The following is a 126,916-nucleotide window of genomic DNA, read 5'->3' as shown; positions in this document are numbered from 1 at the left end:
TGGGAGATACAATATCTATCGACCGGCCTTACTCATTGCCTGTCAATAGATATCCATGAAAATGATCAAATGATTTTCGTTGAATGTCCTAATAAGCCCAATTGAAAGGTTAAGAGTATCTTCTTCTAATTACGGTTCTAGCTCGTTAAGAGTTTTTCTTATCTTATTAAAATGATTTAATTATCTTAATATAACCTAATATTCCAACGGTTAAGTTTATTGAAATCAATATTACATATAATCAATAATTTGGCTTACAATTCAAATGTGTTTTTAAATAAGATAGAAAGCTTAACAAAATGAACATGTATAGAAACCTAGTTACAATTGTTTTCTCGGTTTTTCTCTAACCAAAGGCACCGTTATACTAGTTTTTTCTAACTTGTTCTTTTTCTCTCCTATGACGTAGCTAACTCATTATTAATGAACTACTTGTCTTTGTGTAAATAATACATCTATATGTTAATTGAGTTATGTCGCTTTAGAATATGAACGGCCTAGTAAGGGTTTTTTTTTTTTTTTCCCGGTGACAAAGGGATTTAGTAAGAAGCTGTTAATAAATTTGCATTTATTATAATGGTATGTTTTCAAAAGTTGATTCACCTTTCTTTTTCAATATAGTTTGACTTTATTACATTGAAAGACTTGGGAAGAATAGTTGAAGTGCTTCTGTTGCGTAAAGCATATATAATCAGCATTAAAATGGTAATTATTTCAAGTGCATTATGATTTTAAATGTGAACAATCAGCTATGGAAAAAAAATTTATGTAACATGTGACCAAAATAATTGTTAGGGTAATTGTTTGAAATATTAAATATTAATCCCTTTAAAAATTATTAAATTTGAATTGGAAGACCATCAATTTTTTTTTTTTTAGTTTAGAGAAACATTTAGAATTTAGAATATAATGAACTAAACACATTTATTCATCGATTAAAATTGTATTTTTTCTATAAAAAATGAACAAGGATGAAGTTTGGGCTCGATGTAATGTAGGCTAGCAAGATGGGACATGGATTGGACAAATAGCGACCAAACTTTGGGCCGAACTAATGAGAAAGAGGCCCAATTACTCAAGGTGGGCCTAATATGGGCTACATTTTTGCAAATAACTAAATGAGAATAGTGGTTTTGAAGAATAGATCACTACCTTTAGTTTGTTGTATAAATAGGCAAAGTACATAATAGAGAGAATCTTTTGAATAGTTTTGATTGTGATTTATAAAATTAAACGAAATAAACCAAAAATCTAAAATTTGAATTTAACCAAATCATCCAAATATGCTAATGCAAATACCATACAATATGAAAAGATTATAAACCATGTCTAGGCAAAAGAAAATAAGTCGAGATACAACTTTCTATACATAATGTAATATGTTATATTTCTAAAAAAGAATGTGGTCGACTATATATTAAAATAGGGTAATTGTGCCATAAATAACACTTAAATACTAATTAATTATATACTAACATTTTTAAAAATTGTAAATATGAAATCTATGGGTCGTGTATATATATATATAGCTAATGAACAATATTTCTAAGAAAAACCTTCAATATGTAATAAGAATATAATATATATCAACCAATCTTGTTTATTTAGATATTTGTTAATTAAACTAAAAATTGTGAAGCTAATTTGTGATAGAAACATTCTTTTAAAAGTGTTATATATTCTTTGTAAGTTTTTTCAAAAACATTTAAATGATATATGCTTTAAAAAGTGCTTTTCACTTTTTCAAAAGCTAGTTCTCGTCATTCACCTACCCTCAAGTCTCACACATAAAATAGATCAAACAAATTAACATTATGCATGACTCTATTAGAACTATAGAAATATTTGTGTAAGTATATATAAATGGTGATTCATCTTCTCTTCCATGTCACATTTTGAATCTCTCATGTAACTGATTGAGTACAAGAAATTTGGCTGATTATGAGTTCAAAGATATTGTCTTCGAAATCTAAATTATATTTATATTTGTTATATTTGTACTTATTGTATAAACTCTTTGAGCCTAAAAACACAATATATATATACACAATATATATATGCTTTGTAATCTAAATATTTCGTGGGTAAAATATTATTAGTAAATTGTAATTTATTCTTTTTTTACGTGGAATTTCAACTTATCTTTAAATGAAATGAAGAACCAAAAGGAGGAATTTATTTTCAAAAACACAATTTGTTTAAACAACCCCAATATATTCTCTTTTTTTGATAGAATATAATGGTTATCCAAGAAGAAGAAGAATAAGATAGCATGAAAAGAAGTTATTGAAAGTAGAGGAACACAGCATGTAAATTGCTTCTACAAATGGAATAAGTAGCTTGTAAGTTACCTACATACACACACACACACACATGCATTTCCCTTTAATCTTTTCTCTTTCCTTTTGTCCTTAAGGGAATTCCAATTTTACAACTAAGCAAAATTAAAACACTTAAGTGCAAATTAGTATGGCTAGGCCTTCACATGTTGAATCTTTATATTTATCCCTTTTCTTCTCTTTCCTCTTTTCTCTTTTCAACTTTTTCTTTGGGAAAAAGAGAGAAGAAGAGGAAGTTTCTTTGTAAAGTGCTTTCAGATTCAAACTTGAAAGCAACTTTTTTTTCTTCTTTGTTTAATTTTGTTAAATATATAGCATTTGAAAAGAAGAGAAATAAGTTAAAAAAGGAAGCAAAGTACATTTTATGTACTATTAAGCATACGTGCAAGCATTGATGATCAATTGTTGCAAGTTGTTGTCTTCCCTAGCCCATCATTTTTTTATAAGTTCTTTTCATTCATATGTGTATATTAGATGTATTTTTATTAGAGAACAATCTCTCCACACCATATAAACAATGTGTTTAAATGTTTCATGTGAAACAAATAATCTCATAATTAAAGTATCTGAATCGTGGTTTAACATATCTGACACACGATTCAACGTAATTATTACTATGTTAGACTTTTTTTCCAAAGAAAGAATGAGCAACTCCAAACTAAATTAACCATCAATTTAAAATGCTCAGCCCTTCTCATTCAAAACTAAAATGACAGTTGATAAATAAAAGACCAGATCTTATAATCATCTGATCGTTATCATAACATTTTAGTCTCTACGGGGTCTTGTAAAATTTAATCCTCTGATCGTTATCATAACAATTTAATGATGAAGTTCTTCGGTTGTCTTTATATTTTTTTCTTCTAAATCATTTCCTCTTCTATGATTTGTTTGTCTCTTTGCTATTGTATTCTATTGATTATTGTACTTCCATAATTTTGATATTGTTTTTTTTTTCTATTGTACGTACGTCAATATTTATATTGTACTTCTTCGTACCTAGTCGTATGAAACTGACATGCATCATTAATTTGACATTTTATAACTTTTTCTGGATTAATTAGTGAATTACATTTAGTATCTTTATGTTAAATTTACCTATATCTAAGATTTTGTTTTAAAGAAAAAACATATCTTCAACATATTAATATGTTAGTTTTTTAGAAATTAATGTATCGTTATATTCATCGTATTTGTATTGACGTTTGTGCTTGTTAGGTGTGAAATGCATGATATAAATTGTATTCTAAAGTTAAAAGACCATTTTTAGTTCACATATATGGGTTTGTTGTATTTTAGTAATATATACTTATACGATAACCTAAGTTTTTAAATCATATACTCTTCATGATCATTTTAAACTTAGCATTCGCTTATTGGGATGATTTTAAAATAAATGGTCTTTATTATTGCCTTCTCCAATCTCCATCATAGATTTTGTAAATATAAATTTGATTAAATAACCACTTTTATTCCCTTAAACTTAGTTTGTACTATTAACAAATAAATAAATGAAAATGGTAGGTAGAGCTAATAAGTTGGAGGATTTTCATTCAAAAATTAAACGAAGCAACTCATTAACTCAAATAAAAAATGACAATGCAAATGAAATACTATACTATATTATGTTATTGAAAAGAAGCAATTCCTTTTCTTATATAACAAAGTTAGCTCATTAACCTAAAAGGGTAAAGGTAAAAGAAAAAGAAAAACTTCACGAATAAGATTCCTTGTACAAACTTTTTTTTTTTTTTAAAAAAGTTTATTACTAAATTGAATACTAGATAAATATAATTTTTGTCAATTAATTTGTCATAATTTGCGTGTCTTAATTAATTAACTTGATGAATGCAAGATAAATTTATAACGCGACGAAAGAAAGAAAAAAAGATCACTTAATTATTGTTATTAATTTCTCTTGTTCTAGAAATCCTCTTTCGAGGTTTGTTTTTAAATTTATATCATAATTTAAAACTATATTAATTCCTCCAAGGACATCTCAATTAACAAATTTATATGTGAAAACAACTTCAAAAAAGGACAACATCAACCAAATCAAACGTTTATAATAAAATTATCACTAAATATATATAATGTAACGCTCTATTAAAATATATGTATGAGAAGTAGTTCAAAAGCGACTCGTTTTAATTTTTAATTACAAATTAACAATTGACATAGAATCAAAATTATAATAATTAACATAAATAAAGTAAAATAGACGTTTGAAAACAACGGCAATTCGTCTTATGGTAATGAGAGATGAGATAATGAGCTTTGTAATATATTACATATTTTGTACTCATATTTTCTTGGGAATGTTTGCATATTCTAAAAAGTGAAGAAATAATGTGTAATTTATATGTTATTAAGAAATATTATGCGACTAAAAGTGTTTTTAAACAGAATTTTGAATGATTTTTTCATCTAATTTTTAATAGGGAATACTACTGTTATGTTATGTGATTTCCCAAGTAATCAAATACATGTTAAACATTAGAGTTTTTATTCCCTCTCAGATATTTTTACAATCTAAAAAGAGAAAAAGGAAAAAGAAAACTTTAAAATAAAATAGAAGAAGAAACCTAGAATTTTCCAAATTTGATTGATTAACATACATGCATTGAGTACATATATTTTTCTATTTCTAGAAAAAAAAAAGAGAAAGAAATTGAAATGCATGTATACAAAATACATACATGAATGATATTATTATTATTAATAATAATAATTGAATTGTTGGTTGAAAATAATTTTGTAATTAATTAATTAATTAACTTGTTATCCGACAATAAAGATAAGATTAAGTCGGTCACGTCTTTGATTTAATACAATATTTTGCAAAGTTCAAAGAATTGAGTTGCTAAGCTCTATATTTTATGATTTAAATCATTTGGTGCATAGTTTTTTATACAGAAAATGTAATTAAACACCCAACCCACTCACCACTTTTTCCCATCCTTATTAAATTTTCTTGGCTCCTTCCAAAGTTTGACAATAAATAAATTATATATTAAAACACCATCATGTGTAAATGATTGATATATATATAATTAGGATAATGAATAAGCACTCTATAGTTTTTGTTTTAATCATTAAAGTTTCCAACTTTCTCTTCCTTTTTTCTTTTATGGTTTATATATGTATATGGCCTTCCATTCATTTTTGCTAGTGGATTGAAATTTGAAAACATATTGATATTTTAAATTAACAACAAAAACACCTCTTCATTTAAGTACAAAATAATCGAGGGTCAATATTTTGAAATTAAATTAAATTTGGTTTTACCTTTTTGTTTCATGATTCTTTTCCCCCCCTCCCCTCCAAATAAATAGAGGGAGATGTTAGTTGTTTGGATTGTTGTGTAAAAAGGCAATTTACCTTTTTTGATAGTGAAATTTTTTGTAACATTAATCCTTCTAATTCCTTCCATTGTGTGCTCTTAAAATAATTGTATTTGACTTTTTGGGAGAAAATAAATACAATAAAATAATGTTGGAATAAATCTGTATAAAACATTATCAAAAACTAAAGTGGTGTTTGATCTCATAAGATAGGTTGAAAAGTATATTAAAATTTTTAAACTACTAAATTTAATTAATAAATATGATGTTTTAAGTTAGATTTGAAGCTAAATGGATTAACAAAGGATTCACATAATCAACTAATTGGAAGAACAGCCAAAGGCCAAAAGGATGTGTTATAAAAAAAAGAAAAACGATTCAAAGGGAAGGGGGAAAAATGGCAAAGCTGAAATTGGGTTCATGAGAAAGGCAAAAGGAAACATTTAAAAAACTAAAGAGACTTTTTATAAATAGAGAGGGGAAAAAAGGGAAGAAAATAAAATAGAAAGTTATAAATAATAAAAAGGAGTAATAATTTTTATTAAAATAAAAAAAAGGGGGGGAAAAAGAGGAAAAAACACAATAATTGGTAAATTTGACGTTTGTGTGTGTTTGGGGCTTCAAAGGCTCTTCAACACCCACACGCAAACTCCTTTGACCTCTCCATTCTTTTTTATTTTTTTAAATTTAATTTCTCAAATATCAAATAGTTATTAAAAATATAAAAATCTCAGCCGCAATTTGGCTTACGAAAGAAAGCTTTATTTATATTTAGGTTTTTTTTTATATGCTATTGAACAAGTGGTGGGGTGAGAGGGAAAGGGAGGAATTTTCTTTTTTTTTTTTTTCTTTTTGGTGTGAGTGAGAATCTGTCTTTTTTAATTATATAAAAAAATGTTAGTTTTTTAGAAAAAGGAAAAAGAAAAAGAAAGGGTTTCCCTTCTCCCTACGGAATCAAGACAGGGTAGTTTCTTCAATTGTCAATGTTTGAGGCTCCCGTTTAACTAAATCTCAACCGTCCCACGTTACTCCCCTTTTCTTTTTTTCCATAACTGCCCCTCTTTCTTACTATAGTTCTGAGAGAACCATATCCTAATGTTGTAGTTAAATGGTAAATTTAGTCATTTCATAGTTTAGGTTTTGTCTATTTGTTTTTTAAATTTTCAAGTTGTTCCATTTTACAGAGTGTTTATGTTTATTACATTTATGAACTTTTAATATGGGAGGTATTAGATATTTTTAAAGTTAAAAGGCTTGTAAGATGTATGGTTGAAAAATACTTCACATACTTACTAGACATTTTTTTTAAAGTTTTTGGTGGTGTGAAGATCTTGCTCGTGGTTTTTCTACTATCCTTCTACCCTCTATTGTTGGAGTAGACTTTGGTAGACTTACAAAGGTACTCGTGTAGGTCTGGTGTCAAGTTGAGTACAATTGAATACCTAATCTAGTTTTATGAATATATTGTTTAACAAAAACATGGAGAGAATTGTTTACCATTTAAGGTTTTGTTGTTGGTGTAGGGTTATTTATAATGTTCTTCTTTTGACTCTCATTTTGTATATGTGCAATATCTACAGTATCAGAATAGGTGTGGTCATCGAGTTGCAGTGTGTTAGCGTTGAGTTCGGCTTAGTTATTTCCTTCTAGGTGAAACTTCATAAGCTCGGCTGGTTAACTTGGAATTTCCTAAGGTTTAGTTTATTATAATTTTAAGATTTTATAAAATAAATTTTAATTTGAATTATATGTGTGTGCATGCATACACGTGTGCAGACATATGTGTTTGTGCATGTGCGTGTGTGTCTGTGTGTGAGTTGTGTGTCTGTGCGTGTACGTTTGGGGTTTGAGGCTTGTGTTCGTGTATATGCTCATGTGCATGTGTGCTTATGTAATCATTGACAATTTACTTAAAAGTAAAGTCATAAGTTTTGGGATTGAACCAAATTGTCATAATTTAAGGGTATTTATGTCATTTAAAAGAGTAATTTAGTTTGAGAACTTGCATGTTAACCCTTAAAATACGAGGGTTGTTGGCGTATTTTACCGTGTATTTTAAGGCACAGTTTGAATTGAAAATAATAGATAGGATAAATTTAGTATGTTAATTATAGAATTTAAAAATTCAAAAGTGTTACTGTAATAATTTTTATAATAATTAAAATTCCGTGTGAATTTAGTCTTCGTGATTTTTTTAATAATTCAACTTTGCTAAGCATTTGTATTGTTATTGAAAAACTACATAAGTTTTCAACGTGACAAGTTAATGTGCTTAATTATCGTGACAATGAGGAGTGGGATCCGTGTATTATAAAAGAATTTATTTTAAATATTTAAAAATGGTAAAATATTGCATATTGAATTTTATTTTACATGTAATTTCTCAATAATAAAAAATCTATCATATTTTTTTTATGAAATAAATTTAAATTTAAATTATACGCGTGTGCGAACATGCATGTACTTGTGCGTTTTAGGGTTTGAGACTTGTCGCGTGTGTGCTCATGTGCATGTGTACTGCTTACATAATAATTAACAATTTACTTAAAAATAATGTCATAAGTCTTGGGATTGAACCAAATTGCCATAATTTAAGTGTATTTGTGTCATTTAAAGGAGTAATTTAGTTTGAGAGCTTGCATGTTAACCCTTGAAATACGAGGGTTGTTGGCGTATTTTAAGGCATGGTTTGAATTGAAAATGATAGTTCAGATAAATTTAAGCCATGATAATTATAAAATTTTAAATTTAAAAAATGTAACGGTAATAAATTTTCTAATACTTAAAATTTCGTGTGAATTTAGTCTTTATGAATTTTTTTTTTTTATAATAGTTCAACTTTGCTAAGTATTGATATTGTTATTGTCATAATAAGAAATGAGATAGAAAAGAGCTTATTTTAAATTTACAAAAATGATAAATATTGTAGGTTAATTTTGGTAAAGAACCAAGATAGAACAGTATAATTTTAAATTTGGTTTTTAGGTTTCTCCAGTTGTTCAGAAATAAAAATATAACTTATATATATATCAGTGTGTAAATATATAATGTAGATATGTATGTCTATGTATATATACGTGTACGTACATATGTGTACGTATAACAATTAATAGTGTACATCTTACTACTATCTTTATCATTTCGAAGATGATTAATAAATTTAATAACGGTTACTTCTACCAACTATAAAAGTTAAATTTTGTCTTCAATATTTGTTGAACAAACAAAAAAAAAATAACTCATCATCCCATTAATAATGTCACGAACAAAGTACATACTATAAAAGGGAAAATACATAAAGCTCGTTATTTATAACAAACTCCAATATACTTATAACGAACTCCCTTATATAAGATTGGTTAGAAGCAAAAAAGGTATAAATAACTCCAATATACTTATAACGAACTCCCTTATATAAGATCGGTTAGAAGCAAAAAATGTATAAATCTAGTTTGTTTTTCCAATTGATCGGGAGGATAAAAGGATAAAATTGTAATCTAGAATTTAAATTCTTTAAAATTATTATTTAATTATAAATTATAAATTTTATTTTTTACTTTCTTGTTCAATTTGTTAAGCTGTTGCATAAAATTCATAAAAGTTAAAAAGAAAATTTTTCTAAAACATATGACATTTGATATATAAAATAAAATTTTAAAAACATACACTACTACAAAAACAGGCTCTTTTGACGTTTTTAAACTGTCAAGAAACTACATATTGTACCAATATAACCATGTGGTCAAAATCATTTTAAATCTCCACAAAAAAAAATGATAGATAATCAATAACAGAATGTTGTGCTTAAACTCCACCTCTTTTTCTCCATTTTCACTTCTAAATTCACTCGTCAACTTTCACGTGGAAGATGTACCTTAATTCTAATGTGCATAGACAATAGTCTAATGAAATATTGTCACTAACCTCTTTCAATCTATCATAAAATGCACTAAAAACATGGTTTATGAAGTTGTTTGCCCTCCAAGTGCCGCAATCTCATATTTCCTGGCGTTATCCTTATCTTCATCATAAATCTCAACCTGCACACAAAAGTAGTGATTTACAAATAAAATAAAAAGTTGAAACTATTCAAAGTAAAACTTAAATGAACTTGAAAGAGTTCATCAGTTTTACTCCATTTCGTAAAGTAAATAAATAGTAAAGAGTTTCAATCTTTTTTATATATATATTTGAAAATTGCATATTCAAAAATACAAAAACATAAGGAATATAAAAGGAAAATTTGAGAAGAAACTCACGTTTTGGCATCGAGTTCTGTAACTTCATTCATGCAGTTCCTTCTATCACACCTCCTTGCATTACAAACACACCGTTGCTGAACACATCTTCATTCATACGTAAATTTCCTTATTTCTTTTGTTTTTTCTTTATAATTCATCAAAAACTAGCTTCATCATCTATCTGGATCGGACATGTATTCCAACAACAAAAAATGTGAGTTGTAGTTGTAGGAAATAATCCTTTGTCCATAAGTCCCATATATATTCAGAATAAAATGGTTCATTGAGATCCATTGCAGAAGTGCTTAAACAACATTCCAATGGGCTATAGAAAATTAAATCACAGTAATCAACATTTAAAGGGCACAATGAAGAGAAAGTGCCCCTTACTAGTTTCATCACCAAAATTATAAGAACTCCATGATTTCTTTTCCCATAATTGCAACATCAACATATAAACAGAAATATAAAGAGAATTAGAGGGAAGTAAGAAACAATGACCAGTTAATAATCAGAAATATAAACAAAAAATACTTAACCAATTCTCTCGCTAAAGAAAACACTTACCTAAAGCTCGTTGAGCTTCTAATAAGATATTTTCAATGGAAAACCTACCGGAAGATTGCAACCTAACAAACTAAATAAAAAACCACATAATACTCATTCTCATTCATTTCAACCACTGGTTATCATTAGATTGGTGGCTAAAGGAAAGAATCCTAAACCTTAGGCAACTATGAGGGGAAACATGCATAAACTTTATATGACCAATACAAAACAGATTATATCTTCATCCTAGTTTCTCCCTCACTGTAGCAATAAGAAACCAAATAGGAAAATGTAGTAAAAATCAAGAATCTGAATGACTACAAATACTATTTATCGCAGATCGATAAACTTCAAGATTATCCTTTAAGTCGCGTGCGAAATGTCTCAACCATTGAAGCAATGTTTCTGTATATATATAACACAAAACTCAACAATAGTTTCTTCTCTGCATATTTTTCTTCGGAGGAAATTAAAAATGAAAGACACATCATTTTGTTCTAAATATCAAAAAATAATCTCTAAAATAATAAAAGAAACACGATTAAATTCAATCATCAAAAGGGTAGTCACACGTGAGGGGAAAGTAAGTGCATTGTATAACTAAACAAACACCACATGTTTTTCTACACACTTAATGGTTATAATGCACGAGAGGAGATGATAAGACATAATAGAATTGCAAATCTAAGGTGGTCAAGTCTCTAACACTTCGAACTATAACTTTCTTTCAACACAATCAAACAAAAAATCAATACAAAAAATATGCATAAATCACAACTTGATATTCAACTATTATTGTCTTTGAGTTCTAGAAAAATAAATTGCTTCTTACCTATTTTTGCAACTATAGTTAATATGAAAGTGTAACACAAAAAAATTAAACAATGTGGAAAAAATCTATAAATATTTTACTTATTGTATTTTTGTATTTGTTTCATGTGATTTTTACTTGAAAATATCTTGAATTTACACAATGGTGACAGAATGTTCTTACCATTAGTTATTAATTTATATATAATTTGAACTAATATATGACATATTTATTTTATAAATTTGACTTTCTTTTTAAATTAATATAAAGTATATTATTTTACATTTTATTTCTCAATAAATAAATCTATTATAACTTTGTTTTCTTAATAAAATAAATTTTAATTTAAATCTAAATTTGAATTATACGTGTGTGGGACATGCATGTACTTAGTGCGTTTACGGTTTGAGGTTGTGCATGTGTGCTTATGTAATAACTGACTATTTACTTAAAAATAATGTCATAAGTTTTTGGATTCAACCAAATTGTCATAATTTAAGGGTATTTGTGTCATTTAAAGGAGTAAATTAGTTTGAGAGCTTGCATGTTAACCCTTAAAATACGAGGGTTGTTGGCGTATTTTAAGGCATGGTTTGAATTCAAAATGATAGCTAGGATAAATTTAAGCGATGATAATTATAAAATTTCAAATTTCAAAAGTGTAAATGTAATAAATTTTCTAATAATTAAAATTCCGTGTCAATTTAGTCTTTATAAAAAATATATATACATTTTAGTAGTTCAACTTTGCTAAGTATTGATAATGTTATTGAAGAATTAAAGTTAAGGCGATTAATCATCATAGCAATGAGAAGTGAGATTCGTGTGTTAGAAATGCGCTTATTTTAAATTTAAAAAAAATGATAAAATTATTGCAAGTTAATTTTGGTAAAGAACAAGAATAGAACGGTAAAAATAAAAACATATATATATAAATATATAACTGTGTAAATATATGAAAAACATACATGTAATTGTATATAAAAACATATATAAATAAATGTGTAAATATATAATGTAGATATGTATGTCTATATATATATATACACGTGTATGTACATATGTGTACGTATAACAATTAATAATGTACGTCTTACAACTATCGTTTTCATTTCGAAGATGATTAATAAATTTAATAACGGTTACTTCCACCAACTATAAAATTTAAATTTTGTCCTTAATATTCGTTGAACAAACAAAAAAAAAACTCATCATCTCATTAATAACGCCACGAACAAAGTACATACTATAAAAAGAAAAATACATCAAGCTCGTTATAAATAACGAACTTCAATAATATCCTTATAACGAACAACGAACTTCCTTAATTATAAGATTGGTCAGAAACGAAAAAGGTATAAAACTCATTAGTTTGTCCAATTGATCGGGAAGATAAAAAGGACAAAATTATAATCCTATAATTTAAATTTTTTAAATTATTATTTAATTAGAAAATTTCAAATTTACTCTTACTTTCTTGTTCAATTTGTTAAGCTATAGCATAAAATTCGTAAAAATTGAAAGAAAAAAGAATAGGTTATATATATATATATATATATAAATGTATAATTGAGATTCGAAATGGAAGAAGATAATAGGGAAATAGAAAATAGGAAAATGATTGAAATAGAAATTAGAGAGATAAAGAACAAAAGAAAATTGAAAAAGTAGGATAGGGAACAGAAGAGAAAAATCAGTAAAATTGGGAGACAGATCAGATATTACAAAATCTCATGAGATGTATGGGACCCACTTTCCATTGTTTTCTTTTAAAAAAAAAAACTCTAAATTGCCGTTTCTGTCCCTCATCTGACGTGGCTGCCCCTCGTTTTCGGACACATCTGGGCCCCTCTTCCTCCTTTATTCCCTCAAGTACCCCTCACGCTACTTCTCCTTCTACCTCAATTACCTTTCTACCCCTTCCCTCTAAATATATCTTATTCCTTTTCTCAATCAATTTATTCAATTTATTTACTTTTAAAAAAAAATACTCATTACTTAAACAAACTTCCAAATTTAAAGACCAAAGGTGATATTTTAATTTTTTTTTACAGTATGAATGGATATATTTGAGTAATAAACGTTTTTAATAATTGATGCATATTGAATGTAATTTAAGTTACATTCATTTTAGTGAGGCTGTATTTGTTTTTTTTTATAAATAAACTAACTTTAATTTTCTCTAAAAAGGCAATTTAGTTGTCACTTTTTGTTTTTGTTTTTATTTGTTATATGGAAAAAATAAATTCTCTCTCTTTCTTTTTTTTTATTTAAATTTGTTTAAATAACTTGCCATGCATAAACCTCCAAATCCATGCGGCCAAAATTCCATTTCAATGCCTTGCATGCAAATTTCTTACAAGAATTTATTTCTAATATCCTTTCTTATCTTATTTGAGAAGACGGTTTGAAATTCATAATTTGTTCGTACAAGAAAATAAATTATTTCTTATTCAATACATGCAATGATATTTCGATTATCCCTTCAAATATTAATGATAAATAATGTCACAAACGTCAAACATTTGAAATTTCAAATAGTTGTTAAAAATTTCTCAACATAAAAATATGTTTTTATATTCAACAATTTCGAAATAAAAAGTATCTAAAATATCCAACATCATGTGGTTTTGTAATATAAATGGAAGAAATTGATGTTGATCCATGAAAAAATTAAATTCCACACATCCAACTTTTCCAATTGTTATTTTCTAATGGAATCTTCAACATATTGTCAATCTTTAACCATCATACTTTTTAAATAATAAAAAGAAAACAATAACAACAATAATATTCTAATTCTTTTTTTTTCTCTCCAAAAGGAAAAATAATTAAATGTATAAGTAATTTGAGATTTGATCTTTTGTGCATATGGGATTTTATAAATTGACATTCACCTCCACTTGAAAAAGAATATAAACAAATAAATCATGTAATATTATTATGACTAATATGCAATAAATTAATTCTAATAATATATTAAAATTTTGTTTTAGTCTAAGTAATTACAATATAACCACTATTTATATTTAAAACAAACTTAGTAAAAGATTTTGTAATATTCAAAACTAAAACTATAAAATAATGGTGGGTTTCATGAGTTTGCTAATCATAAACTAATTTTATCGTTTTTAATTGTTAATTTAATATTGTTTACCAACACTATTTCCTCATTAATTAAATTATTGGCTTTGTATAAAGTTATTTTGTTTGATTTTTTTCACTAATATTCACAATGGTATCTTACATTCTTTCACTTTTTTATTTTAAAAGATGTTTTAAAAAGAAAAATACATGAATTGGCCAAATATAAAAATTAGAAAAGAAAACAAATAAAATGTTACGTAAAAGAGTAGTATTTTTTTACATAAATTTTAAAAAAATATTCAACTAGAAATGAAAGTGACTTAAACCAAATAAAATCTATATAAACATAGTCCGACAATTATAAAGCATCGTTTTATTCTTTTAAGATCGAATGTTTGAATCTATCCTTTCTTTTTTATCCCATAAACTCAAAAAAGAATCTATTAGATTGAAGTTTTATTTGGTTAATTAGTTAAAGAAAACTTTTAGCTAACTTTCTTTTACTTGTTAATTAATCAATATTAATAAACTAATATAAAACATGTTGGAGATGAAAAGAGTTTAGTTTAGAATAGTTTAGTATAGGCAAATGAAAGAGTTTTAAAAGTTCACTCTTTTTCTCCAATGGGATTTTATTTTCATGTGTGGGTTTGTCAAATAATATTCTCTCTATAGTGTGAAGGATAAGATTAAATGAGGAATACAAACAATACCATCCAAAAAGGAATTTAAAGTAGATTTTGCATATCTTTGATATATGTTTCCATAGGACCGACTTAGCCATCTTCGAAAAAGGAATTAGGGCATAATTATTTTTCAAGTTGTGTTATAACTATTGGATTAGTCTTTTATAAATTTTCATGTTACAATTTAAGTTATGCTTATAAGAATCTTTTATTTAAACAAAAATTAATTGAACAATTGATACTTAAAAATACATATATTTGATTTCAACCAACTAAAGAATTTAAAGTTTGAATACTTCATATTCGTATTTGTTCATGCACTATATTCAAAACAAATAGTCTTGTGATTTACAAAAATATACCATTGTCTATATTTTGAATTTATATATTTAAATATGTACCAAACATTTTTTTTTAAAAAAAATATGAAATACAAAATACAAAATTATGTTTTCAAAAATCACTAATCAAATACACTAACAAAACATGTTTTGTTAACCAAAACAATATTAAAGATTATTTTTAGGTGTATCCACTTTTCTTTTTCTTTATAAATAATTTTACCAATATTTATTTATAGCTAACCTACATTATATGCTACCTTATATCCACATAATCAATCTTTTATAATTACATGCGTTTACCTTTTCTACCTTCCAAAAAGAAAAGTTAACGATCGTCGTGTAGTATAATTACATGCGTTTACCTTTTCTATCTTCGTTGTCTTTTTATGATGGTCGTTTAGATCTTTATACCCCACTTTGTTATCTTAAAAAGAAAAGTTAACGATCGTCGTGTAGTATTTTAAATTTCAATTAGACACGTAACGTTGATGATCCAACATTTATGGTATCTTTCTTACTAATAGAACACGTGAGTTTTCAACAAACTTGTACTCACTCTCATCACTTTCAAAGAAAATTTTGAATGTTTCTATAACGGTAAACAAAGTACGTGAAACATTTTATACATAAAGTAAAGAAAATAAATATATAAATAACCATTGAAAGTTACAATTTGTTTATTTAAAATTTCAAAATCTTCACCAAATTTTCAAATGTGGTTAGAAATTCAAAGTGTTTTTCAAATGGGTTACAGAAAAGAATAGCTTAGAATAATTTTTTTAATATAAATAATTTAGTTAACAAATAAAATGTGTATAAATTAAAATTTATCTGTCTACTATTTGACAAATTCCATTTTTTTTTTATAATCTTTACTGTAATTTGTACTTTAATTTTTGTTTCAATTTATGTAGTCTACAAGGCAATGAACTAATTTTTTCTAATTTACTAAATTTGTTTTTAGTTTACTACATAAAATATAATTAGTTAAATTTAACCAAACTATATAAAGAATAAATTGTTCGACTTAATAATTTATAAGACCAATAAAATTCAAATACATAAATTATTTTAAACTAATCTTCTAAATTATTAGGAGTGAATAATAAATTTAAATCATTTACTAAATTAAATCCATATGGTTAGAATATATATATTAGAAAAGGATTTAATTGGAAGGAATTTGTAAATTGGAGGGTTTTTCGGTACGGAAAACCAAAGGGCAGATTGTTCCCCACATCACAACAAAATAAATCAAATATTTTTCATTCACTATAAGGGTATTTTTGTACTTTGATTTTCCCCCTCTAAGCCTGACATAATATAACATATCATTCTCCACTCCCCTTCATAATCTCACAATGACCATTATACCCCCTCCTCTCTCTCTTTTTATCTCTATTTAAATTATTCAAATAAATTTAGATTTTCCGTTTTTATTTTTTTGTCAAATAATTTAATAATTTGGTTAAAATCTTTTGTTTTTGCATATTGGATTGTTTTACCATTTAAAGTTTTTTAAATTGTTGTTCGAAATATTTATAGTTATTCAAACAATGTAAAATATTATTTCATTAATTAGAATGTTTTTAAACTTTTTGTTTGATATACTAAAATAAAATTATAAATTTTACCCACATCTCACATATTATAACTTATAAAATAATCGAATGAATTGAATGATTGATTCAACTAAATAAAAATGATTGGCATTAGAACTTTTCAATTACTAATATTAAGGTGGAATTAATTTTAGTATAGTGATCACTTTTGGTTGGAAAAGCACTAATAATGTTGCTCTTTGATTATCCTTCACCAATTGAATTATATGTAAATTTCATCATTTATTGTTACTATAATACGGTCAAATCAAACCACTCGATCACACATATTTATGTAATATAAACTTAATTAAATGTTTTCTTATACGACATATGTTTTAGAAATTAAAAACTATCGTAGATGATAGAGTTAAAAACCAATAAATACGATAATAAGAAAATAGTCATAGAATTTGAATAGATAATTTAACATTTGACAAATCTAATTATCTTAGCTTATATATGTTATAAATTATATTCATTGAACTATTTATTACTTTTTATATATATAATTGAAACTCAACTTGGGCAATATTTTAGATGGCTTGTGATTTTTGTTCTCCATGGTCAATTTCACTTCATTTTCTCCATTGATAACTTAATATTTTATTTGACCCATAACTTTAGATTATGAATTTTAAATTATTTCTTTCCAAAAATCTAAAATGCAAAACAATGATAGCATTTCAATCAAAGTGAATTTTAAATGCAAGAGATCATCATATCTTATAGAAGATAATGTAAGTTTTGTATTGAATAAAATAATATAAACTTAGTGAGATTTGATCTATGCATGTAACTTTGTTTATTTATCTTATTGATACAAAAAAATCATATGGTTTTATAAATATTAAAATAACCATTGAATATATAAATAAGAAGTTTAAAACAAAATATTCTTATTCAATTAAGCAAAAATGTAGTAAATATTTATATTATTTTTAAATCCAAATTATAAAGTGACCAAATCTTGCACAAGCCTAAAAATAAAAAAATAAAATTATTGTATGTTTTGACAATTGTATTGATTACATCAATTAAATAAAATTAAAAAATTATTTACAATAATTTTGATTCAAATAAAATAAGCATATAAGTAACAAAATGAATCCTATTGTTGTGTTGGGTACAATTTGGTTTTTTGTTTTTGGTTTTTAAAAACTTCCAAACGTAAAATCAAATTATAAGAAAATAAGCTTTAGTTTTTATAAACGAAAAAACAAAAAAGATAAACGATTATCAAACACCTATGATTTAATTTTCAACCCGAGCATCATATATATATATGATGGAAGTGGATGATTAGTATCGCAACTATGTTGTTACCTACAATTTTTTTTTTTAATTCAACCAAATTCAGAGTCAAAGTCTTCCCTTTGAAGACAATTCATCTCTAAAGTCCAAATACATTAGTCATCAAATCAAATGTGCAAAGAAAAACCTTAGTTCTTAATATAAATTATAAATTTGTTTTAATTTGAGTTCCTTTTTAGTTCAACTATCCCCTAACCTTCAAAATCATATATTCTTTTAATTACTTCGTGTTGTTTATTCTTTTACGAATTTTTTATTTTTGAAATGAACATACTTCAATAAACGTAATTTATTCTTTTAGAAACTCTCCTATGAAGCTTCAATCTCAATGTATTTCTTTAAACAAATATTCTCCTTTTCTTTCTCTTCTTTTTAACTTTTTCATGTGGTGAAACTATCAATGAACCAAATCTAATTATGATCAAATAATTGTAGACATAATTTACGTTCATATATATTGAGAGAAACACCTTATTCAAATAAGTAATTTTTTTTTCTTAAAAAATGTTACTAAAAAAGCAAGGCATTAGGCAAACACAATTCAGCTTATAGGATCACAACTTCGACTAAGTTATGTTAGAGAAGCTAAAGAAGTATACTTTAATATATATCTCCATAAACTTAAATTAATAAAATACAGAATATGACAATTCCACACCATAACTTAATACATAATAACATCATCAATTATTATTTCATAAGCCACTATATATTTCATCCCTATCTTTCAATCCACCTAATAAAATGTTATCAAGTATTTTAAAAAACTAGAAAAACATAATTAAAATTTCATAAATAAATAAAAAGATCAAGTTTGTATTTGGTTTGTGGATTTTAAAATGTTACCATTTTATTCTTTTCCTTGACTAACACTCTTAACTTTTGGTTTATCTATGGTATTTACTTTTCACTACTTAATGTTAAGGTTCGTAAACCAATTTATATACATTTATACGAAATTTACACTAATAGAAAAAATGAATAACTTATATAAAATTTATTATTATCAATTAATTAATTTCGATAAAGATTAAATTTGAGATGCATTGAAATCAAAGTTTTAACAGATAAGTTATAGTTTTTTAAAAAATTAACTCAATTTTTGTAGCTATAAAAAGTGAATTTAAAACTTTCACTTCCTAATTAATTAAGTAAGAAGAAAATCTCAAAGTTAAAAAAAAAAAAAAAAAAAAAAAGGACATGAGTCATTGTCGAAAACTCCAAACGTAAAAATGTAAATAAATATTAAACTTAGAGATAAAATAAAAATAAATAAATTCAGTACTAAAAAGAACAAAAAGAAATATATATATAAGAAATTGAAATTGAGATGTAAAAAAATAAACCAAAAAGTGAACATTATTTCAATTTAAAGAGTTAATAATTTTTAATTAAAATTTGTATTTGGTGCTTTTAAAGGAAAAAAAGAAAAAAGAAAAAAGAAAAATGGTAGATTGAGTCTTGTTTACGCCAAACATGTCGTCCAATTCTATTCCTTCTCCCTTTCCTTTCCATCTCTTCTCTTAGCGCAGCAGCAGCAGCGGCAGCACCCATTACTATAAAGAACCTTCACTTTCCTTCTCTTACTCCCACGCTTTCATCTTCTTCTTCTTCTTCTTCTTTCTTCTTCCTCTTCCCTTTTTCTACTTTTCTTTTTTTTTCCATTTTATGCCTCTTCTTTCTCTTCCCCTTTTCCCATGATTCCCTTTCTCCAACTATAAGAATTCCCCCTCTTTCACTCCCACCAATTGCACCAATTCACCCTTTTTTTCTTTCTGGGTTTTCTCTTTTCCTTCTTCGGTTCACCATGGACAAGCTTAATTTTGTCAAAAATGGCGTCCTTCGATTGCCCCCTGGCTTCCGTTTCCACCCCACCGATGAAGAGCTTGTTGTTCAATACTTGAAGCGGAAGGTTTTTTCCTGTCCTTTGCCTGCTTCAATCATCCCAGAAGTTGAAGTTTGCAAAGCTGATCCATGGGATTTGCCTGGTTAGTTTTAAATTTTCCCCAATTTTTCAAGAACTTTCGTTTCTACGTCTGTTTTGGGGGGTTTTTTTTATTTATTTGTAAGAAATTGGAAGTTGGTAGTGAGGGATTTTGTCGTAATGAATGGGAAACTGGTTTTGTGTTTTGTAGGGAATATGGAGCAAGAGAGGTACTTCTTTAGTACAAGAGAAGCTAAATACCCTAATGGGAACAGATCAAACAGAGCAACAACTTCGGGCTATTGGAAAGCTACTGGAATCGACAAACAAATTGTGACTTCCAAAGGAAATCAAGTAGTTGGGTTGAAGAAAACTCTTGTTTTCTATAGAGGAAAACCCCCACATGGCTCTCGAACTGATTGGATTATGCACGAATATCGTCTTGCTTCCCCACCAACTGTTTGTCTTAATGCCTCACAGGAAAAATCCTCGTTTCAGGTGACTTGAACTTCTGGGTTTGGCTTTACTCTACATACTTTAGATTTTGGACATTGTTTGCCATTGATTCTGATTTCATTTTAAACTTTCAAAAAGAATGATGGGTTATGATTTATATCCTAAGAAACTCAACAGCCTAACACTTTAGCAGCTTCTATTTGGTTAATGAACTATTTGAAATAATTAAAGTGTTGATGAATTGTGCAGAGTTGTGTGGGTCCAATGGAGAATTGGGTTCTATGTCGTATATTTTTGAAGAAAAGAAATGGACATCAAAACGAAGAGGAGAGAAACACAAGCAACAGCAACATCAGCTACAGAAAGACAAGGATGGGGAAGCCAGTGTTTTATGATTTCATGAGAAAAGAAAGGGCTGAAACAGATTTGAATTTGGTTCCTTCTTCTTCATCTTCAGGTTCAAGTGGGATCACTGAGATTTCAAATAATGAATTGGATGATCATGAAGAAAGTAGCAGCTGCAACAGCTTCCCTTACTTCAGACGAAAACCTTAAGAAGAGCTTAATCTTTTTTCTTTTTTTTTTGGAAGGGGGTCTTCTTCAATCATCATCTTCCTTTGGTTTAGGAGTAAAATTTCTCTGATTTCCCAATGTCAGAATAACCATGAAAGAAAGAAAAAAGAAGAATGTTAGTTGTTGGTTGGTCATTATGTAGTTTTTAAGGTTTCTGGTCTATGTTTATGCAGACATATATCAGTATCATAAGCCCAAAAAGAGATCAATGAAACTGAATCGGCGTTTTAACTTCTTCTTAGTTACCCACACTAAGACTCAACAACAATTGAATTATTTATCCTTATTTATTCAGATTGAAAATATCAAACTTATTAACCTATATTGGGATTAACATGAAGCAAATGAAAGATCATTATCAAGCTTTCAAAGTCATATGGTAATTGATCGTCTTAACTTCCCTATCAAAATAATGCTGTCTCTTGTTTGTAATAAAACTTTTTAACTCTTCATTCTTGTGCAAGCCATGCAGTTATGAATTATTTTTCACCATCTTTTGTGTGTGTAAAAAGAGAAATTAAAGGGAGGAGAATGGAAAGGGTTAGGGGAAAAGGGAGGAGAAAAAGATGGAAGAGGTATAAATAGGACATTAATAAATTTGTTGTATAATTTATTCTTGTGTGTGTGAGTAAGAAAAACAATTAAAAGATAAATAATAAGAACAAGAACAAGAATGTGATCCTCGGAGGATCCGATTAGGAGGAAGAAGTTCTCTTCTTTTTTTTCTTTTTTTCTTTTTTTTTTCAAGGAAAGGCAAAAGAAAAAGAAGAGGAATTGACTCTCAAAATCAAAATAAATAAATAAATAAATATAATCACAATAGAACCCAATTCCAAATTTCTTCTTTTCTTTCTTTAGGGAGGGGAGAGGGAGGAGGGTTGGAATGAGAAAGAGTCTCCAACAATTCTAAGCTGAGTATATATGCTGATTTTAAAAATCTTCAAATTCACTCAAATCCATTTAAAAGCAAAATTGTTTTGAATTCGAATCCTTTTATAATCTCTTAATTATAAAAGAAAGTCAACTTTCATTGTTCCAAATGTCAGAGCAATGTCCCCCATGCCTTCTTCTTTGTTGTGAAGAAGAAACCACAGAAACAAAACGCCATATTTCTCAAAATAACACTTCAGAATTAACTTCAATTCTTTTCTCCAATTGATATAAAAAAAAAGTAATTAAGTGGAGTGAATGGAATTGAATTGAATTAAGAAAGCGCAGTAATGTGATGATTTTATAAATCATAAGATTAAAAGGTTCGAGTGAGAACCCAAGACAGGTGTCAGGCATGCAAGGCCTCGCCGGCCTGCGGTTGACTCACCCACCGTCGTGGTGCGTTTTATTAATTATTAAAAAAAAAAAAAAAGTGACAGAGTGTAATAAAGAAGAGGTGAGTAGACGTGGTACGCAAAGATTGTGATATCATAGGCAGGGGAGGTTAAAATGCGTGGCCCACACACCAATGAATGCCCGCCAAATGGACACAAAAAAACCCAAAGGGCGGCATATTTTAACACTTTTTAAATAAAAAAAAGCTTCCTTCACACACGGGGTTAATTCAGCTTCTCAATATATATATATATATATTCCAATTCTTTGCAGATTGGAAACAAATTTGTTAATAAAATTCCAGGATTAGGTAAAATGGGAAAAGGAAAAAATTGACCAAACCATAAAAAAGGGATGGTTAATGCTTGTCAATTTTTGTGTTGGGTTAATTTTGGTCAATTTCGGTTTTAAATTTTTAATCTACATTTAGCAAATTTTTTAATTTGCTTGATTAGCTTTATTTGGAATCATCCCTAACAATATCTAATTTTTGGGGTTTTTTCATTCTTTTGGCTCATTGTTTGTAATTTTATTTTATTTTTTCTTTGAACTAGTAAGTCAATTCAACCGTACCGGAAGTCTATCCTTTTCAATCTTTTGCTTAAACTCTTGGAAATTATTCACCTCATGGGTTGAATTTGAACTGTTTAAAAATTAAAATTATGAGTTTATTTATCTTGTAAGCTACATTTATTCATATTTTTCCAAATCAATCGAAACTCAATTCACACAACAAATGAAAACAATTTTTTTAAAAGAAAAAGAAGGGGGTAAAGCATGATTCATAGAAATCATTCTACATAAGAAAGGGGATTTTTAAAGAAAGTTATAGTCAATAAAAAGAGGCAGTATTTTAAAAATAAATGATAAAAATGGTGGCCTTGGAATTTCTTGTGATGGAAGGTTAGAATCAGCAAAGGCTGTTGAAGTTCTTCACGTCACCTTTATATGAACAAATTTCATTGTCAAAAGATGAGAGAAATTTTTTTAAAAAAAAAAAAGTTGAGGAATTGGATTGGATTGTGGATTGCTGACTTAGGGTTTCTCATTTGTCAATCACGTGGGCAGCACGTCATGGTAGACCACAAAAACTTACAGCTAAAACTTTTTTATTAAAAAAAAAAAAAGAAGAAAGAAAGAAAAGAAAAGGAAAGGGAAAAAAGAAAAAAAAAAATTCTTATGTAGGCCAACCTGATAAGGTCAATAACATTTAAAGAAAAATCCTACCAATCCTAGAAACATATCAAAAGGCAATAAGGAGGGGGTCTCAATCAAGCAAGGGCAATAGAGAAATTTTGAATAGAAATTACCTATCAGTGAAGGAATTGTCATCAATTATGTAAGTTGACCACTTCTTCACCCAACCACTCTTATAAGCTGTTTGTTTTGGACAAACATTAAATAAGAGAGGTTGCTTTGAATCCCTGCAACAGAGACATTTATCCATCTCCCAATCTTTTTTTTCTTTCTTTTTTTTTTTTTCTTTTTTTGCTCTCCCTGAATCTCTGCAAAATTAAAGATAAAAATCAACTTATGCAAAAGAAATCCACCCCAGAAAATTCTTCAGGTGGGGTCCAGTAAAGCAAAGTTAGGAACAATCAGGATTCCTTTCATGTCAATGTTTGATAATCAACCTACTCTATATACTTCTCCAGTTCAATGGTTAGTAAATGCCTGACATTTTGAGACAGCAATTTCAAACCTTTAATAGGAAAGACTTTCAAGAAATGCAATATTCAAATTTGGTGAAAAACTGGGTAGCAAGGTTAGTGGTACCTGTAATTGGGTACAGTTCATGCCCAGCAGTTATGAAACTGAAAACAATTCCTGCAAAAGAAATGAAACTCAAAAAGACTTGACAGTTTAGACGGTTCAGCTTAATACACAAGTGGATGAAGAAAGAATCTCCATGATGATGGAAGGAAACCCTATACCCACATACCCTATCTATCATTTTAGGAGTGGAGTAATAATCTTATCGTATGATACAAGTTAAGCTTTTAAGAATCAAACTGTATGAACAAGTTTGTCCTTCAATTTTTTGGCTGCATTTTCCTCAGCATTATATTCAGTTCTGGAACCAAACAGACTAACCATCAAGGAAAAAAGGTCCCGAAAGAACTTTTGAGTTATAGAGATATCTAAAGAAATTACTGCTGATGAAATTAGATTTGTATGCAACGTCCATATACCAGTCAACTGAATACATTACAACTCACAGTTTTTCAACTGGATTAAATCATTAGAGACTTATTGTTTTCTGACCTATTTACATCAATAAGAACTTGGATAGCACCATTATATATCGTATTCATATTTTCTATGAATCCAACATAAAGGAGTATGCATTCCAATAAAACTTGACATAGTTCCATCTTCTATCAACCTACCTAGAAGGCTCATTCTACTCGATTACCCAAAGCTCATATCATGTCTTTGAGGGTTGTAACCAGATAGAAATACACTACCCAAGCACTAGAGAGAACGAACATTTTCTGGAAGGCTTGTCCTTCTTTTCCAGTTCAGATATTTTCAATAAAAATATTGATAGTGAATTTGCTAAGAAAGCTAAATATCAAATACTTTACTGAAAGACGAGTCATTCATGAGGCAGCCAGGATCGGGAAAAAGAAAAACTAATCACATTAATTCAAATAACAAAAACAAATAGAAATTATGTGAAACTCCAGGCAGCAATTCCACACTAGTGTATGTGTGTCATCACTTACATACGAAGATGAAAACTTTTGAGATCACTCATGTCTACTAAAAGCTCACTCTTCCTTTCTAAAAAGCCCAGATAAGGGGAAAATTTGGCACTGCAATGCTGAAGTTGCTAAACTCTTTTGGATCCTACGGAGTTCTACTCATTTTTTTCAACTTGACTAATATTATCTCCTGAAGATTTCGGCGGAGGTGGCTCAGAGCATGCCTTCAAAACAGCTTCATTCTGGAAAGAAGTAATAATATGAATTTAGAACACACATCAATAGTTTAAAAGTGGTTCTTGCACTAGTAATGTAACATGATATTAAAAAAGCAATATGTAAATCATGCAACTCAAACAGCTAAACAGTAAATATCTATGCTGGCCCTCGAAAATTTAATTTCACTGAATAAACATTCCACTTTAAAAAAAAGGGTTACGAAAACAACTTGAAAACTTTGAAATCCATGCATCAAAAGCAGGACAGCAATTCTTTAATTTCTTTTCTTTCCTTTTCTTTTATAAGAGACAGTTCCAATGATTAAATGCAATTTACACGCACAGAGAGGGGAGACTGGAGAGAGATCATTCTAGGGAAGCTACCCCAAGTTGCAACTACAAAGATAATTTTTTTTCAAAAAAAAAAATAGTTAAAGATTTAAAGATTTTTCTTGCTCAGAGAATTCTGTCATTCCGTTTTAAAGGGAAAAACCTCCACAGATAAGAGAAAGGTTGTTTGGGGATCCTTTAGAAGAGTGGCCCACTTTGAAGTGATGAACACAGGAATTTGAAGCATAGGGACCATTGAAGAAAACATGTCATTAAGATATGTCTCTAACGATGTTGGTGAGAGAGATCCACTCTGCATCTGCAACATCCAGATTTCTTCTAAGATTGATGGTCCATCTCTAACCATGCTAATAATCCAATTGTTGTTATTAGAGAAAGGATAATGTCTCGGGAGGTCAGAAAATTTATAAGGACAGGCACTCCCAAAATCTAATTTTCTTGTTGTTGCCAACATGAGAGAAGCGTTATGGAAGAAAACATCTTGCAACTAACAACAAGAGCCTCGGTACTTCCAAAAGAAGAAATGAGTTTCTAGCTCTTTTTTCTTTTGAGAGAAACGACTATAATTTCGTAGACAGGGTGAAAGTATGTACAGAAGGTAAATTCTCCCACTCCTAAGAATTACTTTAACATTTCTAATGGTAGGGGAGAAAGGAGAGCATAATTTTGGAACTAAGGGTACTTATTACAGCAAGTCATAGTCATCAAGACAAATAAAAATAAGTAAATAAATTAAGATCATCTTTCTTTGTCTTGGAAACACATGTATTTTGCTCACCCCAAATGGTCCAAAAGGAAGCCCTAATAATCTAGTTGTTCCAAAGAAATTTTTCACATTTAAATAGAAACGGCTTTTATTGAGGAAAAAGATGAAAGAATACAAGGGCATAATTACCAAAAGAAAAAATAAATTCTTTGAAAACGCAGCCTTGAGAAACATAGAACCTCATCAAGAACCAAGCATCACGAAGGTCCCTCCCCACACCTCTGAGAATTGTTGTTCCAAACCCCAGCAGGCAGCAGACAATAAGAAGAGGCTTTTCTTGAAGAAAGATGGATGGAGGAAGAACTCCGCAATTATCAGGTAACATCTCTCTAACAAGTTAACTCAAGATCAAACCACTAAAATAAGTAATTTCACACAAATCTCACAAACTGACAACTCTAAAGAAAGTGATCCAAGTCTTTTTCTACCTTCTAAGAAAGAATACAACAAGGAAGGGCCCATTGAAGTAGGCATCTTTCTTAGAAGCCTATCAAAGTGTTCACACAACCAAGTAAGACTTTTCGGGTAAAGAACTCAACTTTTTAAGGAATATAATCCTCTAGAGCACATCAAAGACTGACTCACTAGCAGAAAAAGGGTTCCAACAACAGTCAGAAGGAACAAGAAAAACCCTCAATAGAATCAGGATTCCAAACACGAACATCTGTACTCCAAGTTCTCCCAAAGTCTAAATTGAACTCACCAAGCAAAGACAAACTAGTGGAGTGGCTACCTCCGTCATTTCCCTATCAGACAACAAACAACGTTAAGCAAGGGAGAAAGATATTAAGATCCCTAGCCAAACAAAGAAATCATAAACCAAACGATTTTTAAAGGAAGAAATGGTATAAGTGAGGAAACGCAAAGCAAAGGGGTCTATCCCCCACCCACTGGTTCTTAAAAATACAACTGCTTACCTTCACCCACAACACAACGAAGAAGAAGCGAGGAGGAAAAGAACTCGAAAGAAATATCTTTCTAAAGATTCCAATTTCTACCTATATAGCCCCTCTGAACAACCCTTCAAAGAGATGGAGGTCATACTTAACAGTGTTTTCAAAGCGCAAGGCGCACCCTAAGGCCCAAAAGGAGTCTCTTGATTGAAGCAAGGTGCAATTAACAAAATAATAACAATAATAAATAAATAATATATAAGGTTAGAAAGAAATAAACTCAAATAATCTTGAGGAAAAGAATGTTTAAAAGAAGATACAGAAATAAAAATGATATTGTTTCTACTGTGACTCTTTTTCTTCTACAATTCTCCTTCCTTTCTTCAATTTTTCTTTAATTCTACCTTTAAAAACTTTGATACTTCCTTTTAATCCTATTGGATAAGAATGTTTTCTTTTCTAAAAAAAGTTGAGTAATTGAACAAGGTGAGTGCCTGGTCACTCTGAACTATATTCAAGGCAACTGAAAGGCACAAAAGGCAAGTGCCTTACTAAAGGTGCTTGCCTTGGGTACTTGCAAGCCGTCAAGACCTCGCCTCGCCTCAAGCAAGCACCCGGCTACACCTTAAACATTAATACTTACTAACAATAATCCTATGCCATAGAAAATCAAGCACAATGGAAATGTGTCAAAGCTATTTAGCCAACATAGGTGTGTTGCATAACCTTAAATGTTGCTTTCCCAAGTTAGATCAAAGTCAAAAAACAAATTTAATGGCTTCATCCTCTTTGATCTCCTTGTACCCTCAAGCCTTATTTTCAAGTGGTCTCTTTCTTTTACTTTTCTTTTTTTTTCTCTCTTTTCTTATAACCATGAGTATCTGAGTCATTGGTTCCTTTTATGAATGCAGAGTTTGAATGGTTAAGTAGCACTAGTTCATGGCTCATTGTCACTCTATGCAGCTTCAGAAGTACGATTTAGATTTTTGAAGAACATTTGTTCAATGGTCCACGCCCCTAAATCCCTCTTAACATAAAAGTTATTTTACATATTCCTTGACCTTGGTTGATTTGCTTTCTATGTGTATACCCAATTTTGATTTTGTCCATGAAGATTTATTCAAGGTTCATCTAACTTGAAATGTTCTACAACTTGAGTGAAAGCAATCGTCAATATGAATTGGAAAGCTAATGTTTCATATTAAAAAAAACCTTTTTTTAAGATAAGATGTGTCGCCAAAACATAAACATGCACATAAAAGGAAGACTCCAGTGAAAGATAACTCTTTCTCCAACTCGCTCTAGCCAAGGAGGTGACAAAATGGTCCGCATAGCATGAATAAAAAAAAACAATAGTTACAAGAATCCTTAACTAAAAAAACTCCATCTGGAAGTTAGAAGGTCATGGAGAATCAATATTCTTCGAAGATAGGTAAAGAAGATTAATTCCTTTTTCAAAAGGTAGTTGGATTTTAAGCCATCCAGCTGAAGTTTATTTTCCAAAACTTTTCGATTCTCAAAGACAGGTGATTTGAAAATCGTGAGGCCTGATATTCATCGTTTATAAGAGCCTCTCTCACATTTGGAGACAAAAATCCATATATCTTTTGCATAACCTCATTGACCTTTCTTTCTACAAACCAGCATCCTAATACTAGAATCCTCTCGACAATATTCTTATACAATCTATCTGGAAAGACATAGTTACTAAGAAGTAAATTAATTCTATGGAACCTATCATTGGAAGGGTTACAATCCCAAACAGATTGCAGACGAAGGAACCCCAGATGTTCTTTGACTCCAAGTTGGTATATTCTTTGTAAAAAAATCCTTAGAAGATCAGAACCATCTCACATTCACCATTCTCCCATTGCATGTTAGGGTATCCTCCACAGGTGTTTTAAAGTTTCTCAGCCACTAATGTGTTGTACTCCACAAAAATCCCAATTAAACAATGGGAAATAACGAAATGAGGACCCTCGGTCTCACTTAGTACGTAATATTAACATGGTTTCCAATATTTTCTACACAGCTTACAGAAAACGTCATTCCAATGCATATATCAAAACAAGCTAAAGAGTCTCCTAATCTACTTAATTTGCTTCCACACTGACGATGGGATAATCAAGTACTCGCTATTTCCAAACGAACCTCCAGAGACTCTTCTAACACAAATTAATGGCGTGCATAAACAGAAAAATGATAGTGAGACTGAAATTGGGATGAAGAAAAAAAAACCTGCCAAACGCGATGAAGCCTTTTTTTGGCGTTGGCTTTACGAGTTGTGGTGAGCTTGATTCTCTTCCAGACTAAACCTCCCGAATCATGCTTCTTCACAATCTCCAATACCCGTGTCCCCCAAAATGCACCCGCCATCTCCTTCCCCGCCCGAGCTTCTCTGTGTAAGTTTCCCCTCAAAAGCTTCGGTTCTATGCCGATCTCTCTCAAAACGAAACAATAATATGATAAATAGGTTAAATTACACTTTGGGTTTGTAACTCAACTAAACCCCCCACCTACGTGCTTTTATTGAAGCTAAATGATAGCAAATGACACCTTCTATAAACTAAAACTATAGCCATCAAATAGTTTGTAAAAATAGACTAAAATTTTTTAAATGGTCAACAATAACACATTTTTCAAATTTAAAACTATCCTCTTCTATAGCAACTTTTGTAACTATCCATTATTATCACTAATAATTGCTATTAACGATAGTTACTAGTTTTAAAATATCGTAAATAAACACTAATACCGATAAAAGGTTATTACTATTTGGATAAATAAACATTTTTCTGAATTGAATTATTTGGATACAATGCATTTCCTTTTATAAATAAAAATGTACCATAAAAACTGTATAGCAACTAAACTAAAATTGAAACGATTAAACTGTTTAATAACAGTAAATAATCTAACTATTTTAAAATATTTGTTAGTGGACAGCCTTAATAATTACGGATATAAGTTATTAGTCTAATAGCAGATAGTTGTTACCACTACTAAAAGTTCAAAAGATGGTTGATGTGATTTTTTAGCTTTTAACTCAATTTTGTGTTATATATGTAATTATTTTATTATTATACTATATATTTTATTATTTTTAACTTAAATATTATTTATGCAAAGTGGTTGTTTATTAAAAGTAATTTTCAAGATATTTAACCCTATTTGTATTATTTAAAAAAAAAACTACTTATATTATTTGTATATTACTTTCACAATAGACATTGATAGATATTTATTTGGGTCTATCACGTATAAAAAATAAAATGTTGTTATGTTTGATATATTTTAAATAAATTTATCATTTAAAACAACTTAAAAAAACAATTTTTTTGGAATTTTTTTATTACCAATAAGTGAAGAATTCATCGGTCAACTTCAACATCTTTTGAATAAATCATGTCAATTATGGTTGAGTTAATTTCACTTTGGTAAATTTTTTTCTCCACAAATCGAGAGTTTGTAATGTTCTTAATGTTTGTTGATTAATAAAACTATTGCTTATAAAAAAATCTTACAAAAATAGGTTCATGGCTTTGACCACGTTTGATAGCATAAAGTATAAATTTAATCTCTACGAGTTTAATCTCTAAACTACAAAAGTAGAAATCATACAAAAATGGTGTTTGGACAATCAACAATGGCTACGACAGCGACTTGAGGAGGATATTTTTCCTACTAGATTTTTGTGTGTGTAAGTAGAGCATTGATGGCCACTCATAAGACACTTTGTTATGTCTTCCCGGAGTATACAAAATTCCACAGATGAATCTACAATATCGTTGTTTCTAAAAGTTGTCGATAAATGTCAACAAATAGTTAAATGTCTTTTATGTGTTTGTTTAATGTTATACTAACTTTGGATAGATGGATTTTTTTTTTTAATGTATTTGTTTCAAAATTACCACAATATTTGTCTTCCTTTGTACTCCAAACTTTGTTATGAGTATCGTAGATATTTGACATTTGTTTGGATATACTTGTAAAGATCCAAGGTTTAAATCGCTACCCATCCAATTATTAATTTATAGTTTGATATGTTTGGACTAATATTTAATATAATTTTGACAACCACAAAAAAACATTTAAACTATATTTTAAATCAATTTTATATAAAGAAAAAAGAAGTTTAAAACAAAAACAATTTGTTTTAAAATTTGGAGTCAATCAAAACCAGCTCTATACCAAATTATAATATAGTATAAATTGATATCTGAAGTGGGACTATTTGCAACAGAAACAAGTGGTAGATTATTTGCAAAATTAGTTAAAATATTTGTGTGATTTCAAATAGTTTTTCGTCCACTAGACAAATAGTTTTATAAACAAACAAACTACCCTAGTTTTTAACATATAGTTTGATAAGGCAAATAATTTTATAACGTGGTCCCTTTTCTCCCACAGAATATTATCATTATAATTATTACTATTATTAAATAAGGAGGAAGAGAATCATAAATTTGGCTCTACGCCACTCCCTAAGGTCGCTTCCGTTTAAACTTTAAATGACACACTTTCCCCCAAGTATCCCTTTCTTTAATTTTATTCTCTTCTACTCACATTCAATTTTAAATTAAACTTACGTACATAATAAATACTCATAGTACAAAATTCCAAGGTGGAACACACGGTCATTTTTCATCTCGTCTTACCATGAAGCGTGTGATCAACATCTCACGTCTTCCCCAACAAATTTAGTATAGGGTTGAGCTTAACGCTCCAACTTTATTAAATCTATATAATATATATAAAGAAAATGATTTAATATTTAATATTCGTAGATTGTTTGAGAAATAGTAATTAAAAATACAACAATATTTAAAAGAAATATATAAATATAGAAAACTACTCGTATGATATGTCACTTAGACTTCTATCATTGATAAATAAATTTTGTTATATATTTTTTAAATGTTGCTATATACTTAAAAATTTTGAATACAATTGATATATTTGCAACTATTCTCTTTCCTAAATTATAATTCGAAGTTTTTTAATAAATTTTATGGATTCACCATTGAACGTGTCTACTATCTCGTGAGCGTTAGCCATCATAGAAGACTCCAAGTATCAATTTTCTTCTTTTTAAAAAAGTTTATTCCTAACTTATACGACTTTGGGTTAAAATACCATTTTAAACTATTATGACCATTTCTTTTTTAAAGAAAAAACTTTTCCTTTTACTTTTTCTCCCTTCTTTCACACATTTTTGGATTAACTTAAATCTTATAATTTTCTCCATAATTTTAATCCATTATATATATTTTTAGATTTTTTTTATATTAATATTTTTTAAGTATAACTCAACTAGCTTATACTTTTAGGTGTGAATAAGAGATTTCGAGTTCAAATCTCTCCCTCCTAACACATCTAGAATGTGTTTGGTCTAATTTTTAAACTGATTGTTTTTTTAGAATAATTCATTTTGAAAAGTTTGAAGTATTTGATAACCATGTGTTAATATTTTTGAAACGTGTTTAAAACAATTTTTATAAAATTAAAAAGTCAATTGTTTTAAATAGCATTCTTTTCAGTTAATATAAACAATTGCTCTTAAAAGCATCACTAGCTAATATCTTTGAAAATAAACCATTTTATAAACAATTGCTTTTAAGATTAATACCATGTACCAATGATGTTTTTAAGTAAATTGTATGTATGGGATTTTGGAACATGAACGTTTTCATTTCTATCGCACTTACCGACATCAAATGAGTTTTGTTCAGTTTGATAGGTATTATATCTATGTGTTGCGTGTTGAAAAAAGCGTGTTTTGAATATAACAATTTAGGGGTTGATATTATTTGAACCTTCTTCGTCATAAATAATACATTTCTATACTCATCTATTTTTTTTTTCAAAATCTATAATATTTATATAACCTCACCAATTAAATAGCTTAAACTGATGGGCTAGTGGTCAATCAATTAACATCCCACCATAAAGAAAAAACAAATTTGTTTACCTTTCAACCATTGATCAATTAAAGAATTAATATCTATCCCATAAGATCTTCAAAACTATACTATTTTTATAAATAATTACAAATTTTAGAAATGTAGTTCTAATTCAACAATTAACTATAAAAATTTCAAAGTTCTACCAAATTTATTACAATCAAGTAAATATATTTAAAAGATTATTAATTTATGAAGGGTTTAAATAGTATTCAATCACTGCTAGAACAAAGGGATTAGTCAAATAATTTAAGAATATATTTCAAATGAAAACGCATTAAATAAAATCTTAATCAACCAATTATTATTAACCAATTATAGTGGAATAATTAATTAGGGTATTTCATTAAAAAAGTTGGACCCACTATAAAATTAAAGTCTAAATAATACAATCATTTTTAATTAAAAAATGAATTGAAAAAACAATGATGTCAACAAAAATAAAAGAAAGTAAAGAAAGATATAAAGGAACCTTCACTTTTATAAAAATGTCATATATTCGTGAGCATATAAAAATTGAGAACTACTCAACTATGCCTTTAAATGTCTAATCTTAGTTTTTATATTTTAAATTTAATAATTAATACTAATTTTTAAAAAATTATGATAAAAAAAACTATTTAAAAAAAATTCAAATTAGCTATATAGAATTTAATGATTGGACTATAATTACACAATAATTAATTTGTTAATGAACGTAAATAAAAATTAACTTTAAGAGACTAACTTTAACTAAGAACATATAAAGAGTTTTTTTAAGAAAAAAAATCAACAAATTATTTACGTTTAACAAAATCATTAAAAGATATTTTTGAGGATTTTCCTTATAAATTTATATCTAACATTTTATTCTAACCATCACGCCCTCAATCCAACGGCTCCACGGTCGGCCGTGAACAAACATCTCCGCCGTTCATTTGAACCTTAGGTTTCTCTTAAGTGGACACGGACACAATCACACAATCACACAGGTTGTTGTAAAATAATTGCATCTTAAGCCGTTTGATTTTGATCTCAATGGGTTAGGTGTATTGAGTAATTAAAAGACTTTGGTAAGCCCATATTGTGCGTGGCGTTGCCTCACAGTAAGCAATTCATTGCGGAATTTTAACAATTAGGATAGGGAGGGGGAAAAATAAAACAAAAATAAATGAATATCCAAAAGTAGAAATTGCGAAAAAGAAATATAATTAATTTTAGTTTGGTAAGGTGGTGGTGCCTTGGCTTGGCTTGCCGTCTTCAAACCCCCTCTATTTCCCCAAATCTACCGTCTCATTGGATCCAACTCTTTGCAGCGATCTAACTCCATAAACGCCGGTCAGGTAAGCTTCTTATTCTTCCCCTTCTTTTTTCCTTCATCAATCTGATTCTCTTCTACCTGCCGTTTGTTCTTGAAGCTTCACTACCTTTTCATTTGACTTTTCAATTCAGGTTTTGAACTTCTTCTGCTACTTTTGTTGTTTTTGTGAATGCATCTGGTCTATTAATTATTGTTCTTCTTTTTAATATTGAGGTTGATTTTGTGTTTCTATATTTTCTTTTTCCATTTCTTGCTGAAGTTGGAAGTAAAGCTGGTTGGTGATGTTTGATATGGAATTATGATTTGGATTGTTTGATGAGATATGTAAGTTTTTGGTTTTGTTTTGTTAGAGCAATCTTTTGTTCGAGAAAAAAATGTGGGGAATCGTTCGGCAAAAAGTTGGCGCTGGAGCCTCCTCTATTCCGGTAAGGTTCTATGCCCTTGAATGAAATTTCTTTTTGCATCGGATAAACGACTTTTCTTCAATGATATTATTATTATTATTATTTTTAATTTTAATGATTTATGGGCAGGCTTTGCAAAGTCTTCGTCCAGCCGCCTCGGCATCGAGATACTATTCATCTGCCGCAAAAGAGGTATTACACTGTCTGTGTCCTTTGATAGTTTTTTCTATTCTTATTCAATCTCAGCTAGTGTTCTACGATATTGTATGCTGAAACTGTCTAGAGTCAATAATTTGGTCTCTTCTCATCAATAATGGCTAAGGTTTCTGTTGAAAATAACGTTCTGGACTGTATCTTCCCTACTGTCACATAGAAGTGAGTTCTTTTGTAACCCATCTACTTTAGATCTTTGTGAATAATGTAACTGTTTTCCATTAACTCTCTTTCTCTTTCTGTTCTTTTGGCTTATACGGTTGTGTTATGGTTGAGAAATGTTAGTCCATCTTGCCGCTTGATGTTGTTTGAAAACAAAAGGGTAACCATTTTTAACCAAATTTATTCCAAATATGCACAGATGACCGTGAGAGATGCTCTAAACTCTGCACTTGATGAAGAAATGTCTGCTGATCCTAAAGTTTTTTTAATGGGAGAGGAGGTGAGGGAGAATGAACACAAACCCATTTGTATTATATTATATGACTTTTCTACGCTTATGGTTAATTTCAAACATTCTGATGCAGGTTGGAGAATATCAGGGTGCTTATAAGGTTAGATAGGTTGAAGAGATGATCTCTAATTCACGTGATATTTGAATATCTTATCCATTTGATTGTACATTTCAACAATTTTTGGCTTTTCTATTCCCTTCAAGTAGATAACCAAAGGGCTTTTGGAGAAATATGGTCCTGAGAGGGTTCTTGATACCCCAATCACAGAGGTTGTTTCTTAACCCAGAAACTTTGTTTTTCCTTCAATTTATTGAGCTGCTTGAATTTTCACTGCTATTTTAGGGTGAAATATATTAAGGAAAAATTATTATATTCTCTCTGACCTTAATGTTATCTAAATTTATGCAGGCCGGGTTCACTGGTATTGGCGTTGGCGCTGCTTACCATGGTCTGAAGCCTGTTGTGGAGTTTATGACATTTAATTTCTCCATGCAGGTTATAACTATGAGCTGCATACAATTCCTTTTCGTATTGGGTCTTTCCTGCTTGTACTCATCTGCTTAACAAACACTTTCATGAATATGTCCTGCTGTTGTCTGGTTTGTTTCATTAGCTGATCGGAGTTATTTTTTATTTCAAATCATCCAGGAGTATTGGCGCTCACTGTTGACTTTATTTGATATTTTAACTTTAAAATTGGATTTGTTACAAAAACTTTTTTTGTTTTCAATGGTTTGTAATTGAACATCCACCAATATGCTGAGGATTGGCAAGAGAAAAACTTGCGGTGACATTGAACTGCTGTTGCTCTTTTATTCTTCTGTGGGGTTATGTTACTCAATACACCTTGGTCATTGACTAAAGAAAGTAGTGAAGGAACCCTGCAGGGATTGAGTATCTTACATAGCAATTTTAGTGCAATATAGTTACGATAATGGCTGCTCTTTTTAGTGTATGGATTCTATGCACTGGTTTGGTTTATAATTTTCTTTTCATCTGGAGTTTTTTTTTTTTTTTTTCCACTAGAGTTGCTTGAAAATCTACCGTAATTAAGAATTTGGGTTGTCTTAATTAATTCATCTTGTTGCTCTCTTCTACATAATGTATGTCTTTGTCTGTAACTATTTTTTAGCTTTCTTAGGCTCAATAGTCATGAAATTACCGTACATCATTAATATAAACGTACAAATTTTATTTAGTTTCCATTGTATTGATTCCTTCTACTGTTTTGTAGTTCGACTCTCCTTTTCAATCATTGGTTGTCTCACTCTCAGTTCTGTTTCTTTGCTGTAGGCCATTGATCATATCATTAATTCTGCGGCAAAAACAAATTATATGTCAGCTGGCCAAATTTCTGTGCCAATTGTCTTTAGAGGGCCTAATGGTGCAGCTGCTGGAGTTGGTGCCCAGCACTCCCAGGTTGATTTTTCTTTCTTCCTCTTTCTCTTTCATGTGCGCACACATATAATATTTGATGGGTTATAGTCATATTATGTTCGTCTCTTGTTGGGAACCTTTTACCGCTAAAACATTTTGAGTCAACTTTGGGTCTTTCTTTCTGAAGAGTTCCATAGTTATTTGGATTGGCGCTCTTTCTTATTTTGTTAGGCTAGTTTTATGTGTGCATGTGAACTTGTCCACACACATATATATAAATTATGTTTGTCTCTTGTTGGGAACCTTTTTGGGCTGCCATTTTCTAGGTTTGACTTTTATTTGTCTATTTTTCTGCTGGCCTTTTGGTTGGCCTTTTTGTATTTTTTCATTTTTCTCTATAGAAGTCTGATTTATCAATGGGAAAAAAAATGATACTTAGCTTCAGATGGTGCAATTGGTTAATCCTTGAAACATGCTTGGAATTTTTCTGTGCAGTGCTATGCAGCATGGTATGGGTCCTGCCCTGGCTTGAAAGTTTTGGCCCCATATTCATCTGAAGATGCACGTGGGCTTTTAAAAGCTGCTATAAGGGATCCAGATCCTGTGGTGTTTCTTGAAAATGAGTTATTGTAAGTGGTTAATGAAAATGTCTATATGCTTTTCCTCTACTTTCCACTTTGGGACACATCTAATTTTGAGCATTATTTCAATGGAAAGTTTTGCTTGTAAAAAAAAAAATGTCTATGTTTTTTCTCATGAAAATAATAGTTAACAATGTGCACTGCCTCCTCAGATATGGTGAATCATTCCCTGTTTCCGCAGAGGTCCTTGATTCTAGTTTCACCGCTCCTATTGGAAAAGCTAAGGTGACTCTGTTGTTGCTTTTTAAATATTTTAGAAGATGGTTTCCTTTCTGTTTTGGTATTCATTTTCTCTGTTTAACTTTATATCTTTCAATTTTGGTAGATCGAAAGAGAAGGGAAGGATGTGACTATTACTGCTTTCTCGAAGATGGTGGGCTATGCACTTAAGGTCAGTATCCTTTAGTTATTTGGTTCATGGGGGTTGGTTGTTTATTTTTAATTAGTAACTTGCCGTGTCAAGGATTAGGTTAACCTGTGAGGGGCAAGAGAAGTTCTTTAGTTGGTGAATATGATTTGAAGTACTTCTTTCTTGAACATGTATCTCTAGAATGGCTGAAAATCAGTTCTTTTAAATGTGACATTTTCATGTTTTTCTTTTTATGCTTTATGCACTTTTGTCGGCACTATATGTAAATGGTGATGATTTACATTAATGGCGTTCAACCAATAAAGGTGGATCTGAAGATCATACCTTAAGATGCTAAATTGTTTGTCGTGTAACTTTTAGGTTGGATTATAGGCTGTATAATAGATTTCTCTTGGTATGTACTATACCATATTTTGATAGACATGTTTAACGGCATTTATAGTTTCTTAGAGGTTGCAATTTCCGTTCATGACTAATTTGATTGCTTGGATTATCAGGCAGCTGAAGTACTTTCCAAAGAAGGAATTAGTGCTGAGGTAATTTTTGCCAGAAGCTAGTGTTCTTTTCATAGATGTTGTAGATAGATTACGGTTTGTTGATCAAAAGTGTAATGACTTATATTGTCGGTATAGGTTATTAACCTGCGATCTATTCGACCACTAGACAGAGCCACAATTAATGCTTCAGTTAGGAAGACCAGTAGATTAGTAACAGTTGAAGAAGGCTTTCCTCAGCATGGGGTTGGAGCTGAGATCTGGTTTGTCATTTTCCCCTTCCCATGATTATTCATCTTGATTGATTTTGAGGATGCGGTATTAACTTAAGCATTATTTATTTATTTTTATGATGGCAGCACATCTGTTGTAGAGGAAAGTTTTGGCTATCTTGACGCGCCAGTGGAGAGGATCGCTGGGGCTGACATTCCTATGCCTTATGCAGCAAATCTTGAAAGGATGGCTGTCCCTCAGGTTCATTTCCACACCTTTTATCCATCCTGAAAAGTTTACTTTCAATAGAAAAAGGAAGAAGCAATAAATTGTACAGATCGAGTATCCTTTATCCATAGAGATGGAAAAAACTGCAACCTTTAGTCTCTCATCAAAATAACACCGAAGCCTTCTCTGATCAATATCTTTTTACCTGTTTTTGGAAAGCTTTTAGTTTCTGGCAAAGAGGCAATGCCAGAAGTTTTGTTAAATATTTATATATTTATACAGCTTAAATATTTATATACAAAATTTCAATTCTACAAATTATGGGCTGGCTTAAGAGTTAAAGCTTTTTTAAAATCTTAGGCTCTATTTGACAACCATTTAATTTTTTGTTTTTGAAAATTATGCTTGTTTCCTATCAAATTTCATACTAATGATTTTCATGTTTTCTAAGTAAAAGAGTTGAATTCAATCAAACAAACACCTAGAGGTGGAAGAAGGATTTACACAAACACCTAGAGGTGGAAGAAGGATTTACACAAACACCTAGAGGTGGAAGAAGGATTTACACAAACACCTAGAGGTGGAAGAAGGATTTACAATCTTACTTTTCAAGAACCAAAAATTATAACTCAAATGTTTACCAAAGGAGGAGACCTTGGTTTTCCTGGAATCTAAGACAAATTAAAGACAGGCAATTGCGGCATCCTTCTTCTTTGCTCCAGTCCTTATTGATGGTTTTTCTTTCTAATTGTATAGGTTGAGGACATCGTTCGAGCAGCAAAAAGAGCATGTTATAGAGCCGTACCATTGGCCGCAACTGGTTAATTTGCCCTTCCAATCCGGAAAAATTTTCCCATCTTAGGGTAAGATTTAATGACTTATCTGTCATTTTCTGTTCCTGTTCCCTCAATCAAGGAGAAATTTCACTCTTCCCTTGTACAATAAAACCTATTGATGTTTAAAAACTTCCCCCCGCTTTCTTTTAGCCAAAGACAATTACAACCATTATTCTTTTAACGGGCAAGTCCAATCGAAGTACAAGATAAGATACTTTTTTGTGACAAAGAAATATCTTTTTCTTGCCAAAATCTTCTCACGGATGTAGGATTTAAGTTTGGTGGTCCGTAGAATGATTTTGAGTTTTAGTGAATATATATTTTGTTGATACTTGTAAAGTAATAATTGGCTTAGCAGATGCAGGACACTGTACTGGGGATGGAACCAAGTTGTTAAAAATTAACTTGGGAGAATATTTTTTCAAAGAAGGGAATTTCAATTTTGTCAACTCTATATTTCATAGTCAGATTTTGCTTCTTCTTCTGCTTTGCCCACCAAACCCTTTGTTGTTTGTCTTGTAAGTTTGAATCTTCCCTTGGTCTTGGTTTTTCATAATGTCAACACCCAATGGACCTACTGGCTATGAATTATATATCTATATATGTTTTAATACATTTATTTACCATTTTAATAATATGCACATGGTTTCTATGCTGGTTGGTATGAATTGTATGTTTATGAATCTCTATAAAATACTCTACATTGGACTTTTAGTTTTGAACAATAATAAACAGCTGAGGTTTCGTCGTGCTTAGATTAAATTGATTTACGATTGGGTTGGACTTTAAATGATCAACGATAGTGAGAATTGGTTGTTTTTAATTTATAGGTTGAAATTTTGAAATATGATTTTGGTTTGGATTTGATTTTTAAATGACCAAATTGGGCTTTGTATTTTTGCATATCTTTCAAAAGAGTTCCTATTCATTTATCATAACTTCTGGTGACAAATGTGCATAATTGTTATTGTTATTCCTTTCTTAGGGAAAAAAGTAACTTCGAAGTAGTGATAATGATAAGTACTAATTTAAAATATATTGAAGGTACAAACATTGAATTTTGGTTTGGAAGTGGGATCCAAGTGTTCATGGACTTGTAACCTAACGGGTAATTTATATATATATATATATTTTTATTGTTTTCATGGTTCTTGTTTCTTTGCTGATTAACAGAATATTGAACGATGCTATTGGTCTTTTTAGTGTGAAATAAAGATGTCTTAGAATATGTCTAAGTGAAAGGTTGTACTTTACATTTTCTTTTTAAAAAGACGTAAAGAAACTATGCATTGTTCTCATTCTTAAATAATGCATTTGATACCTGATTTTCAATGATTTAATGAATGCATACTGAAGGAATCAATGATTTGATTAGATCATTTACTATATAAACTTTAAAAAAAAATCAAAATTAAGTCGTGAAATTAAATGTTTTCCAGTTTCATTGTTGATTTTAGTTCCATTTGCTGCATGCTTTATATTATACAAGTACACGTAAAACATAAAAACAAATGCATCTATTCATTTCAACATGAATGTGTACCAAAAAATTTCAGTATGGAAATACTAATGACAATAACTTTGAGCTGACAAACATATATTTTAATACAAAAAAAACAAGTTCGGATATTTGAAAGAAAGAGTAAAATGGTGATTATTCAAATATACTTTTCCTGAAATCTGAAGATACAAGTTGCATAAATTGAAAACTCCGAATCAGTTCTTCAAATTTGGTCCAATAAGAAACAAAGTCAAAGTTGTTGAACAAAGAAAAATCTGGGTGTTGTGTTCCCAAATTATATTTCTGTTTGGTGGATGCTATTTAGTTTAATTTGTATAATAAATTAATAATCCTCCTTAATTAGTTGTTAAAGACCAATTGAATCTTTCACACTGCCCACTTTGCCTTGCCTGTCTCCATATTCTTAATTCACTTTACAAAAATTCCAAAATTGTTAACCATCAAACGTAGTTCAATTTAATATTTGGACTGCATTTTTCTTCAAATCCATAATGCTTTATTTAGTTGACTATTTGGTTTATATAATTGACATTATGATTTCATGGCAACTATTTAAATTTACAATGCTTTTAAGTACATGAATGAGAAGGATCTAATCTTAAACTTCAATTTCAATGTATAAGTTTTGTACAAAAAAAAACAAAAAGTATCATTCATTTATTCAATATCATTTGAAATTACTCTAAAATCCAACTCTTGTATTTTTTTAGGGTAGAATTGTAAATTAATGACAACGACGATTTGCTCTCGTCTCACCGTGAATATACCTATTCTATCTCTATCAAGCGACCTAAGATTTTTTTTCTTTTGAATTTTAAAAGTCAACACTCTTATGAAAAAGAATTATCAATGTTTTAAGATATACTTTATAGTAATGGAACATATGCTAAGTTTAAATTTATATTAAATAAAAATTATGCTTTTAGTGAATATATAAGTTTAAGAATCAAAATAATATTTTTTATAAATAATCTAACAAACAAATAAATAAAAAATGGAAGATTCTTTGAGAAAATAAAATGGGGAAAAATATCTCAAGCAATTTAGGTTGACCTTCATTGTTTTTTTTTTCAACCTCTTGACTCTTCAAATTTTGAACATTTGCAAAAATAATCCTTATTTATTTAAATTTTATTTGCCCTAATAAGTTGAATTTTTATTTTTTTTTATTTTATTTTTGCACAATTTTCTTCCCTCTCCATTAAATAAACTAAAACAAATATTTTTCTCTGATTTCTTTTTGATAATTTCTTGGTAAATTCTATGGTTGAAAACTGCTTTTTTACTTTTATTTTTTGTATAAATTATTATTATTATTTTGCAAAAAAAAAAAAAAGCTTTCAATTTTCAATAACTTAGGAAATGAGTTTCCCTCCTAATTTATTATTCTTTCCAAATAATTATACACATAAACAACTTTTCTTTGAAAATTTAATTTCATTTATAAAAGTTGGCTCTGTAATTAAAATAAAACAAAAGATAAATAGAGAAAGTTAAAAAATATATATCAAAATATGTTCTTTTTAATTTTTAAAATATTATTTCTATGCCAAAATTCATATCTCTTACTTTTTTTAGATCACACTCTTCACTTTAAGCAAACTTATTGTCGTTGTCACGTGAAAGTTATATTCAATTTCATGTTCGGGTTTTGAGATCGATGTAAAGTATACAAATTAAAACAAATGATATAAAATCAAGTGAAAAATAGCTCTTTGAATCAAAATATATGAATGAGAATATAAACCTCTAAATGAGTTTGACCAATTAGGCATGTTTAAAACAAAGAAAAACATACATGGCCACAATTAATGATTATGAATATCTCTACCCACTTAAAAATGTAGTTGGACCAAGGACTTTAGTGTAAACTAGCAGATTAAAAAGAGAATATATATACATAATTAAACAATTTATAATATTTTAATAACAATAATTATATAAAAAAAGAACCCCAAATGATATATATTTCTCTCAAAATTCTCAAATTGCTTTAAATGCATGTGGATTAGATCTCACGTGCAGTACCTTAAAAGAAAATTAAACTCATTATGTGAAGAAAAAAAGGAAAAGGAACAAAGAATTCGAAAAGCTAAAATTGAAGTAAAAGTTTTTTTTGTCTTAAGAAAAGAAATCCCAGAGGACTTAAATTTTGTACGTTTTTGGTCCTTAAGAGTACCATTGACAAAATGTTGGTTTAGTATTGTATCAAATATTATTATATACTTTGGGTTTCATGATCTTAATACATTGCAAATAAATTTAATAAACATAGCATAGCATACCAACAATTGATTTCGTCATTCTTTCAAAGTCAAAAGCTTCATATATTTTTATAATTTACATTTTTTGTATGGTTTGTTTGTGTATAGAAAATGGATTTTGGGTAGAGAAGAAAGAAAGGGGAGTAAATATGATTTAAATTTTGTAATGAATTACAATGTCAGGGAAATTCGGCTAGGCTTCACTTCTTTAACTATATATTATAATTCAATTATTACTCCACCATACATTTATTGTTATATTATTATGCTTTTTAGTCCCAACAACATTTAATTTATGAATGCTGCTTGAAATTCTTGCTCCACCATATTTAATGTCTATTTTATCTATTTTCAATAATAAATAATAAATATTGTGTCTATTTAGTTTTTTTTTTCTTTTTTAAAAGAAATTACAATCACATATCTATATTTTAATTGCATTCACTTTGGTATTGAAAAGGACATTGGTCGACAAAATACTAATTAATATTTATTCCTATTCCCCTTTTGTACATCTAATTTAAAGTCCTGTATTTTCAAAACAATCTTTAAAAGTTAATTTTAATTAAATTTGATAAAGCAATAATAAATTTATGGCAAGAAAATACACCCATTACTATATATTTCCAAAACTTAAAGGGAAACAATGATTAATAGAGTTTTAAAAAAAGATTGAAAGTAAGTGATAGAAATTTGAACATCTAACCTCGTAGGAAGAATACATATATACCATATAATCTCCATAAAAACCAATCAATTATTTATAAATTAGAATTAGGCATATTCAGATAACAAATATGTTTTTTTTTTTTTTTAATGAAAATTATCATTCTCATTCCTTCATATATATATATATAGTAAACATATAAAGCGAAACCAATTGTAGTTGATATATGATATGCTTTCTTAAAAAGTAGAAAGTTAGACTCCATTGCGATAGTTATACTAAAAAAAGAAAACAGTGAAATGATCTAAACACGTAATTTGAACTCCTTAACTTTTAGTATGCTAGAAAAACAAGAAAAGTTTAAACTATAAACGAGTAATGATAGTACAACAAGGTAAATAAGGTGGAGGAAAAAAAAAAAAAGATGGGAAGTTAAATCAGGTTAAAATGAGTAGAAAGTTTGTATTTATTTATTGTAGGAGATAAAGTTGAAAGAGAATTTAGGAGAAGAAGCAATGTAATAAAAAAGAAAGAAATGATCCATAAGGAGAAAGAAAAGGAAATGAGTGTTTGTTTTGATAGATAGATTAATATAATAAGAATAATGAAAAGGTATATAGAAAGGGAAAAAATGAGAGGAGGAATTGACCATTGATTGTGGAATGCAAAAAGGAAAAGAAAAATTATAATAATTAAAAAATGATTCGAAGATAATAAAAATAAGCATAGGAATTAAGAATGTAAAATTGAATTAAATAGAAAAGGAAATGATTCAAATCCGGTAATCAATGAGAATTGAGTCAAACTGAAATGATCAATTCCACTAATTTTGCGCACTACTACGTGTCTTTCACACACTAAATTTCAATTTAATAATTTTCTTTTAATTTTTTCTTTTTTGGTTTTTGTAATAAATAAATAAATTAATTAAATTGAAGTCAAGAGGGAGAAGAAAAGAGCTGTGGGATTTTTAATTTTTATTTTTTAATAAATAATAACAATAATAATAATAATAATGAGAAAATAAATATTTATTGATATTTGGGTCTTCCATTTGTGCCTGACGCAAGCTGAGAATGGAAGAGTTTGAACGAAGAAAAAAGTGGCATTGAGATTGAGGGCTTTTCTTCATCATCTTCCATCTCTTCTTCTTCTTCTTCTTCTTCTTCTTCTTCTTCCTCTTCCTCGTACTCTCTGAAACTTTTTAATTGCTTTTTTCCCCTTTTGGACTTTATCAATTTCTTCGATTTCTTTCCCTTCTTTCATTTTCTGAAGGGACGGAGAGCATCAAAATGAAGACTTCCTTCAGGAAGTTTAGGGGTTTTGGACTGCACAAGCACGAACCTAAGGACCGTGTAGATCTTCGTCCTTTGGCTCAATTGGATGAGCTTGCTCAGGCTTCTCGGGTATTCTTTTTTTTCTTTTTTATATATATATAACCTTTTGCTCTTTCTGCTTTATCTTCTATGAGAATTACGGAATTGGCAAGGAATTGTGAAATCTAGACCTGGCTTGTTTCAGTTTTCTTCAAATTTTAATACCCAGTTTTTGTTTTTTGTTTTTTATTTATTTAATCTTCTCAGTCTCCTGTAGTTTTAGCTCTGAAACTCATTCTTTACTATTGAGATTTTGTTTCTGGTAATTCGTTTAGATTTCTTAGATGCACGAGGATGTCTTGAAATTGGAATTTTAGGGTTTTGGAAGTGGTGGGAAGGGATTGGATTTTCATTTCCTTCCCCTTTTTATTCTCTTCCTCTTCCTCTCCTTTTTCGTGGAGTGTTTTAGGATTATTTCCGAGTGTTGATGTTGTCAAATTCTTACTGGTTACTGTGGTATTGTGCTTTCAGCGTATGGAAGAAATGAGAGACTGTTATGATAGCTTACTTTCTGCAGCTGCCGCTACAGAAAACAGTGCTTACGGTAAGTTTTTTGGATCAACCAATGTTCTAACTTATCCAGTTTCAGTTAGCCCTCTTCTATCTCTCTTATCAGCTGCTTAAATCAAGAGGCTATTATGATGATGGCTTACTTCATTTGCATCTTCTCTGCAAATAAAAATCAATAAGATTTCAATGTTATGCTCGCAACTATCTTATTTGATTGTAGATTTAAGGAAAAAGTTGATATTGGTATACATGCAATTGCAAATGAATGTATGATCTAAATGGGATGCTCTAACACACAATGCTCAATGACGCAAACTCTATGGCTCTTTTAGTCAATGTTGTTGCATTGTTAACTGTTATTTGGGGAGGCCAATTTTCAATGCTCACGTAAAGTGGCCCTGCGGATTTTATTTTTTGTTCCAACATTTTCCCCTGTGGATTTCCTTAACAGTATCTTAATGCTTCTTGCTTTTGTACTCACCAGCTTTGGATGTATCTGACTATCTGTATATGAACGCAAGAGCTAAAGTTTTGCTATCACTAGGAGATTCTGCTATAATTAAATTTATTTCTTTGAATGCATAATGCTCCATGGATCTTGTATTTTCATGATACGTAAGTTTGAATTTGAGCCTTTCTAAATCTATGGGGATGTCAGGTCTTAAGATCTCTAACACCGTTGGTATATTTGGTTCTGCAACATCATCATCTAACTGCTGTTCTTATCCCTTACTTTTAGAATTCTCAGTCTCGTTACAAGAAATGGGTGCATGCCTTCTTCAGAAAACCGCACTGAATGAAGATGAAGATAGTGGTATGTTAAACTTAAATTTTCTCTCAATGCCATTAATTACAGTAGGTGTGTAGGATGAGTCATGTATCTTCTCACTGCATACAGGTAAGGTTCTGATAATGCTAGGAAAGGTGCAATTTGAACTCCAAAAACTTGTGGATCGATATGTGAGCTTGCTTCTCTCCTTCTCTCTCTATTTGACATTCTATCTTCCTATGTATCTAATGTCAAAGCTCTTGGGTTTTGAGTGCTAAATTCAGTACTGCTTCAATTTTTCAGCGGTCTCATATTTCACAAACAATAACACGCCCATCTGAATCTCTTCTGAATCAACTTCGAACAGTTGAGGTATGCCCTTGATGGATCTTTGATCTAATTGATTTGGCCACTGTTCTTTGAGATATTATTTAGTAATTAGTGTATTCTCACTGCCACACTACTATGGTTCTAGGCATCAGCTCGTTATATATTACTATTGTACATCCTCCATCACTGTTCCGGATATTGTTTGGCTATCTATGGGAATCTAGTCTCAGCAATGAAGTTTGTGTTGAAGATTAAGCACATCTTTCATAACTACTTGGGAATGGTGGTCTGTAGTTTGCTGCCGTTCCCATCTCCTACCCTTTGGTTGTTTGTGGGAGAATGATATCTATTGAATAGTGGAATAATCTGACGTTCTGAACAGAAGTCTTGAAGGCCAAGAAACATTTTTTTTCTTGCTCTTCTTTTCCTGTTTTAGATTGTAAACAGACAGTTCTTCACCTAAGCCTGAGATATATGCTTTGGAAATTAGAAAGCCTAACTTTTTAAAGAAGTAATGAAAGCCTTGTTTACTGTAGCTAATTCTCTCAAATTGACACATGATCAAGAGTCCGGTGCATGCAAGTGATGACAGTTTTTGTTCTTGTTTTTAGTTGCTATTGTTTTGCTATCTTCTTGTTGGGTTCCTTATTTCCCATAATGTTCCACATTTCCAACTTTTCACCTCTGTCTGCGTGTGTGTAGATCTTGATATGTTTGTTGGATTGTGTAAATCCTCGATTATTGGATTAATTGTGTATATTATACTTTTACTGCAATCTAGATTTCACTCTGGAGTTTGAACTGTTTCTTATGTCATTTATCTTCTTTTAGTTTGTAAATAAATTACATTTAATAGCTGTGAAGCTAACATTATTGTGTGTTTATATTGTAAAATTGTCTCGATTTTTACTATCTTTTGAGTATAATATTGAAATGAATAACCTAACGTACTGGCCTTCACTTGGATGCAGGAGATGAAAAGGCAGTGTGATGAGAAAAGGTTTGTTGCAAATTAACTGTTCTTACTTATTAAACCCACATGCATATAGAAACCCGGTTAGTCAGTGGGTTAGTTTTCTTTCTGATGTCGCCCTTATCTGTCTCTGTATATTTTACAGAGAAGTATTTGAGTACATGAGACAAAGGCACAAGGAGAAGGGGAGGTCAAAAACTTTCAAAGGAGAGAGCTTTACATTGCAACAATTGCAAACAGCTCGAGAGGAATATGATGATGAGGCAACATTGTTTGTTTTCCGGCTAGAATCTTTGAGGCAAGGACAGTCACGCAGTCTTCTCACCCAGGCTGCACGTCATCATGCTGCTCAGGTTCAGTTGTCCATTTCATGGGAATTCCTCTTTTTCCTTGGACCTTCCTCTGAATTTTATTTTTGATGATTTACACCATCTCCTGCTTGGAAACAGTTGTGTTTTTTCAAGAAGGCACTTCAATCTCTTGAGGCAGTGGAACCACATGTTAAATCACTGACAGAAGAACAGCACATAGATTACCGGTTCAGTGGACTGGAAGATGACAACATGGATGATGGAAATCGTGATAGTGTCGATGATGACGATGATGCCTATTATGAGGTTGATGATGGAGAATTAAGTTTCGATTATGCTCAAAATGATCATGATCAAGCTATTTCAACATTACAGAATTCTGAGGTGCTAATTAATTCAAATCACTTACCTGATAATCTCTGAAATCTTTTCAAATGTCTGCATTTCATGGGGATATTTGGAACATGGTTCAGGGGAACAACTCATTGTATATGGTCTTTATAGATTTACTTACCCTAGCAATATCTTGCTTAGTTGGCAACCCTTTTTTAGGGAGTCTTTTTTGTGCGCTTGGTTTCTTTTGTATGCCCTTTGCATTCCTTCTTTCTCAATGAAAGTAGTTGTTTCTATTATAAAAAAATCTGTTGAACTCAATTCTTCTGCAATCACCATAGTTTGGCCTCCTGTTTAAAAGGAGAAGCGATAAACTTTAATTTGTATCTTTGAGGTCATGGGTCTAAATCATTGTAGTCACCTATATGAGATATGAAATGTCCGTATGGACTTGACCTTATTTATTCTAAGGTGCATCATACGTTTAGTTGTTGAATTTAAGCACTCAAACTTATGCTAATTTTGTAATGTGTATGGACAATGCAGTTGGACCAGCCAGATCTTGCATTTCATCATGTGGAAGCTTTGAAGGTAATCTTGGCTAGTGTACAAGTACATGCACTGCGTGCTGTCACATTTTCTTCCTTCATGGAGTGTTGAACTTTGGCAATAGATGTGCTTCCTACCTCTTTTACGTTTAACATCATTGATACATGAAAAGTAAGAGGAAAATTCTTCCATCTTCAGACATTTATGTTTCTATGTGGCTCCTTGCAGGAAAATCTGGACAGAAACCGTAGGAATTCTTTTTCCTTTGGTGGTAGAACAGTAAGCCAGTCTGCTCCACTTTTTCCTGATAAAAAGTTTGATGCTGCTGAAAGAGTAAGACAGATGCGTCCTTCATCAACTCGGAAGTTCCATACATATGTTCTACCCACCCCAGCTGATACAAAGGGTTCAAATTCTAGGGTTCCTGGAAATCCTCTGCCTAACACCATACAGACAATACGTCAGCAAAATTTAATGCGGCACTCGTCACCATTGGAACCAAGGAATTATGATAAGTTAGTTGGAGATGAAAACGCGTCGGGACATGGGGCTACAAAGGCACAATCTGTACTCAAGGAGAGTAACACAAATGCATCATCCACTCAATTACCTCCTCCTTTGTCTGATGGTTTGCCACGACACAGTTTAGCTGCTTCTGATGCTAAAAAGATTAAGAGACTAGCCTTTTCGGGTCCTTTAATAGGCAAGCCATCAACTAACAAGCCCGCTCCAGTCGAGAACGCTCAGTTGTTTTCAGGACCTCTCTTACGGAATCCAATACCACAACCTTTGTCATCATCACCTAAAGTGTCCCCAGTTGCTTCCCCTACTTTTATTTCCTCACCTAAAATAAATGAGCTTCATGAGCTTCCTAGGCCTCCTATTAGTTCAACATTTAAGTCGTCAAGACCTGCAGGTTTAATTGGTCACTCAGCTCCCTTGGTATCCAAAAGTCAAGGACAATCTGCTGCAACTAAGACTGTTGTAAGGAGTACGGCATCTCCATTGCCAATGCCTCCTCCCCAAACCATCACACGCAGTTTCTCCATTCCGTACAGGAGGGCTATGGAGACAGAGACCTTATTTCCCGAGCCAAAACCTTTGGAAACTGTTCGATCTGCTGAAATGGTATTAGACACATCTTCACCTCCCTTGTCACCGCTCACCTTATCTAACAACCAGAGTCAAACATCAACAGGTTCAGAGAATGGTCCTGTGGTTAAAGGTAATAAATCCATTTGCTGTTAATTATCCTCCTTGTCTGAAAGTTAACTTTCCTCATTTCTTAAGATATCTCGTGAGTTAGGTGTTACACGAATTGTGAATATTCAGGTAAACCTCAACATCTGGGGTATTAGATTGAAGCATGGGGTGGCTGACCGTGTAGTTAGATGAATATGAGGAGTGACATTAGTTTTGGTTTAGATTTGTTAGGAGTTTATGACCATCCCAACCATGGATGCATGGGGCATGCATCTGGATATCTGATTCTCAAAAGATGTTACGTGCTCTATTACTAGATTCAATGACTTCTATGTCTTTAATGCTAGATTGTGACAATGATAAATGGTATTGCGATAAATGTTTACAAGTAGATAATATCCATGTTGCTTTACACTTATAAATGATAGTATTTGTTTTTGAGTTTTTTTTTACTCTGCCTATCCATACATAGATTCCAATGATGAGATATTCAGTAATTGTGATTAATTTGCACCTAGCTAAAAGTATAGCATGATACAACAGTAAAAGTCAATGCACTATGTCTTTCTATGACATCGTCATTGTCCAACCTCGGTAATTTAGAGAGAATTTAGAATTGGATATTGTTTTCCCTCTTTACCAACTATTTAAGATGAAAATCAATTGAGATGGATACTGACATAGTGTGAGGGCCCATTGGAGATCATTGTAGAGTAAGAAAAGCGACCAGAACACATTTAATAATCAATTGCGGGTTGGTGAGGTTGAGAAGATTTTTCATTTTTGAGGTGGTCATGGGCAATGCATATGAGGAACTCATTTAAATCATGACTGTTGAGACCCATTCTGAGTTGAGTTAGAACTAAGAATTAGGTTGAGTTGTGGGTAAAAGCTGAAACAAATCAACCAACAAGATTGCTTCTTAATCATGTGGTACACAAACTCGGAATACTAGAGAAGAAAGCAAGATAGTTAGATTTTCCTTCTGTTTCTGAGTATGTCTGTCCTATGTTCCAACATTGATGTATTTATTTGCTTGCAACAGGTGCAGATTGAGGATACGTTATGTGGATATATTATAGCTGTTGATAGCAGAAAAAACGGTCAGGGCCAAAAGGTAGTTGTTTCCAACCTTCATCGAGTACAGGTCTTATGTTGTAAATAATTCCCCGTCAATTCTGTTCTCGTTTCATGGTGACCGTTTTGGCACGTAATTAATTAAATAATTGCCATTGCGTTCATCATCCAACGAGTTTTGTATCTCCTCAAGCAATTAATGGAAAAAAAGAAAGAAAAAAGAAAAAGAACCACCCCAGCAAAGAAGCAAACCCCTCCAGAGAATAACAAAAATGATTTTCCCTTCCAATTTTGTACCCTTTAGTTTATATTTGCTAGGTTGAGCAATCAATGCTCCTACAAAATGTTGAATGTATTATGACTTTCTTCTTTTATTCATGGATCAAGTAACCTTTCTTTCTTCAATTGATATGGGAAGATTGTGTGTACAAATCACTCTTACATGCTACTTTTGTTTACAGTTAATCTGTATTACTAGCATTTTAGTTGTATATGAGTTTATGGATTTGAGGTGTCTGTATTAGTTTAGATTTGAAATGTGACATTAAATTTACAAGTAAGCTTCTTTTTTATTCCCTTATCATATACTACTCTTTAACACTATACACTGCTTGGTTACTTAAATTTAGGGTCTGACTTAGTCCTTATAAAAGGGTTTAAAACGGTATTTCTCTTTCCAAACAAACAAACCTACTTCACAAGTTGTCCACCCTTGCAAATTACAAATTTGGAAAGTTGTTACCCTTTTTATCATACAACCTAAATAACAAGGTAATTTTAGACTATAAAAAAGGTTGATTTACAAGCAAACATCTTCCCCAATGAATCAAGTTGTACATTCATTTGGTAGATAATAGACTATGATAAGTGGTTAATAGGGTTCTGCTCTGTATCTGATAGAGCTCAAATATTTTGGGTATGGTTAAGTTGGTTTGTTCTTATCTAACAGAGAATGGTTTCATTATACTTCTTTTTCTTTCTTTAGCTAGAATTTGTGCAATGTTTTGAATATTTTTCAACATCTGTCTGGATTATTTAAAAGCAAGCTAACCAAAACGACCTCCCAATAGTTTACATTACAATATATATTAAGAAATACTATTTTTACAAAATACATAAAACTCTTTCTCCCTTTAACTAAGGTACATTAAGTTCAAAACATCAGCAGGTTCCTCCATTTTCATATCTCACAAATCCCATTAGTTCTGGCCCTTCCAATCTTGGGTTGTTCTTGAAACTGCATAAATCGAAAAATCAACCAAACATCTATAACGAAAATAGATCATCGCAAAAACAAATCAGTCTTGATCGTTCACCTTTCTTCTGAGAACTTGGAGAAGGAGCCTGATGTCGGAATCGTCCCACACAGATCGTTATCCGATACATCACTGTGAAGATGGAGTTGTTAGATCATCACTAGCTATTATGAAGATAGGAATGAAAGACAAACAATGTGGAAAAATTTAATGTACTCACATGATTTTTAGGTTGCCAAGTTTGGTGAGTTGCCTCGGTATTCTTCCACTGAGCTTGTTCCCATTCAGTCTCCTGTGCTTTCACATGATCCAACCGTTAGATTTTAAACAAACGGTCCACAAATAACAAAATAAAATATAGGTTTCTAGATTTTCAACTACATGTCTAATCAATCAAAATTTTATCAATTAATATGCCACCAAATGTTCTAACCTACCCAAATTCAACACGCCACATTATTCTATAAAAAAACTGTGCAAGAATGATCTATAATTAACTACAACCTTACTTCTACCCGCAATCACAAACTATTACAATTTATAGACTGTAATATAAAAACTTAATGTGCCTAACACTCGGTTAGTAGATACCGTAAAAGTGATTGAATATATTTAGAACAGTTGAGAGAATAGAAAGAGAAGACTGACAGGAAGTTGAGATTGTGGAGGTTTTTGAGAGAAGAAGGAATAGAGGCAGTGAGGTTGTTGTGGTAGAGATCTAAACTGATGAGGCTTTTCAACCGTCCGATCTCCTTTGGAATTGGACCCACTAATTCATTCATGTACAATTCCCTACAACAACCAATCCAACATTAAAGTTTGCAATAAATTAAGTTTACAAAAAAGAAAAAAGAAAACCCACCAAAAGTCCCAAATTTCACATTCATTCATTCATTCATTGTTATTATGATCCCTTTAAAATAGTTGTTTCATTGACTTGGGAATTGAAGTTGCTGACTCTTTCTTAAATCAAACCAAATCAATTCTTGAAACAGCATCACTAAATTAAATTTAACAGTTCCAACATAGTTAAGTAGACAAGACATAATCACTCACAAATATTGAAGGTGTTCGAGATTCCCCAACTCAGGAACTAAGTTACCTGATAGCTTCGCATTTCCAAGATCACTACACGAAAAGAAAAGACATATATTACAAGAGTTGGAACGAACACACAAGACTGAATATAATACATAGTCTTGAGAAGGAAGAAGGTATTTACAGGCGAGTGACATGGTTAGCAGAGTCACAAGTGACATGGAACCAAGTACAAGGATCAACAAGAGTTGGATCCCAACTTTGTAAGACATTGTTTGGATCCTTCACTGATCTCCTCAAGGCATAAAGAGCATCCCCTGTGTTAATCCAAATGTTAAAAAAAGAAAAGAAAAGAAAAGTGTGGATGGTAAGAATAAAGATGAAATTTTGAAGTACCTTCAGAGTTGGATGTTACGGGGACTAACAAATTTGAGAGGAGAAAAAGAGAAAGAGGAAGAAGAAGAAGAAGAGGAGGAGGAGGAGGGGGAGGGAAGGTTTGCATTGTGAAGGAGAATGAAGAAAAAGATTGAATCTTTTGAAAATGTAAATATATTTGAGAGAGAGAGAGAGAGAGAGAGAGAGAGAGAGAAACGAGGGAATGGAGCAATAAAGGGGAATGGGAAAATGGTAGGATGGGTTTTGAAGAATTTATAGAGCCCATAAAAGGGGAGGAGAGGAGGATAGTGGTGTTATATTGTTGTATTGTGCTGTGTGTACCAATCTTTACTTCTTGTTTTTGTTGCATATTTTGTATTTGGTACCACAAAAAAAGTGCACATCTTTATTTTAAAATTCCATAAACTCTCTCTCTCTCTCATTCTAAGGAAAACAAAACACTTCTTTAAACAATTGAACTATAAAAAAAAAAAAAAAAAAAAGAAACCCAGATCACAAAGTGACTTAGCAACACTTTTATGTATGGTTGGTTTAGTAGAGATTAAAATGCAAAGGGAAAAGTATGGATAAATTCCAAAAGAAAGGAAGTAGAAGAGAAATTAATGTTAATGGAAAAGTGTGTTCCAATTCCAAAATGCAAATGGACAAATTATGGAATTAAAATTGAAATGAATTATGGGTGTATGATGGGAAACATGAATTTGGTAAAGAGGCATATAAATATATGTGTTTGTAAATTGTGGTCCTTTCATTAGAATGTGACAATACCTATCTCTATGCCCTACTTTTTCCTACCACCTATTCTCTTTTCTTTTCTTTTCTTTTCTTTTCATTCATTTTTCTCATTAAAACCAAAGACAATTTCAACAAATTTCTCTAATAAAAATAGCAATAAGATTCTCTTTGAGTGTGTGGGAATCACTTTCATGAATTTATTCTTAATCACTCGTTACAATTTCAAAACCATTTTCTTAAATCTAAATTAAGGTTAAATATTATTTTGGTATCTATACTCTTCTTAACTACTGTTATTGAGGGTTATTAGATGTAAGATTTATTTAAAATAGAGAAATATTCCAACTATATATATATAGATATAACATTTTTATTATAAAAATTGAAGAACAATTCAAATATTTTAGCAAAAAGTTAAAAATTATAAATATATTATTATTTTTTCCTGGAATACAATTCAAAACAAGTCATAAAATTTGAATTACCTTGAAGTAAATATATATATAATCTTCTATGTAATGAATTCTATCTACGTTAATATCACGTCTTAACAAAATCTCAAAGAGAATAACTTTTCTTTTTGAAACATCATTTAAGATTATTTTAAAAAGAAAAGAACAAATAAAAAACACTTTTGGTTTTGGAAGAAGAAGGAGAAGCAGAAGGAGAAGCAGAAGGAGAAGAAGAAGAAGAAGAAGAAGAAAAAGAAGAAGAAGAAGAAGAAGAAGGGGTGAGTTACGTTGAGTGGTACGAAGAATCCCACACTTCAAAAATCTTTTGAAATCTAATGGCCCAAAAATAGGGTTCATCAGACTGACAACCACTGACTATTTCTTTATTCATTTTCTTATACTTTCCCCCTTCAATTAATCATTATTAAAAAAAGCACAAAACTTTAGGGAATAACATTTAAATGTATATTAATTAAGAAGTGAAAAAGTTTGACTGATTAAAAAGAATATGATTTTTCTTCTTCTTCTTTTGCTTTGGTTCACCAAAAAGCACGAGTGGGCATAATCCTATACTTTTATATAACCAATGGAATTTTCGAATAATAATGTTTCTCTTTGATATTCGTGGCCTCTCACAACCCTTTTTTTTTATTATTATTATTTTACTTTCATTTCCCAAATATACAATTAAATTACATACAATTTAATTAGAAGAGAAACAACTTATTGTTCTCTTCGTCAATTAAGTGTTAAGACTTTACTGTGTTTGTTGATGTACAATATCATTCTATCATAATTAATAAATTTGCAAAAGTTCAAAAGAGGAAAAAATATATATATTTAACTATTGGTGACGTGTTTGTCACCTACACTTTTTAGAAGATATGGATATATATAAGGTTGAGTTTGATAATTATGCCTACTTAGTTTGGTCTATCTAGCTAGCTCGGTTGGGACCGGAAGCTAGCTAGTCTAACTCGCAACCGTAGATTGAATATTAAGTTACTTCAAAGGAATTAGACATTCACCATTCTCATATTGTATTGATTTTATACGGTTTGTTGAGTTTTAGGGTTTGACCTAACTTTTGTCTAGACAACAAGCTATAACATTATACTTTTAATGTAATTTGATATTTCTAACTAGTCACCATCTACTTTTTATAAGAAAATTTTTGAGATGTAAAAAGAAAAAGTTAGTATTAAAGTTTTGTAGGGTTACATTTGGAGGTATATGTTTGATTAGAAAAAAGGTTGGCCTTTTTAGGTATATCTAAATTAAGCATACCCTAAATTTTGTTTGACATTTGATTAAAAAGGGAAAGGCAATAGATATGGAATTACTTTGAAAGAAATATATATATAGTATATGTATATATTTGTAGTTAAGTCAACTGAAACCACCAAAATAATAATGATAATACTTTCACTTTCACATTCATTTTTTTAGAGCAAGAAATCTACATTTATTGTTCTTCCACTGCAAAAGGAAAACAAAACCTTTTCCCCCTTTACACATATAGCCAAAATTTATACCATATGATTGTATCAATTAAAATATGAGTTGGTATACCCATGAATTAATTGGTTTCGATCCAACTATTAACGTATTATTACATATTTATATAATAAATTTGGATCAAATAGGCATGATATAATATGATATGATATATGTGTATGTAGATAGTAATATAGAGGTTTTGAATGTGTTAAAATTTAGAACTTAAATATAGTTTGAGAGTTTGGAGATTAATATTAGAAACACCAAATGATGCAAATGGGGAGGGAGAGATGGGCTTTTAGAAAGAGGCCCACTAAGAGGTGTGAAGAAAGGGAAGTGTGCATGTGGGAGACTCTTCTTTTGATGCCTAATGCTTTCATCTCTCTCACCAACAAATTAAAAAAAGGGTCCCTCCACATATCTCTTATATATTAGTTTTGACTTTCCATATCTTCATCAAACATTAGAAACCCAAATCAAAAGTTGATAAAAGAATTTTGTTTTTTGCTTTGAAAATAAACAAACTCTTCATAAGATACCAAAATAAGAAGGTGGGGATAATAAACCAATCTAAATATATTATTATCAAAGAGTGCTATGTTGACAAGGATTTCCAATGTTGTGAAATAATATATATAAATATAACCTCTCATTTTCATATCAACATTATATCATCTAAGTTGTACTTTAATGAGATTTTGTTATAAGATTTCTTTTTCTATGAAGAGGTCAAGTTGTGATGAGTTGGATAAATTAGCATGAGTCTAATCATGTAGAATAGGTAAGTTTTTGTTTGTATTTACAACCACCCATATATTTTGATGTTCTCATCTTATTTGATTGGTTATTAGAGTTGTTATCACTAGATTTTGAAATTTTGCTATAACCATCAATATTTTTCACTTTCATCCATTATTTATTTAAAATTTTAATTTCTACCCAAATAAAATAAAAATAATGAATAATAATGATTGGAATGATCAAAGTCGTAGCATTTGAAATAAGAGCTTTAGATGGGTATGATATTAATGATGATAAACATATGTCCTTAAAAGAAGTGACTTGACTAAGCCTCACCCAAAGAGAAAAAAGAAGAAGAAAGAAAAGAGTACTTTAATTCTAACTTTTGTTTTCCCTCCATTTTCTATTCAATTTCTTTGTAAAAAGTTGCAACAAAAACAAATATTGGTTGACAAAAAGTTGTCCATTTTCTTCCCCCTTCTTGTTCTTCTAATGTTTGTTTATAACATAAAAAAAACAAGTTTCTTTTTAGTTTCTAGATTCTAATACATCAAAGATACATATGTTAAGAACGACTAAATTGTTCTATGCAACTTAGATAGAAAATCTTTGTTTCAAACGTGGATGTGGATGTGGATGGAGAATGCACTCATTATTTTCAAACTCAATCATGTGCTCGATCTTGACCCTTTTATCAATAAAGGTAAATCAAAGATTAAAGCTTCTAAAAGTTACTCTTTCTTTCTTTTTCTTTTCAATAAAATAAAACCAAAACCAAAAACAAATTTATAAAATTATAAAATTATCAACCTTAGCTTATAATTTTCTTTACAAAAATAACAAGCATAGAGATATCAAAATTAATATTACAAATTTATATTAGTTGAGTTATGGTTATGTTTGTTTTGGTAAATACATATACGCGCACATGGGAGTGGGTGAGAAGCATAAGAATAATATTTAGCATAAGGTTAAAAAGTAAAAGGGATGGTGAAAAAATGGAGCAGGTAGTTGATGTTGAATGTTGATGATAAAAGGTAAAACAGCTAATTCCTCTTTTCTTATTCCCATTTACTTATTCTTCTGATCTATTGCTTTTAAAAGCTTCTTCTAAAAGTGTAGACATCATTTCTAATAAATATATATCTAATAATTTTGACCCTCTTTTCCACTTACTAAATCAATCATCAACCAAATTTCTTCTCAAATTGCAAACAAAAAAGTTTACCTCCCTTCTACTGTCTAATAACATACACAACTACTACTCAGAAAAAACAATTAGCAGACCTTCTTCTACTACTTTATAAAAGTGTTCAACCAGAAACAGGACTTAATAATACTTATTATTTATCGTACAAAATCCATGAGAAGAGTTTTTGGGGTTCAGATAGAAATAATCCCACATTTTACCTCAAGGTTTTGACATTTCTTCATCTTCCTTCAACTTTAAATTTGAGCTAGTGGGTCTTGTATTATTGTAGTCACTGCCAATTCTGCAGTTCATAAGCAACATCAGTTTTTCAGTTCACTTTTTTTACTGAGTAAGAAAATTTTTGTGTTCATATTAAGTTATAAGATCTTAATTTATATAGTTACCTGATGAATTAGTGGGACGAGTTGTCCCAAAAAACGAGTTTAGTGAAACGTTCCTGCATAGACAATACTTTCGTTTAAACAAAGTTTTCATAACGGTTCTCATTATTAATTTTCGTTGATTTTTTGTTTTTGATGTTTTAGGTTGATAGGTGATTTCAAATGGTGTATGTTAAGAAATCAACCAAATATAAAATAGACCAGAGAGAATCACCACCATTGAAATTTTCATTGTTCACTCGCAATTATATTCGTTTATAGAAGATTTTTCTCCAAGTCTAAAAGCAGCAAAAAGTAAACAACTAATTAGGGATACAACAGGACTCTTGTGGAGCCATTTGCAAATAGGTTGAACCACAAGCAAGAAGAGTGCTAAAGTAGGAATATAATTAAATTTATTATAACTCGTCGTTGCGGGGTGGTTTAACATATTTGATTTATTTTAGTTCCATTGAAGAAAGTAAATGAGAATTAAGGAAACTCACAGAAGCTGAAGATCGGCAAACTCAACCAGTTGTAAAACAGTGAAAGGGATGTTACCACTAAGATTGTTATCATCTAATCTCCTGTGAAACTTATAATTAATTAGTTGAGTTGATCAACGTTAGAGAAGAAAAGAGTTTAGTTTAATTAAATTTCAAACTTAATTAAGAAAATACAAAGACTTACAATATCTTCAAAGATGTCAAAGCCCCAAACGATGTTGGAATCATCCCACTAAAACTATTGCCTTGTGCTTCACTAATATTAAAATTGAAGGCATATAAGTAACACAAAAATCCTTTGATTTTTCGACCTAAATAAATTATTTAAAAGTTCTTACAAGAATAACAAAGAGCTCAGATTTCCCAACGAAGATGGTAAAGGTCCAGAGAAGTAGTTGTTGTATAGAAACAAACTTTTCAAATTTGTTAATTTCCCCAACTCCTTTGGAATTGAACCACTCAAATTATTGTCATATACAATTCTGCAAGTTCCAAATCTTAGCATATTAATCTCACCTACAAACGTTAGTTATGTCATATTGAATTATTGAAAAAATTGACAAGATATTTCAAATGAAAATCTTACAAATATTGAAGATTTTTTAAGTTGGCAAGTTCAGGAACAAGCAGTCCAGAGAGATTAGCATTGCCAAGATCCCTTCAAACAGAAAATAAGAACTACGATCATTAAGTATAATTTATACAATACTCCTATTCGTTTAAACTTTTGAGAGACAAAAATCATCTTACACTCTAACGACAAAGTTATTACTGTCACACGTGATGTGGAACCAAGTGCATGGGTTTACAAGAGTGGGGTCCCAACTTTGAAGAACACTGTTTGGATCCACCAATTGAGCTTTCCATGCAGCAAGAGCATCCCCTGTAAGATCAATCAAGTTAAAAACTTTTTCATTTTTTTCTTCTTCTCATATACTAAGAAATTTCTGTTGTTGTGTGGTTTTGCTGCGTTACCTTCTGAGTTAGAGAGGGTTGAAGCAATCAATGAAGTAAACGAGAGGAAGAAGACTAAATATTTGAAAGTGATCATTGGGGTTTGGAATTCAAGGTTTGTGTCTTTTTTTTCTTTTTTTAGGTGATTGTTGGGTTTCTTTTTATATGGATTTTGTTAAGTTATGGTAGGTTTAATTGAACAAGACATGGAAGAGATAGCAAGTTGGAAGCTATTATCCAAGAAATGTCTAACCTTTGAGTGAGTCAAAGTGATTATTATTCTAAAGGCAAAAGGTTATAATTTAATGAAAATTTAGTGGTTACTGATAAATATTTGTAAGAGTTTACTTTCCATAGATTAATCATCTAAATTATACTTAGAAACATACATTCTCAAAATACAAAAAAAGAAATCACAAATGATTATCTTTTACTAGTTTTAAAAGCATTTATAAAATATAATAATAATAAAAAAAAAAGTATAAGTTGAGTAATATTTATAGGCATAATTTCCAAATAAAGAAAAAGAATGTGATTATATGCTACTCGTCAACAATCAAACCTTTGTTCTTCCAATATTCAAATAATTTATATAGATGGTCAAATTCCAACTTGATTTAATTGGGTATTATTTTCTTGAGGCCTACAAATCTAAAAGTTGACTGCTTCAAGCCTTTAATAAATACTTTTCTGAAAGATTAAACAATAAATTACAAATTAATTTATCACGAGATATCTAGAAGACCATTTTTGTATTTGTTAGGTGTACTGTTCTTCGTTGAATTTTATGGCAAATTTAAATTAAAAAATGTTTATGCTTTGATTTCACTGAAAATAAAATTATTTAAATTCCGGTCTGTTGCAGCTAATTTATTTCACCTACTTTCTAATTAATTTGCCATTAACGCAAAATATTAATTTTGTGTTATGGTGTAAACGTTAATTTAAATGATTGATGTAAACCTTTTTAATAAATTAATCTAATTGATTAACAATATAAAAACTTATAAACAAGAGTCATTGTGTCAACCATCTTATAATTTAAGAAAGGAAAATACATTATTCGTTCTAATTCTTTTGTTTTCTCTATTACAATTGTTTACATTTGCATAATACAATTTTGGACATAATTTAGTTCAAATTATTAGTCATTAAAATATAAACTGATTACATACAACAATAATTTTTTCATATAAGAAAAGACTTTATAAACTTTTGTCATAATTTATGAAGGGGGGACGTGTAAACTTCAAAGAGAAAAAGAAATTAACAAAAAAGAAAAAAAGTACATACTATAGTTATACAAATAGAACAAAACAGAAATTAGATGAACCAAAAAATGTTATTTTAACTAAAAAGAAGTTGAAAAAGTTATTTTAACAAATTTGATTTCTAACTTATAATTTATAATGTAGATGTGTGTTGGTGATATTTTTGGATGTGTATTTGTAGGTTGAAAAAGAGGACAAAAAGTGAATTGTCATCTCTACGGTGAGTCATTAAAAAGATTCTCTGAAAATAGGTGTGGAGGGGAGCTTGATCTATAGAAATAGCCAAGAGAAAGTTTTACAACTCCAATTATACAGAATATATTCGAAGACAGAAACACCTCGATGAGTGTAGATTGCAGTCTATTGTTGTTCTTGAGCTGCAGCTAATAATTTTAACTTATAAAAACCAAACTCCAATGCACACATACGAACATACATACATACATATATACATAATATCCCTTTTGGTTCTTAAAGGACACAACTTTTGCATTCAACTTTCAACATACAACAGGACGCTTTAATTCTTTACCTGATTTATGAGGAAGGAAGGTTTGACATGGGAATGGAGAGTCGTGTATTGTAGCCAAGGATGACTTGCCTGCAGATTGCAACTTCATGAAGGGATTATCGATAAAAGGCTGCCATCAAACCCTGTTGTGTCATATCCATGCAGGCAGTCACTTTGGCTATCGAGACCGGCTCTTATTTCTCATGTCGAACCTTCGCTTCCACATTGCGAACCTTGGTATCCAACTTCAATTCTTTTTCCCTGTATCTGTGCAAGACTCCAATGAAGTCAGGTATATTATCTTTTCCAAAATATTTCTTCATTGTTTACTTGTGTGGAACCAGATAGTAACATTATTGATCAGAATTCAAGCAGGCTATGGCAACCCATATTTGCTTTTGAATTTGTTTCGATAAACAAATCAAGAAGAAAAAGAAAGCCACATGGATGATTCAAGGAAATGAATTGAACAAATGCATACCATTTCCAGTTGTGAGATGAATGATCAAGATCAAGAGGTCTATGGAAAGATTTGGTCCAAATTAAGCTAGCAGCAGTAATGTATATAAACAGCAATGCCAGTGTAAGAACAAGGTATTTACAAGCGGTAAGATACCAAAAACAAAACATGTACTTGGCTCTATCACAATTGTATATATGGAAAGATATCCAAACTGTGTCTATCCCTAAGTGTAACAAAAACATCACAAAAACATCACAAAAACATCACAAAAATAGCACAAGGGTATCGCAAGTACTGAATGCAAATGATGCTAAATAACCACACGGGAAAATAGTAGCTCCTCAAAATCAACCAGGCAATGCGTAGCTTGGCTGTGTCCAGTGTGGAGGATCCATCACAGCACATCTATCCAATTTCTCAAAATCACCAACCTAAACAAAAAATGGATAATGGATTGCACAGTCAATTACTCCAACTATCTATATAATAGAGCAAAGTTTCAAATAAAAAAAATGCTGATTACAAGAAGCAACTGAAAGAATGAACAAGGACCCGAAATGGTTATACCTTTTCCTTGCAGCTGGGGCAATAGTGATACTTATGCCAAAGGCAGTCCATTGAAGGACAAAGAAAGCATACACCCAACATAAATGGCATCATACAACCAACGACAGCAGCTGAACTTATCTTTGATCTGGGAGATCACCAAAACCAGATGAAGAGGACGCATAATTATTCAACTGTTTAAACAAACAATTACATAAAAACTTCTGCTCCCTAACCATGATAAATCATAGCAATACCCTGCTACAACAAGTCTTGAGCTTATAAGCAAGACATTCTTGTTTGAGTGAATACAGTCGTACTATTTGGGTCTATATTTAAAATGAAGCTCTCACTAAAAACTAACATTGTAACATCACAACCTATTGTTTATGCTACTATTGTAATTTTCTTAGTTTTTGTTGATAAACAGAAAATAAATTTCAATGCGACACCAACAGATTAGATTTAATTGACAAGCCCAACATGATAAAGTTTCAAATTGCTCGTAAATTATATTTGTAAAGAAGGGAGAGAATCTTATGTAAAAGTAAAAAATTTGAATCCACTATAAAAGACATCTCGAGTAAATTGGGTAAACGTCACTCCAAATCATTTCATTTCAATCCATTGTTAGAGCAAAGACAATTCCTGCTTATCTCCTGTAAGCAGGGTTTCATTGCCCAAGAAATTTTATCGCGTACAAGTGATTCTAGTCCTAAAGAAGAAAATTAGGTCAAAGACAAAAAAGGGAAGGAAGTCCCATTGATGATTGATCAATCAAATACATGTTTCAACAAACGAAATCCAAAATATCAATGGTCAAAGACTGTACCTGAATTTCACAAATCAATTAACAACAAATTAAACGAAGGGATACCGAGGCATCGGACAAAAATAGGAAAAGAGAATAATCAGACACAGAAATTGAAAAATCAGATCAAAAGAAAGGAAGATATAAGAGAAGAGAGAAGGTAGAAAAGGGACCTGATGGTAGTGAGGCCGGAATTTCCACAATAGACACAGTTGAAAGGAGCAGGAGTGTCGCGGTACATGGTTTGTTGAATAGGAACCCCGTGGGGATCGCCAAAAATAGCGTTGGGAGGGATCTGGCCGGCCTGATAAGGATTGTTGCCGACATAGAGTGGAACTCCGACGACCGGCTCGTGGTTCTTGGACATTTTCGCTCGGTAAGCTTCGTCTCTCTCTCTCTGTTTGAAGCAATTGATAGAAAACGGAATTCAAATAATAATTACGAAGTCAAAACCCATATTTTATTTAGAAAGAAAAATATATTCTTCGCTCTTATTGGTTTACACGCAAATACAAACAAAAAAAATCAACAAATAATTGAATGAACAAATATGACAATTAATTAGTGATTTGTTTCAGCTTTTAATTTTACTAGTTTTAAATTTTAAAAAAGTAACTATATAGAACATGTTATCATGAATTTATTTTTGTTACTTTTATAATTGAAAAAATATTAAATATTATTTTTGAAATAGTTATCATATACAATATATTCTTTTAACTATCGTTAACATTTATTGAAAAGTATTTAATTGTTAAACAAATAAAAATGAATATTAAACATAAAACAAAATATAGATTCTCTACCAAACAGAACTTAAGTCTCGAGATGATAGATTTCTTAACTAGAGATAGAAATGACAAAAGCTTGTCGAGAAAACTCTTCCATTTCTTACCTTATTTTTTATGCTTTTAGTAATATAGAAAAAAATATATTCAGATCTCACTCTCAAACTTCTTAGCCTCCACACATTTTCACTCATTGATTTGACCATCAGAGAGTGTATAGTGGTTAAACACTACACCAATGTATAGATTTTCTCTTCAACAAATTCACAATTGTTACTTAAAAGTAATGTATTTCTCTCATCTAAACTGAGGCATCAACCATTATGGTATAACACATGGTAATTAAAGTATCATTTAGAAAAGAAAACTTCCCTCAAAAGTGAGGGTGGCATGCCCATTTTGTTTATTATTAGAGATGTGTTGACGAATAAGAGGTTTTGACAGTAATATAGCTTCAAAGATTGCGGGGGTGGGAGCCTAGGAGGAGTCCACATATTTTAATGTATTTTGTTTCTTTGTTTTTGTTCGAAAGCATATAATATCAAAATACACAATATGATAGATGATAGTACAAAAGGAGACAGAGATAAAGGACACATACCAACAAATTAAAACAGTCCATAACTAAATTATATGTTTTCACCATCTTTTCATTCTCCCAACATTTACATACAATAAGAAGACACTACACCACACACACACACACACACATTTAACATCTCTGTCTAACTAATGTTCTCTTTCAAACGAATTTTAAAGTTAACACAAAAGAGGGTAAGTTAGTATTGTTGAATGAAAAAAAAATTATGCGAGAACACCAAGCAATGCGATATAGTTATGTTTTCAAGGTTAATTCTTTATGCAGTGCAAGAAGACTAAGCTATACGAATAAAACTTTAGAGCTTTTCATGTTTTAGTTTTCAACTATATAATATTGATCAAGACTATGTGATAACATGAGTTATGCGATATAGCTATGTGAAAGGTTAGAACATCTCATTACATATGTTGACATCCTAGGAGAGATGATCAAACATGATAGAGATATATTAATGTCATGATCTTTATTACATATTTAAAAGAATCAAACATTTTATTGATGTTTTGTATTTAATAAGTCGACATAACCTCTCTATAAATAAAAAGGTTACAAAATTAACTTTTCAAAAATTAATTTCCAATAGTCTATCGATTCTCTCACACAATATATACATTTTCTTCATTCTTTCATTACATGCGTAAGAAAACTCTCTCTCAATTGCTTTTTGAGCAAAATCAATTGAAGAACACAAAGGTTTGTTTTATCCTGGGGATGACAGGGAAATAATTCTGTTACGTCTTATAGAGAGTGTGATCCACGACTCAGCCATTACTTAATCGTTCTTTATTTTTCAGCTTTCCGTTCTAACTACTTGTTCACTTGACAAGATAATCAGTACGTGACTTGACTATGCGAGAAACAGTACCTTAAACGAGATACAGAACGAAGTGCAACAACGACGTTGTATAATGAAGTTTAGTAATTTAAATCTTAAAATAAAATGACTTAAATGGAAAGATACTGAAATTTGAAAGATAAGATGATAAAATGGTTAGAATTGGAAAGGTAAATTTTCGAAAGGAGAGAAAAGAAGAGTAAAAAGTAAGGGAAGATAATGAATAGGAAGCAGTAGTAGAAGAAGTAGAAGTGGTACTATATCCAAATATGTTTGGTGAGAGATGAGCGTAGGTGAGTAAATAAAAGATTCTTATGAATAAAGTCATTATATACACAAACTTTTCAAAGATTCTTTCCGACACTCTTTTGTCCAAAACTACCAATCATCTCTATGTGTAAATTTTTTTTCATCTCTTTTTCAAAATTAGAAAGAGGTAAAAAGTAACGGTGAAAACAAAAGAATTTACATCTCATTTCGTTTTTTAAAAAATAAGTCTATTTTCTCATGGTTAAGCAAAACGAGGTTTTGATTTGATTTTAATACTAAATGAACAAAAATATTTATTAATATAGCAAAGTAAGTCATAATCTATCAACATTAGACTTCTATCAATGTTTATTAGTGACATAAATATGTTCTTAATTTTTCGTGGATTAATTTTTTAAATCATTCGTAGATAATAGATAATAGGAGTGTGCATGATAGTTCAAATATTAATTGCGAATACTGTTGAAATAAGTTTGGAGAAACTGGTTTAACGTGGTCTAAGTTTAATAAAATGTTAGGATAAATAATGTTATAGTAAATGAAAACTTAAGGGTGAATAATATATATATATATAAAAAGGAGAGAGAAGTGAAGAAAATGAAAGAGGGTTGAATCGAAAGAGAGGTGGGGGAGTTGGCAGAAGGGCACAGGGAATATTAGTGCAGAAACAGGGAGAAGCTCATGGTGTCAGATACCTTTATTCTACCAAACTTTTTCTCACACCCAAATATATTTTTTATTTTTTAACTTTACTTTCCTTTCCTTTCCTTTCATTTCCTTTTCTTTCCTTTAACTTAATAATATTACTTAATCAAAAGATTCCACCAAATACCCATAAATTTCTCTTTTGCCCTTCTTCTTTTTCCTTCTTTTTTTTTATCTATATATTTCCACACTCAATCTTACCTCTTTTTTTCTTTCTTAATTAACCTCACTTTATCAACTTCCAAAACTATGATTATCAACTCTAACTCTACTAAATATTTTAATAGTTAAATTATAAAGAGAGAAAGGGTTATTATTTGGAGTGATAAAAGAAATAAAATGGGGAAAGAAAAGAGGAGGAGATGTCGAGCAAAACTCCAGCATTCGTTTGGGTAATGAGCAGATCACTCGGCCCAAAACCCAAAAAGAATTTTTTATTCTTTTTTAAATCTTAAAAAATGAAATTAATTAATAAATATAACCATTTCTTTTTCTCATTCAACCCGACGTGTGGGTTTAAAGAGGCGCGTGGGGAATGGTCTTATTTGTTCTCATGAATGCCACGTGTCACTCACTCGGTTTGTACAGTTCCGAATATATGGGCCCCACCCGAGATATTCTCAACAACTCCCACGCGCGTCTTTCCCTCCTTTTCTCTTTTCTTTGCTAAAATAATTTATTTGTTTATTTTAATCATCCGACGACGATAACACACATTCTTTCCCTTCTTCTTATTCTCATTCTTTCTTCCATTTAATCTCTTTTCTTATTCTTCTCCTTCTTCTTCTTCTCCTTCTTCTTCTTCTTCTTCATCGAGATGAAATCTCCCGATATGGCGGCGGTTACTGATTCTCTTGAGCAATCTTTCCGTAACTTCTCCCTCAACCACCGTCTATCCTCCGCCGCCCCCTCCTCCGCCGGAGTGCGGAGATCACCGTCTTCATTTTCTTCCTCTTCCTCCTCTTCCGATGACGAACCTCATCTTCCTCTTCATCAACATAATCGCTTCGACACAATCTTGGAGCTCAACTCTCACATCTCCCTCCCTCCCTTCTGGGAGCAATGTCTCGATTTGAAGGTCAGTATCCAGTATATCCACCATTACCCCCTACCTATCTCCTTTTTCTTTTTCTTTTTCTTTTTCTTCCTTCTGCTTCTACTTCTCTTCTTCTCTCGTTTTGATGTTTTTTGTCTTTTTCTCTCCTGATTCATCTTCCGATTCCTTCGTGTTTTTTTTTTTTCTTTTTTTTTTTTTTGTTTTCTTTTTCCTCTTCTTAACCTAACTTCATTTATTGCCAAAGGTCACATATGGCAGATCTTTGCAAATTCTGTTGTCTTGTACTTTTGATTATTAATTTCTTTTTTATGATTGTTTCAGATGGAGCTTTCGTTTCCTTCTTTAATTAATGCGTTTCTGTATTCATAAATTTGTCTTGATGATTAATGTTTTCCTTTTTCCATACATACTTCGTCCATAGGATTCGGATTCGGATTCCAAACCCTAGAATTAATTTATTTTATATTTCCTTTTATCGTCCGCCATTTTTTTCGCTTCTCTTTTCCTACAAAGCAACTTTTCTGGATTTTTGATTCCGCTTTCTTTGTTCTTTTGCTTTGATTTTGATTTCCCCTCGGGAACATTAAAATTAACTTTTCGATTCATTTTCTTTTGGATTTCTAGACAGGGGAAGTTTACTATAGAAACTGCCGAACCGGAATGAAGGTAAAAGAAGATCCGAGGACAGCGGTAGCACACAGCCGAGATTTATATTTGGAAGACGACGACGGAGAGGACGGTGATGAAAGTTCTTCAGACGGTGGAAGTGAGGAGTCGTGTTCTTCATCGTCGTACGGTGGTAGTAGACAGCAATATCCAGCGGAAAACGTGGAGGACGTACTGGTGGTGGCTGGATGCAAGAGATGCTTCATGTATTTCATGGTACCGAAACAGGTTGAAGATTGTCCCAAATGCAGCAGCAGTCGTCTTGTTCATTTCGATCGCTCCGACGAGAGTAATGGGTTCCCATGAACCACTTTATTTATTATTTTTGAGAAAACAAGAAATCAAAATCAAACTGTATTTGGGTTAAATTGATCTGACAAAATCATTGATTCTTTTTCTTTGGATTAATTTGGTGATTAGCAAAAGGCTAAATGGGGATTTAAATTTCTTTAATTAGCTCTATTTCTCTCTTTGTGAATGATCTGTTGTTCGTGTGTTCGTTGTTATTGATATGTAGACAAAAATTATAGAAAAACAAAAAGAAGAATTGAAATGAAAAGAATGTGAGAAAGAGTGCGGCCATGGATGATGGTATAAGGAGGAAGCTGATAGAGAGGGTATATGAATGGGATGGTCAACGACTCAAAGGAAGAAGAAGAAGAAGAAGAAGAAGGGAATAATATTTTGCTCGTGAAGACAGCGACTTGTTGCTTTCATGATTCCTCAACCCACACTGATTGAATCGTACGCAATTATTATTATTATTATTTTAACAACCCAAAAATTCAATCAATTTACTAATTCTTCTTTATATGATGATTAATTATGGGATTATCTAATTGAAACGGGTTAACCTTAGCCTTAATAAATGTCTAAATTAAAATGCACTATTAGAATTTCAATATAATATATAGTCTTCTTAACCCCTCTCATCTAACCTTCTATTTTTTGGTTTGCAACATTTGAGGTAAAAACAACCAACAATATGTAAAATCTTTAACTCTAAGAAACACAATAAAATATGAATTGATGAACCCTAACATCCAAACTATTTACACAAAATACAAAAATCTTTCAATTCTTCCTTCTTCTTTTTTTAAATGTGAATTATTAGTTTAAGTTTGCTTGTTTTGTTAATCTCTTTGTTATGTAATCTTATATATTTGTTTATTAAGCATGGAATAAATGTTTATAGAATTACTTTTTTAAATAATATTTATAAAGAATGCATATTTACATATTATTATTCCTTGTTGAAAAGGGATATCTTTATAAGATCTAAGATTGACTTGATATGTAATTTAGATCTCATTTTATGTTTTTTTTTTTCGTAAAAAAAAAAAAGAGAATCAGTCAAACAAATTCCCTGAATATCTTCTTAAATAAAATCAAAGCAGTGAATATTTGTTTTGGATTTATTTGTAGTAATCAACATATAACTTTTTTTTTCTATTTCTTTTCTCTTTTTTTTTTTTTTTTGGAAATGGAATGCAAAGATGTTAATAAACTTTGTTTTGTTATGAAATTTGACTAGAATTTTCAAATACTTCAAAAAAAAAAAAAAAGAACAATAAAAGCCAAGGAAAAGTCAAAAAGACTTAACTTTCAGAATAAGAAAGTTATAACAAATCATTATCATTCCTCACTAACAATTACAAAGCTTTGAATGCTTTGTTACTCTATATTTCAAATGTGTGACAATGATTTCTAAGTTCGATTACTAAAAATTGGATTCAATTAAACCAAAGTTGCTTTGTTTAGCATTTTTTATTTATTAAGTAATTGCTAATTATTTTTCACCATATAAAATTTGTTAGATGGGCCCATTGTCAGTATTTTATGACAAATTCTTACCTAACAAGTTTATAGTGATTGGCAAAATATTTTTAGATTTAGTAAAATTTAAATATAACTCTTTTGGAGCTTATTATATTACTTTCTTTTATTTTCAAAATAAATCTATAAGAAATAGAGTCTATTGCTAAATTTACAAAATAAATTTAAAAAAATATTAATATAAACTTGATTACTATTAACCTAAACTTTAAAAATATTGTCCATTGTAATTAGGCAGGTGATTTAATTTCATATGACAACAAATAATATATGAAATTGGGTTGGGTCAATAAAATAAAGTTGGACTATATATTCCCTAGAAGCCCACATGAAATTCTATCTTGTTTTGTTAAAGGTTTTTTTTTTTTACTCTATGTAAAAATCCATTTTTTCTATTTTAGCAATTTTAGAAATAATAGTTAAGTATATAGACACGTTTAAGAAAAATTGCAAATGTATAGCAAAGTTTATCAGTGATACCTTCTATTGTAATATGGTGTGATAAGTTTTTATCATCAATTTTTTAAAATGTTGCTATAAAATGTTTAGTTCAATGAAACAAACACGTAGAATAGTCTCTTAAATAAGACTATTTAATATGTTGAGCAAGGCATCTAACATTCACTAGAAACTCTTACAACATCATCAATGTCGACATACTTGTAGTCCCATAGGATGTCAAGTAGCTCAGCTCGATTATTACCTTTTTTAACGATAAAAGGTCAATTCACCTAAGCCAATCTAAGACCTGAGGCATTAACTTCCTTTTTAAGGACAAACACAAACTTTCAAGAAGTCCTTGAACATGGACCCCGGTCGTGGCCCTAGTCGTTACCTTATGCTATACCCTCAACACTCTTATATGGATCTTTTGTTGTATTTAATATGCTTTAGATTAGGTGATACAAGAATTCCATCTATATAGCAACTTCCATAACCATAATCATAACCATAACCAATTCTCTATAGCTTCCTTCCTTCTTTGAGTTAACCACAAAGTTATTATTAATTATCATAGTGATACTTTTTTCTTCTTCTTCTTCTAAAGTGTTTATTATAAGGTGAAGTGGAAAATATACAAAATCAAAAAGCAAACCAATTTTATTTTCACGTGAATTGATTATGACAACTCAACAATTAACTTCTTCAATTCCTTATATTATAATATATCATAGTCATTGACTTTATTATTAGTATTATTATTCACATTCTTTATTGGACAGCTTAATTATATCATATTTGGTAATTTGGTGCCAACTGCCAACCTATTATATATCCAAAGTCAGCTCTTAACATTTCATTTTTCCAATATACAAACTAACACATCATTCATTAATCATAATCTAAGTCTTCTTCTTGTTCAACCATTCTTATTTTTCAATATTATCTTATTATTGTTGTGTGCTGTGAGTATTAATATTATATTAAAAACTTTCATTACAAACCCAATCTTTGTTTCTATTTTATAGAGTTCTTAAGTTTTAGCATTATAAATCTAACATGATGAAAATCTACTATCATAATTACAAAACAAGTATAAGATACAATGTGCTTATCATCTCTAATCTAATCAATTTCAAGAACATAACATCGTCTTTGATTAAAATTTACTCTTAACGTCGTTTCATGAAATTTTTTCAACTTTTTAATTTTCGTGGTACATTGTTGTCCATTTAATAATTAGCCATACACTTTGTGTTAAAAAAATATATATATATATATATATATATATATATATATATATATTCAAATAGAAATAAATGTATCTTTTTAAAAAGAAAACATTTTTGTGGGTGGGGGCAAAAAGGAAATTTACTTGAATAGTTACTTTGGGCCGAGCCCATCGACGTGGCTCAGTCAGCCCATTAATCTAAATGCAACCTTTTCTTTATTTTTTTTCAATTTTGAAGCAAAGGATAACATAAGAACAAAGCAACTATTACATTAAATCACAATCTAACTTCCTCATCTAAGATGATGGAATGAATTACTATATGTAAATACACATTTCCATATTAAAGAAAATTAATTAGACAACATGTCAAAGCTACGATAACATAACCTATTTTATTAAAACGAGTCCGTTAAGAACTCAAGTGTTTATGGTTAGAGAAATATATAGATCAAATAAAATCATATTATTTGACTTGGTTTCCATCAAATTATACAATATTCTTGATCTGTCTAAATAAATTTGTCATGCTCTTTATATAGACCATATTGTGAAAAGTACTTCTTGACCCAAGAAATGATTTAAAATTCAATATTCATGAAACACATTATTTAATTTAATAGTAGATTTATTGAGCTACCTTTCTAAGACCATTAATAAAGATTATCCACTAGAAGGTAGAATTGTTTTTTTGTTGCTTTCATTGGTGGGCTCCTATATATATAGTATATTATATTTCATTAAAATACAAACATTTTATTCTCACCTATGTTGGAATAAATAGGAAGAAAAGTTTGGAAAAGTGATTAAATCAAACTATATGGTGGTCCAATGCTAAGATGAATGAAGTATAGATCAAATTCTTTTTGTCTAATAAACAAGTAGTTGTTGAAGAGATGGTGGGTGGAAGGCAAAGAAGATGAAGGTTGGTCAAATAAAGGGTACATACCATGATCAATGGAGAAGATGAAATCGAACTTTATTGAACAAAACTTTTATTCAATCCTCATTATGCCCATCTTAATATATATAATGTGATTTGATTTAGGATTAAATCATAGTTTATAAAAAGCTACAAATGCATTCAATGTGATAAAATATTTAATGTACTGCCCCACTTTCTTAAATGGTGTAGTATATAAAAGGTTTCAATATTTTTGTAGTTGTTCCTTCCATAGACATTAAAAAAGTACAATGAGTGAATAGTTGTTTTGACGGTGATGTAATTAAAATTGGAGCGGTTAAGGACGTTTGCTTGTTTGAATCTCCATAAACCAATAAAAGTTGTCCTCTCAATATGTACGTTTTGTTCTCTCATATATTTCATGTCTACTTTTAAGTTAAGCATGTTTAACTTTAAAATTCTTATGACTTATGTTCACCGGAAAAAAAAAAAAAAAACACTTTCTTAGGTTAGGTTATAACTTTGATATCCTCATGAAATTTTTTTAGATTTTTCAACTTCAGTTAGGCTTGATGATTCAAGGAAGAGCTATAATTTTTACCAAATTTGACTTGGAATCTTTCTTTATTAGTCGTGAGGAAAACATAAGAGATTCAATTTAATTTTCTCAAAGTCCTACAAATGTCGAGAGGAAGTTGTGCCTACAACCTTTGTGCATTTTGAGTGCGAGGTGGATTTTTGTTAGTTGCTAAGCATTCTATCGTCTAAAGGTTTGTGATCAAGACATGAGCGCAAATAATTTGATAGTTTGATGGAAATGACATAAAAACACATAAACAACTCAAAATAAGAATATTTTTTCATCTATTGCCTTGTTTGACTAACCGTTGCTAAGAACACATGTTTTGATTTTATCTTCAAATATCTCATCAGTCTACAATTCGTTGAAATTTTGTAAAGTATCGTAAGAATAATGATCGAACGTCTAAAATACTTAAGAAAATAAAGGGTTTGAAGCAAGTCTTGGTCATTGCCAGCCAAGTTTCATAATGCTGTGAGAAAATACTCTCGTTGTTGTCAAGTTGTATTTGTATAATAGAACTATGCATGATTGTAACAGTTTTTCAGTCCATGAATTTCTATTGATGGACGTTTTTTTATTATTATTATTTTATATTCATAATTAATTTCAAGTTATTTTGACCATTATAGTAGTAGGTTTTTTCCAACGTAATTTTTTAAAGAAAAAACAAAATAGTATTATAGGTGTAATTGAAGGAAATATAAATAAGGTAAGAAAAAGGCATAAATAATAAAACCAAATACCATATTTTCCACCGAAAGCACTTCTACACGCCTCTGGGGCCCTCCCTTCACCGACTTACCCTAATCATACACTAATACTTTATTTATTACTTCTTTTCTTCCTATTATCATATTTCATGTTTCTTCACCTCTCTTCCTTTTCTTTTCTGTTCTGCATTTAATTCACTCTATATGCTATTTCAAACTCTTCGTTTAAATCCCTATGCTTTGACCAAACAACTGTCTGCATAGTTTCTCTATTTTCTAAATTTATTGCCTAAATTTTATATATACATATTAGTTTTGTCGATTTTTCAAAAGTATTCAAACTAATTATGATCAAAACCAAAACTGCAACTTCTGTTAAAAAGGGTAAATGATTTTCATTTCAATGGTAGTTTGTAAAACCGAAGTTGATCAAAGATAACATTGTAATTTTTCTAAATAAAAATCATATTTTCAAAATTGAGAGAGAGAAAAAAAAAAAGTTAAGTTCCCTCTATGTTTTTTTTATTGTTTATTTTAATCTATAAATTTATAATGATCTAAGAGTTGTAATTTATTTTAGAAAGTACGAATTTTTTTTATAAAAAAATTGCTTCTTAATATAATATATGGATTAACAAAAAATTGAGGTAGAATTTAATTAAACAAATGATGGCGAGTAAATTGGGACCCTAATGAAACTAATTATATATGTATTGTGATAATTATTCAACGGCTTTCATCCCAAATGGTAGAAAAGCTGTCAATGCTGATTTTTCCAAAGCCTTTTTTTTTGGGGGTATCGTTTTAGAATAGTCCTAATGATAATAAATACACACACAACACATGCTTCAAATAACACTGCTAACAATTGACTTCAAAAGTCTACGAGAATTATTATTAATAATAATAACAATCAAATCTAGTATTCAAAGGATCAAAGTTCCACAAACATTTCTGATTCTTCAAAATCCCAAATAGAAGCCATAAAGTTGGAATTCAATAACAATTGAAAGAAATAGCAAATTAGAAAAAGTCAGGTAGCTATCATATAAAATTAAAAATAACAAAAAAACAAAATAACAAGGGATTATCAATCAAAGTCGAAGAACTCTCTACCCCCAATACCACTAAGTTGCTATAACATTATGTGGCCTATGGGCCTATGGCTATACAAAGGAAGTCCAAAAGGAAGTTGCTACCGTAACCTCCGGGGCATAAAAATAAGATCATATATATATATATATATATATATATATATATATATATATATATATATATATATATATATATATATATATATCCTTTTGAATATTTTTCTTAACTAAAGGCAAAAGAGAGATTTATCTGTGTCAGAAAACGCGTAATGTTGATTTGATCTTCTCCATCATCTAAGTTAGGTGGGGGCAGGGGAATGCATATGGTGAAGCCGTAGTCAACCTGTACACAGCAATCTAAAATGTTAAAACCATGTTATACCCTTTCCTAAAATACAATTCCATACAACCTACTTTTTCAAATGTTGTTTTCCTTTTCTTGAAAAAGCAAATTATGTTGTTTCATCTCATTAAAATAAAATATCAAAGCAGATAAGAAAGAAAACATAGTCCCAATAACTAAAAAGTTGTCTAGAAAAATTATTCTAACACTTTGATAAAAAAAAAGGGGAAAAAATGAAATGAAGGAAAGAAAGGGTGAAAGAAGATCCCCACTAGACTATACCCATTTAATATTTTGATTTTGGGGCTGATGAGAAAGAACGAGGAAGTTTCATGAAATTGAATTTTCTAATGGAATCTTTTTTAATTTTTTTGTTCACATGTCAAAAAAGGAGAAGCTTTCTTTGGCTAAGCCTCCTTCGAAACTCCACCGTCCCACCCACTCCCCTAGAAAGTATTTTCTATTCTTTTCAAAATTTGAACTTCTCGATTACAAAAAAAAATCACTATTTATTTCCTCTCTCTAAGTAACTTTATTCCAAACGTTTTTTAAATGCCTCAACTTCATTCTAACTATTTAAAGAAAATTGCAAACACACCTAAACTTTTTTGCCACTATTTTTTCTCCCAAAGCTCCAATCCCAACCGTCCTCCGCATCATCTTCTTCCATAATACTTTGCACATTATTTCCGTATTATTCAACATTTTAATTTTTTGCCATAAAAAGCAGGTACTTAATTGACAATATCAAATTAAAACTTAATAAATAGAAAGGGAAAAAAATGTAAGATATAATGTTCTTATTTGGTCTCCTAATTTTAAATGCCTAAATTTATCTCTAGTACTTAATTACCATTCTCTAAGCAAATTTAATTAAACTGCATAATGGAAACTATTTTTCGATGGATTAGTCAATTCATGAACTAACATAAGAACATCTTTAGGATAAATTCGATATATTAGAAAACTACAAAATTACATGTCACAATTTTTTTTAAGAAAAATGAACCAAAGAGGACATTAGGCTATATAAAGCTTTAATAATGTCAGAATTTGAAAAAGAAAAAAGAAAAAAAACTGGAGAAATTGTTCTGAACTGAGGAACTAGATATAACAAAATTCCAGTCAAAGAGGACATATGCACTCATCTGCTGCATGAATATCGTTCTCATAGCACTATCAATTAAAATATCTCCATATATATATGTGTGTGTGTTTAAAGATTTTGTAATTAAGCACAAACCAATTCAATAATCTTTTTATTTCTATAATTTAATCTTGTTTTTAATAAAAAATAACGATTATTACAAATTGAAAGCATCCATCCATTCTTTGGATATACAAACGAAAATAAACTTTTTCGAAGTTAAATACAAAAAAGAATAAACAAATAAATAGAAATATGAATTTAATTTTCTGCAAGTATGAATAGTTACCTCTCCTTACGCTTCTCTAAGAATCTCTGAAGCGACTTCTTTCTTGCAATTGGAAGATCTGCCGAGAGAAAAGTACAAATTATCAGATATAGCAGATAAAATATGAAAAAAGTAAAAGTAAATATAAACGAATATAAATATCCCATTAAAATAAAATCAGTTCAGTGCAGGTCGGTGGGCGTTTAATCACCTCCATCAAGAGATGCAAGCAAGTGTTGCTGGTGGTCGGTGGATGGAATAGCAACCGTAGGATTGCCTTCCGCTTTTCCTTCCGCAACAAGTTTCAGAATGTTCTCAGCCTAAAACAAAATTTCCAAACCACGGAAGAATTAAAGCGATTGCGATTGACTCAATAATAAAATCAGTTTAGAAAAAAAACAAAACAAAAGAAAAACTGATGGAAAAAGTCGCGTACGAAACAAGAAAATAAATCCAGAGAGTTGAAACAAACCTTATCACGAGGAACGTCAAAAACGGCAACAGTTCCGTTGTAAAAGATAGTCATCTGAGATGTATGTTGAAGCGATTCAGAAGCAGTAGGCCTGAAAAACAAACAGAAACAGAAGCGAAAACGATGAATAATTCCGATGATAAATTTGAGACAGAATTACGAAGAAGATGATCCGTTAAGTATTAGTTTAATTAAATTAAATAATTCTGCAATTATATATGTGTATATATATATATTACCTGTAGAGAGGTGTATAGAGAGGCAAAGGCGAGAGGACGTTGTGGTTAGCAGCAGCTTCAGGAGTAGGAGGCAGAGAAATGGAGGCAGAGCCAATGACAGATTTGAGAAGCTGAGGATCGATCTTGGAAATGGCGTTGTGAATGCCTATAAAAAAAGAAAGAGATAATTAATAAGAAGATCGTGAAAAAGCATAAAAAGCGATAGAGATGAGAAGAAGGATAGAGAAGAAATGATATCAGAAAGAGCTGAGACCTCGAAAACTTCTCTTGCGATGAAGGAGAGAGTGAAACTGAGACTTGGAGGAAGCCTCCTTCTCGAGACCGAAGAAATCAAGCTCAACAGTTGCCCTAGCCATGGCGGGAATGAAGGAAAGTGAGGATGGAGGAGAAGAAGAAGAAGAAGGAGGAGAAGAAGAAGAGAAAGAGGAAGAGGGAATTGAATCAATTTTTTTGCTTTGGGGGAAAAAGAAATTTAAAGGGAGAGAGAGAGAATATTGGAGGATTAAATAAAGAAATAAAGAAAAAGAAAAGAAAAAGAAGGTGGAAAGTAAAAAATGGTAAATGAAAGGGCACGAGGTACATGGGAAGACCGGTTTAATGCGACACGTCTTCCACGAGGCCTTAACTTAACAAACAACAACATTTAACAAAAATACATAATAATATTCAATTCAAATAAATAAATAAATAAAAGAAACTCCCACCCGGGTCCCACCCCTTTCCTCCCGCCTCTCTTCCCTTTCTTTTCTCCCTTACCCTTTTCTTAAATACATTACACCTTAACATATATAAATAATTTTATTCTAATTTAATTAAAATGGAAGTTGCAAATATTAATTATTATAGAGATATATTAAACATGCTGAATATTTCAAATTATTCTGATATTTAATACCCCGGACTATTAGGAAAAGTAAAAAAGAAAAGCAAATAAGAAAACTCACGTGATTCAATTGATGGTCAAACAAATAGTTTTTTTATTATTATTATTACAAGAAGAAGATGTTAAAAAATGAAAATTTGAGAGGAGAGAGGGTTGGGATATGGCATGAGAGTAGGGGAGGTTGGTTGAGCTTTGAAAATGCAATTTGAGAATAAGTCAGTCTCGTGTTTACTTTCTTTTTCTTTCACCTGTACGGAACAACGGGAACCATTTTTCACCACCAACCTTTTTTTCCATTTTGAAAAGTCTTCCATTTTAATCACGTGCCTTAATTACTATTCAACCTTTTTTTTCTCTCCCTCTCCAAACTTAATCAAATATTTAATTTTCTCCTTTTTTTTTTTTTGTTTTTCTCAAAATATATAGAATAGGCTTTATATTCAAGTTTATGAATAAGTGAGCTATTAGATACTCATTTATTGTGAGACCATGTCTATTTTTGTTATCTTAAATAGACCATTCTAAAAAACAATTATATATGTTAACAATTTTAAATACTAACTAGGGTTTTTGGATGAAGATTAAATAATTGTATTAAAATAATAAATACTATTTTGTAGTTTCTAACTAATTAAAATTAATAATACGATTTCAAACCTCCATTTGTTAGGGCTATATAAAGATAGCCTCAAACACATATTATTATTGTTGTTACATAAATTAAAGTAATCTTTTCGTTTTAGATGTCGTCTTAATTTTTATATTAAAAGAATCTTATTTTCCGGTCAATTTTTCTTATTTTCAAAACCCAAAACTTCCCTTTCTTTCTTCCTAGTATTAATATACTTTTATTAACCATGCATAGATATGATGTCATGAGAATGTGTTGTATCGTATTGGGGTGAGAAATTGCACAACCTCTCTTTACAAATGGTTTATCTTGATCACAATATAACTTTCCATTTTCAAAATAGAACTAAAAAGACAGTTTTGTTTGTTTTATGCGACTGGATTTTATCATTCTAACCCAAACTTTTCTAAAAAACAATAGAAATGAGATGATTTGAACTATAGAACTATCAATCGTTAACATGTATTTGCATGTTAATTCTTGGTTCGGGCTTCTCTAAGACCAATTACACTTAACTATACAAACGAAATAGAAACAAGGATAAAAAATATTGATTAAAAAACTGGATATAGATTGTACTCATTACTTGATTTTAAGATCATATAAAATTGACACGAATTCTACGCTCCTAAAAAGGTATTCAGTTTTCACATCCACGAGATTGCTCTAGATAACTCCATATCCTAAATCTTAGATGTTCAAATTTGTACAATTGCTTCTAATATTGAGGGAAAGTTTGAGAATAAAATCATAAAGTTATCTCATTACAAATTAATAAAGTGATTTTCCTAATATAAGATAAGAAAGAAAAGAGACATAGTTTAGCGGTGGGATTGTGATTTTGAAAGTTGAATCAATTTGCGACGATTGTGCCAAAGAAATTGTTGACAAATGACAATTCCATTTGGATCCACAACTTTCCCGTTGGAGCCATGATTCACGACTATCGTTTCTCAATTCAGTTTTCCAATACTTTCCGAATTAAAGAGTTTTGATGTGTCGTCGTGTCGGCAGGGACACGAGGATCGGGTGAGTTCTATAATTGGAAGAATATTGGGCCGGGTTAATTCCGGGCCCATATTCATAATTTCTGGCCTTTTTTGCTCATCCTCTCAACTGACTTGGACGATCAAGAAACACGTGACTTAATTTGTTGTTGTTGTCTTCCAATCACATTCCTCCACGCATGCGCTTCCTCCTCCTAATCCAACCTGGTTTGTTTGGTTAGTTAGTTGCTCACACCACACGTCCAAATCGTGACGGTCCGATTACGTGATCTTCGCCAACCAATCACGTTTCTCCGCGTGGGTCCAACTCCCACCAAATGTGCCCCTCCTTATTACTTTACTTACTTCCGGGATACACCCATTTACTTCTTAATCATTTCATTTCATTCTAATGTTTTCATTTCACACTTTAGCTAAATAAGAAATTTGTGTTCAATATATTACGACTTAGTTTAGCATCAAAATAAAGTAAATTAATGTTTTGTAACTTTCGGTTTGAAAGATGAAATAAAGTAAGTTAACACTGTCTGATAAACAATGCTAAATTATTGTTGTGATCATTGGCCATGATCAATGTTTAGTGTTATCAAAATATATAATAACTAGTATAAAGATACTATTAGAATTTTTTTATAATTTGTAATTTTAAATAATTGTTTTAAAATGGTATGTGATAATAAGATGAGAGTAGGCGTTGAATTAATATGAAATTTATCATAAAACATGTGATAAGATAACCATGGAAGAGGAGCTTGGAGGTTGAAGTATCGAGAAACGAGAGATAAGTGAATTAAAAACTAAAAATTAAGGGAACGTTTGGGTGATGAGTAAGTTTTGGTAGTCTGGGTATTATAATACTTTGCGTTTAGAGTACATACTATTATAATTTTTGTTATTATAGTTTAGTGCAAATACATGTTTTTCTTAACTTGGTTTTATTAAATCTTGTTGATTAAGATGTTCATGTCATAAACTTAACTTCAATCTTGTTTTTTCACTACTCTAATTCTAGAGTTTTTATAATTCAGACTTCAAATATAGAGTGTGCTATTTTAACCCATTTCATTTCGGGCAAATATGAGGTCCAAACATTCCCTACCGTTTTGTCCACTAATAGTAAATTTGTTGACATAAATTGGATATGCTTACATTTTTTATTGCATTCGACGTAAATAAACATTGATATAAATTTAAATTCTCGTAATAAAATCAACTTCTATTAAGTAGAAAACACACAAAAAATAGAATGAATGACAAAAATAGAATCAAATGCGCTCAAGGCTTAGTGAAGTTATAAAGTTTGAATTAGTACAAAATGTTTTTTTTTTAAATATTTAGTGAATAACTCTAGCTAATTTTATTGATATATAGACATAGAAGGTACGTGTTTAAAGTAATTTAGAATAGCTGAATTAACATACCAAGTATATAAATAACTATGAGGTTTACTTCCAATTTAAATTAGATTGCAATATTTTTTATGGCAAAAGAAAGTATCAATGGGGAATGTAACGGGAAAATGTATATGGATCGAAAGACATGGACGCCCAGATAGAATTGGACATTAGAATCGGCCCGAATTGATATCATATCATCACATAATGACATGTGGGCTTGATAATGAGTATCGGCATCTGGATGTGGGACTTCGAAATTCATCTTTGTTTTTATAGAAACTAATTATTCAATGTTAATTTCTCATAATACCATAAAGTATCGAAATCAGTGGATGAATGTCCTTTTTTACATTATTTAGATATTCAAAATTAGTGATGGAATTAGCAAAAATTGAATCAGGAAAGCACAAATTCATAATGGAATGTGGTAAAATGACTTTCAAATTAAAACATATATATGATACCCTTTCTTTAAATCTAAATGGTGATGAAACAAAGACATGGTTTGTTTAGTACAACCTTGCAGGGTTTAGGATTTAATAGGACTAATTAGGCCTTACCAATTAAAACATTATATTTTATTTGTTTAGTTTCAAAACGTTGAAAATAAATTATATAATTGAATTGAAGTTTCAAAATATTCAACTAATTATCTAATATTTATTAATGCTAATGCTTAAAATTTAAATATTTAATATAAAAAAATGTATTATAAAATTTAATAATCAAAGGAATACAAAACTCAAATTTATAATTTTTAGGTAGGTCTCTCTCTAGCTCTTCCCCCTCCATCTCTAACACCATTTAAAAAATTAACCGTATGGTTAGCAATTAGCATAAATAAAGAAAAAGTTTTAGAAGTTGAAGGTTGTGTTTAATAAAAAAGGGAAGAGATGAATATAAAAGTAGTAGGGGGGGAGGGGGTAATTGAAATTTGAAAGTGAATAATGACAAAAAAAAAGAGAGAGCTTAGGGAGAGGAATAAAGAAAGTAATAAAATAAGAAAGGTAAAAACGCAGCGGCTTTGCGTTGTTGTTTTTATTTTGTTTGGAATTATTAAACTAACTTATAATCATTACAGAAACAAAAAAGAGAAAAAGAAAAAACTATAATTATTTATTTAAATTATAAAAGAAGAAGAAAAGTAAAAGAAATTAAGAGAGGAAGTACGTGCAGGGGCCCACAGGGAGAGACCCCCCCATGAAGTCCGGCTTTGCACGCGCAGTCAGGTTCCCTCCCTGGGTCCCACTCCCCGCGCACGTCCATGCAAATTCCACCCCCCCCCCTTGGGTCCCACTTTCCACGCACGTCCATCCTTTCCCTCTCTTTTCCTCCTCCTCTAACCAAAACTAACATTCTTCCAACCACTTTAATTCTAATTACTATAAGATTTACTCATAATTAATCAAATAAATACATACTTACATTTTTATGGTTGATAGACTGGAATAAATTTTGTTGTTTTAGTTAAATTCGGTTTTTATAATTACGACGGTCACTTTTTAGATTTACAATTATTATTTTACTCTATATATAATATAAACAGTGATATGAACAATTTGGTTGAAGAGAAACAACCCTATTTTTAAAGATAAAAACAAATCAACCATTCATCTTTGAGAACATATATGCTCTCTTTTGGATTTTTGGACTAGAATATCTACTCTTTTTTCAAGCTACAATGCCTCCACCCTTGCTATTAATATTATTGCCTTTTAATTTATTTGTCTTGAACTTATCTCTAACCCTCTTATAACATTTATTGGATTTTGTCTCTTGCTTCTCGTGTATCTTCTTGCTATATTAATCAAGCAAGGATGGTGTGGAAGCTAGAGCTTGTCCATCTGGTAAAAATGTTCGAATAGATCTAATGTATCATTTTCAAAAAATATATCAATAATTTTTAGATTTTTTTTTTTTGACATAGTTTAGTATTGGTTTATTGATATTGGAATTCATAAATATAGCGAATTTCAATATTTAACTATATCACAGAATTAGTAACGATCTACGTGGTTGTAAGGTAAGTAGTGAATTGTAGACTAAAAAAGATCGTAAAAGTAAACCATAAGATAAAAAGTTAAGTAAATAGATTCAATGTAACAGCTAAAAAATATAAATATATAGTTTTATAATAAATAGAGAGGTAGTTGAAAAAGTGATTAATGGTTTATTGATTGATTAGAATGATGATACTTAAAAAGGGAGAGTTTGGATGTGAAAAAGTGTTTTTGTGATTATATGATTTTAACACTCATGAGCCCAATGTCGGTTGTTTGTGATTCTCAATTTCCTTCTTTTTTTTCTCTTCATTTCTTCTATCAACCATTTCATTTATACTTCTTTTTCCATTTCATTTTTTTACTTATATGTATTAAATGATACAAACTCTACAATATCATCACTCACTACTTAATTAATTGTGTCTCTAGTTATTTGATTCTGTTCTTCTTACTATACTAATCGAAAATTGATAAGCAAATAAATAAAATAGAAACATACTTTTTTTAAACTTTGTAGGGATTTAAACCTCTTTACCTCGTAAATATTTGATTTGAGTTTGAACTATATTTGTTTTATTTAAAAGTATAAAATTTTATATATTAAAGTAATTTAGAGAATGAAACCTATAAATTAGTCTTTTATTTTTATTTTCATTAGGGTTTATATATATCTTGTTTGGGTTTTGTTGGGGGATAGGGATTGGTTAGTGTAGTGTTGTATGAAATTCTTGACTTGTTCCCGGCCAATAATTGAAAGAGAAGAAATCAAATAAAGTCCATAATACTTTTTCCTCTCTGCACATAAGATAAAAGTGAATATATATATATATATATATATATATATATATATATATATATATATATATATATATATATATATATATATATGTATGTATGTGTGTGTGTGTGTATATATCAATTATTTGAATAAGAAGAAAAATGTGTAATAGAAAATTGAATAGATTGGAGGCAGATATAAGGAGGCAGCCTAGGGAGAAGGGAAAAAACTAAAAAGAGTGGAAAATTAGAGAAAAAGGGAAAGAAATTTCAAAATTTTAGAGAGGATAATGGTGAGTGGGGAGACAAGGGAATATTTAGGGTTTGGTGACATGCAGAGATTATTTTTTTAAAAAAAAATTAAAAAATCCATTACCATTTCATTTATTTCTGCAATTCATTATTATAAACTTTCTTTTTTTTTTTTTTCTTTTTCAATTTTCCAAAAACCAAGTTGACAACCCTATGCTCAACTCCTACTTACCCTATGTTGCATATGTTAATTTAAACATATAGTAACTCCTGCTATAAGCAACACTTTTGTATTTCTTTACTTAATTATATAACTCTAAATTACTTCAATCATTCAAACATCTTTGCCATTTTTCTTCTAAACAAACATGATGGCAACAAGTTAATAAAAGAAAAAATGGTTAACCTTTGTCTCTTATCATCAACTTAGATGAAGAGGTGAAGTTCAACCATTAAACATATAGAACAAGTAAAAATAATTTATTTTAAGTAATAGGATGAACAATAGAAGGGAAGGGAAGCACATCAAAATATTGAAACTAAGTTAAGACAGTCCTAAAACCTTCCTTCGATTCATTGCTAAAAAGGAGTAAATGATAGCTTTGTGGAGGAAAAATAGATTTAAAAAAAGAAAAACTTTCTAACTTGAAACCATGATTAATTACATTTCATAATCTTTTATTTGAATAGAGATAATGTGTTGTATGAGCATTGGACTGTTAATGTGATGGATTTAAAATATGAACAAATGATTCTAAAAACAGTGGTTGGCTTATATTGGAAGGCAACAAAGCGATTTTTATGAGAAAGTCGGAACCCTTTTGCCTTTGTAATCATTTCTCCCACACCCCACTACACAGCAGATCAAAAACCCTATCAACTTGATATATATAAATATAAATGTATGTATATATGTTCATAACAAATATATATATAAAAATTGAAAGAGAAAGTAAAAAGCAAAAAGAAAACAAAAACTGAATCTTAGCTTTGGGTCTAAGACTTGTCTCGATCAGAAGATTGTGTGTTTTTTTGTTTTGTTGGTGGGCCTTTATGACCCAAATGCACTGTTCATCTCCCATTTTCATATCTTATTTTCCCACATTCTCATTTTTAAATCCTAATTTCAATAATTCCTACCTCTTCCAAATTACATTTCCATCCTTCCTCCCATAGGATCAAAATGGGTTGGTGTTGGTGTTGGTGGGTGGGTTTTTTTCTTTTCATTTATAAACCATGGATTGTATAGTTTTTTCCATAGGTTCAGCAAGTAATTAAGAGAAAACTTAATTTGTGAAATTTGAATTTATATAATAATCATGTCAAAACAAAAAGTAACTGAGACATATTTTGATTAATTGGATTAGTATATGTTAGTATATATCTAAAACGTTAAATAAGTTTGAATTAATAAATAATATTTCTTAACGTATCATCTTGTAGTGATGTTTTCTTTTGAGTTCACACATAATTCTTAGATCGTGTTTTAAAGCTAAATACTACGTTAAATGTCAAAATTAGAGAAGTGTTGTTAGTCATTGTAATATTTGGATGAATAGTAGACTTATATAATAAAGTTAACCGTTAAACTCGTGGATGACAGTCAACTTGAAACCAAACTGAAAAAATCACTCCAAAACTATTCAAATATTTTTTTTCAACAACAAAGACAAAAAGATCACCCAAACTCGTTCACCAATAACCAAAATTCAACACTAAAAGACATTCAAAATGAGACAAAAAGAAAAAAAAAAAAAAGAGAAAGAGAAAGGTTAAACACAGTAACTCAGGTAAGAAATTTAAGAAATTTGTCCTTTTTGAAATGTGGCACTAAGAGATAAAGAGGCCGTGGAAGATTACCTTCCTCTAAGCCAAGAGAAAGATGAATGCACAACCAATGGTATGATATTGTTTATTGATATAATATCACTTTTTTTATTGATGGTAGTATCATGATAAAAGAATAATGATTTATGGTTTGAAGGTGCAATGATGAACATGAAAGAAAATATAGAAGTAGAATGATTAGAGATTAATGTTATTTGAAAATATAAAGATTAAAAAAAAATGTGGGTAGAACGTTGGTTGACTAACATAATTAAGATTCAAACCTAATTCAATGTTTATTGTTTTTTTTTAAAAAGAATTGTAGTCTATTATGGATGAGCTAATAATGGTTTAAATTTGTTTCTTCTAAATATTCTCCCTCATTTACTAAAAAGAAAAATAATTAAATCTACAATTTAGACCAATTTTTTTTGTTGTAATTTCAATTTTTATTTTTACTCTAGAAGATGTATGATGTGTAGGTAAATGAAAGCATTTTTGTTAATGCCTTTTAATTCGTGAACGAAAAGAAAATAACATTGTAGGTGTTTGAATATATAACACTTTTATAATACCAACAATTTATCTAATAAACACTAAAATTGATGGATAAAGGTAAGTATTATACAAATATAAACCAATATAAGGGTGGATGAGTTTATGCATTTAATTGCTTCTTTGGGGACTTAAATCACACCTCCTTTGTAACTATGATATCTCATCTATTAATCTGAATTTGAATACTTTTCTCTAGCCTAGCTCTCTCGATTCTGTAGTATTTGAACTCTGTTGTATGTTGGATTTGTGATAAAAGAAGAAGAAGAAAGAAAAATGTGTAAAGGGAAAAGAGAGGTAGTGGAGGGTAAAAAGTGAAAGAAGAAAGGTGGAATAATGAAAGGAAAGAAAAAGGGAATAGGAGAGAGTAGGGATTTGACCAAAGAGGGGTTCAGACGAAGTTAAAAAGGCCTATAAGATGCTTGTGAAACCATAACACTACAAACCCAATGCCCAATGCTTTATCAATATATATATATATTCATCAAAACCCTAAAACCCTAATAATAAATAAATCTGAAAGAAAGAAAACAAACCCTAAAACCCTTTCTTGATCTGACAACCCTCTGTACCCCATATTCCCATGCCCTCATTGTGTATGTATTCCTCTAAATTAAATCAAAATATAAAAACTTCATATATATATATATATATTCAGTTCCACCACATGCATGCACTGACATGCACACTCATTATATCCACACACACACACATTTCTTCATTTCATGCATACACCCAACTCTCTCTCTCTCCCTCCCTCTCTCTCTCTCTCAATTCCACTTTATTTTTCTTTTTATTGTTGTTATTTTTAAAAAAAATTCATATATATCCAACAATTTTACCATAATTTTTTTAAAAAAATTAAGATCTTTCAAAACATATATAATCAAAATTAGACGACTAAACATGTAGACTAAAATCATAAAAACGTCAAAGTATAACTTAATCTTTATTACTTACATTTTTTTTTTAATTTTTGATAATCTAATTTTAGTCTTCATGCTTTTAACTAATCTTAATTAGTTTAGTTTTTTAAAATTAATTTCAATGTAGCTAAATTAAATAATGATAATAAATTTTCATACGAAAAATACAAACATGTGAATATATTTTTAAATTTAATAATAAAAATGTACATAGATAAAAGAAAGTTAAAAATAAGAAATATAAGAAAGAATAATATGATATTTAAAGTTGATTATTTAATTACTTGTAATATGAATGTCAAACGTAACACCACTGGATTTACGTTTTCCATTGATTTCCTTTTGAATTATTCCTTCATGATTGTAATTTCTAACCTTTTATCTATTTCTTAATCAAATCGATTTTTGGGATGGATATATGTGTATGGGTATGATCAGTATCATTAGTTTTCACATAATACAAAAAGAAACTAAACCCATTTACTTTCTTTTCTTTTTCCTTTTTTCTTTTTTCTTTATCAAGTAATTCTCTCTTTTTAAGAAAAAAAACAAAAAATTCATCTCTATTATTATTTTTGTCCCACTATTGAAACAACATGATGTCCAGTGCGGCTAAAAATGTCAACTACAACTATTGGAGAAAAATGATTCAAAAGGTATGTAACTCATTATTCTTTTATAGACGTTAAAGATTCGATCGTTCATTTTTAAATTTGATGTATTGAAAAAAAAACAATTGTCTATTTTACAATGCAACGTGTCCTTAAACACTATTTGTGAGCGTATTTGAGCCTCTTTCTAATTCTAAGCAATCACTGATGTAGTCGTTGTGGTTTCTAATCCTCACTATTAAAGAACTTGTAGTATATATAACCTCGAGTTTCTAATGCATTTGATTTCTTTTTTCTTATGCTTTTTTTTCTTACAATATGTTGGAAGGAAGATCGGACCTCTATCCATGAGATTACATTAAGTTTTATTATTAACTGTGACATCTTTCTAATGAACCATATTCCATTAGAACTTGACAATTAAACGTGTTTTTAGACGAAAGTAGGATTAAGTTTGAGATCATTTGAAAAGTACTCGTGTTGCATTTTTCTAATAATAATAATAATAATAATAATAAAGTTTGAACTATTGTTTATTCTGATTTTCTTATAGGATTGTATTCAAACGTTTTACTTTAGCCCTGGTGAAAAATGTGGTCATTCCCTTGGTTTTTATTTTTATTATCTTATGGTTTGGAAGGTGCTTGGGATTAACTTGGTTTCTAAAAGTTGGTCTTTATTTTATTTTATTTTATGTTGCTTTTTCTTTGAGTACTTTCTTACAAATCACCTACCTTTTAGAGAAAAAGAGTAAAGTTGCGTTGTTCCTTCCAAAATAATCTTATGAACTGCTGAATGATGGTTTTAATTATGCATGCATGATATTAATTATTAACTTTTACAAATTACAATATTTTATCACTTTCACAAAGTATATATTTTCCAAAATAATAATAATAATAATAACCCCCTCGTTGAATATGTCATTGAATATATAAAACAAAATGATGTTGATCAATTATTAAAGTTTTAAAAAAATATGTTTTGATAAATTTACTTTATAAAAGGGTAACTGGTAATTTTTAAATACTCCAAATTCTTTTTAAAAATTAAAACATTTGAAAAGATAAGTATTTTAGTTAATATAGTACACATTGTTTTTAAAAAATCATTTTAGCTTGAATTGATAAGAACCTATGAGGAAAATAAAACATCATCTCAATGATTTTTTTTAAAAAAAATTACAATTCCTCTTTCCAATTTTTAGAAGTGGATAGAAAATTAAAAGTTCTTATGGACTAAATAAAGGAAAAAACATCCACTCAAAAACATTATATGTTGAAGTTAGCTGAATATAAAGGAGGGTGTAATTGTGTATACAATGTGGGAAATATGTATGATGATGGAATTGATGATGGCATGATGATGATATTAAAGAACAAAATTATTTTTAAAAAGATTTTTTTTTCATTTTATTTTATTTTATTGGTGGGGTTGAGATTAAAAATTAGAAATGTATGATATAAAGTGGGGAAAAGAAGTTAAAGAGAGGGAAAGTTTAGTAGGGATTAGGCTAGATTTCTATAATGGGAACATTCCTATATTCAAATACCTTTTCTTTTTCTTCTTTAATTCTTCTTTTCTCTTACAATAATAATTTTGGTTTTCTTTTATATCTTTCTCAGTACGACAAGAACACACATATATTTATATAATATCAAATTGGGATACCCCATCTTCATTACATTACCAACATCGGATTCTGTCTGTCTTCATCAGATTCCATTTCATGCAAGTTCTTCATCTCACGTATTCAACACCACATTTATATACCTTCCAATATGTGATCATTTTATGTCACTAATGCTCCCCAAAGGATAAATGGTAACCCTATTTGGGGTTTATGCACTTCTTTGTCTGTTAAAAGTTCTGATTTTCTTTTTTCAACAAAACAATGGAGGATGAAGAAATCACTAGGCAAACAAGAATATCTCAATGGATCGGAGTTGACACATTCATACCCCCTTCGTTATATATACCTTGGACCCAAAAGCAAATGTTGATTCAAGAGGCAAGTGTTCTGTACAGGCAAAGAGCTATAGATGGGCTCATTAATACAACTTAAAATATATATATAAAAAGAACAATGGTAGAGAGGGGTTTTTTTTATTAAATTTATCTTCACCTAATAGCTTACGCTTTTAAGTAAATTGTTGATTTAAGACGATATCATAACAATATGGCTCTAGAATTATCTTGTGTTCAAGCAAACCCTTGTATTGTTGTTTTCTCTCCAATTAATATATTTGTTGGGTCTTCATATTTAGAGCTTATGAGTGAGTGTAGATACTAGATGCATGATATACAATTAAATTGGCATTCACCTACAAAGCTTAAACTTTTGAGTTAATCGATAGAATATGCATCATAGCTAATAAATTGGAAATATCTTCGATACTGCGGTGTTGCTGTAGATTGAACAAAACAAAATAAACTTTCAAGATATGGAGAAGCCCCAATCTAATACTTGGGATGAGATAATTAATTATAATTAACTTTGGTGACTCTCTGAATTAGAAGCTTTTGATTTTCATTTTGATTCATAGTGATTGAATCATTCTTCTAATTTTATTAATGATTCTTCTTAGCGTTTTGATTTGGGTTTTGGATCGTGGATTCTTTTAATTTAACTTATAGTGAAGGTAATATAAATATATATCATAATTTAAATGTGTTTAGTGATATGTTTTAATCATGTATATTCTCCTATCAATGTCAAATTTGAGAGCCATGGTAACCTATAATCATGGAAGAAACGAAATAATTGATGTTCCACATAACAAATATGGACTTTTTGACTTTGATTTAAATCCAAATTATGGCCATTCTGTACAATAGAAGTGGGAGTATAGTAGAATAGTGTTGTAAGTGCAAATACAAAAGGGGATTAGAATGAGATGGGTCAATTGACTCTGCCCCTTACTTTCCATTTTTATATAATAATGATAAATACTCCTTCTTTTTATTTATTTTTATTTATTTTTAGTAATTTCATATTAAAATAAATATATTTTGAGTATACCAAATTAAATTATACAAACATTCCTCATTTTAAATCAATCGGTACAATATCAACTACTTTACCAATTACCCATCATCGACTTTTTAGAATTCTAAAGTTGGCAACGTTCTTAGTGTATTGTATTTAATACTATATGAAAAGGTTACTAATTACCAAAGTAGCCAAAACTTTGTATTAAGAAGTTTTCCATTAAAAACAAAATTTGTATTAAAATTTTCAGATGAAAACCAACAGTGGAGTCCCAAATAACTATTTGGAACCCTTTTTTTTTCTTTGATATGTTGAAAAGGGATGTTTTGAAAATGGAAAATGTAAGAATAAAATAGTATAGAAAGCAAATGAAAGAAAGAAAGGAAGAGTGTGAGATGGAAAATTGGAGCATTGACCCCTCATGCAAAAAGTCTTCATATTCCCCAAATAATGATGTTCTTTCCATCTCACACACACTCTCTCTCTCTTTTCTCTCTCTTTAATTCTCTCTATGTTCTATCAATTTCTAGAGAGAAAGAGAGAAAGAGAGAGAATTTTCTTTAAAAAAAGTTTTTAATGTGTTGGAAAGAACATGGTCAGCTTTTTTCAGTATGATAAAACACAAAAACTAAACACAAAACCAAATTTCATTGTTTATGTGAATAAATATTAACTCAAACACACTCACCCACCTTCACTTCACCTTCAAACCACACAATCATTCTTCTACTCTTTCATTAGACCATATGTTACTTAATTGAAATTTTCATTTTTATAGTCTACTTAAATTATTTTAAAATTTTACTGTATATTTTTTATCTTAATTGATTTTAGTAAGCTCAAATTATTCTTAAAAATGCTCCTATTACGTTCAAACTTGCAACCATTTTCAATCAAAACCAATCTGAGATTTTATATATATATAAAAGGGAATAGAGTGGAGTGGCACATGGTTAATTTGGGTACGTACCCATGCCTATTTGTTTAAATAAGAATAATAAATAGTTAAAAACCAAAAGAGAAGAGAAAAAAGAAGAAAGAAAAAAGGCCACGCCAGCCTCCATGGCTGATGCTTCCCATCCCATATGTCCTTTTGTATGTTTCGATTCTCGGATCGAGGACGAAACACCATCATCATCATTCTCCCCTTTTCTTTCCTTTTTTAAATCTATTTCATTTTTATTATTCATCTTCTTCCTTCTCTACTTCTCTTCTTTCTTCTTCTTTACTACTTCTTTTCTTTCCTCTTTTTATATTATTATTCATAATATTCTCTCACTGGATTCCATTCCCTTCTCTTTCTCATTATGCCCTTCCACTTTTTCATACTCTCTATATTTTTAATTCCTTTCTCTCCAACTCCCTCTTCCCTAGAGAACACCTCTCTTTTCAATTCTCAATATATATAAACACTTACACTTGATGATCAATGACAGCTTCTGTAATCACTTTAGTTCAAATTTAAGCAGAAACTAAAACAATGGTTGAGGTTTAAATGATCTATTCAAGTATATATGTGTGTGTGTGTTTTAATTTGTTGTCATATACACATTGGCAAGTTTCTTATAAGAGTGTCTGTGTGGTTGATTCTAATTAGTTTGATGTATTATCGTGCAACTGTGTCAAATTATATGATTATATTATCTAAACCCACATACTCTGTTAATTTTGAGTGGGTGCTTTGAAATAATTCATATTATATTTGTAGGATTAGATTAGAGAGTTTATATGATGTTTTTCTCTAAATTTTGAGAATAACGATAGTAAATAATATAAAGAGGAAGCAACAAATAATATATTCAAAATATTTCAACAAATATATTGGAAACTAATTAAGTAGTTGATATATAACAGTAATGGATGAATATACCAATTATAGAAACTTTTGGAAAGTATAATGGGTTGTTAGGAGATGGAACCCTAAAAAGTTGAGGAAAGGGATGAAATAATTAATGAGTATGTGATTGGAAATTAATTATATGAGAGAGTTAAATTAAAGGGTGGGAGAGGAGAGGGTGTGTGGGATTGCTTTTTCCCCAATTCCCCAAACTCTAAAATTGTGGGATAATGAAAAGGACCTTTTTTGTGATATTGTAAAACAAAGAGCCTTTTTGGTCATTTTGTCCTCGGACACATGCCCTTAAAAAGTTCTCCTCCCTTATTTCTTTACCATCCCCTCCCTACTTCTCCATTATTCTCTTTGCTTCACATTTCTCTCACATTTAATTTCCTTTCCATAAAGTCAAAATTTCCCCCTCTTCTTCTTGTATGTATCTATTTATTATTATGGTTGTCATGAGAACAAAAATGAAAAATATATATAGATATATAATATATTATTTTAATCTGAAATTTATAGGTGTGTTTGTTTGTTTCTATGTCTCAAGACGTCTCTCAAACCCACAAGCTTCCAAACAAAGAGAATTAATGGAAAGTGAGATTTGCAAGATTTATTCTCCTCTTCCTTGTCCTCTCATCTCATATATTTTTGTCCACCATCACACATCAAAACCAATTACCAAAACCCTTTTTTCTTTCTAGTCAATGCTCCTCTCTTCTCTCTTCATTCCCAATATTATTCTCTAATTCCTCTCATATTATATAATATATATATATATATATATATATAAAGTCCCTTCCCTCTCAGTATGGCTGCTATTTGCTTTGAGATCCACCTGATCACATGAACCACAAATGGTTCCTCCTACTTATGCTCCTCCTCCTTCTTCCTTTCCTTTTAATCTCTTCTCTCCAAGTTTTCCTCTCATGAGTCATTTTGAGGGTTTCCATAATAATAACAATAATTCTCATCATCATCAACATCATCTCTTTCCTCTTCAAGATCATGATTCAACAACCAACCAAAACTCTTCTACTTCTAAGGATCTAACTCTTCATGACTCCGCCGTCGTCGCCGATAAGAGTTGGCTTCGTCTTAGCATCGGTGCTACCACCCCTGACGTCGTCGTCCACAACCATCACCACCACCATCACCAACAACCACCAGGGTTTCGCTTTGGCTTGACAGAGGTTGATTTATTACCCTCCGACGGGGTTTCGAAATCGAATGAGTCGTCGTTGGGAGTCGTTGGAAATTTTTCTCCTACTCCGGCGTTGGTTTTGCCTCCACCGCCGCCACCGGAGCTTAATTGGACGTTTAGACCTATTTCATCTCATAACTCTTCTTCTTCTAATTGTTCTTCTTCTTTTATTCCTTTTGGTCCATACTTTTCAACTCCCTTTCAACTCCACCCTGGACTTGATTTAGTCGCTGCCACCGCCGCCGCCGCCGCCGGATCTAGCTCCGATGCTGTTAGGGTTATCGACCCTCCTCGCCGCCCTCATTCTGGGATTTGGTTTTCTCTTCAACCATTGGAATTAAACCAGTAAGAAAACTCAATCTAATTACACCCTCAAATATCTTCTTTACATATTTTGTCACAATCCGTATTTGATTTTCGTTACAATCTTGTACTACTAAAAGATCTTCCATTTTTCTCCGCCTTTTAGTTATTTTTTTTATAAAGTTAATTTGATGATATTTTTTTCTATTTTTGGTTTGATTTTTGCAATGCAGAGGAAAACAACCAGTGTTGCCTCACAGATCCAGCTACTTGAGAATCAAGTATTGATTCCTTTTTTCCTTTTACCTTACTTAGAATTGGATCTTTGTTAATTAACAAAATTAGCATGTGGGTTTTATTTGCAAATGCTTGTTTTTCAAAATTTGAGTATCATTTTACTTGAATTAAGTATAACTCATAATTAATTTTCATCTTTTTGTGAAGGGATGGAAAGATGACAGTTCGATTACTAATCAAGTACTTGATGAAAAAGCTCAGATTGGACAATGAATTAGAGGTATTTATAAAATTTAACTTACTTTGCTGAAATTTCTCAAAATAACGTTTTTGTTCATTTCTTATTCATAAATCAAACTTAAACAACATGAAAGAAACATCACAACCAAAATATACATTTATATAAGAGGGTTTTCTTTTACATTACATTACACTTTACAAAAACACAACAAAAAAACTTGAACTTTTTGTAGTATTAATTTTAGAAATATATGGGTGTGATTGAGAAGAAAAGCTTTTGTCTTGTCGATATCTAGGGAATTGGGTCCTTTTTTTTTTTTTTCTTTCTTTCTTTCTAAAATTTGGGGCACAAGCTTTCATGTCTGGTTCGTTATGGATTTTTTTTTTTGGGTGTTTCTCTTGTAACTTGAAAAAAAAATGGTATAAAGTAAACAAATTCAATTAAAAATGATGGGATTAAATAAAAACAAATACACTAACCAACAACCGCTCCCTTTCCCAAAACCTAGAAGAAAATGAGTATAGAAAAAATAACCTTAAGTTACAATTTAACTATAAACTTAATAAAACTTTGGAAGAAGGGTTGCTATTTTTTTCTATTTTAAGAATGAAAACTACTTTCTTTGTTATTTCATAGCTGTTCATCAACTGTATTTAGCGAACAACCAAAGCAAGAACCTTAAAACAATCGAAAAGACAAAAAAAAGAAGAAAAAGATACAGAAAGTAATAAGTTCTTGGCCAAAACTACTGTTTAACTCATGAAAAGAGTTGTAAAAAATACTCAAATGCCTAGACATAGATGTAGTTAAGTTTATATAGAGTTTAAAGATTGCAGTCTTATTCAATTCTAATAACTTTAGCTGTCTTTATACACATGAATTATTATATAGTTTAGTTATACGTAGCTAAAGTATGTGTATGTTGATTGATAAATGGAGGTTTTATTATATATAGTTTAGTATATGAATGATTTTAAATGGGCAATGAAAAAATTTGTTGCATTATATTGCTTCTTATTTACACTTGATGATGAAATACCCACTATTATATGTCTTCTTCCCTAATAATTGCATTGCCCTAAAAGTTTTCTTCCTACGCATTATAATTTTATTTTTTTAAGTTTTATATTTTTTTTCATTATTTGTGCCTAAAGTTACCTTAGTTTCGCACGAACGCAAGTATTTTTCTCTTTATACATATCACTTATCATATATTTCAAATTTATTTCTACATTCATTTGATCTTTACCAAAATAGCATGCAATTGAAGGGACCCTTTCTTTCTTTTGTTACTATTTCCTCCCCTTTTTATTTCATTTGCAATCCATGCATATTCTTAATTTAATTTCTTTTGGGTTTTAAAAGAGGAAAAAAAGGGTTATTAAATCATGTCTTGTGAAAAACTCCTCAATTCTTCTGTCCTTTTGCACGTTTAGTGATTTCTTGATTATTTGTGATCGTTGTCCCTTTTTTTTCTTATTGGTTCTAAAACTTAGTTTGGATTTTGAAAATGTGGGAGATAAGTTGATTATAAAACTCAAGAACTTCTTGTTTTAGTTGTTTAGTCATAAACTTAACTTAAGGAAGACAAATGATTGATCAAACTATATCTTAATTGTGGAGGATTGGTTTAATTATAAGGTGATTGACGTTTTTATTTTATTTTATTACTAGTGATGTTTTGAACTTTTGAAGGTGATATTTGTAATCCTAATTAAAGAGAGAATTATACATGTAATTTAGAAGAAACATGCATGCATGACCATGTGATGTAATACATACACGCACAAACACACATGTTTAGTTTATTCCCCATGATCATAATGATGCTTGAATTGAGGTTTGTTCTTAAATGGGTAATTTATAAAAGCATCAAACCAAAAATGAGACAAACTTGAGCTAATATAATGTATATTATGTGTTTTTTTTTAAAAAAAAGGACTAGTATTTTTTTTAATTAATTCAAAGATTATCCAATCATATCCAAAAGAAAACTAAATAAGTTTATGTTGTATGAGATTTTATATATTATATGCATTCATTCTTTCGACATGGCTACTATACCCTTGAGACAACAATATTTGAGGATAGAAAATAATGAAGGAAGGATCATTACATTTGTCTTTATTAACAAAATTAAATTTCTTAATTATTATGTGTATACATATGTTGATGTCAAGCCAGCTGTCCCTTAGTTTTATTAAAAATTATAACACATATGTATGATTAGTGAGGATTATGTATGTGACATACCCAGACATTCCATTTGATTAAACTACTCATAAACCTGTATGTAAACATTATTATTGTTTAATTAGCAGTCAACTCTAATTATTGATTTATTAATAATGCATACAGTTTTTGTTTTCTGTTGTTGGTCTTATTGCATGCTCTTCATGTCATGAACAGACAGCTATTGGATTGCCTTATTCTATTCATAGCGTGAAAGAGAGAGATAGAAGACTTAGGATGGTTGACTAATTAGGATTAAATCACTTTCTTAATTCTCAACCCACAATAATGTATATTTTCAAAAAAAAAAAAAAAAAAAAAAAAAAAAACTCTCAACCCACAATAGAAAAATGCAAAAGAAAAACTCAAGTCCCCTGCTGAAGGTATAGTATTTTTATAATTCTTCCTCATAAACTTCAGGTAAAATGTGTATACTAAAACAAATAAATCCTAATGAATAAGTTGAACTTCACCCATTTACATAACACACTCAAATCTAAACTTAAACCTCAATTATTGGTTAATACATTTTGGACATAACTTTGAGTTGACTTATATTAATCACATAGTAAAGTCTGATTATTTGTTTTTTTTTTTAATGATCATTGTGGTGATTCATTTTCATTGGTTTGTTTATGTTGTGTTTAATTAGGTAACAATAATGCAATTGATTAGTTAGTTGGGGTTTGTTGTTATTGGTGCGTAGAGCAGCCTAGGTTTTTTATTCTATGAACATTAATTAGACAATAGATTATCATATAGTTTATGTTTCTTATTATATATTGAAGTGAATAATGGATATATATGTTTATATTGGTATGTATTTTAGGTCAGAATAAATAATAATATAAGCTTTGGCTGAATCCATAGTATTTTTATAATTTTATATTTCTACGTGCCAACTACGTATTTTATATAAGGATTGGACAGCATATGCATGGAAAATGCTCATGGTTTTCTTTTTCTTTTTCTTTTGAAAAATACAAATGATCGAATTAAATTGTGAAAAAAGAAAGAAAGAAAAAAGGTGGTGGTGAAGTAGAAGGGAAGGGATGAGATGAGATGAAAGATCATCATCGTAGGGCCAGGAAAATCCCACGTGGTGTATAATCTTATTACCTACAACCTTCCATGGATTGACTATTCCTCATTTTCTTACGTCATGCTTTCGTCTTTCCCACCTCACCATCTTCTTCTTCTTCTTTCCATTTCCATTTGCTGATTTCTTTTCCTTCAAAAGTTTCAATCAAAACCTTTCTCTCTCTAGTGTGTTTTTCTCATCTAACCAATAACATTGGAGAGAGATAACAATAACAATAATAATAATAGGATGGAATGATTCATGGGTCGTTGAAAATAAACATGAGGAATAATATTGTATATTATATATATATATAAAAACTCATATCAACACAATAATTAAGGAGGAGAAAAGTTTAGGGTTGGATTTATTTATAAACTTTAAATTTGATGGAAAAAGAAAAGGAGAAAAAGAGGAATATATTTGAGGAATTAGGAATGTGAAAGAGACATGCATGAGCATGAGATGAAGATTTTGATGATACGAAGTGGGGAATGGGCGCAATATATATTGAGGTTGGTGGGTCCTTTTATTCATTAGGGTTTCGGTCACCCTCTCTCTTTTCTTTTTCCTTTTCTGCTGCCCCGGGCAGCGGCGATACCGTCTCGCAACTCATCAATTCAACCCTACCCATATTAGCTTCAACTTGTTTTTCAACTCAACCCTACCCATATTAGCTTCAACTTGTTTTTAAAAGCTATTTTATCTTTTACAACTTTTTATATTTATCGAGTAATTGTATTTTACGAATATAACTTTGATTTACTAACTCTAGACTTATAAAGTTGTTGTAAATAAAGTTTTACGTACAGTGAGTTCATCGTTTAATTCTTGATTTAGATTATTGACGGTATTTTTTTTTCTTTTTTTCAGATTGAGATGAGATGTAGAGGGGAAAAGCTTGAAGGTTGCTTGACAATGCAGCATATTAGGGATAAAATTTGGTGCTCTAAAGACTCAGCTCTTACCACTTTGCTTCCAAATTCCTCAACTATTGATCACATTATGGTTCTTCACTATGCCATTATTCCTCCAACCCCTAATTCTCCTAATTCTCCTTCTTAATTAATTCCTATAATATATAATCCCATTGTTATCATCATATTATATCATTATTATTTCTCTAATTAATCTAGATATATCTAATCTCTTTTTCACTCCTTCAGTTTCTTTTTATCCCAACATCCAAATATATATCCCTAAGCTAGGAATAGGATGGATTTTCTGACTTTAATTGATTTACATTATACTCTTTACCCCTCCACACACCATCCCTTTCTTAGTTTAGGAATTAAATTATGATCATATCACATCCCCACCTTTTCATCTTAATTGTAATTATCGTTTTCTCATCTATAATCCAACTTGTCTTTTCTCCAAACATTCTTCTTTGTTTATCACTAACTTAATTGTTATCTTTTTGTTATTTTTTTCATTTACTCTTGCACTTCGTTTCTTGAATAAGCGGAGTAGGAAGATTTGTACATTTGACGTAAAAAAAAAAAGAGTAAAGATTGAATGTCAACTATCGTTAAGTTAGCGCTATGCTTTTAAGTGTTAATAAATTCTATCAACTTACTCCAAATTTGCACGATTTTGGATTCAAACAAATAAACTCTATGATTTTAGTTGGTTCATAAACTTGTTTAAAAATAAACTAACCAACAAAATCTTGATTGTAATCAACTTTTTAAGTGTATATTTCTAACTATGATACAGTTATATATGCACGTAGTTGTTTTAATTTTGTTATAATACATTTAATAGGAGTTTGTTGTCACTTATAGACTTCAAAAGTTTCATTAATTTTGTATAACGTTATTGAATAGTTAACTTGCTTGTCTGTACAGTAAATATTGTAAAGGAAAATAGAAACTTAGGAAGAATTCATCATAAATTATGCTAGTAAGTTATGTATATGAATTTTGGTACGTATATATACGTATACGATTGAGTTAAGTTGTTGTTGGCTAATAAAATTCTTCTCAATTTTACTAGATTAACACCTTTTTTCTAGTTACCATTGTGACCTTGGATGAACATAAATTTTAAGAACTGTTGAACAATTAAAATAAAGAACAAACTTGTAAGTTCCAAATTGAAATATTATGATGGGCCAAATAAAAACTTAACGATCAACATATGCAGAAGCCAACAAATTTATTGGCTCTATTAAAATCATTGTTTTATTTTGAAAATAATATAAAGAAAGATAGTCTATAGGATAGTTTTAAACATTGAAGTGTTGGTAGAGTCATTTTGTAAAATGCACTATATTTGTATTTAAAAGAGTGAGGAGAATGGTGGGTGAATTGATAGAGAACGAACGGAAAATATTGGGCCAAGCCCAAATAAATTAGTTGGCCAAAGAAACCCAACCTTTGCTTGGGCTTGTTGTCTCTTTATTTGTGGGCTAAAACTATTGAAGAATAGCCCATTTTTATTATTTTTTTAAAATTATAAAATATTAGTAGCTACGAATAAAACATTTGAAGGTCCTATTATTTTACAACTATTCACCAATGTCAATATTTACAATTTTTTTTCTAAATTTATATGGATTTATCATTGATATACACTAAATCTAATAACGATTTAAATAGATTTACAATTTGTATAGATCATATGTGTGATTTATGTGTTTGATTAAGTTATTATTATATGATATATGCCCAAAAAGTGAGAAAGCAGTGTTAAGGAGTCGTTATGATACTACACATGTGTGAATCAAATAAATAATTTGTTATTTAAAATGGTAGGTAGTCAAAATTTTAGGTGCACCCCTTGATATAAAATTAATTATCATATAGTTCGAATAATTAAATACTTTGGACTGCAAGTACATTTATAAATGCCGACCTAGCCTTTGACGACTACATCATCAATTGCATTATTAGTCATCTTTGAAATCAAATGACATGTCATGTATCATAATGCTTTTTATTTTTTCTCCATCTTAGTTTGAACTATCTTTCTCATACATTTCTTTTACATCTTATTTCAACTTTTATTGTTTGTGTTGTGTGTTCAAATGTTTTGTATTAAATACTAATTTTATGTTATCAAATCTTACCCAGTATTGATTTTAGTGTTTACACGATTCAAATTTGTAATGATTTAATCTCTAAACTATTTAGCATGTATGATATTTATGCATGATATCTTACCATTACTTGTAATAATCTAGTCATTTGTGTAAAAAAACGGTACCAACATTTCATTCAATTTTGTAAAGAATTCGATTGATAAACTAAGGAATAAGTTTTGTCATAAATTATAAACACTAAATCGATACATGATAGGATCGACAGTAGAGTTTGATTAGTTTTTTCTTATGCGTAAGGTAATTAAAATATTATAAGTTTGAAACTACAAAGACGGAATTGTTACCGTTTTAAAAGCACGAGACTTCATTGTAACAAAATTAAAAGTAAGAAGACTAAGTCTTTACATAGCATAGTTGTTATGGTACAATGAGGAACCAGATAAACAAACAATCAAGACCTTGTGGAAGTGTAAGACCGTCATTTGTTGTTAAACATTAGATCAATTTCTAGTTAGGCCTTTAAAATAAGCAATCTATCGTATAAAGGTTTATAAAATCTTTTGCAATTCAACACAAACTACAATGGGAGGAAAGAATTATGGAAGACAATGGTAAATTGCTACAATAAATATTATTTGGGCTAACAGTTGGGTACAATGAACAGTAATAGAAAATTAAGAAACTAATTAGGTATGGTAGTTTATATATTATATAATCGAAGTTTATAAAATAGAAATGATTAAATAATAGGTGGTGTTAATTGTTGTTAAGAAAAGGTAATTGGAATTGGGCCAGGAGTAAGTAAAAAGAGTGTGATGTTGAGGCCCATAATGAAAGTGAGATTTTAGAAACAAATACAATGCCACCTGAGGGCTGACTGATGACGTCTTCCTTAAAGCCAAAAAAACAATATATATAAAAAAAAGTATATGTAGTGGCGGAGAGCAAATGCGATTATGAGCACGCCATTTAAGCTTTACCGGATCGCTGACGTGTATGGCTGGATTTCATTCACACCGCATTCTCTTAGATTCCGCCACTCTTTCCTTTCTTTCTTTTATTATTTATTAATTATTTCCCTCCTCCTCCTTTTTTTTTTTTCTTTTCTCCTTTTCCTCTTACTATTAGTCTCTTCTTCGTATCTTCTACTTCCCTCCTTCCCCTCAATAATCCTCAATCCCCCCTTTATATAATTTCACATACTCAATTCATTTTCTTTCTCATTCTACAGATCTCATTCCCTTTTCTTCTTTTTAATTCAATCAATTTCTGCTTTTATACAGATCCCACTTCCTTTTCTTCCCTCTAATTGGATCCGATTCTAAGAAGAAGAACGAACCAAAGAAAGAAACTTGCGATTTTCAATCAAGTTTAATTTAATTTTTTTTTTTTAATGTTTTCTGTGTAATTTTCGTTTGGAGATAGATCGGTTTGTTTTAAGATTTTTCGTCCTTGAACAACGTAAATACTATTTATGGTAGTTTTTGGATCTGATTTGAACAATTTGTCGAAATTCTCCGAGAAACCCTAAGGTGGTGGTGGGGGTTAATGGGGAAAGACGAGATTCTTAAAATTGAAGACGTTGAAGAAGGGGAAATCTCTGATACAGCTTCAGTTGAGGAGATCAGTGAAGAGGATTTTAATAAGCTTGATTCTTCTGCTTCTCCTAAGGTGGTTGTACCTTCTAAAGATTCCAATCGGGAGACTAGAGTTTGGACCATGAGTGATTTGTATAAGAATTATCCTGCCATGCGTCATGGTTATGCTTCTGGTTTGTATAATCTTGCTTGGGCACAGGCAGTTCAGAATAAGCCTTTGAATGATATTTTTGTTATGGAGGCTGACCTCGATGAGAAATCCAAGCATTCTTCTTCTACTCCTTTTGGGAATGCAAAGGATGATGGGAGTAATACTACCAAGGAAGAGGATAGAGTTGTGATTGATGATAGTGGGGATGAAATGAATTGTGATAATGCCAATGGGGAGAAAGAGGAAGGTGAATTGGAGGAGGGTGAAATTGATATGGATACGGAGTTTGTCGAAGAGGTTGCTGACTCTAAAGCAATGTTGTCCGATAGTCGTGATATGGATATTAATGGTCAGGAGTTTGATTTGGAGACCAAGGAATTGGACGAACTACTGAAATTTATTCAGAAAACATTGGATGGTGTTACTATCGACGCCGCCCAGAAGTAAGTGAACCGATCTAATTCAGTTTTGGATCGATGGGTTGCTGGAAAATTGACAGTCTGATTTCTTTCTTGTAGATCCTTTCAGGAAGTTTGCTCCCAAATACATAGTTCTATAGAGACGTTTGTGGAATTGCTCCAGGGAAAGGTAGTGCCCAGAAAGGATGCGCTTATTCAACGATTATATGCTGCTCTTCGTTTAATCAATTCCGTAAGGCACCCCAAGAATCTCGCGCCCTCTTTTGTTTAGTCAATAAGCTTCCCTTTGCTGGGAAATCTTATTTAACGTATATTATTAATTGATGATTATGACAATGAACACTGGAGATGTTACATTTTCATCTCAGGTGTTTTGCTCCATGAACCTCAGCGAAAAGGAGGAGCACAAGGAACATTTGTCAAGGTTTTTGCTCATCATAGCCCGTTATTTTCCATTCCATCTGGAGGTTTAGTCTGCTTGTTTAGTATCTAACGACTATTCGATGTTGGTTTTGTTCATAGGCTGCTTTCTTATGTAAAAAATTGCGATCCTCCTCTCTTTTCTCCCGAGCAGATAAAATCGGTACAGTATACCGTTCTCTTTTTCCTTATTGTGTAATGATGTTATTATGTTATGTAGGAGATTTTGATATGTTCTAGCTAAAGCCTGACTATTTTCTACAGGTAGAGGTCAAAATGCCATCTACAGATTCCCTCGACCATTTGCCCAGCATGAGAGGCAGTGCTAAAGAGGTTGAGATTCATATACCTAATGGGGTGAAAGATATGGATTTCTATTCTGCGTATACAAGTACTAGTTCACAATTAACTCCTTCAAATAAGTTGGCTTCGGATTCCATACCTTTTGGGGTTAAGGGAAAAAATAACTTAAATATCTTATCTGAGGGACTGCAATCTGGGGTATCTAGTATAAAGGGTAGAGGCCCCTTACTCCCACTGTTAGACCTTCACAAGGATCATGATGCAGACAGTCTTCCATCACCCACCAGAGAAGCTCCTACAATTTTTTCTGTCCAAAAATCAGGAAACGCCCCTACAAAGATGGCATTTCCTGTAGATGGATCTAGATCGCATCCTTATGAAACTGATGCCCTAAAAGCTGTTTCAACCTATCAACAGAAGTTTGGTCGAAGTTCCTTTTCAATGGCTGATAGACTTCCTAGTCCAACTCCTTCAGAAGAACACGATGGGGGTGGTGATATTGGTGGGGAGGTTTCTAGTTCTTCCATCATCCGAAGTTTAAAGTCTTCAAATGTTTCTAAACCAGGTCAAAAGTCAAATTCCGCTTCTAATGTATCCACAGGTCTTTTCCCTAACATGGATAGTTCCAGCACTAGAGTACTGATTAGTCCTCTAAATGTTGCTCCTCCAAGCTCTGTGTCTAATCCAACAGTAAAGCCTTTAGCGAAAAGCAGGGACCCTAGGCTACGAATTGTCAATTCTGATGCAAGTGGTATGGATCTTAATCCACGCACAATGGCCTCAGTGCAGAGTTCTTCTATTTTAGAATCTGCTGCAACCCTACACTTGAGAAAGCAAAAGATGGATGGGGAGCCTAATACAGATGGCCCTGAAGTGAAAAGGCTGAGGATTGGATCTCAGAATCTTGCAGTAGCTGCAAGTGATGTGAGAGCTGTATCTGGAAGTGGTGGCTGGTTAGAAGATACCATGCCAGCGGGACCCAGACTTTTTAATAGGAATCAGATGGAAATTGCTGAAGCAAATGCAACTGAAAAAAGCAATGTTACAAACAATTCTGGTTCTGGAAATGAGTGCACACCTACTGTAAATAATAGCAATGATGCTTCCTTGCCCTCACTGTTGAAAGATATTGTTGTCAACCCAACCATGCTCCTCAATTTACTTAAAATGAGCCAACAGCAGCAATTGGCTGCAGAATTGAAATTGAAGTCAAGTGAACCTGAAAAAAATGCAATTTGTCCTACAAGCTTAAATCCTTGTCAAGGATCTAGTCCACTAATAAATGCTCCTGTTGCGACATCTGGAATTTTGCAGCAATCAGCAGGAACACCAAGTGCATCACCGGTGGTTGCTGTGGTGAGTGATTGTTGATTATTTCAGAACACTTAAAGTTATGCACAATACTTTCCTTTGCTCGTCGTATGCATATCTTTCAATATGTGCTGCTTTGCCTCTTCCCATGTTCATTATAATGTTTATTTCTTATTGCTTGTCTCCTTGAAAAGATGTTGCCTCCCAATTAAGTTGGTAATTTCAAGTACACAAGTACTTGGTTTTCCTTGCTTTTAATTTGACTCAAGAGTTCAACAAATGACAAATTTGGGTACCTTTATTCTGACATGATCCATAAATTTTTATCGAACAAAGTTGCCCCCCCACACCCACACCCACACCCACACATTTCTGGCCTGTTTCTATGCTGTTGAAGCATGTGACTTTGTTTATCAATATCTGTGGTAACTTATTCTAGATTGATATTGTGTTTATTTTAAATCTTGCACATGTTTCATCATTTTCAGGGTCGACAGGATGATTTGGGAAAAGTTCGTATGAAACCTCGTGACCCTCGCCGTGTTCTCCATGGTAATTCTCTTCAGAAGGTTGGGAGCTTGGGAAATGATCAATTAAAAGGCGTTGTACCAACTGCTTCAAACACAGAAGGAAGTCGGGACATACCAAATGGCCATAAGCAAGAAGGCCAGGGAGATTCGAAATTAGCTTCGTCACAAACAATACTGCCTGACATTGGTAGACAGTTCACAAACAATCTGAAAAATATTGCTGATATTATGTCTGTTCCCTCACCACCAACTTCTTCACCGAATTCCTCATCAAAGCCTGTAGGGTCAAGCTCTATGGACAGTAAACCTGTGACAACTGCTTTCCAAGCAGTAGATATGGCTGCATCCTCTCGTTCACAGGGTGCATGGGGAGATCTCGAGCATCTATTTGATAGCTATGATGACAAGCAAAAGGCCGCTATCCAGAGAGAGAGGGCAAGACGAATAGAAGAGCAGAAAAAAATGTTTGCTGCACGCAAACTCTGTCTTGTCTTGGATTTAGATCACACACTTCTGAATTCTGCTAAGGTTATTTTTTTGATAATTAAAGCTGATTTCACTATCAACTTGGAAATTCAATTTCATGACTTGTATGATCTTGTTCTAGTTTGTGGAAGTAGATCCGGTGCATGATGAAATTTTGAGAAAGAAAGAGGAACAGGATCGTGAGAAGGCACAGAGACATCTTTTTCGATTTCCTCATATGGGAATGTGGACAAAACTACGGCCAGGGGTTTGGAACTTCTTGGAAAAGGTCGGTTGAAGGGTTTATATAATTTTATTTCCTCTTCAAGTTGTAACTGGATAATAGTGTTGACTGGATACTTTGGTGCTTGTGTTCTCTTCTGCATTTTAGGCCAGCGAACTCTATGAACTGCATCTGTACACAATGGGAAACAAGTTATATGCAACAGAGATGGCAAAAGTGCTTGATCCAAAAGGGGTTCTGTTTGCTGGGCGAGTTATTTCTCGAGGTGATGATGGAGACCCATTGGATGGTGATGATAGGGTACCCAAGAGTAAGGATCTGGAAGGTGTTTTGGGCATGGAGTCTGGTGTTGTTATAATAGATGATTCCATCAGGGTGTGGCCACACAACAAAATGAACTTGATTGTTGTAGAAAGGTAAGAATATGATCCATTCCTCTAAACTAGAAGATGTTTTTAGTGTTTGATCACCTTACAAATTTGGGATCTCATGAATTTGTTTGTTCTGGCTTTCTATGCAGGTATACTTACTTTCCATGTAGTAGGCGCCAGTTTGGGCTTTTGGGTCCTTCTCTTCTAGAGATTGATCATGATGAGAGACCAGAAGATGGTACTTTGGCATCTTCACTGGGGGTAAATCTTGTTTCTCCACTTGTTCAGCATAATACAATGAATTAGTTAATTTTCCTCATCTTGAATTTTGGTCCTTTAGGTTATCCAGAGAATCCACCAAAGTTTTTTCTCCAATCCTGAATTAGATCAAGTAGATGTTAGAACTATCTTGTCCGCTGAGCAACAAAAGATTTTGGCTGGTTGCCGTATAGTGTTTAGCAGGGTTTTTCCGGTTGGTGAAGCAAATCCTCATCTCCATCCCCTGTGGCAAACAGCTGAACAGTTTGGCGCCCAGTGCACCAACCAGATTGACGAACAGGTTACCCACGTTGTTGCAAATTCTCTTGGAACTGATAAGGTAGCGTGACACTCTTTAACTATGGATTGTGGTCTCTTACATTCGGGAATTCCTTATTCCAGTTACTTATCCAACTCCTAATCATATTTGGGGAGGAAATATTTGTTGAAAACTCTTAACTCACCTGTTAATTAGTTAAAAGTTTGCAGGTTGTTTGAGGATAAAGTATCATTGCACTTGGGGTGTATGAATACATCATATACTTTAATTTTAGTGTATTAATGGGACCTACGCACTGTGTTGATGTTCCTTGTTGCAATTGTTTTGGACAGGTGAATTGGGCTCTCTCCACTGGCAGATTCGTGGTTCATCCTGGGTGGTGAGATTCTTGTTCAAAGTTTCCCTTTCTCGTGCCTTTATGTTTTAGAGTTTTGAAGTTCATTGTTATAGTTTTTTGGGCTAACCTTTTTGAGCAATGCACAGGGTGGAAGCATCGGCTTTGCTTTACCGGAGGGCAACTGAGCAGGACTTTGCCATAAAACCATAACCCAATCGACGCACCCATCCACCAGAAACCTTAACACACACCTTTTGCCAAATTAAAACTGAAAGATTTAAATACAAGATTATATAACACGGAGAAGAAACTCAACACAACACGGTGGCTATAGACCCAGGTTTAGTTTTAGGAAAATCCTAAGACTATTAAGAGAGAGAGAGAGAGAGAGAGAGATGTTAACTCCCCATCTAACACGCCCTACAACAAGATGGTGTGGAAAGCAGCCCAAAGAGATTACACTGAAATTCTGTCCCGTATTTTTACCTGGGAGAGAGACTTTGATAGATTTGAAATAATCAACGGGTCAATGAAGGAAGGGACTAGGAGGAGGAGAGTAATAGTGCGAGTGAGAAAGAAAGGGAAAATGAATTTGGGAAAATTGTGAGTTCTCACATACGGCTCCAATTTTCACTGGCGGGGGCCTCTTTACATTTTTCTTTTGCTTTAGCTTTTCAATTTTTTTCTGGTCTGGAATGGCGTGAGAGAACAATTATAGGTTTTAATCTTTAAATGGTCCCGCTCAATTAAAATGAGATGGGAAGGAATTGCAAATGCAAGATTGGACTGATGATTTTGGGGTGGCAGATTTGTATGTGTTTTTAAGCTAACAAGTCAGGAAGGAGGAAATAAGGAGTTCGCTCAAAAGATTTGAGCAAGGACTGAGTAGCACAAGGACAAAAGCCTTCCTTCCGATCACTTGATAATTGATATCAACAATACTTGCAAATGGACCAATTTTCTTACTTCCCTTTTTCCCCTTAAAGTAATATATATTATAAAATCTGTCCAAAGATTTCAAGTTTGAATTATGAAAGTATAGTCGTGACCATTTTTTTTCAAGGAAAGAAACTATGAATTTGGTTAACCAAATTATAAATTTTTTAGAAAAGCTCAATTAAGGTGTGAAGCTCCTTGTTAATTATTTTTTAAAAGAGTAAAAACAAAGCATATGTTAATTTTACCAAATATCAAGAACTTCACCTACTCTTTACTATATTTATTATTATTTATCTCGAGAGAAACGGATTCGTATATTCAAAGAAATGACTGGAATTTTCACTGCTAAAATTACTTTATGCGTCATGGAATATCCAACTATAAGCTTTTTTTTTTCTTTCGAAATGTGAATTTTCAATATGTTTAAATATTTTCCCTATTCGATCTAGTGTAGCCTTGTCTTAGGATGAAAACCATAGTCACTCTTCCTACTCTTAAGATTAATTTTTAACATGTTGGTTCCAATAGTTAGGAAAATTGAGAAGAAACCGTGAATTTGGGCTTTATTTGGTTGAAATCTTGACAAGAACATAGCGTGGTTGTAAGATTGGTTATAATAGAACAGAGATGTTTGAGAGTATTTTTAAATTAGTTAGATCTAATGGTTTAAAACCAATTTTGGTGATATAAAAATGTGTTTGAAAGAATAAACATTACATCATCAATCTTGAATAATTTATATATATATGTTTTTTAGTGAATTTAAGTCAAAATTCAGGGTGATGGAGTGATTTTGAAACTAGATGGTTCTTGGTGAGACTAAGGTGTGAAAATTTAGTAACCTTCACTTGACAACATTAATCCCATCATACAAGCAATCTAGTTTGCTTCCCAGTTAGAAGGATTATAAAAAAGATACCTCAATTACTCTAAATTACTATTTGATTCATGAACTCATTCAAATTTGAGTATTTAAATATCGAAAATCTTCAAAAATAAAAAACAAAAAACCATGGAGAACTTGGTGTCCAAAACTTGACTCGATATAAAAATTGTAAGTTCAACTCTTCTTTCTTTCAATTCTTTTTTAATCCACAGTTTAATGAACATTAAATGGAAGGAGTTTATCAATTAATTATTGACCGACTTATAAGGTATTTTTTGGACTCTATTTATTAAATAGACATAGATCTATAATTTCAATGAGCCAACTTATATTTTAACCCATTTTTTAGAACATTTTTTTTCAACAATATATTGTAATATATATTTTACTAAATTAGCAAAAAAGACTCGAACAATTATAGTGATGTGACCTCTCGAAAATATAATTTGGCTATAAAAAACCCCACCTAAAAAAAAAAAAAAACTCAAATGTACTTCAATTTAAAAAAATGAATTTATACTTTGAAAAGAGGACTTCAACTACAATATTTTAATTGTTCTTCCCATGTCAACCAACTTTAGTACATATAACATACGTACTTGGCTTAGATTCTGCCTACGTATTAACTTCTTGTCTACATATGCAACCAAATAAGGTTGCTAACATCAATATGATATATATAATATGGATTGCGATATTTAACCATACGAGCTAAATGAAAACACAATAATGAGCCTTCCCATGGAAACAGTCCGATCCTCACTAATGAAAAGTGTATAAATGTGTACTTAATAATCTAAATATTTTTCTTGCAATTTCCATCCATTTTAGAGTCATTTTTATCAAAATTTAGATCTCTGTGTCTATTTCAACATATTATCCCAGTGGATGAACCTCCTTTGATTGTACATATAATATGTTGGATGGAATTATATAAAACACACTCAATAGTTTTGTACTTTAGGTGAAGAAGAATACTTCTAAATATTCAAAAGCTTGAGTAATACTCATCAAAATTACTTTTGCATGAGTACTCTATTTGAAAAATATAATTAAGTTTTGAAAAACTTCAATATACCTTTAGACTTTATAATAAAAAAAAAATCAAAGTTACATCATAATTCACACTAATACCTCATGTTGAAATATATTATTCGACTTTTAAAAATTGCACCAATCCTCTAGGTAAAAAAAATTTTAAAACTATTTTTGATGTTAGTATAACGATGAATTTACTTCAATTTATCTCGAGTTGGGGAATAACCAATATTAAACATTAATTTATGTTAGAATTTTGTATAGATACATTTGCCTTTCTTTCTTTGATTTGTCCAACGTTCATACTACTTTTATATGCAATAAAATATAAACAAAAAGTTACGAGTCGACAAGTTCAAAAAAGGTGTATATGTCTATAATAACACACGTTTCAATACTAACACAAAACCCTATTAAAGCATTCGCTTTTAATAACTTCATTATTTTCTTTGTTTCTTGTATCTTATTTGGAAATGTTAAACTAAATGAGTATATCAAACATGCTAGGTAGTCTTAAAAATTTGGTAAATTATCACATCAAATAATGATAAAAAGAGAGAGGATATTTTGAATTAGAACATGACTTAACCTAAATAAATTTAATTTATTTCAATTAGATTTTAATAAGTAAAATCAAAACAAACTTATGACAATACCAATTATAATTAACTATGATTAAAATTTTAATGTTAACAAGCTATCTATCCTTTTTACAATAAATAAATATATCTAACACTTATTATTTACTTAATTAGTTAATAAAATGCCTAAACTGATTAATTAATTCCACAACATAATTACCTTATTTATCTATTTGAACACAAAGTTACAAAGTGAGAGATTAAACATTTGAATAATAATGTTTACAAATTAATTTACTTTATTTGAATAAAGAAAATGAGTGAAAATCTGCGGCGGCCGTTGTTGTCTTCTCATTTTCCAAAGCGCAGGCAGGATCCAACCATCCACAAACCGTTCCGTTTCTCTTGCCATTATTCTTCTTCACTCCCCAATTACGTCACTCCCAAGAACTCTCAATTCTACTACTTCTTCTTCTTCTTCTTTACATTTCTCCGATCTCCTTTTCGGAGCTGCTTCTACTGTAGATGGATGTGAAACGAACCGAGAGTCCGATTTATGGTCGCCAATGGAGCAGCGAGTCAGGTACCACTGGTGGTGGTCCTGCATCGCCGGCGATGTCGCCGGCGCGCGGTCATCACTCTCGATCCTCCTCCGTCTCTGGAATTTCCAACATTAAGCGCACACAGAATTTTGCTGCAAAAGCTGCAGCTCAGCGGCTAGCGCAGGTCATGGCTTCTCAGACAGCCGACGACGACGACGACGATCAGGATGATTTGGGATTTCGTTATAGTGCTCCTCCTCCTATTTCCTTGTCTAGGAACGTTAATAATGGTAGTAGACTTGCTGCTCCTTCTGCGAAAACCACTAGATCTCCTTCTCCTGGGGTAAGTTAAATGCGATATGCTGGGGTTTGATTGAGCTTACTAGTTTGTTTTTCTACTTCTTTATTCTGCTTCGTGTTTGTACATTGCCTTCTGCTCTCTGTTTCCAGCTCATTTTTTTTTGTTAGAAGTGGATCTGATTGGTGTAAATGTTGGTTATGTCTGTTTTGAGAAACTTAGTTTGGAATTCCCCTTTTTAAAAATATAGATTTGTGTATCCTTCCGTTCAAGAAATTGAATGTCTTTTTGCGTTAAATTAGCAGGTCTTAGTAATAAATGCTCATCCGGTGTTTTACACTCCATTTGCTCTAGAATTGCAATTGTTAGTATTTTGGGAATGAGATCACAGCTTAGCTGATTTCTGACGATTAACCGAATTTTCCTTTTGCGTATTCTAATTAGTTAGCCCGAAACTTTTTAGAGGACACTTCATCAGTGCGTTCCACTTCCACGGGAAGATCATCAATATCTCACCATTCACTGCCAGTAGCTCCACCTAAAACAACACTGAGGACGGCAACTTCTATGCCACCTCTAGATCCGCCTACTCAAAGAGATAAAAGGTAAGGCATTTTGGACTACGAGTAGATTAGAAGATCGTATTTGTGGTTTTGACTGTATGAAGTAAAGGCAAGTTACTTATCTGGTTTTAATCCCCACCTATCTTTGGCAGATCTGATGTATATAGTCTTCTTGGTTTTATATTGGTTTTCTCTTAGTTTGACTAAAACTGAGTTCAAGCAAGTAAAATAATGAAGTGGTGATTTGGGATTTGGAACAAGTTTTATTCTTGCTAACTTCTGTTTTGGCTGTAAAATAGCTCACTGGCTCCAAAAGAAAAAAAAGAAGTAAAAAATAGATAAAAAGAACAGAAATGGACCTTCAAGATTTCTCTAGTTTCCTCAATATATTGTAAAAGAAATATTATTTCTTTCTGGTTGATGCTTGAAAATCTCCTTAATAGTTACCCGAGTTTTTTACTAGTTTGCTTATCCTTGTTCAAGTCAATGATTTGTTAATCTGAGAGATGATATGTGAAGAGTTGGATAGAGACTTAAAATCTTTTTGCCCTCTTACATTAATGGCTTCCACATCTCTGGACATGTAACGTAATTTTTCCTTATGCTGTTTATTCCTGGTATCTGCTGATGAGAGTTGGATAATTTTGTGTAGGATAACCATTAGAGTATAGAATAGAAGTATCATGCATCATTTTATGACTTGGTGTTTGGTAAATGGAATACTGCAGATTCTCATCAGATACAGTGCGTTTTAGTACTAAAGATTCAGGAAATCAGCGAGAAGCATCTGCCCTTCGCGATGAAGTACGTCCATCACATTATTGTTTTGTAACTGAATGATTTAATTGAATGACTGTCAGTATGTACGTCAAAATGCCTTTTTTCCAGTCTCCAAGTACTTAGTTTTCAATTCTCTTTGCTGTAGCTTGATATTCTACAAGAGGAGAATGAGAACATTCTTGAGAAGGTGCCATGGTTTTTCATTTTTTCTTTCTATTTCACTGGTTTTGAGCATTTTATTAAATATCTGTGTGCTTAAATGTGTATTTGATAATTTACAGCTCAGGCTTGAGGAAGAGAGATGTAAAGAAGCAGAAACAAGAGTTAGGGAACTAGAGAAGCAGGTAACTGGTATATCATTTCAATATAATTTTCATACTTTTGTTTGTCTTTTTCTTTGCCATGGAAAATCTTTTCTTAGCAGCAATTTGGATGAGTAGTGTACTTTAAATATTTTGTCATGTGGAGAGAATATAAGGAGTATATGATCTGAGGACAAATAAAAAGCTTAGAAGAAGAATGGTTGTGTTAGAAAATGAATAAAAGGAGTATTGGGTTAAAATGCCCCAAGCTCTGCTCGAGATGCCCTTCTCGATAGGATAAGTGATAAATGTGGCCATCTTGATTCTGTTTGAAAACACTGGCTGTAGAACCCACAAGAAAACATGTGCTGAGTTAGATTAGTGAATAAACTAGAATGAAAGGACTAAATGGGCAGATAGAAAAGAAAAAGAAAACGGAAAAGGAAATTGGACAATGTACTTCATTGATGTTCAACAAAGGGTGATTTTGAGAGGCGTGTGACCAATACAGCCTAAGCATAGGTTTTTGAAATATGGTTTTTGCATTTTGAATTATTTACTTTTGTTTTTACTGTTTGCTTTGATGATATGATTTTTGTCTGAAAATATAATTTCACTTTTGTACCTCAGTGACAAAATACATGCAACTGATATGTGTTCCTAAGTTATCAGGTTGCTGCTCTTGGAGAAGGTGTTTCTTTAGAAGCTAAACTTTTGAGCAGGTTAATGCAAATTTAAGTTAATTTCATTTGACTATTTTCCTTCCTGATCTGTATAAATGAGGTTTGTGCTATTAATAATGTAGGAAGGAAGCTGCATTACGTCAGAGAGAGGTATTTACAACATCAGATGTGTAAGATTTATGATCGTGAACATAGGGAAGCTTAGCTCTAACCATTGAAATATTTAATGCATTGAAGTTGCTAGGATGCCACATTTTTTTCTCAAAGCTACCTTGTTAGAATTATAAATATTAAATGGTTGATTTAGATATTGTTTGTGGAATGATGGAATTCATATCAATATATCATCATTGGTTCCTATGCGTGAAACAACAAATACAAAAGGATTATGTTTGATTACGCTTTCGATTTCACAGGCTGCACTTAAAGAAGCAAAACAATCAAAGGGCGGGGGGGACAAGGAAATAGAATCCCTCAAATCAGAAGTTAAGGTTATATTCCTTGCAGCCTTATGATGTCCAGAATATTAAACATGTTTATCTTTTACAGATTTAAAGTAATGCTATCTCTTATTTCTAACTTGAATTAGAAAGCAAAAGAAGAGACTACTAGTGTCGTTCAACACCTTCATGGAGTTGAACATGATGTGAAAGCCCTTCGATCTATGACGCAAAGAATGATTTTGACGCAGAAAGAGATGGTCCGTACCTGCTTTACTTAAACTAAAAGTAGCTTTGTCTGTTTGCATTTAGAGAGGAATAATTCATCCTTTCTTATTTCAGGAAGAAGTTGTTCTTAAAAGGTGTTGGCTTGCTCGCTACTGGGGCCTGGCTGCAAAATATGGTAAATCATATCACATGCCTCTTTCTTTTGTTACTTTGAATTCTACATAGTTTTCTCTTTCTCATATGCTGAAATTCTTAGCTGAATCTAGCGGAAATAAAACGTTGCTTGTCTTTTGCATTATATAAACCTGTCGGAAAATTTTAATCATTTGGCAAATTTTACTTAGAACTCTATCATGTATGAACTATTGCAGAACCTCAGCTTCCCAGTATGTATGAACCTTTTTACTCTAGTATTTTCATTTGGCCAATGACTTCTTGCAGTTATTTAATCCTGCTTGTTGCTTTGGCATATCTATTTTTGTGCTTTTCAGGCATTTGTATGGATATTGCTGTGACCAAGTATGAACACTGGTCGTCTTTAGCACCACTTCCATTTGAAATTGTTATTTCTGCGGGGCAAAAGGCTAAGGAGGAATTTTCTCAAAAAGGTTAGTTCCTTTTTGGTGCTTATACTATAGTTATTGATTTTCCTGCCACCTGCCATCTAAATCAATATCATATTAACACTTCCCGTAATGTTATTTACATGTACTAGGAGACCTGGATCCTGAGAGCAGGAGCAACCTTGTTCCTGATATAAGTGATCTCACAGGAGAAGGAAATATTGAAAGCATGCTATCTGTTGAAATGGGATTGAAAGAACTTGCTTCCTTGAAGGTTTCTTTCTGATACATTACTCTCTCTCTGTTTTTTTTGTGGGGGGGGGGGGGGGGGGGGGGATGGAGGAGGAAACGTTGGAAACTTTAATCACAAGTATAAGTCTGTTCTATTCTTTTTCTTTTCTTTTCTAAATTATGGTATTTGTGGGCATCTTGCTATTTCCAATTTCTATTTAAATTAAGTTTTAGCTTGCTTTGCAAAACAAAGGTGGAGGAGGCTATTGTGCTTGCTCTGGCCCAACTGAGGCGTCCAAATTCTGCGCGACAATCTCTCTCAGGTTAGTATGAACTTGATGTCTAAGTTACAGTTTCTTGAGTAGTTTTGTCTTTTTACTTGTTGATGTTGAGTTCTTTTTTCTCTCTTCTCACCATTGGTATGCTGAAACTGAAAGTAATCAATTCTTTTAAACAAAATTTTCCCTTTTGCTGTAACCATAATTTTAGATTTCTAGAGGTGTCTATAGATATAGGTTATTTGACGTGAAACATGGGTAGTGTTATTGTTTTAGTGAAAGTTTTTTTAGATCTTTGAATCAGTATAATAACATAGAAGAGTTCTTATAAAAAAAAAGAATAATAACTTAGAAGGGTTATGCTAGAGGAGATTCCTCTGGAGATGCATGTGTTAACAACGTTAGAGTACTGATTCTAGTACTTGGTAGTATCTTTTGCTGAATTCGTTCAAAATCATTTTAATGTTGCAGATTTGAAATCGCCAGTTGATCCCAAGTTCATGGAGGCATTTGGTACGTCGTTTTGTTGCCTGCCACTTTTCGATAGTTCTCAATTTTGAAAGTGATAGAGCTTGCTAAACTTTCTTATTGAATTGCGCTTAATGTTTTATATTGTATTGTTAAGTTTTGATGCATGAAACAGTAGTTGAGCATGTATTGAAGCTTTTGATAGATTCTTCATCTCTTTAATACATGGCCACTGTTCTATTTCAGAATTGAGCGCAGAGGAATCCGAAGATGTTCTTTTCAAAGAGGTCCTTTCATTTCTCCCTGATTTGTTCTCTTTTGTGTAATCTAATTTGCTGTTGCATGAGATAAAGTTCTCTTTCTTAGCACACTAAAATACTAAAACGCTCTTCATAGAGTATATGCACATACTTCCTGTCCGTTAACAAGATCAACTCGCTTTGGCCTTTGCTTGGTCATGGCACCTTTCTTGACATTCTCAGTTCTTTTTTGCAAGACTTATCTACTGGATGAAAGGAAAATACCTTTCGTCAGGCCACAAATATTTTGGCTTTCTTGTCACTCAGAACGATTTAACTGTTATGTTTTGTACTGATATTTAATGTAGTTGATGGTTGGAATGAGATTTTGAGGTGCCATTAGAATTTTCTATATTTGATATTAGGAAGGCAAGGGTAATTATTCACCATCTCATCTTTTGAAGAAACAAACTTTCATAGAAAAAAAAAAAACAAAAACAAAAACACTCTCACCCTTCACCCTTGCCGGCAAGGTCTCGTATTTTATCTGGCCAATGCTTTTACTATTTGACACTGCCAGGCTCTGATCATAGAAACCCAAAATCAATATTGTTGCTAGTCCTCTGGAATCCGAAACAGTAGGCTTGGTCTAGTCCCTCGAGAAATGTGGTTCCAATTTCCAAATAATCTTTGTTAAGCCCTATGCTAAAACCTCCGGATGTTAAACGAGTGGACCTCTATGAACTTATGCTACGTTTATGCTGTGCTACTAATAACTGAATAAAAAGTGTGATTGTGTGATCAAAATATTTTCCATATTTTTTTTCTTAAATTTCTCTACTGTATGCTTTATGTCATAAACAATCTGATTATACATGTGACAATATGAGATATTATTGGTTTCCAGGCATGGCTTACATATTTTTGGAGAAGAGCCAAAGCTCATGGTATTGAAGAGGATATTGCAAAAGAACGACTTCAGTTCTGGATTAGTCGCAGTGCTCACTCTCCTTCATCACACGATGCTGTTGATGGTAAGTTTTCAAAAGCTCGATGGCTTGACTTTTCTGGGATAGACTTATATCATATCTTGATCTCCTTTCATTTCCTTACTTCCCTTTTACTTTTTTTCCTCTGTGTGTGAACGCCAATTTTCAGTTGAACAAGGCCTCATAGAGCTCAGGAAGTTGGGAATTGAGCGTAGAATGTGGGAAGCATCACGCAAAGAGAGCGCTTGAACTCAAGACATAGTCTTAGGTAGTGTGGCACTCCAATTCCAACAGCACTGGCCAAAAGTTTGGTACTTCCATTTTCCTATAATGGCCATGGGTGGGGTTGAGGCTAGCTCTCCGGGAGGGATGTCCTTCAATCATGTTCTATATATGTTGATTCTATATATGTTGATGTACCTTCTTTCTCCTAATATATACGATCCACTTGGTGGTGTTTTTACAAGCTATCATAGGAACATAACTCAGCTTACACACACCATCGATTCACGAGTAATCATTGCTGGAATATTTCCTCCATTTGAAGTGGTAAAATCTGTTTGAATCTCGTACGACTACATCCCAACCCACCTCCTAGCAAACTCAAGGCAGTCTTTGTATGGTCTGAGGTTCTTGAAAGCTAGGATGGGAGCTTTTCATGGCAAGTATATAAGCTCATACGCAATGCCAAGTCTCTCACTATTAACCACAAGTCATTCTTTTCTACCTGACAACCACATGCCTAATCCTCTTCTGTTAGAAGTGCAGTTTCCGCATACTTACCTTCGATTCTTAACTCCAGTTTTGAGTATATCTGTTCTGTTTGAGGATGGTGTTGATCGCCTACTATGGACCGGTGTGTGAGCAATCCAACTGCAGCTGAGTTCCTTCTTCAAGTTCTTCTCACCCATTGCCTTTCTTACATGGAGTTGCTTCTCTCCATATCCCAAATACAGCAAGCAAATCAAACATTGTCACATTACTGGTTGTGTCCATTGGTTTCCGCTACAAGCTTCCCAAGCTCAAGGTTCTTGTGGATCGATCCAACCACTCAAGTTCTAAAAAGTTTTTCCAGATCACTGCATCGGTATTGTCTGTCTTAATACTCATAGAAAATCCAAAATCTTCCTGCCTTACAAATTTGGTTTTCAAAATCAACTATAGAAGGTCATTTGAAACATCGACAATAGAAGATGTACTCATTTTGAAAAACATTGTCAAACAAAAATCATACTCGACCCTCAAAACAACGAACACATTTTCACTTTAACTTTGTGTGCAACCATACATAAAACTTTAAAGTGGCTCATAGATGATTAAGCTAAAAAAAGATGTTTAATAGATTTTTGAAATACTAAAAACATACTCCTTATAAAATAGAATTAAATTTTATGACAATACATAAACTGTTTGCTATAATTCTTTTAAGAATTCCGTCCTTTTTTTCACATTTATTGAAACCAAACCCTTATAATTTGCGATCTATATCAACTGCACTACTTAATACTTATTAACGGTCCGTTCCTTCATGGGTTTTGGGCCGTAATCGTAAGGAGATTTGGAGTGAACCCATAAATCTTTGTTTCTTTCACAAAGTTCCGAAGCTTTTTTCAGCCTTAGCCATGGCTTCTCCGGTCTGATTTTCACATTCGCTTCAGCTGTATGCGTTTTGGCTGTTGTTATATATATTCGATCAGCAACAAGATGGAAAAGTTCTTCTCAGTGCAGCAAATCCACACTCACTGCGAATCTTCCCACTCAATCAAGCTTGTTTCAGGGCCTCCTTCCTGGTACTGACCATCCACATCTTCTCTCTCGTTTCTTCTTCATTTCATTGAATTCTTTCTAACTTTCCTCAAAATTTGCAGTGGAAAAACCTCCTTGCTTTTTCAGTTCGCTTTTAATTTGGGTCTGGAGGGCAATGTTACCTTCATCTGCAACCGCCGCAAATTAGAAAACAAACCTCCATATCTTTCTCAGGCATCTCTCACTTTTTCTGCTTCTGTCTCTTTCATTGGCGGTTATATTGAATAGCATAGAATACTGTACATTTTCTGAATCTTGGGGTTCTTTGGGACTAACATTCAGGGAGTTGATCCAACATCCGAGACCTTTCAGCGTATACAAATGAAGTCGGTGATCGTTTTATTCTTTGTACTAATTAGGTTGCCATATTTGATAATTGAGTACTTCTGCCTTTCCTTTAATTGCTTTACTTGAACCTGTATTCTCTAATTCTGAATTCCAAGGTATTTGGAGGACGACGATGGAATTAAGAAGTACTTCTCTGCGTTTCACTTACATAGTACACTTCCTGTGGCGGTTGTTATTGATGATTTTGGGGATTTTTTCGAGGAAAGGTCTTCAAATTTTCCATTACCTTTTTTTTACTTATCTTTTTATAGGTTTTTCTTTCTCCTTTTCACTTCATCATCTATTGAACAGGCGATGTCAAGAAAAGTATGCTAATCCTCGCGGAAGAGATTTAGCAATGGTTAGAACATTAGCTCTTTGTCAAAATGCCGTGAGTCTAGCAAAGTAGGTTTGCATATATCAGAACTTTCTGTGAATAAATTGATCTCTTAGATTACATCTACACCCTTTTCTTTGCTGCTTATAACTAAGAAGATTTTTCAGTCAATGTAGGCCTTGCCAGCTTGTGTTGTCCGATACACACCATGGAGAGTCCCCAAGGTTGATTTTCATATATAAGAGATGGGTTCCAACCATTTTCACCATAAGAGGTTAGTTTGAGTTGAGTGACTGCTCAACCTAAATTCAAAGCAGATTCCCTTGCTTTTTGTTATTTGTGTTTTACATGGTCAAACCAGAAAATACAGATCTGCAAGTGGAGCAAACTAATTCTGTGGCCTTCATGATGGTTAACTTGGCTGATATGCCATTTTGACCTTTTCTTATTGAATTAATTTTGGTTTATGTTGTAGGTGATGGGGCTGGTTGGTTCATCCTGAGAAGTATTAACAATTGTGGAATCGATTGTTGTTTGAGGACTAAAAGAGCAAAGTATTCGATTGCTCTTCAGTTTCTGAGTTTGGAGGAAATTTCTGAAGACAGTAGGGAACAGTGAATATCTTGGCAGCTTCAGCAATTCATTTGTAAGTATGTCTATTAATCTATTCTTTTTAAAACTTCTGTGATATTTTACTGTTGACATATTAGTATTTGTTGTTATAGAACAATCTTCTGATATCAGTTTCTCTATTGTCTAATCTTAGTTCTGTATAAGATAACTTTTTTGATGGGTGATTCATTGTTGTCTGTATATTATAAATCAATCAAGCTTTTGATATGTCAATCTTGAAACAGCTTGAAATTCTTTCTATTTTCTCACCAAGTGAACAAGCAGTTTGTTTGTGGAAAATTATTGCCTTCCAGACGATCACAAAAAAAGTTCTCTCTGTTGTTCTATTACCATAGCTTGTATTTCTCTTAGAAGAGATGGTCTTTATGTTCTTTCAGAATATCGAGTATTGATCAGCATTGAAGAGCTTTGTAGTTTTATTAATCATTTACAGGCATAAGAGAAAGTCAACAAAAGAGAAGAAAATTTAAAAAACAACTGAAAGTTGACCCTAGGCTCAACACTTGTTTATATGTACTAATTCCCAATAAGATTTTTTTCTAGTAAACTCCTTTTTGATACTCTGGATCACAGAATTCACCACCCAAATCATCACAAGCCTCCGCTGGAAAGACTCTGCAGCAATCATTAAAAAACAAGAATATGAATGCATGTAGAAGTATGAAATAGTGTTGTTTCATAGGAAACGAATTAATAGAGGATGAAAGGTCCTATGGTTTATTGCTTTGAGATCTTACGTCTTGGGACTGTCATATTGTAGATACTCTCTCTCAACTGGCTCTGTAACACTATTCCCTTTTTTGGCCTCTGGTTTTAGCTTTACTTCAGGATACATTTCCACATCACAAGCTTCACCTCCAACAGTGTCACAAGCCTCTGCTGGAAAAACACTGCAAAAATAGACACAAAAGAGTAAATGAAGGTTTTAAAATCAGACATATTGTGGGGTAACAACCAAATATAAAATGATTTGGCTTACGAGGACATGGAGCTGTAGTCAACAGTTGAAGGGTCTTGTCCTACTGCACTTGCCTTTGCTTTTAGGGTTCCTTTGCTTTGCCTTGGCATGGACCTCGTTGGGATTGAGAAGGCCATTGATTTGGCTGTTGGTGGGAGGAGGGAGCATGATGGAGATGCTATGGAAAGAGCTGCCTGGAACTGCATGATGAACAATGGTTCGGTTCGGTCTGCTGTGAAGTTGGTGCTTGGATGTATCTTTAGAGTAGAATTCAGATTTATAAGGTTAAACAGATAAAGTTGGCAAGATATCTCGTGACTGGATAAGGTTTTAAATCAATAATGTTGAGATGAAAGCAACTTTTTTTCTCCTTGAGAAACGAGTGGTTGTGTAGATTTGAATTGACATTATTATATCTCGTCTCTTTCTCCCTCATTTCTTGATATTTCTTATATCACAAACATTCTCGAAGAAAATCCATAGATATGCTTTGATTCCGTTAATCTTTGTTAATTTGCTTAAATATCTGAGAACTTGCCTCATTTGAACCATGCTCTTAAGTAGATCATTTACAATTACAATAATAATTCTCTCAAGAATATTTGATTAGTAGTGGTGTCAAGACTCTTTTATCTCTTTTAGGTAGGTTGTTGGCTAGTCAATTTAATTCCATATTAAAGCTGAAATCTACTATTAATATCAATCAAAATTCTAAGATCTTAATAATCCGCATCAATTTTAACTTCCATATCAATTGCAGAGAAGAAACAAAGAAAACTTTAACAAATCAAACTATATTTTATCATGACAAACATTAGAATTTCCATCATGAAGTATTACTGAAAGACTGTCCAAGTAAAAAAAAAAAGGTTCTATAATGATGAAGGCATTGTTAGGCTGGTGATAGGTGAGACACATTTTTTGGTCAGAGAATGGATGAGCTGCTCCTATTATGGAGCATGTTTGGTTGTGCTTGAGGTCCCACATAGAAGTATGGATTTTGAGTATAGGGACAAACTCAAATTAATGGCCACCCCCCTTAAAGACCTTCCCTTTGCGGTTTGGCCCCTCCCATTTTCTTCTTTCTTTCCATCAACTTTATCTGCAATCAATGGTGGCCGGAAAATAAGCTTACAACTGCTTTAAAAGCTCTGTAATTGGGTCAACATCACAAGTAATTCATCGCTACAAGGCCTGTCTTCAGCCAATTCTGATGTGCACACACCAGCAATTCTCAATGCCAACACCATCTCTTCTTCTTCTTCTTCCATTCCTTCTCCTATAATGGTTTTATCAAGAGCTTCTCGTGGCTCCACTGATTGCTCAACCCACCTCCCTAAACTTCCCCCACTGCCACTGCTATCTCCTCTATCTGACGACACCTGTTCGGTCTCTATCGGATCTCTACCGGTTAACAGAACTCTTAATATAACCCCAAAGCTGTAAATGTCACTCTTGTCAGTATACCTGTTTCAATATGAACATCACCAAACCATTAAACATGTTTCCCTGTTTTGGATTAAGCGTGTAACTACAAGTTTCTTAGATAGAAAGCAAAGGAGTATGATCATTAATGCAGAGAGAGAATATTTGGACTATGAAGCCAATAACTTATCAACAATGTAAGCTTTAAATCCACTTCTCAGACATCAAAAATCGGTTAGAAATGCTTTCATTTTCAAAGACAGCGACTAGGGAGCATTACTTAAACAACTTTATGGGGATTTACCTGGAGTTGTTAAGACACTCGGGAGCAGTGTACAAAGAAGGTGATGTATGAAAATCAGGGATGAGATTCGTTAACCCAAAATCAACCAATCTTGGTTCGAACTCTGCATCTAGGAGAATGTTTGAAGGCTTCAAATTGCAGTGAAGAATTCGAGGGTTGCATTCAAAATGGAGAAACTGAAGCCCTCTAGCAATCCCAACAGCAATTCGAAGCCGAACTTCCCATTTGAGTTCTAGTTGATTCTCTCTCACTTTCCTCATTGCATCCTCAAGAGACCCAGCAGGCAAAAAGTCATAAACCAAGCAACAGCTTCCCATTTCACCAACGTAAGCCCTTAAACTCATCACATTCCGATGTTTCAGAGCACCCAGCACCGCCATCTGCTGCTGTATCCGCCGCCGTGCCTCCGTCCTTCCACATTGAATGGGTTCGAGCTTCTTCACCGCCACGGTGAACCCATTTGCAAGAATCGCCTTGTAGCATTTCCCATTTGGGTTGGAACTCGAACCCAAGAAATGGGTTTGGTTCAAAAGAGCTGTTGGAAGAGAATCGGCGTCGATTTTGGGGGAAAAGATTAAGGGTCCTTGGAGAAGTGGGGTTCTGTTTAGGAAACGGAGAAGGGCGCGAATGAAGAAAACAGCGAGAAAAGAGGCGGTGAGTCCGGTGAGGACACCTAAGGCGACGCTGAGAAGAATCCTTTGAAAGCCATTGTTGAAACGGGAGGCTCTGGAAAATGGAGGGAAATGAGTTTGAACTCCGGAGGTGGCAGCTGAAAAGAGGGGAAAGGAAAATAGGAAGAGGTAGAGAAGAGTGTGAATGTTGAATGTGAAGAAGGCCATTAAGAGGAAATGGCCATTGAAGGTGAAATTTGTTGCAGAGAGGAAGAGGAAGAGGAAGAGGAAGAGGAAGAGGAAGAGGCAGGTTATTCGAATGAAGTGGGAGTGTTATAGAGAGAAGAGAAGGACAGTCCTCATTTTTGTAATCTAAAAGGACAAATTCACGGAGTCCTCAAAAAAAGAAATTTAAACAAATATATTATTTTTGGGCTAAACTCATATTTTGGCATTTTGCATTTATTTTTCAAATTTAAGTTTAAGCTATACTAAGAAAAATGTAGGAAAACATAGCGTAAAATTCAAAAACATAACATTGAAAACGAAAAAAATACAACTCTTATACTTAAAATTGATTCAAATCATAACATGAAAACAGAAGGAAAATTGACTTAATTTTTAATAAAATAGGAAAAAAAAGAAGTCAGCAAGTCTAAGAATAATAACAATAAAAAAAAACATTTCTCTCTTAAGAAAAGAAACAAAATTGGTTAAAATTATTCCTATAAACTTAATTTTTAAAAGTAAAAAGTTAAAACACAAATGGTTATAAATCTATATACTTTTTCTATTTTGAATTTTCAAAACTTTTAAATTCTGAAAACATGTATTATAGAAATGATGTTTTATGAACTAATTTTTCAAAAGTTAAAAGATAAAAATGA

The 126,916-nt window shown here is 31.1% G+C and overlaps 15 protein-coding genes and 1 long non-coding RNA gene across 17 annotated transcripts; 8 read left to right on the top strand and 8 right to left on the bottom strand.

Annotated features, from left to right (window-relative positions):
- Window positions 1-19,790: 19,790 nt before the first annotated feature.
- Window positions 19,791-21,518, top strand: LOC101220356 (NAC domain-containing protein 83). Its single transcript, XM_004140500.3, has 3 exons — window positions 19,791-20,304; window positions 20,452-20,738; window positions 20,946-21,518. The coding sequence occupies exons 1-3, from the start codon at window positions 20,124-20,126 to the stop codon at window positions 21,249-21,251; spliced, it is 774 nt and encodes a 257-aa protein (XP_004140548.1). The 5' UTR covers window positions 19,791-20,123; the 3' UTR covers window positions 21,252-21,518.
- Window positions 21,519-25,213: 3,695 nt separating this feature from the next.
- On the bottom strand, window positions 25,214-30,051 carry LOC101220585. Its single transcript, XM_004140501.3, has 2 exons — window positions 29,770-30,051; window positions 25,214-25,545 (listed from the first exon to the last, which is right to left on the bottom strand). The coding sequence occupies exons 1-2, from the start codon at window positions 29,905-29,907 to the stop codon at window positions 25,459-25,461; spliced, it is 225 nt and encodes a 74-aa protein (XP_004140549.1). The 5' UTR covers window positions 29,908-30,051; the 3' UTR covers window positions 25,214-25,458.
- Window positions 25,820-29,763, bottom strand: LOC116404608. Its single transcript, XR_004217555.1, has 2 exons — window positions 27,342-29,763; window positions 25,820-26,967 (listed from the first exon to the last, which is right to left on the bottom strand). It is a non-coding gene; the product is annotated as an uncharacterized LOC116404608 (long non-coding RNA).
- A 4,603-nt stretch (window positions 30,052-34,654) lies between the features above and the next one.
- On the top strand, window positions 34,655-40,677 carry LOC101220981 (pyruvate dehydrogenase E1 component subunit beta-1, mitochondrial). Its single transcript, XM_011658492.2, has 15 exons — window positions 34,655-34,816; window positions 35,145-35,219; window positions 35,328-35,390; window positions 35,773-35,853; window positions 35,939-35,965; window positions 36,073-36,135; window positions 36,275-36,361; window positions 37,160-37,285; window positions 37,739-37,872; window positions 38,037-38,109; window positions 38,210-38,275; window positions 38,752-38,790; window positions 38,887-39,011; window positions 39,108-39,222; window positions 39,946-40,677. Exons 2-15 carry the CDS (start codon window positions 35,169-35,171, stop codon window positions 40,012-40,014), a joined length of 1,119 nt encoding a protein of 372 aa, XP_011656794.1. The 5' UTR covers window positions 34,655-34,816; window positions 35,145-35,168; the 3' UTR covers window positions 40,015-40,677.
- A 4,855-nt stretch (window positions 40,678-45,532) lies between these two features.
- On the top strand, window positions 45,533-52,480 carry LOC101221212 (uncharacterized protein At2g33490). The gene is made up of 11 exons (XM_004140503.3): window positions 45,533-45,884; window positions 46,326-46,398; window positions 47,104-47,178; window positions 47,263-47,324; window positions 47,437-47,505; window positions 48,435-48,463; window positions 48,582-48,789; window positions 48,886-49,131; window positions 49,627-49,671; window positions 49,858-50,854; window positions 51,878-52,480. Exons 1-11 carry the CDS (start codon window positions 45,771-45,773, stop codon window positions 51,886-51,888), a joined length of 1,929 nt encoding a protein of 642 aa, XP_004140551.1. The 5' UTR covers window positions 45,533-45,770; the 3' UTR covers window positions 51,889-52,480.
- A 431-nt stretch (window positions 52,481-52,911) lies between these two features.
- Window positions 52,912-54,908, bottom strand: LOC101221447 (leucine-rich repeat protein 2). Its single transcript, XM_004140504.3, has 7 exons — window positions 54,600-54,908; window positions 54,388-54,520; window positions 54,222-54,293; window positions 53,814-53,957; window positions 53,386-53,457; window positions 53,226-53,297; window positions 52,912-53,146 (listed from the first exon to the last, which is right to left on the bottom strand). The coding sequence occupies exons 1-7, from the start codon at window positions 54,862-54,864 to the stop codon at window positions 53,071-53,073; spliced, it is 834 nt and encodes a 277-aa protein (XP_004140552.3). The 5' UTR covers window positions 54,865-54,908; the 3' UTR covers window positions 52,912-53,070.
- A 4,306-nt stretch (window positions 54,909-59,214) lies between these two features.
- LOC101204454 (LRR receptor kinase BAK1) lies at window positions 59,215-61,316 on the bottom strand. Its single transcript, XM_011658491.2, has 8 exons — window positions 61,081-61,316; window positions 60,856-60,988; window positions 60,692-60,763; window positions 60,444-60,587; window positions 60,290-60,361; window positions 60,106-60,186; window positions 59,624-59,676; window positions 59,215-59,520 (listed from the first exon to the last, which is right to left on the bottom strand). Exons 1-8 carry the CDS (start codon window positions 61,154-61,156, stop codon window positions 59,474-59,476), a joined length of 678 nt encoding a protein of 225 aa, XP_011656793.1. The 5' UTR covers window positions 61,157-61,316; the 3' UTR covers window positions 59,215-59,473.
- A 2,044-nt stretch (window positions 61,317-63,360) lies between these two features.
- Window positions 63,361-65,118, bottom strand: LOC101221688 (GSH-induced LITAF domain protein). The gene is made up of 3 exons (XM_004140505.3): window positions 64,835-65,118; window positions 63,872-63,998; window positions 63,361-63,735 (listed from the first exon to the last, which is right to left on the bottom strand). Exons 1-3 carry the CDS (start codon window positions 65,026-65,028, stop codon window positions 63,652-63,654), a joined length of 405 nt encoding a protein of 134 aa, XP_004140553.1. The 5' UTR covers window positions 65,029-65,118; the 3' UTR covers window positions 63,361-63,651.
- A 3,414-nt stretch (window positions 65,119-68,532) lies between these two features.
- Window positions 68,533-70,045, top strand: LOC101221916. Its single transcript, XM_004140506.3, has 2 exons — window positions 68,533-68,938; window positions 69,542-70,045. The coding sequence occupies exons 1-2, from the start codon at window positions 68,678-68,680 to the stop codon at window positions 69,887-69,889; spliced, it is 609 nt and encodes a 202-aa protein (XP_004140554.1). The 5' UTR covers window positions 68,533-68,677; the 3' UTR covers window positions 69,890-70,045.
- A 6,111-nt stretch (window positions 70,046-76,156) lies between these two features.
- On the bottom strand, window positions 76,157-79,328 carry LOC101204703 (protein TIFY 9). Of its 2 annotated transcripts, none has more exons than XM_031886534.1 (7): window positions 79,105-79,328; window positions 78,852-78,996; window positions 78,613-78,703; window positions 78,352-78,460; window positions 78,162-78,219; window positions 76,559-76,725; window positions 76,157-76,523 (listed from the first exon to the last, which is right to left on the bottom strand). In XM_031886534.1, exons 1-6 carry the CDS (start codon window positions 79,205-79,207, stop codon window positions 76,677-76,679), a joined length of 555 nt encoding a protein of 184 aa, XP_031742394.1. In that variant the 5' UTR covers window positions 79,208-79,328; the 3' UTR covers window positions 76,157-76,523; window positions 76,559-76,676. The 2 variants fall into 2 exon arrangements, with proteins under 2 accessions (XP_031742394.1, XP_031742393.1); XM_031886533.1 differs by having other exon boundaries at window positions 76,209-76,522; window positions 76,556-76,725.
- A 15,750-nt stretch (window positions 79,329-95,078) lies between these two features.
- On the top strand, window positions 95,079-101,247 carry LOC101204945 (protein LAX PANICLE 2). The gene is made up of 4 exons (XM_004140602.3): window positions 95,079-96,098; window positions 96,290-96,337; window positions 96,501-96,573; window positions 100,721-101,247. The coding sequence occupies exons 1-4, from the start codon at window positions 95,407-95,409 to the stop codon at window positions 100,910-100,912; spliced, it is 1,005 nt and encodes a 334-aa protein (XP_004140650.1). The 5' UTR covers window positions 95,079-95,406; the 3' UTR covers window positions 100,913-101,247.
- A 2,745-nt stretch (window positions 101,248-103,992) lies between these two features.
- On the top strand, window positions 103,993-110,642 carry LOC101205188 (RNA polymerase II C-terminal domain phosphatase-like 3). The gene is made up of 12 exons (XM_011658489.2): window positions 103,993-105,085; window positions 105,161-105,293; window positions 105,430-105,485; window positions 105,584-105,644; window positions 105,746-107,140; window positions 107,584-108,153; window positions 108,233-108,379; window positions 108,482-108,750; window positions 108,855-108,966; window positions 109,046-109,303; window positions 109,576-109,622; window positions 109,727-110,642. The coding sequence occupies exons 1-12, from the start codon at window positions 104,442-104,444 to the stop codon at window positions 109,788-109,790; spliced, it is 3,756 nt and encodes a 1,251-aa protein (XP_011656791.1). The 5' UTR covers window positions 103,993-104,441; the 3' UTR covers window positions 109,791-110,642.
- A 2,709-nt stretch (window positions 110,643-113,351) lies between these two features.
- LOC101205430 (coiled-coil domain-containing protein SCD2) lies at window positions 113,352-120,098 on the top strand. Its single transcript, XM_011658488.2, has 17 exons — window positions 113,352-113,909; window positions 114,309-114,469; window positions 115,156-115,231; window positions 115,353-115,394; window positions 115,489-115,551; window positions 116,182-116,231; window positions 116,315-116,342; window positions 116,609-116,683; window positions 116,782-116,892; window positions 116,975-117,035; window positions 117,352-117,468; window positions 117,576-117,697; window positions 117,908-117,977; window positions 118,404-118,445; window positions 118,647-118,687; window positions 119,547-119,673; window positions 119,798-120,098. Exons 1-17 carry the CDS (start codon window positions 113,550-113,552, stop codon window positions 119,875-119,877), a joined length of 1,626 nt encoding a protein of 541 aa, XP_011656790.1. The 5' UTR covers window positions 113,352-113,549; the 3' UTR covers window positions 119,878-120,098.
- Window positions 120,099-120,296: 198 nt separating this feature from the next.
- LOC101205665 lies at window positions 120,297-122,938 on the top strand. The gene is made up of 7 exons (XM_011658487.2): window positions 120,297-121,418; window positions 121,497-121,608; window positions 121,717-121,760; window positions 121,878-121,988; window positions 122,074-122,166; window positions 122,266-122,372; window positions 122,574-122,938. The coding sequence occupies exons 1-7, from the start codon at window positions 121,291-121,293 to the stop codon at window positions 122,714-122,716; spliced, it is 738 nt and encodes a 245-aa protein (XP_011656789.1). The 5' UTR covers window positions 120,297-121,290; the 3' UTR covers window positions 122,717-122,938.
- A 332-nt stretch (window positions 122,939-123,270) lies between these two features.
- On the bottom strand, window positions 123,271-123,895 carry CR9 (light-regulated protein-like). Its single transcript, NM_001280594.1, is given in 3 exon segments — window positions 123,271-123,346; window positions 123,469-123,621; window positions 123,711-123,895. Coding segments are annotated over 3 exon segments (414 nt in total).
- Window positions 123,896-124,408: 513 nt separating this feature from the next.
- On the bottom strand, window positions 124,409-126,413 carry LOC101222394 (inactive leucine-rich repeat receptor-like protein kinase CORYNE). The gene is made up of 2 exons (XM_004140508.3): window positions 125,419-126,413; window positions 124,409-125,156 (listed from the first exon to the last, which is right to left on the bottom strand). The coding sequence occupies exons 1-2, from the start codon at window positions 126,255-126,257 to the stop codon at window positions 124,832-124,834; spliced, it is 1,164 nt and encodes a 387-aa protein (XP_004140556.1). The 5' UTR covers window positions 126,258-126,413; the 3' UTR covers window positions 124,409-124,831.
- Window positions 126,414-126,916: the final 503 nt, after the last annotated feature.

This window comes from Cucumis sativus, chromosome 6 (genome assembly GCF_000004075.3).
Source record: "Cucumis sativus cultivar 9930 chromosome 6, Cucumber_9930_V3, whole genome shotgun sequence".
NCBI classification, from domain to species: Eukaryota; Viridiplantae; Streptophyta; class Magnoliopsida; order Cucurbitales; family Cucurbitaceae; genus Cucumis; species Cucumis sativus.
The sequence above is the reverse complement of the archived record's forward strand: the minus strand, read 5'-3'. Positions and strand labels throughout refer to the sequence as shown.

Coding starts and splice junctions, on each gene's coding strand:
- LOC101204945 (XM_004140602.3), top strand. CDS start 95,407: ATGGTTCCTCCTACTTATGCTCCTCCTCCTTCTTCCTTTCCTTTTAAT. Junction 96,338..96,500: donor TCCAGCTACTTGAGAATCAA/GTATTGATTCCT, acceptor CTTTTTGTGAAG/GGATGGAAAGATGACAGTTC. Junction 96,574..100,720: donor GATTGGACAATGAATTAGAG/GTATTTATAAAA, acceptor TCTTTTTTTCAG/ATTGAGATGAGATGTAGAGG.
- LOC101205665 (XM_011658487.2), top strand. CDS start 121,291: ATGCGTTTTGGCTGTTGTTATATATATTCGATCAGCAACAAGATGGAA. Junction 121,609..121,716: donor AACCTCCATATCTTTCTCAG/GCATCTCTCACT, acceptor ACTAACATTCAG/GGAGTTGATCCAACATCCGA. Junction 122,167..122,265: donor AATGCCGTGAGTCTAGCAAA/GTAGGTTTGCAT, acceptor AAGATTTTTCAG/TCAATGTAGGCCTTGCCAGC.
- LOC101205188 (XM_011658489.2), top strand. CDS start 104,442: ATGGGGAAAGACGAGATTCTTAAAATTGAAGACGTTGAAGAAGGGGAA. Junction 105,086..105,160: donor ACTATCGACGCCGCCCAGAA/GTAAGTGAACCG, acceptor TCTTTCTTGTAG/ATCCTTTCAGGAAGTTTGCT. Junction 109,304..109,575: donor ATTCTCTTGGAACTGATAAG/GTAGCGTGACAC, acceptor TGTTTTGGACAG/GTGAATTGGGCTCTCTCCAC.
- LOC101221916 (XM_004140506.3), top strand. CDS start 68,678: ATGAAATCTCCCGATATGGCGGCGGTTACTGATTCTCTTGAGCAATCT. Junction 68,939..69,541: donor AGCAATGTCTCGATTTGAAG/GTCAGTATCCAG, acceptor TTGGATTTCTAG/ACAGGGGAAGTTTACTATAG.
- LOC101221447 (XM_004140504.3), bottom strand. CDS start 54,864: ATGGGCTCTATAAATTCTTCAAAACCCATCCTACCATTTTCCCATTCC. Junction 53,958..54,221: donor CTCGAACACCTTCAATATTT/GTGAGTGATTAT, acceptor TGGTTGTTGTAG/GGAATTGTACATGAATGAAT. Junction 53,458..53,813: donor CTCCACAATCTCAACTTCCT/GTCAGTCTTCTC, acceptor GTGAAAGCACAG/GAGACTGAATGGGAACAAGC.
- LOC101221212 (XM_004140503.3), top strand. CDS start 45,771: ATGAAGACTTCCTTCAGGAAGTTTAGGGGTTTTGGACTGCACAAGCAC. Junction 45,885..46,325: donor AGCTTGCTCAGGCTTCTCGG/GTATTCTTTTTT, acceptor TTGTGCTTTCAG/CGTATGGAAGAAATGAGAGA. Junction 48,790..48,885: donor CACGTCATCATGCTGCTCAG/GTTCAGTTGTCC, acceptor GCTTGGAAACAG/TTGTGTTTTTTCAAGAAGGC.
- LOC101204703 (XM_031886534.1), bottom strand. CDS start 79,207: ATGGCTAGGGCAACTGTTGAGCTTGATTTCTTCGGTCTCGAGAAGGAG. Junction 78,997..79,104: donor TCGCAAGAGAAGTTTTCGAG/GTCTCAGCTCTT, acceptor CTTTTTTTATAG/GCATTCACAACGCCATTTCC. Junction 78,704..78,851: donor CTCTATACACCTCTCTACAG/GTAATATATATA, acceptor TTTGTTTTTCAG/GCCTACTGCTTCTGAATCGC.
- LOC101204454 (XM_011658491.2), bottom strand. CDS start 61,156: ATGATCACTTTCAAATATTTAGTCTTCTTCCTCTCGTTTACTTCATTG. Junction 60,989..61,080: donor AACCCTCTCTAACTCAGAAG/GTAACGCAGCAA, acceptor TTGATCTTACAG/GGGATGCTCTTGCTGCATGG. Junction 60,362..60,443: donor CTGAGCTCTTTGTTATTCTT/GTAAGAACTTTT, acceptor TTTTAATATTAG/TGAAGCACAAGGCAATAGTT.
- LOC101220585 (XM_004140501.3), bottom strand. CDS start 29,907: ATGGCGGGTGCATTTTGGGGGACACGGGTATTGGAGATTGTGAAGAAG. Junction 25,546..29,769: donor GGCTTCATCGCGTTTGGCAG/GTTTTTTTTTCT, acceptor ACTTCTTTCCAG/AATGAAGCTGTTTTGAAGGC.
- LOC101205430 (XM_011658488.2), top strand. CDS start 113,550: ATGGATGTGAAACGAACCGAGAGTCCGATTTATGGTCGCCAATGGAGC. Junction 114,470..115,155: donor CCTACTCAAAGAGATAAAAG/GTAAGGCATTTT, acceptor GGAATACTGCAG/ATTCTCATCAGATACAGTGC. Junction 115,395..115,488: donor ATGAGAACATTCTTGAGAAG/GTGCCATGGTTT, acceptor GATAATTTACAG/CTCAGGCTTGAGGAAGAGAG.
- LOC101222394 (XM_004140508.3), bottom strand. CDS start 126,257: ATGGCCTTCTTCACATTCAACATTCACACTCTTCTCTACCTCTTCCTA. Junction 125,157..125,418: donor GAGTGTCTTAACAACTCCAG/GTAAATCCCCAT, acceptor ATATTGAAACAG/GTATACTGACAAGAGTGACA.
- LOC101220356 (XM_004140500.3), top strand. CDS start 20,124: ATGGACAAGCTTAATTTTGTCAAAAATGGCGTCCTTCGATTGCCCCCT. Junction 20,305..20,451: donor TGATCCATGGGATTTGCCTG/GTTAGTTTTAAA, acceptor TGTGTTTTGTAG/GGAATATGGAGCAAGAGAGG. Junction 20,739..20,945: donor AGGAAAAATCCTCGTTTCAG/GTGACTTGAACT, acceptor TGAATTGTGCAG/AGTTGTGTGGGTCCAATGGA.
- LOC101220981 (XM_011658492.2), top strand. CDS start 35,169: ATGTGGGGAATCGTTCGGCAAAAAGTTGGCGCTGGAGCCTCCTCTATT. Junction 35,966..36,072: donor AATATCAGGGTGCTTATAAG/GTTAGATAGGTT, acceptor CCCTTCAAGTAG/ATAACCAAAGGGCTTTTGGA. Junction 36,136..36,274: donor TTGATACCCCAATCACAGAG/GTTGTTTCTTAA, acceptor AAATTTATGCAG/GCCGGGTTCACTGGTATTGG.
- LOC101221688 (XM_004140505.3), bottom strand. CDS start 65,028: ATGTCCAAGAACCACGAGCCGGTCGTCGGAGTTCCACTCTATGTCGGC. Junction 63,999..64,834: donor TCCGGCCTCACTACCATCAG/GTCCCTTTTCTA, acceptor GTGATCTCCCAG/ATCAAAGATAAGTTCAGCTG. Junction 63,736..63,871: donor GCCCCAGCTGCAAGGAAAAG/GTATAACCATTT, acceptor TTTTTTGTTTAG/GTTGGTGATTTTGAGAAATT.